The 144,179-nt window shown below is 41.7% G+C and overlaps 2 protein-coding genes across 3 annotated transcripts; both read right to left on the bottom strand.

The window, feature by feature from the left end:
* Positions 1–22,379: 22,379 nt before the first annotated feature.
* LOC126267565 (keratin, type II cytoskeletal 1-like) lies at positions 22,380–87,714 on the bottom strand. Of its 2 annotated transcripts, XM_049972868.1 has the most exons (3): positions 87,674–87,714; positions 79,419–79,593; positions 22,380–22,563 (listed from the first exon to the last, which is right to left on the bottom strand). In XM_049972868.1, exons 1-3 carry the CDS (start codon positions 87,686–87,688, stop codon positions 22,502–22,504), a joined length of 252 nt encoding a protein of 83 aa, XP_049828825.1. In that variant the 5' UTR covers positions 87,689–87,714; the 3' UTR covers positions 22,380–22,501. The 2 variants fall into 2 exon arrangements, with proteins under 2 accessions (XP_049828825.1, XP_049828824.1); XM_049972867.1 differs by lacking the exon at positions 22,380–22,563 and having other exon boundaries at positions 79,231–79,593.
* Positions 87,715–126,014: 38,300 nt separating this feature from the next.
* On the bottom strand, positions 126,015–132,938 carry LOC126267566 (putative surface protein bspA-like). Its single transcript, XM_049972869.1, has 2 exons — positions 132,840–132,938; positions 126,015–126,472 (listed from the first exon to the last, which is right to left on the bottom strand). Exons 1-2 carry the CDS (start codon positions 132,852–132,854, stop codon positions 126,125–126,127), a joined length of 363 nt encoding a protein of 120 aa, XP_049828826.1. The 5' UTR covers positions 132,855–132,938; the 3' UTR covers positions 126,015–126,124.
* Positions 132,939–144,179: the final 11,241 nt, after the last annotated feature.

Raw genomic sequence — 144,179 nt, forward strand, 5'->3', positions numbered from 1 at the left:
AATGGATGGTGATCACAAAGGAAAACACACTTTTTTAAAAGATAGCTAGAATCAGAAGAAAAATCTGAACATCAATTAATTACTTTCACAAAAATTCAAAATGAACATCTAACCGAAGCATCTTAACATGTAATTTAGCTTATTGCGCTTAATGGTGAAGCTAACACAAACGGATAAAAAATTATTAGACCATGTGTAAAAGATATAGTGTCATGTGGTATTGATGAACAGAGTGACGAAAAATATATGTCTTACATTTATCTAACAATACTGTTTTGTGACGCATCAGACATATTTCTGCTGCCACAGAGAGGGAGGTAATTTATCGACTTGCGTTTTGCTGTTTGAAATAAATAATTATTTTTAAAAATTTTATAATAATTTCTAGGTTGCTAGTTATGATTTTATATTGAAATAATTGGTAAGTAAAACAAGTTTTCTAATTTTTTAAAGAAAATTTTAGATTCTTATTAACTTTCAACATAAACAGGGTTTTTCCATCGAAGAACCAGGATTATCGTAGCGTTCCATCACAGGATAACTTTGGGTACCCCTGCTCTAGAGATAGGAACGCTGTCTTCCTGCTTTAAAAGAACGAAGGGTTAGCGTATAGTGAAATTACTTTAGTGCATTTAATGTAAAGCCAGTTTCGCTTATCTAAGCTAAATAAAGACTGTCTACTTAATCTTGATATAGGACTCACAGCCATTAGTCGAAAATTATCAGTAAATATCCACAGTCTCAATATCCCTCGTCCACTGAATCCCTCCTCAAAGAAGAGAAAGCAGTAGTCATTATTAACACGCTTATTGTGGATCATTCAAAATGTTTCTATGTTTTTCTTGTTGAGATTGTTTCTCCACTGATACTTATCGTCATTTCCCAACACACATATGTAGCAAACGGAACGTTTTCATGCACAGCACTACATGTCTTGAGGATAAGCAATTTTCTTCTGTGTAGAAATAAATGAGGTACTGGAACTGCAGTATTTTCAGTGTGAGAAACTATGTTTAGAAGAACTTTATCATTCCTTACCTTCTATTCTTGGTTTGGAAGTGAAATATCCAATTTAAATTTTTAATAGTACATTTTTAATTAAAGGATTTACTTTGGTGCATCACACTGTAGTGTGAAAAATTTTACTTGTAAAACAATGTGCGGTTAGTTGATACGAAACTTTCAAAAGCACTCTGTACTTTGGTATGACCATTTAAACAACTTCTAACACTTTCCACATCAGTGCATCTAGTTGCAACCACAGTGTCCAGAGACAAAATTTTCTGTATTCAATATACTATGCTGTCATCTTCAGGTCGTAAAATCTATTTGTTGTAAAACTTGTTCATCATGCGCTGACATCACACAAAAGTAGTTACTTGCATAAGAACAGCACATTATAAAATGAGTCTCATCGCTAAAATATTAAAAAGAAAAAGTACCTTGTGCAACAGGCTATGTGCTATACATATTGCTCACAGTTGCTTATTGCATCACAGAAACACGATACACTAGAGCACAATTTTTTATATTTGTTGGACTTATTCTAAGCAGCGCACTTCCACCTTAAATGGCGAATAAGGTACCTTATAAAACAGTTTAAGTAGAACTGCTCTGTTTAAAGTATGTCCTCCATATGTGAAAAGTTGTGCTTCCTATGGACTTGGACAATTCCAGCAGGACACATGTCCAGAAGTGCTACAGAGTCGCTCCAGAAACACTCTTCTGAGTTTAAACACTTCCACTGGTCACCAGACTCCCCCAACAGAGCATTATTAAGCATATTTGGGATGCCTTGCAATGTGCTGTTCAGAAGAGATCTCCACCCTCTCGTATTCTTACGGATTTATGGACAACCTTCATGCTTCATGGTGTCATAAAGGCAAGTCTTCTGGTCCACACTGTATATTCTCAGATTCCTTTCGGAGTATGCTGATGCATTAGCTCCATACTTAACAATCATGTACAACCGTTCGCTCGACGAGAGATCCGTATCCAAGTACTGGAAAGTTGCAAAGATCACACCCATATTCAAGAAAGGTAGTAGGAGTAACCCACTAAATTACAGGCCCATATCTTTAACGTCGATATGCACTAGGATATTGGAACATATACTCTGTACAAACATTATGAATTACTTCAAAGAACACTGCTATTGACGCACAGTCGACATGGGATTAGAAAACATCGTTCTTGTAAAACACAAGTAGCTCTTTATTCACATGAACTGTTGAGTGCTATTGACAAGGGATTTAAGATCGATTCGGTATTTCTGGATTTCTGGAAGGCTTTTGACACTGTACTACACAAGCGGCTTGTAGTGAAAATGCGTGCTTATGGAACATCGTCTCATTTATGTGACTCGATTTGTGATTTCCTGTCAGTGAGGTCACAGTTACTAGAAATTGCCGGAAAGTCATCGAGTACAACAGAAGTGATTTCTGGCTTTCCCCAAGGTAGTGTTATAGGCCCTTTACAGTTCCTTATCCATTTAAACGAATTTGTAGACAATTTGAAGTGCCGTCTTCGATTGTTTGCAGATGACGCTGTCGTTTATCGACTACTAAAACCGTCACAAGATGAAAACAAAATGCAAAACGATTTAGAAAAGATATCTGAATGGTGCGAAAAGTGGCAGTTGACCCTAAATAACGAAATGTGTGAAGTCATCCACATGAGTGGTTAAAGGAATTCGTTAAACTTCGTTCACACGATAAATCAGACTAATCTAGAAACCGTAAATTCAACTAAATACCTACATATTACAATTACGAACAACTTAAATTGGAAGGAACACATAGAAAATGTTGTGGGGAAGGCTGACTAAAGACTGCGTTTTCTTGGCAGGACACTTGGAAAATGTAACAGATCTACTAAGGAGACTGCCTACTCTACGCTTGTCCATCTTATTTTAGCATACTGCAGAGCGGTGTCGTATCCTTGCCAAATAGGACTGACAGAGTACATCGAAAAAGTTCAAAGAAGGGCAGCACGTTTTGTATTATCGCAAAATAGGGGAGAGGGTGTCACAGAAATGATATAGGATTTGGGCTGGATATCATTAAAAGAAAGGAGTTTTTCGTTGTGACGGAATCTTCTCACGAAACTCCAATAACCAACTTTCTCCTTCGAATGAGAAAATATTTTGTTGACACTAACCTACATAATGAGAAACCATAAAATAAGGGAAATTAGAGCTCGTACGGAAAGATATAGGTGTTCGTTCTTTCCGAGCGGTATACGAGATTGGAATAATAGAGAATTGTGAAGGTGGTTTGATGACCCCTCTGCCAGGCACTTAAATGCGATTTGCAGATTATTCATGTCGTCTTGCGTCACTTCCGCTTGCTCGAGCGAGCCCTATACGATATTAGGCAGGTGTACCAGTGTCTTTGGCTACTTACATTAGTTTTTCTGACAACTTGCATAGTGCCTGGCCCTCATTAAGTTGAAATAACTCCAACGTTTTGACTCCTTCCTTTAATTGCAAATTCAATGTAAAAATGGAATTGTACTGTTTAGTATGTGTCCAGCATATGTAAACAGATGTGCTATTAGTTACCATATTGGTGTCATGTGACAAGTATCTGTGGGCAATATGTGTGTGGACATGAACTTTTGGGCAAGGTGCTAAGCTTTTCTAATTTTTTTTATTACCTTAGCGTTGATAAAAGTTTATAATGTGGTGAGTTTTATGCACTTGACATCTTGTGCATGACGTTCAGCGAAAATGAACGTGTTTTACCACAAAATGTTTTTACGACAGGAAGATGACAGCTAAGACTGTTGAAACCGCTTCTGTTCAATAAAAAATAATGTATGATCTTGGATTTTGAATGGTTTTTATAATTTATCTCATCAAAAATAGTGGTAAGCCATTTTATATTTAGGATTCTGTTTGAAGCGATTCTTGTAATATAAAAATGGAACTAAACTGTAAATGCCTGTAGTCTATTTAGGTCTTCTAAGAACTGGCGTTTACGAATTTAATGCTAAATGAGAAACGCTAATTGTCGAATGACAAAGGCTGATGCATAAAATATCTGGGATATGGCTTGCGATAGTGCTTCTCTGAGAATATCTCTTCACAACAATGTCACTACAACAGGTACTGTTACCACTTGCAACTACTGAGATATCTGTCTGTCGGAATGTTCAAAATTATGAGCTTCGACTATCAAACGCTTCTGGAATTCACTTAATTCTCTACGTTCCCTCAATAAGATGAAAACTTGTTGATGAACTGTGGTGGTGGTGGTGGTTGGGATGTTTAAGGGGGACTAAACAGCTAAGGTATGAACTGTGTCTACTGTGTCTATGCTAAATACCGTCGTTTGTATAGTGTGATGTAATACACAACCTGTTTGTCAGGTATAGCTTCTGGTAACGTCGTACATATCCAATAAAACTGCTTTGATGTTTAATGGGTTTCCAAAGACCAGTAAATCGTTCGACAGACTGTCGATAAAATAACCATGTATATGTAACAAATAATGCTTACTTTAGCAGCACCAATATTGTCTACCATCAGCGCCAGTTTTCTTTGCATTTGTTTAACGTACATCAACTCTAAGACAGTGATGGATGCCGAGAGGTTTAAGGGCCATACTGTAGCTGTTAGAGAGCAAATGAATAATGGTTGTATTCTGTGTGGCATTAAATATAAACTGAAAACCAACCCAGTCATAGGAATTAAAGTGGAAATGTCCAGTGCCCTAGTTATTATACCAGTTAGTAACTGTGAACAGGGAAATCATAAGTTTTTAACAATAACAATATAACAAAATTAAATTACAATCCAACTAACAAATTTAATGCCAAAATCAACAAAAGACTTATGAAGTGCACTTCCATTTTCACTCAGAAAGAAACTAGAGAGTGTATGTTTCACAAGAATCATATTCTGGTTCGTCCTATTGTTAACAGTATGGACATTTCAGCATATTTATTAAGTAAAAAGTTGAATCATTTGTTAAATAGTGTTACATTTCTTAGGAAAAATTTACAGCTCATAACTGACAAAAAATGTGAATCAAACCAGAAACATCCATTTCCAAGATGAAGATAAATTTGTCTCCTTGTATATTACCAGTCTGTATACCATATACCAGTAACCAACTCCACTAAAATTATGAAAGAAACCCTAATTTTAAAAAAAGGCCTGCCTAGGTGAAATAAGCGAAGTTGTTGAGCAAACACTGGTAACTTTGTCATACAACTGTTGGTGTTTCCACAGCGAGATACACAAACAGCATTACAGTTTAGCGATGGGTAACAGTTCTGCAGGGAACCACCAGACATATTCTCAAATTATCTGGAAAGGAAATATTTTAACCGACGTGAACAAACTTCAGTCAAAGTTAGCATCTACATGCAGAATGTTGTTCTCACATTTGTCCTACATAATGGATGCCTGCAGTCATAGTTTAATTTTATGTACCCAAAAACTAATTTCATTGGTGAATTAGAGGTTAAAAGTAATATGATTTATTTAGATATGACATTAATAAACAATAATTACAAGCACAGATTTGGCATTTACTTGAACTCAATAATACACAATGAATTTTGCCAACATAACCCCTTTAAGAAATCATATTTTCATGATTTTCCAGCTTATTAAACATGACAAACATGAAATTTATTAATAACTCGCAACCTTACACCATTTAGTCCCAGTGGATGGTCAGAATCTTGACACTGTAATCCACATACATTACTACAAACTGAAAGACCAACGAAACACTACCAAAAATGAAATTATTTAAAGAAAAGCCTAGACACACTGCTCTCCAGTGCACTGGGACTCTTCCTGACAGAATAAGCCGCTTTTTAGAAGTCAGGATAGGATTTCAGACAGATTACCAACAGGACAGACCAACTAACAAGATCAAGGCTATATAAATCTCGACCTTTGTGAAGATGAGTATATAGGACAGAAAGGGAGGAACTTTCGGACTTGTTTCAAGGAACATGAGAAACCTAAAGAAAATAATCCATCTGCTTTCGTTTATCACCTCAGGAATAATAAACATACCCGTTTATATACTCATAAATCTTTAAAAATTGTGAACTGTGGAAAAGGGAAGAAATCGAATGTACTAGAAGAAATTCAGATATTAAATCATTTCAAAAAACAACAAGAACACATAATTGATGAACATACTGATCTATAAAAAATTGGGTAGCTTCAGCCATTTCTGACAAACATTAAAGTTAAATTGAAACATAAGTTACAATGTCATTCTCATAACGTTAAACGAACCTCCTGGTACTTATGCACCAATCATTACACTCCAGCAAGACACTGACCTTATTTTCACAGATATCATGTTTCTTAATCTCTGTTCCCTCCTCATTGTTACCACATTTTAGGTACACTTACATCTTATGTTGAACATCATCTTTATAGACCAACGCTCGTTTGAACATCATCTTCATAAATCGTTGCTGGTCTTACTACTTTAACTGGCCCTAAGGTTGTTAACGATAATTAAATTTTCAGACGTCTGTTATGGTTTGTGTGGCTTTTAATGTTTATAACTTTCCCCATTAAAAATAGTACTATGTTAATAAGTTAGATAATGTACCTTATACTTTTAATATTTTATAACATCACTTGTTTGTTACGCTTCATCTTGCCATTGTAAGATCATTTAGTTCCCCTCCCATTTCTTGGTTGTCACTGCCGCACTTTTACGTTAGACTACCTCAGTCCATGATGCAAGAGTAACTGTGCATCGTCTTACTGTGTATTCTAACGCTATGCGGGTCACACCTAAGCGCTTACCTTCGCTGTAGCAAACTGGTTTTGTTCACTTTTCTCAACCCCATCAAAACTTTTAATTTTTTTCAATCCTGAGTCTTGGCCTATTACAATTTTTAGCCAGTGTCTCACTGCTCCGTTTTTACTCGCCCGAAGCCCTTTATGTAACACTTTCTCATATCATAGTACAAGAATAAGCATCATGTTATGTGTGTCATATATGCAGGGATCTTCTATATTATGTATTTTACCATCATGTGAGCATCACACCCAGTTACTCATCTATGCCATCCCTGCCTAAATCAGTTCATATTTTAAATATTGATAACTTATATTTAAGCGGTTATTACAATTTACTTGGTGGAGTATTTTCCATATTTTCGCTGTCAGCACCACCTTCCACATAAATTGCCCTTAGGTCTATGGTGCTGAATGATAAACTGATTATGGCCTTATATTGTATTCTTTGTTTCCAGTGTGCCATTCTTTTGGTGGTGCAATCACCTCTTTCCACTTTTCTTAATATATTTTAATGTTTGTCCTTCGTTATTTGACTGTCATCTGGCACGGAGATTAATTGCAGTAACAAACCAGATTCTGAGAGTTGGCTGCCTCCAGTCGTGACTGCTGCCTTCTACCTGATGCTGATCTTATTTGGAACTTACTTGTAGATTTACAGAGATCTATTAGGTGGTGCTTGCTTTTCACTATTCATTAGTTTTATACATCATAAATTGTTCAATGTCTATGTGCTAAATAATGTATCGTTATATTTTTTATAATAATAACATCACCAGTACGTTACATTTTCACTTCCACGGTAAGATGACTGAGTATCTCTCCTCTTTTTGGTTTGACACTGATGGAACAGTTCACTTAGACAATGATTATAGATCAAGTATCAGCTGCTTTATTGTGTACAGTATCACCATTCTATAGTGTCAGATCGTCTGCCACATCAAACATTTTTTGTTTACTTATATAATTTTATTTTATTTACAGCCTTAGGATTTTGCTTGCTATGCTTTATTATGGATTTACCAAAATCCTCTATAACTCCCTGTCGTGGTTTTTACCGCTAGAAACACTCAACATAAGATGTTCCTGGACCACAATATAGGAATAAAATACCATTCTCATAGGTGATGCATTTTACTGTCATGTGTCATACCCTAGAATTAATTTTTGCTGCTTCTGTCCCTGGTAGTAGCCCTGGTTATGTAAGATGATCTTAAGGTATGATGCTAAATTATAAACTCGTTATTTTTCCTTTTTCTTCAACTTCTCGTTGTTGTGCTACAGCAAACACTCTTGACACTTTTTCTTAACATTTCTTTACTTTTGTATTTTCTTGTGTAAGAAAATCTTTTGTATGTCATCTAGCGATCCATGTATTACGACAACTATTGTAGCCCTGAATGTAAGCTATCGTCAGTCATGAATGTCCCTTTCTAGTTAAAGTAAATATTATTTGTAATATAGGTAATGTTGCATCATCACAGGTTATAATTCCAATGATGTATCGTCTGGCACAGAGTATTTATAAGTTTTCTGCGTTGCAAATTTAATATAGACTTCCTGCCCCCTCGAAGTTTGGTAATATGCCCCCAAAATCAGCGAACCAGCCAACCAACCAAATTTAGCACGTCTTGCCGCTGCAACTGTGTGAATACTGTGCATCCAACAACATGCAAAACTAATTCAAAAGAAATACTGTGGTCCTTGCAGAGTGCAATGCATGGTCACAGCTACTGACACAATTCCTGCGCTTTTGTATACAGAAATTGAATGACCAGAAGGGGTTTGGTCAACTAGCCTTAAGCGGTGTAAAAAAGTGAAAGAAACCAATAAAAACTTTTAATTTACTATTTCTGATAACTGACAATTTAAACACTGACAAACTTCACACGAACCCTTCCTTTTCTTTGACAGATTGATTAGCTACAACTTTAATTATTCCTCAGTGTCTCCAATCAATAATCACGTATCTGGTTACAAGAAAGATACGAATATTACTGTCAGTGTACGCATACACACATCTGACATAATCCCTCCACTGTGCAAGCAAGCAACAACTACATGCAGCAAAAGGGCAACTTACCAATAATCCTCAGTTAATACCAAAACTCCCTCTGGTGCTATTACCACGGTCACAGTGGGCTGCGACCTCATCTGTCGTGCGGCTTCTCTCCATGGAAGGTTCCGTCCGACTGCTACCAACTACTTGCAATACCTGTTCACTCGCTACTACTCACGATACTAATATCTCAGACTCAGCGTTCCTATACGCACACCAAACAGAATCAGTGGCCAACTTTTCCAAGATATATTAATGTCCAATTTTCAACATAATTATAATAGCAAACAATGCGTTACATCTCTGAGTCCTGTATCGATCTATGGACACATTGATTCAGATTGCTGTATCTATGCTGTAACTGTATCCTACAGAAATTGCAGTTGATGTTCAGTAAGGATAGTGAACGCATATAGTGTCCTATAACGTGGTATTAATAATAAGATGACTCTCAGTGCAGGCACTGAGATTTCAGATTTTAATTCTGAAACTCGAACGTTATGTGCTTGCTTTTAGATCTGTTATATAGTCCTTTTTAGAATAGTTGTATTACATATTCTTCTACTGGTAACAGTAGTTCGTTCGTTACTGCTATCGTTATCACAAAGACTACCAGGGGCCTCTCCGTACACTTTGAGATGTTATCTGTTCGTCTATGCAATTTGCTTGTGTCGTCAAGACCCGAGCCTTGTGCGGCCCGCGTTCATGCCATTTGTCCTTTGGCGTTTTGTCACATCGAGTGGCATGTTGTTTCTTCCTTACTTACTGGCTTAACGAAGTTGCTGGCTTGCATCCTTGAGTGGCAGCAGCAGCGCTCATTGATACAAGGGGGGGGGGGGGTACTGTCGTAATATCTTTGGTGTGACCGCTAGTATTTCCGGGTGGTGGTGGTGGCGGTGTGTGAGGTAGTCAGTCGCTTGGGTCGGAGCTGCGAGGAACTCTCCGAGTTGCGGGGACCAGGCAAGGACTGCTGGTAGCGTGCATGCGCTGTCAGATCGTGAGGCACCAGCTGTGAGAAGGACAAAGTTCGTTGCCCACCGAACCTGGACGCTGAACTTGAGTGATCAGCTAACCTGTTTTGAAGCCTCAACTATTGTGACATCTCTTCATTCATTTGTGGGTTGTTGCTCCCTGGGTCGTTTGGGCTAGCAGCACATATGATGTGTTGGGGTCGGCGAAACATTGCAGCTCTCTTCCTATATTGCGATTAATTGTTAAATTGACTGTTACTTACCAGTGAAGTGCACCACCGGTGTTTTCTGCCCTGTGGCCGTTAATGCCCCAGTTACCTGCCCTGGTCGTTAGCTTACTTTTCCGGCAGTGTGCCTTTCCTCGTCGTGTTGATGCTGTCTGGCATTGCGTGTAGTTTGTCAGCCTTTTAAGTTGTTTGGTCCATATTTGCTTAGAGTGGTCATTGTTCTCTTGGCTGTTTCTAAACACCAAGTTCAGAAGACGTAGTGCTGTTCGTATCCTCGTCCTAGGCCGATATTTTCCATCGTTGTGCTGTTGGCCAGACAGAAGGGAATTGGTACAATTGTTGGTCAGTCCTTGGGCCGTCCCTAGTTTAGGTTGCCATACGATTATTTAACTTCAACTCTTGGCTGCCTGTCTCACTTCATCTTAGATTCCAGCTACCTTCTCAGGCTGGCCCTTTGAATACTTGTTCTGTTTGTTTTAGATTGTGATTTCCATTTTAGTTTGAAGTATTGAGTGAGGCTTTCAGTCATGTATTAATTCTGTTCGTTTAAATTTTACATAAAGGCCTTCAGCTGTTTTAATTTAAAATTTTGAACGTATATTTTCGTTTTTTTAGAAAGAAAAAACCTTTTTTTTAAATTTGTTCTATCTGAAATTGTTTGTGATGCGGGCCCTAAGCCATCAGTTGTTCAATTTGTTATGTGTCGCCTTCAGCCTTGAATTTATCCGAATCTCTTCTAATAGGGCCTTCAGCCGTGTGTATTCTTTAACAAAAATTTTTTTATAAGAAGGATGGGGTTTATTCTAAATTGTTTGACTGACTAGTTCCGCCCTTAAGCCATTGTTTCCAATTTGTTTGTGGTCTTCAGCCGTGCATAAGTTAATCTTTCTTTAATTAGGCTTTCTCTTATTCTGTTGTAAGTTAAAAAAGAAATTTCTTTGATTAAAAAATTGTTTATTGATGTGTTTTAATTATAGTAGTCCTTCAGACTTGTAGTGCAGGTTTTTCACCCGCTAATTGTTTTCAATTTCATGTTTTTTTAAAAGGAAAGAAATGTTATCTTCTATTTTAATTGCTTTTGATTTCTAAGCCAGGCCTTCAGGCGTTCTTATTTTTTATGTGGTTTCGGGACTTCAGCCTAGAAAGCATATCTAGTTCTTTAACTATGCCTTCAGCCATGTAGTTTAATTGTGATCTTTTAAAGCAATGTATAACTGAGTGGTTCTTAGAAAAATAAAGTTTTGTGTTTGATTGTGCAACTCACAATAACTGTTTACGGCCCCATCCCTTGTCTTGTGCACTCTCTGAATATTTACCAACCTGGTCTGTGTATGCATGTGAGTTCGACATCGTCTCTTTCAGTGTCGCGGCCTCACCCTTGTAGTACAACCGCCGCCACTGCTCCTGCCACCTCCGCCACTTGAGTCATACTCCGGCCGTCACAGCCTCTGCTCCCCTGCAGTCATGTCCCACTTCTCTTCGTAGCTGTGGCTTTAGCTGTCATTGCCACAACAGCGGTCTACTCCCCGCCTCTGTCTTCATAGCTGCTGCCGCGATCGTCATCTGCTGTCAGAACATCACACCTGTAGTCGCTGGCGTCATCCTCTACCACCTCAGCAACGCTTCGTCGCCGATAAGCACCAACTCATGTCCCTTGCATATTGTGAAAGAATGAATCTTCCCACCATCTCCATAATTAATACGACCTCCTTAAAATTCATGGTGAAACCTTCAGCTGTCATTTGTTTTACACAATTCGCTATAGTTTCTCCCAAAGGCCATTATCAACCTCAGCTGCCATAAATGGCAGGAAAGTTATACCAGCCAGCTATGAGACATACATAAATTGGTACCACCCTTTTCCCTGCTGCAGCTCTCAGTACACAGATCTCATCCTCTGGTCCACCACTGTATGTTCGAGCCCATTTTCAAAAATTATTTCCATCTTCAGTTGCTACCCTACCATTTCCTCAAACTTTTCAACGTATTCTACAATATCCTTTACCCGTCCCCCACTTCCAGCTTTCCTCACACTAACAACCTTCCCAGCAAGTCCAGCCTAAATAGCGACTTCAATCGGAATGCCTAAAACTGTATTACAGCCATAACGAAACTGTATCTACTCACTCTTACTAGAAGGACCTGGTCCATTACATATCCCATCTTCCCCAGCTCCTCAACCTTCCCTCCAACCTACTGTCCCAAGAAAAACGTCCAACATGATGATATACAGATTCCATTCCCAGCACTGTAACCAAAAAATTCCAATCAAATCTGCATCTCACCTAGCTTTTGGATACTGATCACCCCTCTGCACCTTTTCTGCCAATTGTTCACACCTTCATCCTCTCCCACCCTGACCCCAGATTCCTAAATGCCAACTTCCTCACTATTGAAATCGCAAAATACATCCCTCACACACCCATCACCCTAATCCAACCCCAAAAAATTCTATTCTTATCAAATCCTCAACTCGCATAAATTTTGACCATCATGCCTCCCTCACTGTCTTCAACACTAGCTCCCCCATAGTAATAACCCCAGTTTTCTCACATCATAATGAATGCTGGTGGTGAGATCATGGCAGAGGAGCTGGACGTGGACATCCAGCCATATCTACCATGACTCAGGTCCCACCTTCACAGAGTGCTCCCTCCTTCAGACACCTGTTTGTAGAGCACTCCGTGATTTACAGCTGCTATCGTACAATCAAACCGTAAATCCCTCCCCAAGTCCTAACATTGGCAAAAAGTCTTATTTTTAATGACCATGTCACTCTTGATAGTAAAACTCCATCCACCTATCCTGACTGTAAGGTCTCCCACTGCCTCAAGCTACATCCAAGTCTCATCTTTCCTCCCATCAGCAACGCCTGCAATGATATCCACCTGACCTCTTTTGCCATATGGAAACCCAAACCCCCAGCCATCAAGCCAGAATTAACTATCCCTGTCTGTCTCACTGATCATCTTATCCATACCACTAAATGTCTCTACCAACCTCCCACAGCTGAAGGCACCATCAGATTCCTCACCATCACCCACCAAAATATCTAGTGTTTCCAGTGACTGCATATGCTACAACAAATTTCTCTTGTCTCCACTCAATTTTCCTCCTCAATAATCAAGCCAACTATTCTGAAACGTCTTTTAAAACCTCTCCACCCCCCTCCCCTCTTATCTCAACAACCAATTCCCACAATCCTATCATGGTGTGACAGCAATTCTATACTGCATCTGTTTCGTATCCAACAACAAGCCCATTTTCAAGTATACCCTTTCCCAACACAATGTCGTTGCCTTCAGTTTTAATGAAACGTTGCTCCAAACATATCAGACACTTCACATTTCTCCCTTTATCCTCCACTGCACAGATAATCCCGTTCCAATGGCCAGAGTTAGAGCTCCATTCAGCCACCACAAGAACATCCCTGCTGAGCCACAATCCTTACTCAGCAATCCCAGTGAACATCTTATCCCTAGCCTCTTCTTCAAAATCCTAACTGCTACCTTTCCTTCTGTCTACATCATGCCTCACAGTCTCATTCCCTATGATTTCCTCAACCACACTGACTGTACTTTTTCCACCAATACTACTCCAGCTGAGCTCTGCATTAAATCCCCTGCAGAACTCTGGTGGTGGCATCAACTTGCAGACTCTCTCCCAGGTGACAATGCCCTTATCCCACAGCATACATTTCCTGGAAGCTACACCACTCCAGATAACATCTGAGCATCTCCTTGGAGACCACACTGCAGAAGTCCTCGATATTATTCGAAGTAACAATCTACCCATTCACCTCACCACCTGCTACACACAAGACCATATCCATGCAACCCATCTCAGTCTCCCTCCAAAAACTATGCACGACTACTCCCTTGCCAGCTGGCATACCTACCAGGAATCCATAGATACCTAGACTGGAAGCCACCATTAACTTTCCAACAAACTGACATTATCTCCTGTACTGTGACCTTCATGCAGAAGACCTTGTCACATGGAATATCTGTGCAAATTCCTACCAAGGCCATATGCACTCCAGGAAATCGAAATAAGAACACCGTGAATTCATTGTCCCAGGAAGGGGAAACTTTATTGACACATTCCTGGGGTGAGATACAACACATGATCACACTGACAGAACCACAGTCACATAGACACAGGCAACAGAGCATGCATAATGTCGGCACTAGTACAGTGTATATCCACCTTTCGCAGCAATGCAGGCTGATATTCTCCCATGGAGACGATCGTAGAGATGCTGGATGTAGTCCTGTGGAACGGCTTGCCATGCCATTTCCACCTCGCGCCTCAGTTGGACCATCGTTCGTGCTGGACGTGCAGACCGCGTGAGACGACGCTTCATCCAGTCCCAAACATGCTCAATGGGGGACAGATCCGGAGATCTTGCTGGCCAGGGTAGTTGACTTACACCTTCTAGAGCACGTTGGGTGGCACGGGATACATGCGGACGTGCATTGTCCTGTTGGAACAGCAAGTTCCCTTGCCGGTCTAGGAATGGTGGAACGATGCGTTCGATGACGTTTTGGATGTACCGTGCACTATTCAGTGTCCCCTCGACGATCACCAGTGGTGTACGGCCAGTGTAGGAGATCACTCCCCACATCATGATGCCGGGTGTTGGCCCTGTGTGCCTCGGTCGAATGCAGTCCTGATTGTGGCGCTCACCTGCACGGCGCCAAACACACATACGACCATCATTGGCACCAAGGCAGAAGCGACTCTCATCGCTGGAGACGACACGTCTCCATTCGTCCCTCCATTCACGCCTGTCGCGACACCAATGGAGGCGGGCTGCATGATGTTGGGGCGTGAGCGGAAGACGGCCTAACGGTGTGCGGGACCGTAGCCCAGCTTCATGGAGACGGTTGCGAATAGTCCTCGCCGATACCCCAGGAGAAACAGTGTCTCTAATTTGCTGGGAAGTGGCGGTGCGGTCCCCTACGGCACTGCGTAGGATCCTACGGTCTTGGAGTGCATCCGTGCGTCGCTGCGGTCCGGTCGCAGGTCGACGGGCACGTGCACCTTCCGCCGACCACTTGCGGCAACATCGATGTACCGTGGAGACCTCACGCCCCACGTGTTGAGCAATTCGGCGGTACGTCCACCCGGCCTCCCGCATGCCCACTATACGCCCTCGCTCAAAGTCCGTCAACTGCACATACAGTTCACGTCCACGCTGTCGCGGCATGCTACCAGTGTTAAAGACTGCGATGGAGCTCCGTATGCCACGGCAAACTGGCTGACACTGACGGCGGCGGTGCACAAATGCTGCGCAGCTAGCGCCATTCGACGGCCAACACCGCGGTTCCTGGTGTGTCCGCTGTGCCTTGCGTGTGATCATTGCTTGTACAGCCCTCTCGCAGTGTCCGGAGCAAGTATGGTGGGTCTGACACACCGGTGCCAATGTATTCTTTTTTCCGTTTCCAGGAGTGTAGTTCCATCACCTACTTTCCACCTGCAAGGCCCACTCGAAGAATCCTATTGCTTGTATAACTTGTTTCCAAGGACTTGCAACTACGATGCACTCATTTGTCAGTGACAAATACAGCTGGTATCAGAAAAACTCTATGCTCCTCATTTACTCCTTAAAGTACTGGAAGGTATTCCACTGTCCCATTGGCCATCATTCCGCCCCTCACTACCTGCTCTTCCATAACAGTCAGCTCTTACCAGACAACCTGAGCAAAGCTGACTATTTTGCATAATATCGGTCTGACCTCTTGCCCATCCTCAATGACCCTCAATTTGATTACTCACTGTTTGTTGCAAACCCATCCCTGGCTCCCAGCTTCCAGTACTTGGACAATATAATATAAATAGAACTCAAAATCCCAATCACAGCACAAAATATAAAACAAGTGCTTCACAGGAAACGAGTTACATTCCCTCCCTTCACTGTGTTATGTACTGACACCTTAATGAATTCCCCATCTCCTTTCTACTCCCTTTGCAACCACATATACCACTGTGCTTTCTGCAGGTTACCACCATAAACCGTGGAAAACCTTGAGAATCCCACTTTTCCTCAAATCGCACAAACCCCCTACCAGAACCTCCACCTGCCGTCCCATTTGATACACATCAGTGTTTATGAAGGTTACTGAATCCATCCTCCCCCAATGCATCTATCAAAACCTGACCAAACGCCAACTCCTTTCCACTAACCATTGTGGCATATGTCCATCCTGCTATTCCAATGACCAGCTCATGCATAATACTCACCTTCACCATTCCACCTTATCCAGTAAGCTTATAAGCTGATGACACTGCTTTCCTCACTCTCTGTTGTACACTCCAGGTATCTCAACGATTCTTCTCGATCCAATGCAGTTAGTTTACCTCCTGGTGTAACCGAAAGCTCCTCAAAATCAACACTTCCAGAACACAGGCTATTAATTATAGGAGACACCACCGACTTCTGCCTTACCATTTACAATTGTACTAACCAGCTAACTAACAGACTAAAATATGTGGGACTAACCATCGCCCAGTCCAAACCAGTAGTAAATCTAATAAGTGCTCAAACATGGGGACTGCACCCCTCCACCGTCCTCCACACCCACAAAATGTTGATTCGACCCACCCTTTGTTATGTGAGCATTACATGAATCTTTACCTCACCCAATTTCTATAGCTCCCTCCAGATCCTGGAACTCCACATACTTTGCTTCACTTCTCCTGAAAGAATGCTTTACCCACTCATCAAATTCCTGTTTCTCTTCACTCACACTGAAAACCTCTGAACAATCTGCGCCATCTGCAATCTTGACTCCAATAATCCTATAGTTTCCACTCTAGTTTTCAATCTTCATATACTGCTCCAACTTTACCAACACATCCCATTAATGCTAAAACTACACACCCTCTGCATCCTCTCCCAAAGGAACTTCAGCCATCTGCTCATCCCAGATCATGAATTCTGCCCTGGCATTTACCCATCCTACCACCTCTAATTCCACCTGACTCCTACCTCATCAGAACTCCCTCTCCCTCCCCTCCTCATATTCCGTTGTCTCTTTTCCTCCCCATCTGCATTTTTTTGCCTTCGCACCATCCCCATCAACATTCAGCCTCACCAATACCCCACTCGACTCCACCTCTCGCTTTTTTTTCAAGTCATCAGTACTCTCATTGGATTGAAGCAGCTGGCCACAAATCCCTATCCTGTGCCAAACTCTTCATCTCAGAGCAGCTCTTGCAACCTATATCCTCAATCATTTGCTGGATGTATTCCAAATTGTCTTCCTCTTCAGTTTTAGCTCCATACAGCTCCCTGTAGTAGTCAATCCCTGATGCCTTAACAGATACCCTATAATCCTGTCTGGTCTTCTTGTCCATGTCTTCCACATATTTCTTTCCTCTCCGATTCTGTGCAGAACCTCCTAATACCTTACCTTACCAGTCCACCTAATTTTCAAAATTTGTCTGTAGCACCATATCTCAAATGTTTCGATTCTCTTCTGTTCTGGTTCTGTCTCAGTCCTTGTTTCACTGCCACACAATGTTGTGCTCCAAATTCTCAGAAATATCTATGTGAAATTAAGGTGTATGTTTGGTACTACTAGACACCTCTTCGTCACAAAGGCCCTTTGTGTCAGTGTTAGTATGAAACATGGACAGTGGGAAAAGCAGAACAGAAGAGAATCGAAGCATTTGAGATGTTATTTTGACTTTCCTAAATGCTGAGTTAGTCCTTCTGACAGTGATTTATTTTTTGATTTCTTCATGTTTCTCATGTATCCATTTCGTTTTAGCATCCCTGCGCTTCCTATTTATTTCATTCCTCAGCGACTTGTATATTTTTATTCCTGAATTTCCCTGAACATTATGTACTTCTTTCTTTCAACAATTAATCGATATATTTCTTCAGTTACCCATGGTTTCTTCGAGTCACGTTCTTTTCGTTTTCTGTTCCAACTTCTATGACTGCCCTTTTTAGGCATGTACATTCCTCTTCAACTGAGGAACACTACAGTATTAATGTGTCCCACATCTTTGCGTATTGCTTCTTCCTGACTTATTTCTTAAAATTCAACCTACTCTTCATCACTACTATATTGTAATCTGAGTCTACATCTGCTCCTGTGTACGCTGTAAAATCCAGCATCTGATATCGGAAACTCTGTTGACAGATGTTGTCTAACAAATGTTTCCATATCTCCTGACCTTTTCCAAGTATGGCTCCTGCTGTTGTGTTTCTTGGACAGATTATTCGCTACTACTAGCTGAAATTTAATACAGAACGCAATTAGTCTTTTTCTTCTCTTGTTCCTTGACCGAAGGCCACATTATCCTGTAACCTTTTCTTGTACTCCTTCCTGTACAAATGCATGCCAGTCTCCCATGGCTATTAGATTTATCTTCCTTTATGTACTGTATATCGTTTCAGTATCCTTCTATACTTTCTGTCTCTTCACCTTCAGCATGCGACATCAGCATATATACTTGAAGCATCGTAGCCAGTGTTTGTTTTCAGGCAATTCTGATAAGAACAACCCTATCACTAAACTGTTCACAGTAACGTATTCTCTACCCTAGTCTTCATAACGAATATTATTCCAGTTATACTATTTTCTTCTGCTGTAGATATTACGCTATATTAGCAGAAATGCTTGTCTTCTGTTCATTTCACTTCACCGACCCTATGTAGATTGCGTCTCAGAATTTCTCTTTTCAGGTTTTCTAGCTTCGCCACCAGATTCAAACTTCTGGAAATTCACATCTCGACTTGTAGAACGTTATCCTCTCATTTATTATTCAATCTTTCTCGCATGCTCACCTCCCACGTCACAGCCCAAATGGGGATCTATTACTAAAGTTTTTGACAATGGAGAGATCATCATGACACTTTCTCAATTACAGGCCACATGTCCTGTGATACACGTTGTGTGTCTTTAATGCAGTGGTTCCCATTGCCTTCCGCATTCTCATGTCGTTGGTAATTGCTATTTTTCCACCTTTAGGGCAATTCCCACCCCAAGGACGAGAGAATGGCCTCAATGTCTGCCTGCTCCTGTGCCATCTTTCACAGTACGGTTGCCATAATGAGGGTGACTCCTTATGCCGGAAATTTTTGGCTGCCAATGCTGATTATTAAGCGAATTTTAAACGATGACAGAGTTCGAAACCAGGAATGAGAACGTTTTGATTATAAATCAAAGATGCTATCCCTAGACCACAGATGCAGTTAGCACATCTATCCCACGTGTCGGTCCTCCATCGTTATACCACCACACTCCTGCTCATAAAAGGACTTGGTCAAACCCTCAGTGTGCTTCACAGACGAGTACATGTTAAATTTTTCACTTGATATGATTACGTATATTAGTAAAATAGTTGCTTCTTAGCCCTGTGTGTAAAGTCGAACGGCAAAAGCCTTCTTCGCAGGGTTATTCATTAGTTACAAATGACTATGCTCATTGGTGAAACAGATGTTTCCCTATGGTTGTTTCGCTGCTGCGAATATAACATTATAAGTTTTGTATGAATTACTCATTTTACAAAGATTTGAAGCATCTCTTGGTGTTCTTCCGTATTTGCGATTTAAAAATTGGGTTCTTATTTAAAATCCGATTATGCAAACACAATTAGTTCACTTTTTGTAAACAAAAAATGAAAGAATTGTGTTTGCATAAGGGGACTTTTCAAAACAAGCGAATTTTTGTGTGAATCTTTTATCATTCTGTTTTGTGGTGTTAAAGTCTGCTTCACAGACATGTACATTATTTTATATGCTTATCAACTAAAAAGAATTCCTTTTGCTGCCTCCCAGCAGAGTAAGTAAAGTTTTAAAGTTTTAATACTGATTTTCCTATCTGAGGACTGATTTTACTTGGTGTAAGAGACTTTTTCTGCAACGTGTACATTAACTGAAATTTCTGCTTTCCCTGATTATCCAAACTATTTACATAACTTTTTTTCTCTTCGTCTTTTGAGCTATGTGCGAAAATTTTTAAAATTTTTGCTATTTGCTCATGCTAGTCTATTCTGCATCTTATCTGCTTCACAGATATTATTTCGTGTGTTTCTTCACTTTCGTTTCTCCAAACATAAAGATTTGTTTTCAGACTTAGTCTCTGTGGCGAACTGGTATCATTTGTTTTACAATTAAAAAATCGTCCCCTGGGATATATAATAACTTTACATCTAATATTATTTTATTTTTGTTCAGCACCTTACTACTCGCAGACCGCAGTTCCCTAACAGTTGATTTTCTTTGAGGACTTTGGTCTAACCTCTTATGTGGTGACGAATCTCTTATTTTTAGTAACTTATTTGAGTTCATCATACTATAATTGAAAAGTAGCGTTCTTAAATGTAGCACACTGCTGTTACTGAGACTAATTAAAGTAATGCACTAAAGTGATTAATTATTAAAGTGGGTCATCATTCTTTTTGTTACTACATGAACTATTTTGAGATCGACTGTGATGATGGCAGTTAGCCTTTTCAGAGTTACATGACCCCTCATTCTGAAGTGCTTAAACCACAACAATCAAAAAGTTTCCGCCTAAAGTCACGATTTAAAAACAGTGATGTTGATGATAATCACAACGTCACTTTCTTGAACGTTACTTGACTGAGAAGTGGACTCTTACAGGCGTTTTTTAGTGTGTACCACTACCAGGGCGTACTTCGTGATACCATGTAGGGATGTGTGGCATTCAGCAGTCAGGGCAGCAGTACCTGCTGTTGCATACACGTGGCTTACAGTCGGGGCAGACTGGCTCAAACGCCCAACAGCAGTGATTCTGCTGCTTATCGCTTACACTCATATCCAATATATTGAGCGACTGTACAGTAAAGAGACGAGTCTCATCTCAGGCATTACAGCAAGGTACAGACGTCTCCTGTCACGTCTGACATACATTAAAGTTTCACACTCTGTTTGTTCTTACTGTTAAGTGGATAGCTTAGGTTTCTAGTTTTGGCAATCAATGTATATATTAACAGCTTCCGTTACTGTTCACGTCCTCATTCCGCATGCTTCAAAACACAGTCGTCTAAAAAAATTTCTTGTAATAAATATTGCAAGTAATAGTCGTCCCAGGTCTCCCCCAGGACTTAAAGGAGCATTTCGTCGAGCATTGCTACGTGCTGCAATGTTGTATGACTCTTGGACACAGTCTGACTTCCCCATAGAGCACTGACTTGCCCCTAGAGCACTAACGTTCTTGTATGTTATTCAACCCATATTTTCGAATTGTCACTGTAAGACTGGTTGTTTCATTAACTGATTGCTAGTTCCACCCGCAGTTCTCTCTTCCTACTACTATGACGGAATTTCCTAAATATCAGTAATTTATCATTCAATGTTTTGTGGGAGCATTTTCTTAGAGTGCAGCAAAGCTAGCAGGGACTGAATCTGCATTGACAGAGACACAGATTCTAAGCAACAGAAAAAAATGCTTATGTGATAGGAATTTAGGCTGAAATCCTGGTTCTAACATCAGTAAAAAAAATTAGAACACATTTATCATCACATAACCCGAGGAACTCTAAAGGACAATGAGTTGCTCCTTGAAGAGGTACCAACTGTAAGAATTACCTGCAGTAAATGGAACGGCAGCAGCAGTGATTAAATTGTAATAAGCTCTAATGGCCCATTCCTGACCGGAACAGCTACTGAATCACTTAAAACTGCCTTTATTTTCTTTGTGACTTGCTATTGCACATGGACAAAAATACGTACGCTCAGAATTCTTGAAGAATCACAGCATGTCAATGAAGTGAAAAATATATGATGCCTCATTTCGTACGTTGTTAGATTTCATGACACATTTCATATAAACGCTGGAGTACACATTGTTCCCTTGTACACGTTCCAGGTGCTTTGTTCTGCACCTAAGGCGTTGCAGCTGACATACTCGCCTTTTGCACCTTAGGAGCGTACCGGTCGCATCGCTTTCCTTAGTCAGGTGATGTTTTGAAAGTTTCTAAGATATCGATCCTGCGCCGAAAGCCAAGTATTAATACATCGACAAGTGACCACAGAAACCTCAACGCTTTCGTACTACTGATCTGCAGGGAGGATATTTGAAGTTTGTAACGACGCCTTGACCAACTATGGGAGAAGAAACCTGTTTGCTGTTCTCTCTCGCGTTTCTGTAGCGGTCTTGGAGTGAAGCGACCACTCCAAAATTCTTGATATGCCGTTGGGCATTGGTTCGACAGATAGATAGAATCTCTGGTCACAGACTCGGCTTCAATATGTCACCTGCAATGGCTTATCATTCTCATCTTGCTGATCTGTCAGTTAGGTTCGATCAGTCTTCAGTTAACTATTGATTTATTAAATATGGAAAAGTCGTTAATACAATGACGATTATTATGCTTTATTCACAATTAAAGAGAGCACAAGTCAATTAAAATCAAGAAGTGAAAAAGCTTGTGGACAGTTGTCGCTGATGCAGGAGTTCTGTGATGGAAACTTCGTTCAGCCGCCAAAGCCGCGGCCACCTCCGGCTCCGAAGCCGCCACCGCCGAATCCAGGACGGCCTCCTCCAGGGCCGAAGCCGCCGCCTCCCCCAGGGCCGAAGCCGCCGCCTCCACCAGGGCCGAAGCCGCCACCACCACCGGGCCTCCCAAAACCTCCGCCAGGACGGCCGAAACCGCCCTGGCCAAACTGCGCATGCGCCAAGGTGGCAACGCACAGGAGCAACGTGAACAGTGCCTGCTGATAGAGAAATAGTAACGTCATCGTATCAAGTATATTCGATCCACTACTGTGGCAAAATGAAACAAAAACATCAGCTGGATTATTATTTTGTTAATAATTACTGATTTCGATGATCTCCAGATCTGGCGCTGCAAGATGCGGTTTTCAGTAGTGGTAAAAATGACACAATACTGACGTGCACGTATGTGTGGCTGGACACTCAAAGGCAAAAAAAAACCTTACTTACCAGGAAGGAAATATCCCATTGGGACGGAAATCAGCAGAGGTTACAGGTGTACAGACAAACAAATGATTAACTTTCAGAAAAATTTCATGATTTACTCCTGAAGATGAGCTTCACAAATGGTGCAAGTCAATAACACAGTGGTGACTGTCGTCCATCTCTGGCCCTTGTGGAAACAGTTATTCAGCCTGGTATCGATTGACAGAGTTCTTGCAAGTCGTCCTAAAGGATATCGTACAAGATTGCAGTAGATACATTAAACCGTTAAAATCCCGATAGGACTTGAGAGCCCTGCCCATAATGCTCAAAATTTTCTCAGATCTTACGACCCTGATGGCCAAGCTAGGGTGTGGCAAAAGTGAAGACTGGAAGTAGAAACTCTCGTCATGTGCGAACCACCGTTATCTTGCTTAAATGTAAGCCTAAGATGGTTTGCCATGAAGGGCAACAAAACTCGGCGTAGAATATCGCCGACGTATCGCTGTGCTGTAAGGATGCCGTGGATGATAACCAAAATGGTCCTGTTATGAAAAAAATGGTTCCTCAGGACATCTCTCTCAGCTGTTGGGCTGTATGGAAAGCGACAGTCACGTTGATGTCTTCCCGTTGTCCCGACCGTCTCCAGACACGTCCTCGGCTAGCAGTCTCGTTGATTGGAGAATAGTTGTCTTCAGAAGACGCCACAGACAGGGGTGGGATGCTTTTGGTAATCACCACTGCACCCTAACATGACAGCGGTATGTCAGTGACATTCTACATCCCGTTTTCTTACCCTTCATGGCAATCCATCCTGTGCTTACGTTTCAGCAAGGTAAAGTCCTCCTGCACAACGTGAGAGTTTCTACTGCTTGTTTTTGTGATTGGAAAACCTCAACTTGGTCAACACAGCCACCGGAAGTCTCCCCAAATGAAAACTTTTGGAGAATTATGGACATGGTCCTCCAACAAGCTGGAAATTTTAATAACCCAGTGATCCAAGTGGACAGAATGTGGAACGACATCTCTCAGGATGACATACTAGGACTCCATCAATCAATTCCAAGCCAAATAGCTATTTGGGTGCTTTTGGAGTGAGGCTCTACACAAGAATGATGAAGATTGGATAGGTAGATAGAATATTTAAAGGTGAGGAACCGAATCAAAATGAGGGAAATTAAGATTATGACACAATTTTATTAACACGAGAGGTTCAAAACCTGAAGCGTCAGGTTATATTCATGTTGGTAATATGAGGAGGTTTTGGGGGCGTAGGCTTTGGAAAACCACAAGGGTCGAATAAAATGAACAGATTAAAATGTACAGATTATAGTTACATAGAGATAACTAGTATTGAATAGATAGACTAGCGTGGAGAACTGCATCAAACAAGTCTTTTGACTCAAGACCACAACTATGGAAATCACTACAGCAAAGAAATATTTGGTTTTTTGTCTCAACTTCTTCTAGGTGCACCTGTCAATTTTTGACGATTCCGCAGAAAAAGTCTTCACTAGTTTCAGATCATAACAACTGTGAACCTGAGATGTACAGCTCACCTTACTTCGACAAAACCTCAATGTAAGTTCTCGCATTGGTAAATAACTTACGTGGGGCTCGTTTCATGACCTTAACCAAAGATCACGACTAAGTGCAACAGCTCGTGCACAAGTGAATAAAATCATTAGTGGTTTGGAGACAAATACGGCTAAGTTATGTATTGCGGTTACAGTTGCATTGCACAAAAGTGACCAGACAATCCTTTATTTAATATCCCGATATAAATTCTTTCGTGTCAGATGTATTTCGTGCAGAATGGAGCGCCGTATTCCATTGCTATACCATTAACATAAAAATAGTAATCAGAAAATATCTTCTGTAATACAACAGCTTGCTCGTTCATGCAATTAGCAAACTGTAGTCTCCGTTACGTATCCCTCACCAAATTCTTATTGCCTGCAGTTAATGTTGAATGAAACGATTGGAAGCCGTAGTAAATAATGCGTTGGCGGAAACATCTCAGATCACCTTTGGCGTTTATTCTTGACTTTCTGAAGACATCGAACCAAAACCATCTGCCGGCTTCAACGTTCCTTGCTTGTGTGAGCGCTGGCAGAGTGCAAGGTGTTCTCCTGCAGACACACTACATTCGGATATGTATATCGAACTGTCTCCTATTGTAAACAGGTTAGAGCCCCAACATAAACGATGGTATGCAAGTAACTGAAACTGGCTTCAGGACTGAGTGATTTTCAGTTATCTGCAAGGTTCGCAGGAGAGCTTCTGTAAAGTTTGGAAGGTAGGAGACGAGATACTGGCAGAAGTAAAGCTGTGAGGACCGGGCGTCAGTCGAACTTTGGTAGCTCAGATGGTAGAGTACATGCCCGCGAAAGGCAAAGGTCCCGAGTTCGACTCTCGGTCGGGCACACAGTTTTAATCTGCCAGGAAGTTTCATATCAGCGCACACTCCGCTGCAGAGTGAAATTCTCATATTATATACTCTTACCAAAACGAACGTAGTTAAACACTGTTTACAAACTATGCACATGTCAGTTGTGATGCAGGTTTTCTAGTGACACCATGTGGAGCTACACAGAGCATATCAATCGTGAATTGCTGGAAGTGTTTATTCCAACACAGGAAATTTACCCCTGATGACGGTGCACAGAATATGAAGTCTATAATTTCAAAGCAAACAGATACATGGTGTATTACCAAACTTAAACAAAAGCTACTCAGCAAACGTCAGACACACTTATCGTTCACAGAATGAAATTTTCGCTCTGTAATGGAGTTTGTGCTGATATGGAACTAACTAGCATATTAAAACTGTGGGCCAGACCGACAGTCGAACGCGATACCTTTACCTATCGCAGGCTAGGGCTCTACCAACTGAACTACCCAAACACGACTCAGGACCCGTCCTCAAAGCTCCAATCCCGTCAATACGTCTCCTAGCTTCCAAACTTCACAGAAGCTCTCCAGCGAGTCTTACAGAACTATCACCCCTGGAAGAAGGGATACTGCGGAGACATGGCTTAGTCACAGCCTGGGGTAAGTTTTCAGAATGGAAATAGCTGAAAGGCACGTCAAAACAACTGGGTGCTACTGACATTTCCAAAGAAAGCATTAGGAAATCATTGACTGCAACTTTGGAAAGGAATCTGGGACGACTAATGAGTAGCTTTGAGCTATGGGTAGTGAAGAGAGCTGGGAAGCAACTTTACAGAGAGACAAGATCCAGTAGAAATCCTGTGATAACGCAGAAGACAATTAATTTAATTGACGAAAGTAGGAAATATAAAAACCTATCAAGCAAAGCCCGAAAAACGGATACAAATGTTTAAGAGTGAGACTGGCATTGCAAAGCTGTACAACAGGAATAGGTAGAAGAAAGTGCATGTCTTTGGGAAAGTTAGATGGGGCCTATTGGAAAATAAAAGAGATCTTTAGAGGAAGGAGAAGCACCTGTACCATTGCCGGTGTTAAGGAGTTCATATGGCACCCCAGTATCAAGTAGATAATGTATCAAGTAGATAATGTTCGACTGGAAGGTGGAAAGAATTTATAGCAGGATTACACATATGAAATGAACATGAAGGCAATGTTATGGAAATGGAAGAGGAAATAGTGAATTTCAGGTGGGAGATATAGTAGTGGGAGAAGGATCTGAAAGAGCGCTGAGAGGCCAAAGCCATGAAAGTCTCGTGGAGTGGACGACATTCTGTTAGAATTATCGGGAAAGTTTTCAGTGAACAAAAACAGGAAGTATCTTACTTCATGTAATAATCCCGTGACAGTTCGCTAAGTGCGCCACTGGTCTCAGGTTGAAATTCTTGTTGTGCGCGGTGTCTCCAAGAAGTTTCAGATAAGGTGTTTTCCTCTGTAACTTACAAAATAATAAGCTCGATTAGCTGTTTCAAGTTGGTTAGATTGTAGAATGTATCCTTAAATTAATGTACGTAAGGCACGTCGGAATGCATGCAGACACAAGGAAAAATCAACCCCAGATTATTCGGAAAGCACATCGAGGAAACTAGTCGCTCCTGCATCTCGTCCGTCGGTTGTTTAGAAGGAGTAGTGAGTTACGCATTAAGGAAAATAGGCAATCGTGTGGACATCTCATTTAAATGAAAACTTCGACATCAGACTATCCTTCTGAACAGCAGTTATGTACAGCATATTACATCCACTCCTAAAACTTTGAACGTTTCCTGTTCGATGACTTACATTGATAGAAATTGGAATTAAATTAATCTGTATGCGTTTTCAAAACACCAACTGCATTTTGGAAAATGGGCAAATGTCTATAAGGTGCAATACATATGTAGAAGTGTGGACAGTTGGGAATGTGAGTCTCACGGGAAGCGTGCAAGGGATAAGTCCCTGCAATCGCGCTTTTCGTCTGTGTCCTCGGTGGCTCAGAAGGCTAGCCGGCACGGTAGCTCAGCGTGTTCGGTCAGAGGGTTAGCTGCCCTCTGTAATAAAAAAACTGAGCTAATAGATCAACACCGAAGTTAAAAGGGTGTCTTACGACGTCCGCCCCGATCAGATTCAACGAAAAAAACCAGCAAAATGAGATTTAACAAAAAAAAATATGGATAGAGCGTCTGCCATGTAAGCAGGAGATCCCGGGTTCGAGTCCCGATTGGGGCACACATTTTCAGCTGTCCACATCGAGGTATATCAACAACACCTGTCAGCAGCTGAGGTTTTCGAGAACAAGTTACTGCCTTCATATATTTCATAATGTTCTATTTAAAAAGAATTAGACCTCGTTGCTGTAGCACCCTAGAAAATAACTGTATGAACTAGGTTTTAACACTGCAGTTTGAATAATCTTTTAACCTTTATCTACCTAAATAAATATCCCTTTTTATTTAGTATTTTCTAAGTTACAGAGAAAAAGCCTTATCCGAAAATTTTGTTAATGATTAAGGGAAACCTCATCCGCTGTATTTTTACACACTTACTGTATCACGACCAAAGGAAAGAAGGAAGGAAGATTGTATTTAACGTCCCGTCGACATCGCGGTCAAAAGAGACGGAACACAAGCTCGGATTGAGTCAAGGAGGAGAAGGAAATTGGCCGTGCCCTTTCAAAAGAACCATGTCGGCATTTGCCTGTAGCGAATAAGAGAAGCCACGGGAAACCTAAACCTGTATGGCAGGACACAGGCCTGAACGTCCTCTTTCCAAATGCGAGTGCAATGTGCTGACCATTGTGAGTGCAATGGGCTGACCATTGTGCCACCTCACTCGAATCGTCTCGTGACTAGTTTCGTTTCTTTGAACATCTTCAGGTTGCCGAGCGGTGCTGAAATCAAGATATAGATTATTTGTAATATTAAAGACAACATCCAAGAAGACTGACCGTAAACAAACAAACTTGTCGTGTGCAATATGCATTTGTGGTTCCAGACTTTTCCTCTCTCTTTGTATGCACAGACAGACTCATGCATGCACACACACACACACACACACACACACACACACACACACGCACCAACCACACGCTTAAAATTTTGTAGCCTAGCTATAGTAGTCCACTATCTGACTACTGAGACAATCGTTCGAAAAGTTCTTCCCATTGATGCGCCAATGCGTAAAAATGATATCTCAAAATGTATTCACTATCTCTTCCAAACGAACATCCAGAAAGAACTAACAAAACTGTAAACTGTTAACTGTCTGTATTACTCACCTCTGAACAGCATTTTTTTCCGTACTGCCACAAAAGATTTCGATCCTAAACATTGACATCTCCCTATTATTCTCCGCAAATAATGGTTTGTGTCATTACTAATACTTCCACCGACGTGGATATACATTTTAGTGCACTTACGTTTTCCGGTATCTGATGATACTTAACATACAAACGCCATGCGTCGCGAATCAGCATCATACCAAAGCTACTCTAACGATAATGATGATGTTTGGTTTGTAGGGCGCTCAACTGCGTGGTCATTAGTTCCCGTACAGACTCCCAATTTTGACACAGTCCTATTTTTACACAGTCGAATGTAGCCACTGTCATGAATGATGACACTAACGAAATGATGAGGACAACACAAACATAGTGTCCCGGAGCAGAGAAAATCCCCAGGCCGGTCTGGAATCGAACCCGGGACTCCTTGATCCAGAGGCAGCAACGCTAGCGACATGACCACGAGCTGCGGAACAATCTACTCTAATGAATGGAAGGTTAATTGCATTTGAGTGCCACTGGAGGCAGGTACGGATTCTACACGATGCTACTAACGTCGCTGATATGTGCTACCCTCTCCCGAGTGTTTTGGGTACTCCTAGAGCGACTTTCTGTTCGCGCCATTGTTCGCTACACACACACGCACGCACGCATATGCACACGAACGTGCGAGCGCAAAGGAAAATTTATCTTTATTATAATTATTACAGCTAGATAGAAAGGTAAGTTTGTTTCTGAAAAGTGTTTGTGGCAATACGTAAATCACATTTTGATGTAACAAACTAGTTGAATGTGCAAGTACATAGGAAAAAACTGTTTAAAATATGCACCAGTGGAAGTTTATGTGCCTCCGTCGGCGCGTGAAAGAGAAGAAATCATGTGAAGTGCAATCAAATATCTTGGTTTATTCGTAGCACTATATACTTCAACTTATTACAAGTTTCCAATAATTGGGTTGAATATTCGAGCTCAGCACTCTTTTGACTGATTACTTTTCATTTGTTATGCGAGTTGCAAGTTCTAATGAACGGCTATTCCTCTGAAAATTTTATTTTTGTAGCGATGGATCCACAAATTTTATGTTCCAAGAAATGGAAATGGAAATTTTAAGCTAAGTGCCACATTCGGAGAGGGACTGCGAGAGTTCCAAAATAAACCGTAATAAAAACAGTTGTCTGCTATAATTAAAATTCGGAATAGCAGTGCCACTTTGCAAGTAGAGATAAGACATGACACGTAAGGAGAGGTAGGCATTCAGCAGTACAGAAGCAGAACTACTACGCAACAAGCATCAGGACCCAACAAGACCGGTTCCGTACAAACTAGTGCAGTACGTCATTGGCCTCACATTACCACTACAATACCAAATTGTAAAGGACAGACAATTTTCGTATGTAGGAAGTATAACTAAGGTGATACAAGAATCTTACGAATATGGCTATATTTTTTAATATACAGTAATTTGAAATGCCAGCATGTATCAGAATTTTTAATCATGTAAATCCTATCACTGTATCTTAAAAATGTTAAATAATTTTTTTTTCCAATGGAATGCTATTAGCGTTTAATTTCTCAAATTCCTGCGGTTGCAAATATACGAAATACCAATTACTAGTGACAGGTGTAACGTATGTCAGATTTGGCTTTAGGTGCCCTATAACAATGAGCTGCTTGTTACAGAATATGATTTTTCTGCCTTCTTGCAAGTAGAAATTTTTTCAGTGTATTATGAAGATAAAGCTTTCTTGTTCTCAGATATGATGTGGTATAGAACTAACTATTTTGAGCTAATGATCAATAGCTATGTAGCAACAGACGCTACGAACTATACCTAAAAATAGGTTCATCAAACTGAAACGATAATTTTCACGCTCTTTGAATGGTCAGATGGTGACGATTTCATCTCTCGACGAGGAAAGTCATACTAGATTCGTCTCCACTACCGCCTGTACACAACGATCAGTAAGGAACTCCAGATGATGTGTTGACAATCACGGCAACGGAAGCTTATTCGAATATGCGTGGCGAAGACGCAGAGGCACTCACCAGTAGTTTAGTCATGGCGTCGTCCGCAGCTGGAAACACCGTGTGGCGTTTGCCAGCCGAACGTGGCTTATATACAGTATCGTAACCTTGTAGGCTGTTTAGTAAATATTAGTTGTCGAACAGTGTACTGGGAAGACTTTTTTCGCGTCTTCAACGGGAATTTCCTGGCCATCGTGGTTTCGGGAGGCAGCAGGTGTCAAAGAAGAGTTTCATTGTCGCCTGGAAAAGCAGCCATTGCCACTGACGCATCCGGTTTGCACTATTGTGAGCCAATTCCTTGAGGCTAGCAGAAAGTGAAATTTTTGATCTGGAAGATAAAAAACCGCCTCTAACACATTACGTATGGATAAATTATAATGAAACATTTAATTTGGCTAAATCAACAAGAGCAGATGGTATTAAAATTCCAGTTGTACTAGTATTGTGTGAAGTTGGTGGCAGGGCTCACTCAGTTAGGGAAAGTGAATGGTGTTACACATTCAAACCATCATCTCCATTATGGCGAACGCAAAAAATAACATCTGGATTTATTTAATGAGAGATCGCAAGAGATTAAATCCGCCGCGTATGCAGACATATTTTCGTTCTTCTTTTACAATCTGTTAAGTATGAGCGTGGTTCATATTACACACAGATGGTGAAAGATATGGCCTTAGTTATTTTCCAGCCAAAAAGGGGAAAGTATTGTCCTTGATGTCCATAGAAGCATTAGGTTACTTTGAATTCTTGGCTGAGATTCACGAATAGATATGAGTACAGCATACGCGTAGCTTTTAGCGGTTGTCACTCCAAAGATCCAATAATGAGTGATGTCGCGGCGTATAAATGTACAGGGAAATCAAATTAATTTTTAGAAAAGAGGGAAACGCGCTATAAATTTAAATTCACTTTGAAAACGCTGTCAACACAAATTAGACGCTTTGGAGGTCTCTTCAAGGTGAATACGAGGAAAACTTGGTTTCAAGCATGCCTCGGAGATTCCAAACAATTATTGACGCTGCACGTGATTGGACATATTATTGATTGTAATTGCATCTTTCTTTCGTTCATATATAACGCATGTACAAGATTTATAAGATTTATTTTGTTGTCAATTACACACATTAAAAAATGTTTTTCATTCCGAGAGTTCTGGAACCTGTACAGAAAATTGGAATAGAGACCAACATAAACATCATTTCCGCCCACTTTATTGTTCATGAAAACCATACATTGCATGTTGTACCACCATACAGCGAGACCTTCAGAGGTGGAGGTCCAGACTGCTGTACACACCGCTACCTCTACTACGCAGTAGCACGTCCTCTTGCAATGATGCATGCCTGTATTCGTCGTGGCATTCTATCCACAAGTTCATCAAGGCACTGTTGGTCCACATTGTCCCACTCCTCAACAGAGATTCGGCATGAATCCCTCAGAATGGTTGGTGGGTCACGTCGTCCATAAACAGCCATTTTCAATCTATTCCAGTTATGTTCGATAGGATTCATGTTTGGAGAACCTGCTGACCACTCTAGTCGAGCGATGTCGTTATCCTGAAGGACGTAATTCATTGTAGTCCATGAAGACGATTGCCTCGCCAATGTGCTGCCGACATGGTTGCACTATAGGTCGGAGGACGGCATTCATGTATCGTACAGCAGTTACGGCGGCCTGCATGATCACCAGCGGCGTACATTGGCCCCACATAATGTCACCCCAAAACAGCAGGGAACCTCCACCTTGCTGCATTCGCTGGACAGTGTGTCTTAGGCGTTCAGACGATTGTCTGGTTGAGGCATATGCAGCACTCATCGGTGAAGAGAAAGTGATGCCAATCCTGAGCAGTCCATTCGGTATGTTGATGGACCAATCTATACCACACTGCACGGTTTCGTGGTTTCAAAAATGGACCTCGCCATGGAAGTCGGCACTGAATTTTCGCATCATGCAGCCTACTGCGCAAAGTTTGAGTAGTAAGACGACGTTCTGTGGTTGCACAACAATCATTATTCAACACGGCGGCGTTGCTGTCGGGGTTCCTCTGAGCCGCAATCCGTAGTAGCCCGTGGGTGGCCTGAGCGAGGCATCTCATGGACATTTCCTGTCTCTCTGTATCTCCTTCATGTCCGAACAACATCGCTTTGGATCACTCCCAGACACCTGGACATTTCCCTTGCTGAGAGCCCTTACTGGTACAAAGTAACAATGCAGACACCACCGAACCGCATTATTGACTGTCTAGACATGGTTGAACTACAGACAACAGGAGCTGTGTACCTCCTTCCAGCAGGAATGACTGGAACTGATCGGCTGTCGGACCCCATGCTGCTCATACATAGTTGTTTACATGTTTGGGCGGATTTAGTGACATCTCTGAACAGTCAAAGGGACTATGTCTGTCATCAGGATTTCTGGGAACCGGGTTGAGGCAAAACGTTTCTTGATGGGTGTATACTTTTTTACTGTTTAACCCGGCCGCGATTTTACTTGACAGACAGTACATTAGCGTCATTCTCTGTCTTTGCATGAGTGTTATATTTTTATGTGTGACTGTTAATTGTATCTCTGATAGTATAAGGCAGCGTCGTCTTGATGAATAGGGACCAAATTTGGTGCACAACCAATTAGCGATTAGTGACAAGGAGGAGGCTACCGAACTATCATCTCCATCCAAACTCTGATCATTGTCAACAGCGACGCATAACTCCAATACACAGGGTGTTGCAGCGAAATTTAGATATGAATGGTTCACAGGAACGGCACATTTACTCATATATCTGCCGCATTTCAGAAAAGACGACAGTCTATACCACCGCCAGCACTTCCCTAATTCTTTTACGTTTTATTGTCACTTACACCTTTCTTAGAGACGGCCGCGGTGGCCGTGCGGTTCTAGGCGCTCAGTCCGGAACCGCGTGACTGCTACGGTCGCAGGTTCGAATCCTGCCTCGGGCTTGGATGTGTGTGATGTCCTTAGCTTAGGTAGGTTTAAGTACATCCATGTTCAAGGGTACCCGTGGTGTAGGGGTAGCGTCTTGGATTCATAATCATAACGTCTTCAGTACCGAGTTCGCTCCCCGCCAATGCATAATTTTTAAAAAAATAATAAGCATTGGCGGCCGAAGACATCCGGCAAAAGAAGTCAGCCTCATTCTTCCAACGGCATTTTCCAAGAGGGCGGAGGAGCGGATGGAGGTTCAGGGCACTCTCTTGTCCTACGGGTGGGAAATTTCCTTTAAAGGCGGATGAATCAGCAATGATCAACGACATGAGGATGCAGAAGGCAATGGAAACCACTGCATTAAAGACACGTAACGTGTATCCACAGGACATGTGGCCTGTAGTTGAAGAAGTGTCATGATGTTCTCACCATTGGCAAAAGATTCTGGAATAGTCCCCCATTCGGATCTCCGGGTGGGGACTGTCAAGGGGGAGGTTACCATGAGAAAAATATTGAATAATCAACGAAACGATAATGTTCTACGAGTCGGGGGGTGGAATATCAGAAGCTTGAACGTGGTAGGGAAATTAGAAATTCTTAAAATGGAAATGCTAAGGCTCAATCTAGATATAGTAGGGGTCAGTGAAGTGAAGTGGAAGGAAGACAAGGATTTCTGCTCAGATGAGTATTGGGTAATATCAACAGCAGCAGAAAATGGTATAACAGGTGTAGGATTCGTTATGAATAGGAAGGTAGGGCAGAGGGTGTGTTACTGTGAACAGTTCAGTGACCGGGTTGTTCTAATCAGAATCGACAACAGACAAACACCGACAACGATAGTTCAGGTATACATGCCGACGTCGCAAGCTGAAGATGAACAGATAGAGAAACTGTATGAGGATATTGAAAGGGTAATGCAGTATGTAAAGGGGGACGAAAATCTAATAGTCATGGGCGACTGGAAAGCAGTTGTAGGGGAAGGAGTAGAAGAAAACGTTACAGGAATGAAAGAGGAGAAAGACTAATTGAGTTCTGTAACACGTTTCAGCTAGTAATAGCGAATACACTGTTCAAGAATCCCAAGAGGAGAAGGTATACTTGGAAAAGGCCGGGAGATACGGAAAGATTTCAATTAGATTACATCATAGTCAGACAGAGATTCCGAAATCAGATACTGGATTGTAAGGCGTACCCAGGAGCAGATATAGACTCAGATCACAATATAGTAGTGATGAAGAGTAGGCTGAAGTTCAAGACATTAGTCAGGAACAAACAACACGCAAAGAAGTGGGATACGGAAGTTCTAAGGAATGACGAGATACGTTTGAAGTTCTCTAACGCTATAGATACAGCAATAAGGAATAGCGCAGTAGGCAGCACAGTTGAAGAGAAATGGACATCTCTAAAAAGGGCCATCACAGAAGTTGGGAAGGAAAACATAGGTACAAAGAAGGTAGCTGCGAAGAAATCATGGGTAACAGAAGAAATACTTCAGTTGATTGATGAAAGGAGGAAGTACAAACATGTTCCGGAAAATCAGGAATACAGAAATACAAGTCGCTGAGGAATGAAATAAATAGGAAGTGCAGGGAAGCTAAGACGAAATGGATGCAGGAAAAATGTGAAGACATCGAAAAAGATATGATTGTCACAAGGACAGACTCAGCATACAGGAAAGTCAAAACAGCCTTTGGTGACATTAAAAGCCACGGTGGTAACATTAAGAGTGCAACGGGAATTCCACTGTTAAATGCAGAGGAGAGAGCAGATAGGTGGAAATAATACATTGAAAGCCTCTATGAGGGTGAAGATTGGTCTGATGTGATAGAAGAAGAAACATGAGTCGATTTAGAAGAGACTGGCGATCCAGTATTAGAATCGGAATTAAAAAACCTTTGGAGGACTTAAGGTCAAATAAGGCAGAAGGGATAGATAAGATTCCATCAGAATTTCTAAAATCATTTGGGGAAGTGGCAACAAAACGACTATTCACGTTGGTGTGTAGAATATATGAGTCTGGCGACATACCATCTGAGTTTCGGAAAAGCATCACCCACACAGTTCCGAAGACGGCAAGAGCTGACAAGTGCGAGAATTATCGCACAATCAGCTTAACAGCTCATGCATCGAAGCTGCTTACAAGAATAATATACAGAAGAAATGAAAAGAAAATTGATAACGCGCTAGGTGACGATGAGTTTGGCTTTAGGAAAAGTAAAGGCACTAGAGAGGCAATTCTGACGTTACGGCTAATAATGGAAGCAAGGCTAAAGAAAAATCAAGACACGTTCATAGGATTTGTCGACCTGGAAAAAGCGTTCGACAATATAAAATGGTGGAAGCAGTTCAAGATTCTGAAAAAAGTTGGGGTAAGCTATAGGGAGAGACGGGTCATATACAATATGTACAACAACCAAGAGGGAATAGTAAGACTGGACGATCTAGAACGAAGTGCTCGTATTAAGAAAGGAGTAAGACAAGGCTGTAGCCTTTCGCTCCTACTCTTCAATCTGTACATCGAGGAAGCAATGATGGAAATAAAAGAAAGGTTCAGGAGTGGAATTAAAATACAAGGTGAAAGAATATCAATGATACGATTCGCTGATGACATTGATATCCCGAGTGAAAGTGAAGAAGAATTAAATGATCTGCTGAACGGAATGAACAGTCTAATGAGTACACAGTATGGTTTGAGAGTAAATCGGAGAAAGACGAAGGTAATGAGAAGTAGTAGAAATGAGAACAGCGAGAAACTTAACATCAGGATTGATGGTCAGAAGTCAATGAATTTAAGGAATTCTGCTACCTAGGCATTAAAATAACCAGTGACGGACGGAGCAAGGAGGACATCAAAAGCAGACTCCCTATGTCAAAAAAGGCATTTCTGGCCAAGAGATGTCTACTAATATCAAATACCGGCCTTAATTTGAGGAAGAAATTTCTGAGGATGTACGTCTGGAGTACAGCATTGTATGGTAGTGAAACATGGACTGTGGGAAAACCGGAACAGAAGAGAATCGAAGCATTTGAGATGTGGTGCTATAGACGAATGTTGAAAATTAGGTGGACTGACAAGGCAAGGAATGAGGAGGTTCTACGCAGAATCGGAGAGGAAAGAAACATGTGGAAAACACTGATAAGGAATAGGGACAGGATGACAGGACACCTGCTAAGACATGAGGGAATGACTTCCATGGTACGAGAGGGAGCTGTAGAGGGCAAAAACTGTAGAGGAAAACTGAGATTGGAATACGTCAAGCAAATAATTGAGGACGTAGGTTGCAAGTGCTACTCTGAGATGAAGAGGTTAGCACAGGAAAGGAATTCGTGGCGGGCCGCATCAAACCAGTCAGTAGACTGATGACCAAAAAAAAAAAAAAAGTTCTAGGGGACATGACCGCAGATGTTAAGTCTCATAGTGCTCAGAGCCATTTTGAACCTTTCTTAGAGAATATTATGATATACATATGACTGATCATTTTTGTGAATACCGTATACGATAAGAGTTTAGTATGCCAGCAGAAAATGTTCCGCACTTGAAATCTATTTTTGATGCCACGTTAAGTATGGGCAGCCGGATAAAATGGTAGTACTCTGTCCTAGTATTACTACAAGTACATTGACGGTGGCGTTATTTAACCCATTTTACTTAGGATGATTTTAATTAAATCTCAGTTAGATAGAAAAGGATGGTTTTTCTACGTTTACTTTTATTTTAGTTTTCTTATCATTTACTATTTTGCTTTTATTATGTATGGATAAAATAGTATGCATGAGACCTGAGATTTCAGCATTCACAGTTATTTACAGGTCCTTTACAGTAGTCAAGGGCCTCAGATCGGTTCACTACTTTTGCTCCTTGGAGGTATCCCATATATCGTATGCACAAATGTTATTGCTTTTTTCTTAGCTTGCGGTCGACCTGCACCATATAGGTTCTTTGCTGCCTTTTTACATATCATGTTTGTTGTACATCACTGCGTATGTTCAGTTGCATCCTGTCTGATATGTCGCTCTTTTCAAAATATACAGATGTTTCAGACGGTGCCGTTTTAAGCTGCCATGGGTTTAAAATAAATATGTACATTCATGAGCCCCAGCCCTACATTGATACCGGTGAAAGTCGTTTTCCAATAGCTATTGTTGTTCCAGAGATATTTTGGGTGGACAAGATAGCTGGGACACCATATATCTGTGTGTGTGAAACCTTTCCAGCTATTGGTCTGTACATTCATAGGGTGATGCTGAAGTAGTGTGGTATCGTACGTTTTAGATCAATTAAATTATGATACACAGGTGTTGTAACTATATAGGTATAATATTGATAAACAGGACCTGAAGACAACGCAGATGCAGCTTTGAAACTAGTCGTCCGAATAATAAATACGTTGAAAATACGTCTGGGTGTTCAGCTTCCAGTACATACACTGCCATCCTCAGTCTGATGTTCGAAACAAGGATGGTCTAACACAAGTACTTGAATCTACCACTGCAGTGCTAGGATCTCTTAGAGACGTTCAGTTTCGGAAACGGACAGTGGAAGGGGAACTTTAACACTGACTATAATGTTTAAAGGAAAAGTGTTCCTTATTTTTGCATTAAATTGTTTACAAAAGAAATGTTTGCCTCGATAGGGTGGAGAACCCATTCTGGAGCTTCCAGACAGATTACATATTGAACTGATCTCTGTGAGAACTCCCACGCTAGCTTAGGTATCCGAGGAGGCTTCGCCTAGAGCGTTTGGGAAGCAGACAAGTACTGTCAAAGTATAAGTTAATCCTAGCTGTGAGAGGTGCCAAATGCCATACCATAGCTTACTCAGGGCTGCCGACCAGAAAGGAAGGTCCAGACTTGTGTCTCAGCCCAGAAATTACATTGTCTTAGGGTTGAATTTTAGTACATTCATGCATAAATTATATCTAACGAAACGGGACAAACACTTTAGTTTTCAGAATAAAAAATATATATATTGTGTTCCATATTAATCTATTTCGGTCGATATCTCTGGAGCGGCACAATTCTGCAAAAAAAGTCTCTAATAAAGGATGTAAGGTTTGAAGGGGGTCATGGAATGTTTACCCCGAAATGACCTTGAACCCTGTTTTCAAGGTCAAACCAAGGTCAAGTTCATTTTTGCGAACGGTAACCCCTATGTTTTATTTCATATTCGTATTCTATGTGAAAAAAACGAATTGTTTGTATGGGACATTTTTTAGAAGAACCAGTGGTTTGTAGCCAGGGATCACCTCATTGTAACTTTCGCAGCTTACCATTATCTCGAGTGTGAAGCGAGATCGGGAAAAGTTTTCCGTGAAAACCTTGTATGGTTTCTGAACGCTGTCCAGTGATGAAATTCTCGTGGACTTGAAGTGGGCTTGAAATTCTTCAGTAGGGGTTAACTCGAAAGCAAATACCGTAGGCATTCGCGGAACCCAATGTGCACCACTTGGAGGGTGCCGAATCAGAGACCAGCACTGTGGTTTTGTCAGCACAATCAGAGACGAGACGGGTGGAGCGTTTAGGATAACTAACAAGCGTCATTGTCAGGGAATTTGGCATCATGACTGGAAGTTCAGAGAAATTTTACCTTTGGAGATTCTGAAAATTTCTCGGCTGTGCTCACGTAGAACGATTCTTGACTGGCTTCATTCTCATAAATATTTAACTTAGGGACTTAGAAAAAATGTGTGTTAAGGGATTTCGAAAAATTTCACCTCTTCGAACTCTGATGAATTTCGTCTCGTGGGTCTCAGAACAATCTTGTCTCTCGAGATTCTAATGAGTTCCTGCGAAATGAAATTTGTCCGAATTACTCCCAACACGAATATTTGGACCCTTTAAGAGAAAAATTTATCTGAGTCGCCTTGTCTCGCAATCGACTTTCTCGGACCCGCCTTTCGTTTCTCTCCATATTTGAGAAGGGTAGTTTTTCGTGGGGTATTCAATAATTGTGTTTTTTACGTCAATATCGAGATATGTAAATGTCCCGTCTTGAAACACACATTTTCTCAAAGAGCGCACTTGAATACTGCATGGTTTGGCTTCACGTTGTGGAGTAAACAACAGCTAGCATGTGTAACAAACGGGTCGCGCTCACTGTAATAAGTCAGTTTTCGTGCAACATGCTTGCGGGACGTTTCGTTGGAGGGAAAACCTAAGAAAACCAACAATAGTGAAAGTAATCAGTACAAGTTTATTTTTCGAGTCTAATCTGTCCGAAATGGCTAAAATATACTCCTGGAAATGGAAAAAAGAACACATTGACACCAGTGTGTCAGACCCACCATACTTGCTCCGGACACTGCGAGAGGGCTGTACAAGCAATGATAACACGCACGGCACAGCGGACATACCAGGTACCGCGGTGTTGGCCGTCGAATGGCGCTAGCTGCGCAGCATTTGTGCACCGCCGCCGTCAGTGTCAGCCAGTTTGCCGTGGCATACGGAGCTCCATCGCAGTCTTTAACACTGGTAGCATGCCACGACAGCGTGGACGTGAACCGTATGTGCAGTTGACGGACTTTGAGCGAGGGCGTATAGTGGGCATGCGGGAGGCCGGGTGGACGTAACGCCGAATTGCTCAACACGTGGGGCGTGAGGTCTCCACAGTACATCGATGTTGTTGCCAGTGGTCGGCGGAAGGTGCACGTGCCCGTCGACATGGGACCAGACCGCAGCGACGCACGGATGCATGCCAAGACCGTAGGATCCTACGCAGTGCCGTAGGGGACCGCACCGCCACTTCCCAGCAAATTAGGGACACTGTTGCTCCTGGCGTATCGGCGAGGACCATTCGGAACCGTCTCCATGAAGCTGGGCTATGGTCCCGCACACCGTTAGGCTGTCTTCCGCTCACGCCCCAACATCATGCAGCCCGCCTCCAGTGGTGTCGCGACGCGTGAATGGAGGGACGAATGGAGACGTGTCGTCTTCAGCGATGAGAGTCGCTTCTGCCTTGGTGCCAATGATGGTCGTATGCGTGTCTGGCGCCGTGCAGGTGAACGCCTCAATCAGGACTGCATACAACCGAGGCACACAGGGCCAACACCCGGCATCATGGTGTGGAGAGCGATCTCCTACACTGGCCGTACACCTCTGGTGATCGTCGAGGGGACACTGAATAGTGGATGGTACATCCAAACCGTCATCGAACCCATCGTTCTACCATTCCTAGACCGGCAAGGTAACTTGCTGTTCCAACAGGACAATGCACGTCCGCATGTATCCCGTGCCACCCAACGTGTTCTAGAAGGTGTAAGTCAACTACCCTGGCCAGCAAGATCTCCGGATCTGTCCCCCATTGAGCATGTTTGGGACTGGATGAGGCGTCGTCTCACGCGGTCTGCACGTCCAGCACGAACGCTGATCCAACTGAGGCGCCAGGTGAAAATGGCATGGCAAGCCGTTCCACAGGACTACATCCAGCATCTCTACGATCGTCTCCATGGGAGAATAGCAGCCTGCATTGCTGCGAAAGGTGGATATACACTGTACTAGTGCCGACATTTTGCATGCTCTGTTGCCTGTGTCTATGTGCCTGTGGTTCTGTCAGTGTGATCATGTGATGTATCTGACCCCAGGAATGTGTCAATAAAGTTTCCCCTTCCTGGGACAATGAATTCACGGTGTTCTTATTTCAGTTTCCAGGAGTGTATATAGAAATAGTCATAATGATAAGAATTGTTAGCGGGTGTCACGATTATTATGCAATCGCGCAAAGATTTTATGCCGAAAGGTATCCCGATGTCCGTCATCGCATGAAGGCTACAATTGGGTCTCTGGGAAGACTTCCTGAAAGAGGTAGCTTGAAAAGGCAGAGACGAAAGACGGCCCCTAGACAGTCGACTGCGCTGGGAGTTCGTGCTGTCGTCGCTGAAAATCCACAACTTTCGACTCGTCAGATTCAGAGAATGTATGGCGTGCCTCGACCAACGGTATCTCGTGTTTTAAGATACTTCACATCCAACTTACATACGTATCACGCAAGCAATCGAGCCTGGTGATCCTGAGAGCCGCCTGGCATTTTGTCGATGGGCCGATAAACAAATGCTTCGTGATCCCTTTCTTTTTGCATGCATTTTCTTTACAGACGAGGCGAACTTCGTCAGCATGAGAGTAGACAATATCCATAACGCACACTACTGGTCGGAAGCAAATCCTCGCTGGCAACGAGATCACCAATCATAGAGGCTGTGGTCAATGTCTGGGCGGTCATAGTTGAAGACTACGTGATACTTCCTGTTTTTTTGTGGTAAAACGTTGAACGGCTTGCGCTATTTTCATATTTTCCGGAATCTGGTGCTTTCTTTACTAGAAAATATCATCCTAGACATACGAGCACGTGCGTGGTTTCAACATGACTGCGCCATTGCACATCAGGCCTTACCTGTCACTAGGTACTTTAATGCAACTTCCCCGAAGCGATGGATTGGTATCGGTAGCGCAGTTCGTGAATTCCCGCCAAGATCGTCAGATTTAACACCGTATGACTTCTTATGGGGAGCTGTAGAGTAGAAGGTGTACTCCACTCCCCCCACGACGCCAGAAGATACGAGAGAAAACTGTGATTAATCTCTCACAATATGGTGATCTCAATTGTTCACTGTTGATAAACCGAGACCTTTGGGAACTTTGCGTTAGGTGACAGCGACTCATTATAGCAGTGAATCTTATCTGCTAGTGTAAGAACGACGAGAGTAATTTTTATTTTAGGTTTGATTAGCAGTAAGCAGAATAGTTGTTAAATGGTCGAGACACCTTTTGTTTTGGAGACCAGTTTGATTTTTTATAAGTGTATCTGGCTGATTTTCGAACTGACCAAAACCTTCGATTTCCTCTGGAATATTCGTTTGCTTCCCTTCCTTTGCATAATGAAGCATGTGCACTTTACCATAAATGTTTCAGAACGTGTGTTTACTATGTATGAGGTGCATCGCGAGTCCTGATGCCATTTTAACCATCTACTGACTATGGACGAGTGCTGGATACCACCCTATATCAAACGGAACCAACTTTTGTTTGACATGGTTCAAATGGTTCATATGGCTCTGAGCACTATGGGACTTAACCTCTGAGGTCATCAGTCCCCTAGAACTTAGAAGTACTTAAACCTAACTAACCTAAGGACATCACACACACCCATGCCCGAGGCAGGATTCCAACCTCCGACCGTAGCGGTCACGCAGTTCCAGACTGAAGCGCCTAGAACCGCTCGGCCACATCGGCCGGCCTGTTTGACATGGGAAACACAATCAGTTCCCACGTTACAGATTTCTCTCACGCGCTAGAAGTCGGGGACTGATATAACATGGGCAGCTTCGACGCCCAGTAATCTGTCTTGATGCGATACATTTAACGGAGGCTTCCAAAAGAGGAAAGTCTGTGGCGCGTTTTCCCATGACGAGATTGCCAGCAGATTTAGCAGATCACAGTCACATCTCCAGCAAATCTTAGCGCGCGGAAGGTTTTCATAGTTAATCATGTACTTGACTCTTAATGACATGAGGAAGAAGTTTTTGAGAATGTAAGTTTGCAACACAGAATTGTATGGTACTGAAACATGGACTGTGGGAAAACCAGAACAGAAGAGAACCTAAGTTCAAAATGTTCAGATGTGTGTGAATTCCTAAGGGACCAAACGGCTGAGGTCATCGGTGCCTAGACTTATACACTACTTAGACTAACCTTTGCTAAGATCAAAACGTAGACTCATTCCCTAGGGAGGATTCGAACCTCCGTGAAATGCGCAACCACTGCGGGCGGAAGAATCGAAGCACTTGAGATGTGGTGCTCCAAACGAGTGTAGAAAATTAGGTGTTCTGATAAGGTAAGGCATGAGAAAGTTGCGCGAAGAATATGTGGAATACATCGACAAGAGAAGAGACAGAATGATAGAACATCTGGTAAGACATCACAGAATGACTTCCATGGTACTAGACAGAGCTGTACAGGGTAAAAACTGTAGAGAAAGACAGTGATCAGAATGCATTCAGCAAATAATTGAGGACGCAAGTGGCAAGTACTACTTTGAGATGAAGAGGTTGGCACAGGAGAGGAATCCATTTGCTGTCATCAAACCAGTCAGAAGACTGAAAAGACTTCGCAGTCATTTCACTCTCACTCTCTCGCCGATTCTTTGTTACGTGGACTCATAATGAACACTGTCCGCCCCGATAGCTGAGTGGTCAGCGTGACGGACTGCCGTCCTCCGGGCCCGGGTTCGATTCCCGGCTGGATCGGGGATTTTCTACGCTCAGGGACTGGGTGTTGGGTTGTCTGCATTATAATACCATCCCCATTCGGCGCGCAGGTCGCCCAATGTGGAGTCGAATGTAATAAGACCTGCACCGTAACGGGCCTCCCAGCCTATGACGCCAAGCGCTCATTTCCATTTTGCAATGAACACTGACTGAAAATGCAACGTTCACCCAGTTAAAGTACACAGTTAAACGGTTTTCTGCCAGCAGTTTTACCATTGCCAAGCACAGACTTTCGAACATCTTATATTTTAATAAGGATGTATTCTCCAATATCAGTAATCAGTTCCATTTTAAATTCCATTCAGCAAATCTGTAGTCATCCTTTTGAATTAAAACAATTTCTTTTTTTAACTGATACGTCTAACATCTTGGCTGTACCTTTACATAACACAAAATCTTTCTCCGTGTCATTCTCCACCTCAGCCATACGACTATGGAACGCGCTCCCCTGTTATCTGCGTCTTATCCAGAACTACTCAACATTCAAGAGGGAACTCAAAACTTACATATTAGGGACGGTATGGCCACCATTGTTGTGCCCCTCCCGTCTCTTTCTTTCTTCTCTCCATCACAGCTTCGAATTTTACTATTCTATTTCTCTTCCTCTAACCTATCTACCTCTTATATATCTCTTTCACCCATTCTATCGTCTTATGTCGCTGCAAGATGAGAATAACTCACAAGCTGCAAGAACATAACGAGTCAATTCCCAACTAACAATGGGACTGACATTCACGAAAGAAAAGTATGTTTACTTTCATATACATAGTCATTATTATTATTATTATTATTATCATTATTATTCTTGATTGTTATAATTATTTTTTATTGTTATAATTATCATTGTACGACTGTTTTAATCTCTATTTTTTTCTTTAAGATCAATACTGCATAATACGTTATATGTCCTTAATGTTCTGTAGCAACTGGTTAGGTGTAAGAGAGGGCCTGAAGGCCCTAATCTTGCGAGGTAAAATAAATGCATAAATAAATAAATAAATAAATAAGTGAGTGACATCTGCTGGACATGTCAACAATTGTATTCGATACTTATCTTCCAACAGGCCACTGCTACAATGCAATAACACAATTACCTTGTCATTGTTTTCCATAAAACGCTCCACAACTGCTACACACTATACGAAAAACATATTCGCTACCTACATCGCTGTTACTAATTTGCTATTTTTTTTTGCACAACTAACTGCGATCTGATTTTCATCATGTGGTACACGTGCACATCAAAATATTACATAGGCAGTCTTGCATAGTACGAAGTCATAGTTGATTCCATGTAATTAAGTGATCTCTCTCGAACGCTAAATAAATAACACGAAAAAATTAAAGGATAAGGAAGAGGGCTACTCCCTCCACTTTCAGTCAAACTGGAGTGAAGTCTGTCACATTTAGAAAGGTGTAGGTGGATTGTTACAGTACTCTAGAACAGGCTTTCGCAGACTATGTTCCGCTCTGTGGGAAATGAATACGTGCTCCGCAAAAAAACTGTAAGGGCTGACCAAAACGTTTTTGTCCGAGAGCGCTGCAGCACATAACGAGACTCCGATGCGAGTTTACAAGCACCGGTATGTAGGCAAGGAATTAGAGTGACACTCGTGTCTTTCCGAAATGTGTTCGGTAAATACGCCAACGTCAGCTCTGGCGACGTTATTAATAATGCCTTGACACAGGACCAAAGTGCTGTTACTCTTTCCTTGGATGCCGAAAAACAAACTCTGGTAGACATTCACTGGAGTGCATGTCTGTCGAAAACCAAGTCCGTGAAACTGCAACCAGGGCGCTCCTGCCTCTTGATAGACGCCCCCATACCGCAAATGTCGGAACGCCTAAGTTACGCCAACTCAAGTTGGAGACTGTCGAACATGCACCCTGTAGTTATGATCTGTCCCCATGCGATTATCACACCTTCGGTCCCTTAAAAAAGACCGAAGGGTCGACTATCCCTGTCGAACGGGGATGTGCTGACAGTTACAGGCTTCTTCAACCAGCAGGCCACGGTGTTCTGCCAAATGGGGATCTTCAACAAGATACGTCAGTGGGATTACTGCCTCAGTGCTCACGGGCCGCTTGCTTGCTTGACATATCGATTCTGTATGGCTTTCGAATTCAAACTTTATGATCGCCCCTTATATTAACATCAAGTTTTTCTCCATAATTTGATTATGCAAATTTTACCAATGTAAATTTCATAAATGAGTGCTACTGACACGTCATATTCTTGTAATTACCATAACATTAGGCATTTCTTTTAGTCTATTCCTTCATGAAAGTAGCTTATATTGCGCAGCCACGATTAGAACAGCTGCCAAATTATGCGATGTAATATTGTATGAGGGTCACTCCAAAAGAAATGCACAATATATTTTTTTGAAATCCATCTTTTATTCTACATGTTTGAGAGTCTTACAGTGTGTAGATACATCCTTTGGGAACAATGTTTTCATTTCTCCACATAATTTCCCTCCCTCTCAACTGCCTTAGGCCATCTTCGAACCAGCGCCTGTACACCTGCACTGTAAAATTGTGGACCAACATGTTGGAGCCATTGTTTGGCAGCGTGCACAAGGCAGTCACCATCTTCAAACCTTGTTCCACGAAGAGAGTCTTTCTGTTTCCCAAAGAGATGATAGTCACATGGAGCCAGGTCAGGACTGTAAGGCGGGTGATTCAGTGTTGTCCATCTGAGTTTTGTGATCGCTTCCATGGTTTTTTGACTGAAATGTGGCAGTGCATTTTCGTGCAACAGCAAAACATCCTGGTATTGCCGATGTGGTCGAACACGACTCAGTCGAGCTTGAAGTTCCTTTAGTGTCATCAGATATGCATCAGGATTTATGGTGGTTCCACTTGGCATGATGTCCACAAGCAAGAGCCCTTCGGAACTGTAGCTATAACTTTTCAAGCAGAAGGTTTGGTTTTGAATTTTTTTCTTCCTTGGCTGAATTTGCATGATACCACTCCATTGATTGCCTCTTTGTCTATGGTGAAAAATGATGGAGCCATGTTTCATCACCTGTCACAATTCTTCCCAGAAATTCATCTGCACCATTCTCATACTGTTCCAAAAGTTCCCTGCATACCGTATTTATTGTTTCTTTGTGAACCACTGTCATCATCCTGGAACATGGTAACGATTTCACGGTCTTCCGTAAATAAGTATGATAAAACTACTCAATTTCATTACATGTTTAACGAACTACACCTGAGACTTCCCACAGAAGCGCCATTATTTATGAGAAAGTAATACTTATTGAAAATTAATTCACCTGCAGCAAGATGTTTCCTTTGTATTACCTGGTGTAAGGGCGGAAAACTTCTTTGATACAAAAATAACAAAATTTGATTAAGGATTAACATTACACCAAAGACGAGTTCAAACACAGAGAATGTCATAACTCAGTAGGGGAAGTGTGTTAAATACAGGGTTCCTGACTTTGAACTGGAGTCCTCCATGCTGAGCAAAATATGGAAATAGGAGTAAGAAAATAATTTATATAAAACAATTAAACAAACAAAAAGCAATATAATATACTTAACAATCGAGACATCCTGATTTGCACAGAAAAATTTACAGTGCAAGTAAAATACTTTACCAATAAGTTATATCCTGAACCTCTTCCTAGATACACTTTCCAGGACATCTTCTATGTTATGACTTATCTCATCTAAAGTGAAACTACCTTAAAATTATTTCTATAAAATAATCAATAATGAGAGTAGCAGGCGATATGTACACACTTCAGACAGAATATCAGCTAAATTAAATAAATTAAATCCACCTTCATCAACAGTATTTCACCATCAAATCTGTTGTAAAGAAAAATCTCTTAATTATATGCTGCAACTTGTCCTTAAATATTTTGTAATTATATATCCTGAGAAATATATCTCTAAAAAGTTTCTCTGTTAACAGATATACACAAAGAAGTAAATTGAGTAAATCGTTTATTATTAATCAAGGGGTAGCTTCTTCTGAATGCAATGAGATACTGCCAAATTCTTTGGTTATATAGACCTTAACTAATACTACCCTGATAAGTATAATTAACATTTAAAGTAATAGGGTATCTAAACCTAGTTTATTATTTAAATCACACAGATTCATAGGAAAAGGTATAAATAAATTTTAACATTTCACTTTACACATTTATATTTTATACCAAATAATATAAGTAACTGTTTTAACCAAAAATATTCGCTAGTATCAATTGTATAACTGCAGCTGCTGGAATGAGTTATGCTGGTATTAAATCAACTGCTATGTCCAAGGTCACTTAATAATTAAATCAAAATACAGCTAAGAGAACATTTAATTTAACAAAACTTGCCTATAATACAAGGAAAAGGTGAATAAACAAGAATAAATAAAGGTTCTGGGATAAAATAATAATGTGCAAACAATTAAATATCACAAGACATAGGTAGAAATGCAAATATTTACCTAAAATAAAAGCAAAACAAACAAATAATAATAAATAAGAACTGTATCCTGGTCATGAGCACAATTGTTTGAGCAACAGAATGTAAAGAACCGAACAAAATATAATTTCAATTAGACGGTCAACCAGCAAATTATTACAATATAGGCACCTAATCTAGTACAACATAAAAAACCATAAGAAAATGAACAAATGCAAGTTAAATAAGGAAATATCACTCAAACAGACCAAGAAATTATTAAATTAAAAACACAAGAAAAATAATAAAGTAAATAATGAGATATAATAGGAATAAGCTGCTCCTTACAAATCAATTTAAAACCATCATTAAAAGGTTGAGCAATCCTTGCAAACCTTGCCTTATTCAGACGTTTAAGAATTTGAATATAACTTGGAACCTTTAGCTCTAATGAAGTTAAAAAAGCCATACTAAATAAAACACAAATAATCAATAAAAGAAAATACAAAACAAACATAAATAAATCATAAAGGATCGGTACTATTTGTAGAAAAAATTTACATAAATAAATTCTACTTGACAGATTAGTCTGTCAATATTGTAACTAATTAATATTAATCAAAACAAAAATATTTTAACTATATGGTCCTTTCATACTAATATGGCTAAATAATCTTAGGATACATACTGACCAGCCTCACGCTGGTCAGAACTCAGATCATGCAAGAATTTAAAGGTCAAACAGACCTAATTATTAGCCTCCTGCACCCAAAATTTTCCTCAATCCGACATCGAGGTCGCAATCTGCTTTGTCAATATGAGCTCTTGAAAACAATCACTCTATTACCTTTAAGGTAACTTAATCTTACGATCATAAATTATGGATCAAAGCAACAAACATGAGTCAATTATATAATAATGAAGAGTTTATTTATTCTTCATATTAAACCAACAAAGCATTACTATTAAATATAGAAAGATCAACAAAAAACTATGAAAAAGTAAAAAGTTAAGCTCTATAGGGTCTTCTCACCCCAAAGACGAATTTAAGCCTTTTGACTTAATAGTGAAATTCAAACCTTTATTAAGGAAAGCGTTTCTAAAGAAGAGAAATTTGTTAGCATCGAGTATAGATTTAAGTGTCAGGAAGTCGTTTCTGAAAGTATTTGTATAGAGTGTAGCCATGTATGGAAGTGAAAGATGGACAATAAATAGTTTGGACGAGAAGAGAATGGAAGCTTTCGAAATGTTGTGCTGTAGAAGAATGTTGAAGATTAGGTTGGTAGATCATGTAACTAATGAGGAGGTATTGAATAGGATTGGGGAGAATAGAAGTTTGTGGCACAACTTGACTAGAAGAAGGGATAGGTTGGTAGGACGTGTCCCGAGGCATCTAGGGATTACAAATTTAGCATTGGAGGGCAGCGTGGAGGGTAAAAATCGTAGAGGTAGACCGAGAGATGAATACACTAAGCAGATTCAGAAGGATGTAGGTTGCAGTAGGTACTGAGAGATGAAGGAGCTTGCACAGGATAGATTAGCATGGAGAGGTGCATCAAACCAGTCTCAGGACTGAAGACTACAACAACAACATTAAGAGACAGTTGATTTCTCATCAAGTCATTCATTCCAGGCACTAATTACGACACTAGTGATTATACTACCTTTGCACAGTCAAAATAACGTGACTCTTTAAAAATTCACTCAGTGAACAGGCCAGACCTCGAAATATTTTCAAGAGGACATGCTTTTGATAAACATGTGCAAATCAATTTTGCCTAGTTCCTTATAAGTTATCAAACGTAAAATGTTTATACCAATAAAGTTATTAATTTTGTCATTGTTACAAAGATTATTAAATTAAATCAAGAATCTTAATACAATATCTAAAATAACTATAAAATCAAAATATGAAATAAAATATAATCATAAAGATAAGTGTGTTAAGGTGTACTATTACATTCCAAAAACAAGCAAATTACAGGTTAATAACTTTAAAGCTTATCCCTTAAAGAATAAGTTAGTTTATATTCGTATTTAAATTTAAGTAAAAACAATCAACTTTCATTGTGAAGTCCGCAGATTGTATAAAAATTTGATAATTAAGCACCACTTTTACTGAAAACTTTGCTAAAATGTGTGATATATTAATCCTAAAATTAGAAACGTTTGCCACAATGGATGCTGGTTTGACTGGCTTCACTTGTCACACAAAAGCCAAATCAATCTTAACAATATACGAAAAACGGTATCTAATATCATTCGAGAACTACCTACACAATTGCAGCAACTAGGTTGTATCATGTAAAGAATAATATTCAATAGCCAGTATGAGTCACTTTCATAATGACTTTGAAAGTAATTTTCAATATTACAGGCTCCTCTGTGAATCGGAGGGAAAAGATCATCAATAACGGTCACCACAAAATTTATGTTTTTCCGAGATATTACAGTGATTTTCACAGTACAGACCTAGTTCTAGTATGTGTGCTATGCGTAGAGCTTCAGGAAAACACTTGCAAACACTTATTTTCTCTTTTACTTCAATTGAAATTCCATTCCGTTTCACATGCATGCAAGTCTACTCAACATTAAGCACCAAAAATCGTTTTCGAACCCTCCTTCACTAATGTTAGTGTACTCCACACTTCTCCCATCATTGACAACAGAATGTATGAATCAAATCCTAGCAAGGATTGCTTTTCTTCAATTATGAGTCATTTTTGTGTAGGGTACCAACTCGGACTATAGAGATTTTACACAGATTCTACAGCGCCAAACTGTGCAACAGACACAGAGAACTAGAAAACAGGCGTACTAATTTTATCATAATATGTTAAGATACAGAGACACTCACCAACAGTCTAGTCATGACTTTGTCCAGGGAAGCAACGCTCCTGCGTGGTTGTCTCACCTCATTTATATACTGCTCCCTAAACTTGGAAGTTAATTACTAAATACTCCTTATTCAGATAGTGAGTCGTAATGATTATTTCCTTAAGATCGACGGGAATTTCCGACAAGCAGTATTTTCGGAAGAGAACAAAGTGGTTTCGTTGGCATAACGAAAGTTTTTGGTGAAGCCGTCTTGCGGGGAACAGGAGGAGTGTTAACTGGGAATTAATTTTTTCTGTGCATCAGTAGAAGAGGATGCAGGTAATTAGTGACTGAAAGGTGAAGGCCAAGTAGGAGGAATCCCCAGACGCCTTTTGTAAAAAAAAAAAAAAAAAAAAAAAAGTTTGACAAATGGTAGCTACAAAAGTGTATTGTTCAGGCTCTACAGTAAATTTATTATCCTGTAATATAGGGGGTCAGTAAACATGCCACAATGTATAACTGAATTTTCACCAAACCATGGCTACTAATAGAAGCTTTCCGTCTACACATTTAAGCGGCACGCCAAAGATTTACTAGAACAAAATGTCTAATGTATGGGAACTGTGTGAGTTTTTCTGAAGACTTACATAGTGCCTTACTCTCATTCAGTTGAAGTCAACCCAGCGACGTGGCGTCTTCCACTAATTGTTGTCCGCCTTCTACACTAAAGCGCCAAAGAAACCGGTATAGGCATGAGTATTCAAATACAGAGATATGTAAACAGGCAAAATACGGCGCTGCTGTCGGTAACCCCTATTTAAGACAACAAGTGTCTGGCGCAGTTGTTAGATCGGTTATTGTTGTTACAATGGCAGGTATTCTGGTCGGCGCACGAGCGATAGGACACAGTATATCCGAGGAAGCGATGAACTGGGGATTTTTCCATATGACCATTTCACGAGTGTATCGTCAATATCAGGAACCAGGAAAACATCATATATTAAACATTGCTGTGGTCGGAAAACGATCCTGCAAGAACGGGACGAACGATGACTAAAGAGAATTGCTCAACGTGACAGATGTAAACCCTTCCGCAAATGACTGTATACTGCAATGCTGTGCCGCCAACAAGTGTCAGCGTGCGAATCGTTCACCGAAACATCGACTGACCGACACAAAGCTTTACGCCTCGCCTGGGCCACTCAACACCGACATATCAATCTGATGGATGTATACGGGAAAGGAGACAATCTCATGAATCTATAGGCCCTGCATGTAACAGACCACTGTTCAAGCTGGAGGAGGTTCTGTAAAGGTGCGGGGCATGTGCAACTGCTATGATATGGGTCCCCTGTTACATCTAGATACGGTTCTGACAGGTGACAGGTACGTAAGCATCCTGTCTGACCACCTGCATCCACTCATGTCCATTGTGCATTCCGACGGACTTGGGCAATTTCAGCAGGATAATGCGACACCCCACACGTCCAGAATTTCTACAGAGTGGCTCCAGGAACACTTCCGCGTTTAAAAACTGCCTCTGGCCACCAAGCTCCTCAGACATGAAAATTATTGAGTATATCTGGTTGCCTTGCAACGTGCTGTTCAGAAGAGTTCCCGCCCTCTCGTATTCTTACAGATTTATGGATAACCCTGCAGAATTCATGGCGTCAATTCCCTCCAGCACTACTTCAGACATTGGTGAAGTCCACGCCACATCGTATTTTGGCACTTCTGCGTGCTCGCGAAGGCCCAAACGATATTAGGCAGGTATGACAGCTTCTTTGGCTATTTTTATGCGTTATTCTGAAGACTTACATAGTGCCTTTGGGAAGGTATTCCAACGATTTGACATCTTCCTTTAACTGCAAATCCACTAAAAAAGTGGAACTGAATTTTTTAGCATGTGTCCAGCATATGTAAACAGATGTGTTGGGTACCACATTTGTACCATGTAACAAGCATATGTGCGCAATATTAATGTGGAGATTACATTTTGGGCAAGGTCCTGTGCGTTTTTAAATTTTTGAAATATTTTAGCGATGACAAACGTTTATATTGTGCGAAGTCTCATCCGCTAAGCATCTTGTGCACGAGGTTCGCTGTAAAATGTACGTCTTTTATCACAAAAAGTGTTTACGACCACAGGATGACAGCTCATACTTTTGAAAACGTTTGTCTCAAAAAATATATATTTTGTACAATATTGGGTTTTGAATGATTCTTTTAATTATTGGGATCTAAAATTATGGTATGCCACTTTATATTAAGCATTTTGGTTGAAGTGTTTCTCGTAATATAAAAATGGAACTAAATTCCAAACGGCTCTTGTCGTCTTATGTATTCTAAGAAATGGCAATTACGAATGTACTTCTAAATGCGAAACGATTATAGTTGATTGGGTTATTCCCATGCTTAAAGACTGATACAAAAGTATCTCGGCCATAGCTTGGGATAGTGCTTCTTTAATAATATTTCTTCATAATAACGACACAAAAACAGCTACTCTGAACACTTGCAGTTATTGAGATATTTAAGATATTTATCGAACGGAAAGTTCAAACTTAAGAGCTGCAATCATCTACCACTTTCAGATTTCACTTAACTCCCTACGTTCGTTCGATAAGATGAAAACATGTTGATGAACTGTGTCTATGCTCTTGACCGTCGCATGCTTAATGTAATATGGAACCTGTCACTTAGTAGATATCCAACGAAACTGCACTGATGTTTTAATGGGTATATCGTTCGACCAGCTAACATAACCATGTAATAGTAACAAATAATGTTCGCTTTAGCAGCACCAATATTGTCTATCGTAAGTGCCAGTTTTCTGTACATTTGTTTAACATACATCGCCTCTAAGGCAGTAATTCAGTAAATTACAACAAGAGGAACTAAGAGGTAAAATCGCGAGAATGGTTCCCGAGCAGATTAAGCGCGATACTGTAGCTGTTAGAGACTAAATTAGTATTGGTTGTATTCTGTGTGACATTAACTACAAATTCAATACCAACCCAGCCATAGCAACATAAGTGGAGATGACCAATACCCTAGGTATTATTCCAATTAGTAATTATGAACAGAACATTTATGAGTTTTTTTCAACGGTAACAATATTACTAAGCTAAACTACAATCCAGCTAACAAATTTAACAGCCAAATCAACAAAAGACTTATGAAGCGTACTTTCATTTTCGCTGAGAAAGAAACTAGAGAGTGTACGGTTTTGAAGCCTAGGACTGTTACACTAAGAGTACAACCAAAAAGTACGTGAATGATACTCTAGTTCTTCCTGTTGTTAACGGTATGAATAGTTCAGCATATGTGTTAAATAAAAACTTGAATATCTGAGAAGTGAGTGTTACACTTATGAGAGAAAATCCACAGTTCATAACTGACAAAAACTAGCATATCAAACATGAAACATCCATATGCAAGAGGAAGGTAAATTTGGTTACTTTGATATTACCGATCTACTAGTATATACCGATACACCCGCAACCAACGCCAGTGAAATTATGAAAGAAAATCAAATTAGACAAAAAAATGCCTACTTTTCTGCAGGTAACTTTGTCATACAATTCTTGCTGTTTCCATGGTGAGATATACAAACAGCATTAGGGTTTGTCGATGGGTAACTATCCTGCATGGAAGCAGGAGACGTATTGATAAGTAATTTGAAAAGGATGTAATTATGTAATAGGCGTATTTAAACTGTTTTAGCATGTAATTATCTGAACTGTTTCTTATTTAAATTGTTTTGTTAATTAAATTGCATTGTGTATTATTGAGAAAGAGCGGGAAACCGCGCATAGATACATTTTGAGAAAGAGCGGGAAACAGCGCGCAGTAATACATCTGTAATGGTAGCAGGGATTGTCTGCACCAAAAACCATTGTTGGCGGCGAGACCGCACTTTTGTAGCATTGAGCGTTGGAAGCGAGCAGTTGCGAGTAAGATGTGAGACGAGGCAGTCGTAGCTAGCGAGACATGAGAGGAGGTCGCTGTAAGCGAGGTATGAATTAACACTTTGAAAGAAGCGGTGTGCTCGCCAGCCACTCGCTATATGTAGCGCAATGCTAGTTTTTAAGAACTTTTGTAAAGAACTATTCCCCTTGTAATTGTTTGTCAAGATCGTTCTCAGAATATAGTTAACTTCTACCAGATTAAATGCATTAAGAATTTTCTATCCAAAAATCATTCATGTAAATGCTTTACGGAATTTATTGTTATCTTAAAAGAAAAGTCTAAACTGAGCTTCAGCTTTTATCAAATCTAAATTAACTTCAACTTAAAGAATTCCAGTCACAAAGTATTATGAAACTCCACCAGTAGCTTATAATTATGTTAAAGAGAAGTAAGTATATTCATTCCACAGTTTGCTGTAGCAGTCAGATGGCGATCCAGTATAAATAATTAAAGGTAAGAATCAGTCTTAATAATTTCAGGTAACGACTGAGGGTCACGGCGACAACACATTTTATGTTTCGTCGTAATAATCAGCAGGTAGTCTTGACAGAGCAGCAGTTAAAAGATTTTAAGAGACGCAGCGTTCAGTCAGCAAGCAAACGTTCATCAAATATTAGACGGGAAGGTTTCACTTGGCGATATCCATTCAGTACGACATTTTAGTGAATCTACTGTGGATATGAATATACTGACTTTGATAATAGTGTGAATAAGTTACTGCTAAGTGGCGCAACGCATATACTAAAGTGTATAACTTTTATTCACAGGTCATCGGCAATTCTGTTTGCTTTATTGATTCGGCGTTGAAAAGTGTTTGTTCAGTGTTGAATCCGCTATGAACAGTGATATATTTTGTTGCGTGTGATGATTATAGACAATGTCCCGCAGAATAATTACTCGTTCTCAAACTGATAAAACTGTACAAAATACTGACGAGAGATTCTTTTCTAGAATAGGCAATAATAATACGTGTGAAAACCCTGATTCTGAAACGTTAGGTGAACAGGCATTTAATAACTGTAACAATATGGAAGCGTTTAACGAACAAGTAACTTCAGAAATGCCCACAGACAATGAAACGGTAGTGCAAAATAATTTGGCATTAAATGCAACAGACGGTACACAGTCACAAATTCCGCATAGTAGACATAACAGTTTCAGTAACGAAACCACTACAATGCAGTCAGACAGAGAGACTCCATTAAGCACTGATTTAGATTCAAACGGTACACAGCTACACAACCTGCGTAGCAGATCCAACAGTTCTCATGACCAAAATTCCGAAATTACGGAAAACGTGACGCAGTCACAATCATCTGAGGATGTTCAAATGAACACAGATCTACAGCCTTTAACAACGAATACAAATACACACAGAAGTCAATCCGAAACGGATCCAATAATGGCATTTTTGCTACAAATGAGACAAGACATGAATCAAAACTTTGACAGAGGGTCACGAAATTAAGGCAGAACACGCACACACAGATCAGAAATTAGACAACATGTACCAAAATCTAAAACACGAAATCAAAGTAGAAATTCAAACAGTCGCTGAAAAATGTTCACAATCAACACAAGAATTACGCGACAAAATTCAAGAAATATCCGATAACCAAGCAACATTTGCAGTTAGTATACGGGAAACAATGACAGAAAACTTTGCTAAACAAAACGCTCAGATTGATGAACGTTTTAACAATCACACAGAAAACTGTTTGATACGTCACCGTAAACTGGTGCGATCGCAGGATAAAGAACGAAAAGAATTACTACAAACTATCACTAAACAGCGTCAGGACGACAAAAAGAAAGTGTTTGCCCAGGGCAAAACATATGTAGACAATCACATACAGTCGATCTCGGAAGAAATCGAAACGGTCAAAGAAACTAATAATCAAATACAAGACAGGCTTACAGAAATCCAAACACAGACAATCGATGTGAAAACTTCTACAGACACTGAAATCCAGAATGTTAAAGATAAATTAACAGAGGACGTTCAGACACTAACTGACAAAATAGAACACATAGAAATTAACCATGACACAGAAAATTTAAAGGCAGATTTTAAGAAAGTCACCAAAAGCAACCGTAAATTACGAAACGAACTGACAGAAAAGATCAATGAACTCACTACAAGAATAGATCTTTTAGATACTAACAATGACGAGAGATCAGACGACACTGCACCAGTCCCAGTGCAACAGAACTCTAATAGTAATAACACGCCATTGACAAATATACAACAAACTATCACAGATCTAAAATCGCGTAATGATTCATTGCATCAGCAAATAAATTCTCTACAGCAAGAGATAGCGGACGCACAAGAAACCGCCGTACATAATCATTTTCAACAGAACACACACCGTTACGAAATGCCTCAGATCCATAATACATATAATGTTGGTAGACTTCAGAGAGTAAGAGATTTTACCCAGGAAGAAAGACACCCGAATCCATATTCAAGACAATACGACAACACTTACACACACAGACATGACAGTTTTGATCACAAACATTTTCTTTCAGTTAGAAAGTTTAAAACATTTAAAAACGACAGGGCGCAAATACATCCGTTGGATTTTATCCAACAGTTCAGGGGAGCACTTCCACCATCATGGCCAGTACAACATAAGTTAGAATTTATTGTCAGTTTTCTTGAAGGAGAACCAGCACGACGAATGCGACCAATTGCTAGACAATGTTTTTCCGTAGAAGCATTTGAGGAAGCATTTTTATCAGCATATTGGTCTGACACTACACAAAACAGCATCAAAGATCGGCTACTTAGTTTGCCAAACTTTGAAAATTCTACCTTTCCAACAATCACACAATTTTTCGAGTACATGGTGGAACAGAACCAGTACCTCAACGAGCCATACAGTCAATCGGCATTAATACAGCTTTGCATTTCAAAACTGCCCAGAGCTTTGAAAGTGTCATTACTGACAGGGCAACAAAAGGACAATGTATCCGCTTTTAGAGACATCTTACAACTATTAGAAGCACACCAGGCAGACTACGCATTTGTTAACAAAAATTTTTCACGACAGAACGGAAAACAAACAAACTCAGCTACTTTTGAACAAACACGATTTGGTAATAACAATCCGAGTAAACGCTTTCGCAGCGAAAATGACAACGAAAACAGGAGTAATGAAAAACATTATACTGACACGGTAAATTTATATTCAGGACAGCAACAGAATCCGAGACTTAACACGCAACCGAATAGGTCAAATTTCCATATGAATCATCGCTCAGATAATGCGACCGGGGAAGGCCATTACGCGGGTCGACCGCAAAATGAACAAAAACAAACGTTTCTACGGGGTGCAGGTGGGCTGCCGTACAGTCACAGTTATAACGACAGGAGAAAAGAAAACGAACACAGACCGCCGAGGACGTTCCACAATGACAATTTTAACTGAAACTACAACAGGGCCCAACAGCTGCGTTACCGTATGAATGTACCAGACACCAGATTTCATCCACCAGACACTGCTAATAATCAAAACGGCAGAACTGTACAGTTGATAGAACACATACCAAACTCCCAAGCTGAAAATCACATATCGGAAGAATTATGATTAGAGAAAACCTGCAATGAATCTCTTAATGTCGATACTATGAAATCACACAGAGAAAACATAACGACCGAAAATGCCATTACATTTGACGACGTGAGAGACACATTGTTACAGGAAAAACCAATCCTACAGAAAACAATATATCACCCAATAATAGAGATAAATTTACAGTCGCACAATATTTTAGCGATAATTGATTCAGGTTCACCTATGTGCGTAATTAACGAAGACACATTTAACAGATGCAATAGCAATAATGATTACCCAGTATTTCCTTTAAACAGAACGAAGGTCAAGGGAGCTTTTGCAGGAAAAGGCATTGAAGTTAAAAGACAGACACAATTAACATTTGTTTTTGCAGGGGAAACGTTCCACAGTGATTGTTGGATAGTTCCGAATTTAACAACGGACATGATATTAGGAATAAATTTTCTTGTTCAGTACGATGCGAAGATTGACTTCAAATCGTCATACCTCACACTACAAAAGGAAAACAGGGAAGTGATCGTAAGATTTCAAAACACAGTATCCTCCGAAGAACAAAATATGCACAGGATCGAGATTATTACTGATTCTCAAGATAACGATTGTTATATCGCACTGTACACGAACACACTTAATAATGACTTGGTAGAGGAACAGGAGTACAATATGTTCGAGACAATTACACGCAAGGTAGACAATAGTGTAGCAAAATGCGACGCAGAACGCACAGAACTTGAAAATATTCTGGTACAACACAAAGCAGTTTTTGCCAATGTTCCAGGAACAATGACAGGATTTATGTACGAATTTCAGGTGAAACCACACGAGACTTTCAAAGCAAAGCATTATCCAATCCCACACATACACACAGAAGCAGTTAAGAAAGAATTACGAGCAATGATCGATCAAGGAATAATAGAACCAGCAGCCAGCCAATATATAAATCTACTACACATTGTTGAAAAGAAGGATGGATCACTACGTTTAGTTTTAGATTCACGTCAAGTTAATAAAATAATCATTACAGAAACCGACCGACCACAGACGTTAGAAGAGTTACTGCAAAAATTTCATGGCACCTCCATTTATACTACACTCGACCTCAAATCAGGGTTTTGGCAAATCCAACTACACCCAAATTGCCGAAAATATACGGCATTCCTTTGCTTTGGGGAATGCTATCAATTTTGTAAACTTCCGTTTGGACTAACGATTTCGTCTGCCGCCTTTATACGAGGCATGAATACTATTCTACCACAAGATCTGAAAAACAAAATTACTACATATGTCGATGACATTTTAATTGCAGCAGAAAACTGGGAACAACACAATCATACTCTTCAACAATTACTGAATACATTCGAGCAGAATGGTATAACTATAAACTTGCGTAAATCTGAATTTGGTAAAGTGTCAATAAAATTTCTAGGGCACATTATCTCACAAACAGGTATCGCACCAGACCCTGACAAATTGCAAGCACTGAAAGACATCGACGTGCCAACAAACAAAAAGGAACTTCGGAGCTTTTTAGGTCTTATCAATTATTTTAGAAAATTTATCCACTACAAAGCATTAGACACGCCCTTGCTATACCAGCTTACAAGTAAAAACACACTTTGGTCATGGAATGAAGATGTTGAAGCTGAATTCGAGAACTTGAAAGAAGCATTATTAAAAGCACCTTTGTTATCACACCCTGACCCAACACAAAACTTTTCCGTTGCAACAGATAGTTCAACCACAGCACTAGGAGTACATATTTTCCAAGAAATAAAGGAAGAAGATAAGACAGTCGTGAAACACATTGCTTTTGCAAGCAGGATACTTTCTCCAGCAGAGCGCAATTATTCTGTAACAGAATTAGAGACACTATGTGTAATTTACGCTTTTAAGCGATTCCGTCATTTTCTATATGGCCGACATACAACAATATATACCGATCACCGAGCAATCCAGTTTTTATTGTCAGCAAAACTTACGCACGATAGATTAAGCCGCTGGAAATTATACTTACAAGAGTTTGATTTTACCATTATACACATTCCAGGCACGCAGAATACTGTTGCCGACGCATTGTCGAGGTCCATTCACAATAAACGCATGGAGAAAGAAAATACCTTTTGCTACAACAACCATAGTATTATGTATATTAAACAAGTAGCTTTCGAAAACTTTATATCAGCAGCATTACAGGATATAGAGAGAGAACAGCAGAAAGATGAAACACTGAAAGAGATTGTAACGCTTTGGAAAGACAGAAGTAACGCTAAAGTCAGACTTCATTACACTGTACATCAAAATATACTTTTTATTCGATCATACCGAGACGGTAATAATTGGCTTTTATTCATTCCGGAAGGGATCGTAAATAATCTGATATGGTATACACATCTAAGTTATGGACACTACGGAGCGAGGAAATGCTTTCTGATTCTGCGACAAAATTGCCACTTTAATAACATGGAAAAACACATAAGAAAAGTAATAGCATCATGCAAGATATGTCAAAAAGCTAAATCATCAACAGTGTCACACATTGCACCATTGTATCCCATCATACCGGTTAAGACACATGGCAGCAGTGGATCTTTTCGGTCCAATCCCCAGAACAAATAATGGTTATAGTTATATTTTTGTAGCTGTAGAACTAACATCCAAATTTGTAACATTTTCTCCACTAAGGAAAGCAACAGCAAGAACAGTATCAAGAGCGTTTGTAAGAGATTTTCTATCAGTAGTAGGACGTGTACAGAAGGTTATTTCGGATAACGGTCCGCAGTTTAGGTCAGACGTATGGAAGAAAATGTTAGAAAGTAAGAACATAACACCTATTTACATATCAAGATATCACAGTTCTTCCAACCCATCAGAAAGAATAATGAAAGAGATCGGGAAGTTATGCAGCATTTATTGTCATAAAAGACATACAACATGGGATAAATATATTTTACAGTTTCAAGAAGTGATAAATGCAATACCCAATGAATCTACGATGCTATCACCAACCGTAATACTGACAAATAAAGACCCACCGAACAAAATTACCGAACTAATTACTTTTCCTAAGACGCGTAGGCTTCGACATTGTGAAATAATAGACACAGCATTAGCAAACACTAAAAGAGCTGCAGATCGGCGGAAGAAACAACAGAAGCAGGTAAGTCGACTACAGAAGTACGAGATTGGCGACAAAGTACTGATTCGCACTCATTTTCTTTCCAACAAAGGTAAGCACAGATGCCGTAAATTCGAACTTCTGTATGCAGGCCCTTACAGAGTTCGTAATATTCCACACGCTAATGTAGTGCATGTGGAAACGCTACGTAAGAAGAAATCATTAGGGAATCATCATGTATCCAACGTGAAACATTTCTTGACTTAAATTTTTGCATTTCAGCTGACGAAAGGACGGCGTGACACGTAAGTATGCAACAATGGTAGTTTCAGCGCGCTTCAGTTACAAACAAAGCCGCGACACGCAGCGGGCCGCTAATATTTCACCGTACCTTAAAGAACACAGCAGTACTTAATGATGCTACGCCAGCCAAGACAAATAAAAACACGAGAAACATTTCCTAACTTAAAGAGAACATGCAGACAACGACACGACGTATGAATTTGTGCACTGAGAGCTCATAAATGAAAGAAATTTTTTTTTATAACGTGACATAATTACTTAAGAAAATGTCGATTTTTGCAATAGCTAAACTGATAATATAGATCGTTCATTAATCAATTATTTTAGTGGTAACATTAACATGTACTCTTTATTCCAGAATGCAGCATTGTTGTCACACGTCATCAAAATGAAACGTAGTTTTAGTTAGAATAAGGATGTGAATCTTTAGGTCACGCAGATAGCTGACGCTAATTGTCATTACAGAAATTTTATAGGTCATGCCGGGAGCTGACGTGATTTTGCAGCAGTTAATATTATGATAAAGTGTTTTATAGGTCATGCCAGGAGCGGACGAGAAGTACCAGAAGATGTTTATTGAAGTCATGCCGTGCACTGACGATAATTAATACTGAATGTTTTATAATAAGTCATGCCGTGCGCTGACGTTAATTAATGCTGAATGTTTATAACAGGTTATGCAGAGAGTTGACACAGATGCAGAAGAAGAATGTGTATGTTATGTTAGTGTATAAGAAATGTATAATGTTAAGAAATAATTTTGCTAGCATGTGACACATTGCAACACTATGGATGGGGACCACACATTACAATGTCTAACCAGAATAAGGTTTACCTTAATTTTCAGCTGCAAAAGAATACTTTAAATAATTTTATGACAGTAATTTTATTGTATATTATGACCTGACATTTGACGACTCATAACTGACGACTACACCCCTGAATGGAAGATAAAATTTTAGGACAGTAAGTCAAGAAATGCATTGTCAACAAAATTTATAATTAATGATGTAAGAAACTAAGATATGTAAATACAGAATAAGTAATAATGTACTTGTCTATAACAAATCTGTATACTATCAAATACTGAATAAGTAGGAACTTTTATGTCTTTTATATATGGGAATAATTTTCTGGAAGAATTCTTAAATTAAAACTACATATTGTTACAAATTACGACACAACATATTTTGTCATAGGGAAAATTATTTGGTAGTCAAATTATGGTACCAACAATGTCCGTGAACCCATTGCCAAAACAATTTTACCCGTACCTTAATTCCTGTGCATCCCCATGGTTATTGAGCACAGAATCAGTGAATTGTGAAACACGTGACTTCAACCAATGATGTTCTCGACGAGGTGTTTGCATACCTAGATGCACACCACAGCCCGATGTATGTCAATTGGTGCCTGCATACCTAGATACACACCACAGTATGATGTACGACAATAGGTGTTTGCATACCAAGATGCACACCACCAACCTTAATGGACCATTGGAGATGGAACTTAATCCTGATGTGGCTGCGGCAACTCAGGCTATTCGACGACGTACTTAGTGTTTGGGTACACTAAAACTATGGAGCAAGGCGATGATGGAACCACATGGCGAAACCTGGTGTTGTGCTATGTGAGGGAAAGGAACAGACTTTTGAGTGCATTCACAGACAGTTGCCAGTGCTTTGACCATGCTATCCAATTCCTTTTGTACCTTCCTTAATTGTGGTACTAAGAGATGCCAATTTGAATTAAATGTTTCATAATGTAAACATTCAATTGCTTCATATGATCTGTATATTGATTTTCACATTTACTCTTATTCTTGTTGTTAAATTTAAGGGAACCAAATTTTACTTGATGTACAATTCCTACTAAAACCCTTTCTATTTACATATTCTCTTTATTAGAGATAGACAAATCATTTCGTATGACAGCATTTGTGTATACACTTTGTTCAAACTATTTTCTATAATCAAATTTTATACTTATGTTGAGTCCATATGACTCAACAACGTAGTAAAATTTTAAGAAAGCCGAGTAGCGGCATATGTAATTATGTAATAGGCGTATTTAAACTGTTTTAGCATGTAATTATCTGAACTGTTTCTTATTTAAATTGTTTTGTTAATTAAATTGCATTGTGTATTATTGAGAAAGAGCGGGAAACCGCGCATAGATACATTTTGAGAAAGAGCGGGAAACAGCGCGCAGTAATACATCTGTAATGGTAGCAGGGATTGTCTGCACCAAAAACCATTGTTGGTGGCGAGACCGCACTTTTGTAGCATTGAGCGTTGGAAGCGAGCAGTTGCGAGTAAGATGTGAGACGAGGCAGTCGTAGCTAGCGAGACATGAGAGGAGGTCGCTGTAAGCGAGGTATGAATTAACACTTTGAAAGAAGCGGTGTGTTCGCCAGCCACTCGCTATATGTAGCGCAATGCTAGTTTTTAAGAATTTTTGTAAAGAACTATGCCCCTTGTAATTGTTTGTCAAGATCGTTCTCAGAATATAGTTATGTAATTTTGATGGAAAATTAGGTATGTAGCGCAACGCTACTTTTTAAGAATTTTTGTAAAGAACTATACCCCTTGTAATTGTTTGTCAAGATCGTTCTCAGAATATAGTTAACTTCTACCAGATTAAATGCATTAAGAATTTTCTATCCCAAAATCATTCACGTAAATGCTTTACGGAATTTATTGTTATCTTAAAAGAAAAGTCTAAACTGAGCTTCAGCTTTTATCAAATCTAAATTAACTTCAACTTAAAGAATTCCAGTCACAAAGTATTATGAAACTCCACCAGCAGCTTATAATTATGTTAAAGAGAAGTAAGTATATTCATTCCACAGTTTGCTGTAGCAGTCAGATGGCGATCCAGTATAAATAATTAAAGGTAAGAATCAGTCTTAATAATTTCAGGTAACGACTGAGGGTCACGGCGACAACACATTTTATGTTTCGTCGTAATAATCAGCAGGTAGTCTTGACAGAGCAGCAGTTAAAAGATTTTAAGAGACGCAGCGTTCAGTCAGCAAGCAAACGTTCATCAAATATTAGACGGGAAGGTTTCAAGGAAATTTTTCTAGCAATGTGAAAATTTGAAAAGGAAATTTTTCAAACAAAGTGAAAATATTCAGTCAGGGTTACCATCTACAAGCAGAATGTTGATGATAAATTGGTGCTATTAAATGGCTTCCTGCAGTCTAGTTTAATTTTATGCACCCAAATACAAATTTTATTAGTGAATTAGAGTTTAAAAGTAGTAACATTTGTTTACATATTACACTGATGAACAATAATTACAAGCACAAATATGGCGTTTACTTGAAGCCAACTACTACAGATTCATTAATACACAATGAATCTTGGCAACCTAACCCTTTAAAAAAATCATATTCTCATGATTTCCTAGCTTATTAAACTTGACCAAAATGAATTGAATAAAGAACTCGCCATTTTAAAGCATTTAGCCCCAGTGGATGTTTAGAATCCCGATGTTGTAATCCACATACATCATTGCAAATTGAAACACCGACGAATCACTACCACAAATGAAATTATTTAAAGAAAAGACTAGATACACTTATCGACAGTGCACGGGGAATCTTTCTAACAAAAGAGGGCTCCAAAAGTAACAGAGTCAGGATAGGATTTAAGACTGGTAACACTCCTAAGAATGCCAACGGGACAGACCTACTAACATGATTTTGTATCCCGCCTGGAACGACGGCACTTGGGTGTGCTCCCGTAAACTAAAGGGTAGGCCGAATATAGGAAGGGAGTAGGAGCAGGAAAAGGTGAAATGCTTCGGTACTGTGTATGGTTTACAACTCTTTTACTTAACTTTGTGTACAGATGAGAACATAGGTACGAAACCGTTCATCAATCAAACATCAACTAGAAGGTACAAAGGCAAAATCTGTAGTGGCTCACCCACTATGAAACAGAAACAATGTTGCTTCGACGTCTCCTAGGAATCAACTGGGCTAAATCCAGAGCGGCTCTCATAGAGCTGCATAGCGCCGACTAGAGGACGCTGTCGTCGGTGTCAGTCTTCTAGTGTCAACCTAGTAGAGCGTACCTACGTCGTGGCATCGTAGCTATCGATACCACATCCCTCCCTCCTGAAACGACGCACCAAAAGTCGAGTAGGGCTTCCAACGGTGGGAGGAGGAACCCAGGGGCGGTGCAACTGAAGGGGCACGCTGTCCGCCCACATCTCCGAATTGCTCGTGAGGGGGCGACGAAAACGCTCAATGAAAATCCTGCCCAGGCCGCGCACCGCCACTGGGTACACTCGGATGAGGAGGCGGATCAACGCAACGACCTCCATGGGCGACGGCGGCGGTGGCAAGGCAGCCTCAGCGTCCATTAGTTCCAGCACCGCGGAGGAATACGGCGGCGGTGGCCGGAGGTGGGGCCGTGGCGGCGGCGAGAGGCGCTCGTCCGGTGCAGGTGATCGGACCTGAACGGCGACGACGGCAGGGGTACCTGCGGGGGAGGCGCTGGCTGCAGGGGCGCCATCAGTGGAGTCGTGGGCTGAGGCGTCGGGAGCCACGAAGCCTCCAATTCTGCCGGAAGACAACCAGCGGCAGAAAACGGAGGACTGCACAAACGGATCTGGTTCTGGTGTCGCTGGACAGTGCTGGAGGGACCAGAAATGGTAAATACGGTGCAGACAAACTGGCGAAGAATGTGCCCCGGCTCCCAGCGCTGCCTGCCAGAGAAAACGCGATACAACACCAAATCATATGGCTCCAAGCAAGAACGACGCGAAGCAGCAGGAGCGCGCGGTGGTGGGTGCAGTAGCTGCATGAGCGACCGATGGGCGCCACCATGTAGCAATTCCACTGGGGAACGGGTGCCGCGCGGCTGGGAGCGATAGGAAGCAACGAAAGTCCAGAGCGCACGCTCGTGAGAGTGCGTAGTGCACAACTTGCTCATCTGCGACTTAAACGTATGCACCAAGCGTTCAGCCTCGCAGATCGACTGGGGGTAGAACGGGCCTGAGGTCAGATGGCGAATGCCATTAGCAGCGCAGAATGCTTCAAACTCTGAGGACACAAATTGGTTGCCATTGTCCGAGATAATAACTTCAGGAAGGCCCTCAATGCAAAAAACGGACATGAGAGCCCAAATAGTACTGGCAGATGTAGTAGAAGACATAGGCACAACAAAAGGGATGTTGATGTACGCATCAATGACTATGAACCAGCGTATGTCCCAGAAAGGACCCGCAAAATCAATATGAACGCACTGCCAAGGCGCAGTAGGAGTCGGCCACGCAAAGAAGTGCTGCTGAGGAGCAGATTGATGCTCCGCGCAAGAGCGACAGTTAGCAAGCAAATTCTCAATGTGCATATCAATGCCGACCAAAGCTCAGTGACAATGCGCTAATTGTTTCATCCACACTATACCCCAATAACCAGCGTGCAGTAACCTGTGTGTTTCCGACTGCAACAAATGAGGTACAACCACACGAGACTGAACACTGTCAGTTCGTAACAAGATAACACCGTGGCGTACAGACAAGTTGTGACGTTGCGCAAAGTAACGTCGAACAAGTGGATCACTAATCTGGATGGCAGATGGAGGCCATTGAGTACGAATATATTGCAAAAGAAGCATTGGCGGCTATTACAGAAGCAATCAACGAAAATCCACCGGAAAACCATCAGCTAATTCCTTATCTTGCAGGACAATTCGGAAGAATCGAACACTTCTTCAGGACCGATAGGTAGACGAGACAAATCCTCAGTATTGCCATGCAGGGCCCTAGGCCGAAACAAGATTTCGTAATTGCAGTTAGACAAAAACAAAGTCCAACGTTGCAACTATTGTGCCGTACGGGCCGGAACTGGTCTTGACAGGTGAAACAACGACATCAAAGGCTTACGGTCAGGGATATTAACTGTAAATAGAAAACCAACATGAGTGGATATGTCCAATATCCTAGTTATTATTCCAATTTTTAACTATGAACCGAACATTCATGAGTTTTTTAACAGTAACAACATTACTATATTAAATTACAATGCAACTAACAAATTTAACACCTGAATCAACAAAACACTTATGAAGTGTACTTTCACTTTCGCTGAAAAAGAGACTAGAGAGTGTATGGTTTTGAAGCCTAGGACCCATGCACTAAGAGCACAACCAAGAGAGTCACATGAACGATATTCTTGTTCGTCCTACCGTTAATGGTATGGATAGCACAGCACACATATTACATAAAAAGTTGAATGAGTCAAAAGTGAGTATTACACTTGTGAGGGAAAATTCACAGTTCATAACTGACAAAAACTAGTAGATCAAACCAGAAACATCCATATCCAAGAGGAAGGTAAATTTGGGTACTTCGATATTCCGATCTATATGCCAATATACCAGTAGCCAACACCAGTGAAATTGTGAAAGAAAATCTAATTGGACATAAAAAGACCTGCTTTCGACACCACAATATAAATCACGAACATTGTGAAGATCTGTATATAGGGCAGACAGGGAAGAACTTTTCGGACGTGTGTCAACGAACACGGAAAACTAATGAAAACAATCCATCTGCTTTCGTTTCTCACCTCAGGAAGAATAATCATATCGTTTCAGATACTCATAACCCTTCAAAAACTCTAAACTCTGGAAAGAAAGTGAAGAAATCGGATATACTAGAAGAAACTGAGATATGAAATCACTTTTAAACACGACAAGAACACATAATTAATGAACAGACTGATCTATAATACAACAACACAATATTGGGTAACTTCAGCCATATATGACAAAGATTAAAGTTAAAATTGAAATGTAATTTACAGTCTCATTAATATAAGGTTAAGCGAATATCCCAGGTATTCATGCACCAATCATTACACTTTGGCAACACCTGAGCTTATTTCCACATATATACTTGTTTCTTAGCCTCTGCCACCTCCCCTTGTTACCTCTTTTGTTTATTGTATTCACCTGCAAGTTATATTTAACATCAGCTTTAGAGACCTATACTGGTTTTAACATCATCTTTAGAAAACGATGCTTGCCTTACTATCTCAATTAGTCCACATTTTAAGGATGTTAAGGATAGTTCAATTTTCAGAGGTCCGTTTTGTTATGTGTGGCTTTTAATGTTTATAAGTTTGTCCATTAAAAATATTATAATGTTTTTAAGTTAAATAAAGTATCTTTATACTTTTACTATTTTATAACATCACTTGTATGTTACCAAGCATCTTTCCATTATAAGATCAGTTATTTCCCCATCCTCTTTCTTCATTGTCACTGGCGCACACTTTATGTTAGACTACCTCAAACCATTATACAGCAGTAACTGTGGATCGTTTTATTGTGCATTCTTACGCTATGCGACTCACACCTTAATAGCTTAGCTTTGCTGCAGCAAACAATTATTGTTTACTTTTCTTAAAGGCTTCAAACATTTTAATTTATTTTAATCCTGTTTCTTAACCTGTTACACCTTTTGGCCATTGTCTCATTGATCTCTATTTACTCACCTAAAGCACTTTATGTAACGCTTTCTCAAATCATAGTGCGAGAATAAGCGTCATGTTATATGTGTCATACATGGAGGGATGTTATATATTACATATTTTGCCGTCACGTGGCCATCACACCTACTTACACATGTTTGTTGTTCCAACCTACCCCACTTCATATTTTAAATAGCGACAACCAACATTTTAGGCTGTTGTACATATTTTAATTTGTGGACCATTGGCCATGTTTTCGCTGCCAGCACCACCTTCTAAATAATCTGCCCTTAGGTCTATTGCGCTAAATTATAAACTGATTACTACCTTATGTTATATTATGTTCTTTTATTTCAGCAAGTCATTCTTTTGCTACAGCTAACATCTCTCTTCACTTTTCATAATATAGTTTGATGTTTGTTCTTCATAACTCGGCTGCAGTCTGACAAAGCCTTTTATTGCAGTAACAATTCAGAGTCAGGGCGTTGGCTGTCTCCAATCATGAACTGCCACCTTATAACTGATGCAAGTCTTATTTGTGACTTACATGTAGATTTCCAGAGGTCTCTAAGGCCGTGCTTTGCTTTTTACTGCTCTTTAGCTCTGTACATCATAAATTATTCGATGACGATATGGCTAAATAACGTATCGTTATATTTTTTATGTTTAATAACGTCACCAAAATGTTACATTTTGACTTGCACTATAAGATATCTGAGTATCTGTCATCATTTTGGTTTCACACTGATAGAACAGTTCACATTAGACAATCAAGTATTAGTAGTTTCATTGTGTATTTTATCACTGTGCTATCATGTCATATCGCCTGGTGCATCAAACATATTTTGTTTACTATTGCAATGTTTACAACCTTATGATTTTGCTTGCTATGCTTTTTAATAGATTTACCACTAACCTCTATCACTCCCTCTCGTTGTTTTTGCCGCTAGTAGCTTCAAATGGTCCAAATGGCTCTAAACACTATGGAACTTAACATTGGTGGTCAAAAGTGACATAGGCATAGAACTACTTTAACCTAACCTAAGGACATCACACACATCCATGCCCAAGGCAGGATTCGAACCTGCGATCGTAGCGGTGGCGCGGTTCGGGACTGAAGTTCCTAGAACCGCTCGACCACAGCGGCCTGCCCGCTAGTAGCACTTTACATAAGATATTGCTAGACCACAAAACGAGAGTAAAATACCATTCTTATAGGCTATGCATTTTACTGTCACGTGTCTTGCCCTGGAATTAATTTTTGCTGCCACTGTTCCTGCAAGTAGCCCCTTTTACGTAACATGCCCTTAGGTCATGATGTTAAATTATAAACTCGTAATTTTTCTTTTTTCTTTTCAATTTCTCATTGTATGCCGCAGTAAACACTCTTGTCACTTTTTCTTAACATTTCTTTGCGTTGATATTTTCTTACGTAACAAATGTTTTGTATGTTATCTAGCGAGGCATGTATCACAACTGTTCTGACACCAAATGTAAGCTGTCTCCAGTAATGAATGTCACTTTCTAGCTAAAGTAAACGTTATTTGTTATACATGTGTAGTTATGTTATCACAGGTTATATTTCGAAAAATGTACCGTCTGGCAAAGGGTATTCATAAGTTCTTTGCGTTCCAAATTTAAAAAAGACTTTCTTCCCCCTGTTTTCCTGGATTTCAGCACATCCTGCAAACACATTTGGTACCTTGTCACAATTTCGAGCTTTTGATGCACTAAAAATGGTTGAATTGAGTTTTTGTATTTATTACTGTTCTGGGGAAGACGTACAGAAATGTGTAAAGCTCCATCTCTGATAATATTAGTATTCTGACTGGGAACAACATATAGGCATACATCTATTAACATTTCTATGAGTTATGAATAATAAAATTCTCTTGTATCTTACTACGATTATAAAAATATTTTCTAACATATCCTAAAAACTGACAAAATAATGCTCCACTGAGCGAGGTGGCGCAGTCATTAGCACACTGGACTCGTTTCGACAGGACGACGGTTCAAACACACATCCAGCTATCCTTATTTATATTTTCCATGATTTCCCTAAATCGCTTGAGGCAAATACAGAGACGGTTCCTTTTAAAAGCCACGGCCAACTTCCTTCCGAATCGTTCCCTAATCTGATGGGACTGATGACCTCGCGGTTTGCTCCTCCTCCCTCCCAAAATAAACCAAGCAACCAACTAACAATGCTCTTGCATGCAACAGACAACTTACCACGTCTTGCACTGCAACTGCGTGAATACTATGCATCCAACAACATACTAAACTAATGCAAAAGAAATACTGCGGTCCATGCAGAGGCAATGCATGGTCACAACTACTGATACAACTACTCTGCTTTTTTATACAGAAATTGAATGGTTTGTAGGGGTTTGATGAACTAGCCTTAAGCGGAGTAAAAAATTGAAAAAACGCAAAAAAAGGTTATAATTTACTGTTTCATAAAATTGAAAACATTGAAAAACTCTTTCCTTTTCTTTGAAAAATTGATTGGCAAAAACTTTATTTATTCCACAGTGTTTACAACCAGTTATCACATATCTGCTCTCAACAGAGGTACAAAATATTACTCTCAGTGTTTGCATACACAGATGTGACAAAATCCCTCCAGTGTACAAGCAAGCAACAGCTACATGCAGGAAAAAGGCAAATTACCAAAAATCATCAGTTAACACCAAAGTCTCCTCCGGCGCTATTAGCACGGTCACAGCGGACTGCGAGATCTGTCGCTCGGCTGCTCTCCACGGCAGGCTGCGTGAGACTACTACCAACTACGAGTACTTGCAGTACGTGTTCCCTCGAGGCTGCTAGCAATACTAATATCTCAGACTCAGAGTTCGTTTATGTACACCAAACAGAATCAGTGGCCAACTTTCCAAAGAAATATTAACGTTCTACTTTCTATATACTCACAATAGCACACAATACGCGAAACCTCTGACTTCTGTATCGATCTAGGGCATACTGATTGAGATTGCTGTATCTACGCTGTAATTTTTACCCCCGTGGACAGAAATGACATTGAGTGTTCATCAACGATAGCTAACACATCACGTTATGTGCTCACTTTTATCTCTGCTGTATCGCCGTTTTTAATGGTATAGCTGTACAACACATTCGGTTAGCTTAGTGTCTACTGATAATCTGCAGTTGCTTCCTTTGTCTACTCTACTCTTCTACTACATCCTTTACCTACCCGCCACTCCCAGTGAAAACATTGAAAAACTTTACACAGCTCTTTCCTTTTCAGTTTTTCTGACGCCAACAACGTCCCGTGAAAGTCCAGACAAAATAGCAACTCACCGAGCTGCCATCGCAGTGCCTGAAACTGTATTACCATCAACAGGTAACTGCAGCTACTCACGCCTATTGGAAAGAGCTACCCCAAATGATAACCCACCTTCTCCAGTTCCTCAACCTTCCCTCCATGCTACTGTCTTCTTAAAAACCTCCAAAGCGCTCTAGTACAGATCCCATTCCCAGCACTGTAACCAAACAATCACAATCATTTCCCCATCCTAATTAGCATGTGGGCACTGTTCACCCCTCTGCACTTTCTCTCACAATTGTTCACACCTCTGTCCTATCCCTCTCTGACCCCAAATTTCTCTATGTCAACTCCCTCCCAACTGAAATACAAAGTATGTGCCTCACACTCCCTTCACCCAGATCATACCCCACGAAGATTCCATCCTCCTTAAATCTTCAGATCTCAAATTCCACTCAGGTTTTCTAAGAATCCTCACATAAACTTTTCGTCCTCATCCTTCCCTCACTCTCTTCAACACTACCTCCCCCATAGAAACAACAGGTTTCCTGCCATCATAGTGAAGGCTGGTCCTGAGATCATGGCGAGTACAGGGACCTGCGCATTCCACTATATCTACAATGACTGAGGTCCCACCTATCTCATTTGAGTTTTCACAGTCTGCTCCCTCCTTCAATCACATATTTACAGAAGGAGTCCTGATTTGCAGCTGCTGTCAGAAAGACAAACTCCTAAATCTCTCCCCGAGTTATAATGTCCTCCTGTTTTCCGACTTCTCCAAGGTGACACTGTCCATAATCTACAGCACACTGTCCTGAAAGCTACACCACCCCAGATGTCATCCTAGCTTCTCCCAAAATCAATGATGCCTCACAGCAATAGTCCTTAATATTTCTCGAAGTGACCACCTGCCTATTCTACTCACCATCTGCTACACACAACCTTATACCCATGTAACACATTCCAATCTCCACCCGGAAAACTATACGTAACTATTCCGTTACCAACTTAAATGTGTACCAGAATCCATAGGAACCCAAACTGGAAGCCACCCGTAACCTTTCAACAAACTGACAATATCTCCCATCCCACTACCTTCCCGCAGCAGACTTAATCAGGTGAAATATCCACCCAAATCCCTACCAAGGCCATGTAGCCCCATCGCTCACTCTCCATCCACAAGTCGAATCATTCTCTAAGAATCCGATTGCTTAAATGGCTCCTTCATAAGGACTCATAAGAAGGATACACTCATTTGCCACTGACAAATACAGAGAGACATCTAAAAAAGTCACTGAAGCTGGTACAAAAAAGTCACTGAAGCTGGTACCAGACAAAGTCTGTGCTCCAAATTAACTTTTCCAAGTACTGCAAAGCATTCCACTGTCCCACTGGCCGTCAGTCCACCTCTCACTACCTGCTCTTCCATAACAGTCAGCCCTTACCTGACGAGCTGTGCAGAGCTGACAATTTTGCATCCCATCTCTCCAACATCTTCTCTAACCATAACGACCCTAATTTTAATTACTCCCTGTTCTCTATCGTCAGTGAATGAACAAACTCCACCGTTTCATACCTGGCGCCCAGCTTTCAGAACTAGGACAAGATACCAACAACAGAATTAAACACAGCACATGATGTGAAACACGTAATTCACAGAAAACGAATCACATCCCCTAGTCATGGCCACATTGCATACTGACACCACAAAGTATTCCCTTTTCCTCCTAGTGACACCTGCTACCATTAAACCTATGTCCTTTCCAATGGCTCCTGCTGTGAAGTGTGGAAAATCTTCCTGAAATAGCACAAACCCCATACCAATACCTCCACCTACCATCCCATACGTTTCATCTCAGCATTTATCGAGGTCTGTGAATCCATCCTCTCCCACCACATCCATCAAAACCTGAACCAACACCAACTCCTTCCGACTAACCAGTGTTGCTTCCGCCTCTCCTTCTCTTCTAATGACGAGCTCCTGCATCTCACTCATCTCCTATCCCACCAGCTCAATACCTGTAAATCCACTATTATGATCTCCCTTAATTATGTCCCCCCATCCTTTGTCACCATTAACAACACCAATTCCCACACCTTCTATTCTATTGCAGGCTTGTCTAAAGGCTCTGTTCAGCTCTGTTCCTCTGCTCTCCTATGTCTCCTCTAAAGAGTGACATGCTCAAACAACCTTCACCATTTCACATCCCTTACTCTGCTGAAGACACGACTTCCCTCACTCTCTATCCTATACTCCAGAAATCTCAGTGATCTCTAAAGATCCACCACATTTAGTTTACCCCCTGGTGTAATCGAAAGTACCTCAAACTCAACGCTTTCAAAATCCAGACTAATTATTGGACACATCACCAGCACCTTCTGTCACCACGATTTCTGCTTTACCATTTATAAGTGTCCTATCTAGCTAACTAATGTCCAGCAAATAACATGGAAACCTCACCTACTAGCCATCTAACAGGAAGGCTTCAATAGACCGAATCTACTAAATCTACTAAACGGCCAAACCTGGGACTGCATCCCTCCACACCCACAAAACGTCGATCCAACCCATCTTCTGTTATGTGACCGTCGCCTCAATCTCTACCTCACCCAATTTCTATAAATCCTTCCAAATCCTGGAACACCAGACACTCTGCCTAACTTTCTGCATCTGTTTACTTCCCCCAAAAGCATCCTTTATCAGTTCATCAAATTCTTCCCTCTCCTTACTCAGAATAAACACACCTGAACAATCTATGCCATCTGATACCTTGGCTCGAATAATCCTATTGTTTCTCTTCTAGTTTCCAATCTTCATATGCTGCTGCACCTTTACCAAGACATTCACCATTTCTAAACCTACACACCGTCCATGTACTCCCACAAAGCAACTTCAACCATTTCCCCCTCACAGATCATGAACCCAGACCCAACATTTACCACCCTACCAGCTCTATGTCCACCCCACCCCTAACTCTTTAGGGCTACCCCTACCTTCCCTTCCCCATATTCCCTTACATATTTTTCCTCTTCTGCCTTTCTTAATATCCCTGCCTTTCCCGGTCAACTTTCAGCCTCACCACTGCAACCTCTAATCCATCCTGTCTTTTTTCCCAATAACCACTCCTATTCCATTGATACTATACACCAGTCCTCCATCATTATACCACCACATTCCTACCCTTTCCAATGATAAACCTTTTCCCCTCTAACAACATACCACCTACAGCAGGACAGGTACTTCCAGTTTTGAGCGCTAGGAAAATACTTGTTTTAATTCTCAGTGCTTCAGTGTATCGTTTTACCTTATATTATTCTTTTTAACTATGAGTGCAAGAAGTCATATCTCTTGTACATATCAAAACTTCCATTTTAATTTCACCTTTATAAGTTTTAAATTTATTGTAAATGCCTCACCTTTTTATTTTTTTTCACCTAGTATTTTTGCCATTTGGTTGAGGAGTGGATTGGCTGTACCACTTACAGCCTCCCCACTCATATGGGGTGTGAGGGTATGAAATAACAACAAAGATAGAAAAACAATTCGACATTTATAAGCAAAGTTTTATGCTGTTTCTTGTAAATTATTATTCGCCTATAAAGGCGAAATTTGACAATGGTGCGAGGTATCACAAATTAAATGCTTGTGAAAATAAGCTGACGTGGAAAACCTCAAAATGTCCATCAACAAATATGTGACTGTGGTGACCACTTGAAGAAAATGATTACGTAGCGTGAACACAAATTCTCAAGGCTGTTGCGAATATTCTTTAGTGCCACGTTGGGTTCCATTTTATATTGCCCTCTGCAAGCCGTGTGAACAGCGATATCGATTCCTTGCTTGAATAAAGTCGCCTAGCGTTGCTTAGCTATGGTTTTCTTCAGCTTCGATTGGTGGTGCCTGAGACAGCTGTACAAGAAATTTGAGCAAGTAGGTAGCTTAGACAAGATCGCTGGGGTTTGGCTGTTAGGATGTTACCTCTCTCAGTATACTATCTGGTACCTCGGAGCTGTTGTCATCTGCACGCCTGAAGTTTCTTTTGTGGCTCGATCAACTTTATGCTGCCTGTGTCGTGATGGTCCGTATATTGCAGTTAGACTTTGGGAGTGCTCCTGAAGCCGTAGCTGGAGATATGGGCTCACACATTGTCCATAATTCGCTTCGGCCTGATGAAAAAACGTCGATGAACAGCTTTGGTTTCCTTTTTAGATGTTCATTGGAATTTGCGAGAGAACACCCTCTCCGTATGGAGTCACTTGTGAGTGTCCTGTGTTATTCTGACATTACTCTGTTTCGACATTTTCTATGGACCGTGTTTGGCCGATGCTTTTGTGTGGATCATTATTCTGGCGATAGGAAGCCGTCTAAGCCAAATACTCGTTTAATTGTAAGAGGGTATCAGTTTCAGGAGAAGTGTCTGTTTCTTAAAAATTGAAGTTTTTTTGTATCTTTTTCCCCATTATCTAAATGCCTCTTAATATTTATCTTCTTTAGAAAAAGCTGACCAAATGGACTTAGTTGTAGACTCCCATGTTTCCATAGTGCTCAGTTGCTTTGTCAGTTTAATTTGTTTTCTGTGTGTTTGTTTTATAATTTGTCGAGTAACTGTCTGGGAAGTCAACCGAAATGGATCTCTTACTGTATTTGCCTATTTCGTATGCTTCAGGCCTTTTAATTGCCTGACATTTCGTTGCTCATAAAAGGACTTGGTTAACCCCTTAGTCTGCTTCACAGATGAGCACATGCTAAATTTTTCTCTTTCTGTGGTTACCCATATCAGTGAAATAGGGTGCTACACAGCTGTGTGTAAAGTCAAAAAGTGAAAATCTGCTTCACAGATGTATGAAATCTCTGCTTACTATGAGTATGTGTATTAGTGAAACACAAGTTTTCTTTTGTATAAACATTATGGTTGATGGTGTTCAAGTCTGCTTCAAGGACGTGTACATTATTTTACATGCATATCAAGGAATTGTAATGCCTTTTGCTGCTTCGCGGCCTAGTAAGTAAAGTTTCAAAAATCTTAATGCTAATTTCCCAATCTGAGGACTGATTTTACTTGTAAGAGACTGCTTAACGAACATGTACATCAATTAAAATTTTTGCTTTCCCTGATTAGGTAACATTTTCTTTCTGTTTTTCTTTCAGCTATGTGTGGAAGTTTTTAAATTTTTGCTATTTTTCATGCAAGTGTATTCTGTATCCTGCCTGCTTGACACACACATATATATAAGTGTTATTTCCTGTGTCACTTAACTTTGGTTTCTCAGAACCCAAAAATTTGTTTTCAAACTTAGTCTCTATGCAGAGCTGGTACCACTTGTTTTGTAATTAAAAAATCTCCCTCTGGGATAATAATAAGGAATTTTTCTTCTAATATTATGCTATTTCTGTTCAGCGAATTTCTATTTCTAGATCCCATTTCATTACCAGTTCAGTTTGTTTGAGGACTTTGGGCTACGTGGTATGCGTAGCTAATTTAAGTTAACCATATAAAAATCCACAAGCAGTACACTTAAGTGTAACAAACTGCAGTCAGCGAGACCAATCAAAGTAACACACTAAAGTGATTCGTTGAGTAACAAGATTAAAAGACTGTGGCTACCAGCTGTGGGAAAGTTATTAAAATGCTTCGTCTTTGCTGTCGTTACTAGGTGAATTATTCAGTTTTGACATCGGCTGTAGTGATGACAGTTAGCCTTTTCAAAATTACCTGATCCCCTACTCTGATTGATATAGTTGTTGCATGTCATCCTGAGGGATTTCATGCCAAATTCTGAGCAGCTGGAGCGTTAGATCGTCAAGATTTGAACATTCTCAGTTGTGAAGAGACCCTGCTGGCCAAATTAGGGTTTGTAAAACACGAAGACTGGCAGCAGAAACTCTCGACCTGTGTGGATGAGCGTTATCTTGCTGAAATGTAAGCCCAGGATGGCTTGTCATGAAGTGTAAAAAAAAGATTAGAACATCGTCGTCATGACTCTGTGCTATAAGGGTGCCTGAACCACAACAAACAAAAATTTTTCACCTATAGCTAGGATTTAAGCCTTAACAGTTTTGTACTGCAGCCCTGTGGGGAGGATACTTCAAGTGTAGAATGAAGTCTTGACCCACTATGGGAGAAGAAAGCGCAATTGCTGTTGTCTCTCGTGTTTCCATAGCAGTTCTGTGGTGAAGGGACCACTCCAATGTTCTTGAAAAGCTCTCAAGCTTTGGCTTGGCGGATACATGTAAGCTTTGGTCATGGACTCGACTACAGATCGTCACCAGCAATGGCTTACCATTCTCACCTTGGAGATACATCAGTGAGGTTCTTTCAGTCCTCAGTTAAATATTCCTTAGAATGAAATTTCGACAAAGTGATTAATACAGTGACGATTGTTATGTTTTATTAACTGTTAAAGTGCGCACAAATTAACAACAACCAAGAAGTGATGTAGTTTGTGGACAGTTTTTGGTGGTGCAGGAGCTTCGTGAAGGAAACTTCGTTCACCCGCCAAAGCCGCGACCGCCTCCGGGTCCGAAGCCGCCACCGCCGAATCCAGGACGACCTCTTCCAGGGCCGAAGCCGCCACCTCCTCCAGGGCCGAAGCCGCCGCCTCCTCCAGGGCCAAATCCGCCACCACCACCGGGCCTCCCGAAACCTCCGCCAGGACGGCCGAAACCGCCCTGGCCAAACTGCGCATGCGCCAAGGCGGCAACGCACAGCAGCAGCGTGAACAGTGCCTGCCGACAGAGAAATAGTGAATGCGTCATCGAATCAAGTACATACAATCCACTTGTGTTTCAACATGATTGAAAAACATGTATTTATATGCTTGCTGCGGTGGATGGCTACACAAACAAACTTGTGTTGATTACTCTTTTATAAATGATTACTGATTTCGACATGAGAGGTCGGTTATCTTCAGAGCGGTTTATCAGGTGTGGTAGAAACAACATAACACTAACGTGTAATACTAACGTCCACTTACGTGCGATTTGACACTCTAAGAAAACAACGTACCATGAAGGAATTATCTGAGTAGGACGGAAATCGGAAGATGTATACAGAGAAACAAATGATTAACTTTCCGAAAAACTGGATGATTTATTCCAGAGAAAGTGTTCACAAATTGGGCAAATCAATAATATGGTGGTCCACATTTATTCGGCTCTGTATTGAATGAGTTGTTGCATGTCGTCCTGAGGGATATCGTGCCAGATTCTGAGCAGTTGGAGCGTTAGATCGTCAAAATCCGAACATTCTCAGTTGTGGAGAGACCCTGTTGGCCAAGCTAGTGTTTGGCAAACACGAAAACTGGCAGTAGAAAGTCTCGTCCTGTGCGGACGAGCGTTATCTTGCTGAAATGTAAGCCCAGGATGGCTTGCTATGAAGCGCTACAAAACTTGGCGTAGAACATCGTTCTCATATCGCTGTGCTATAAAGTTGCCGTGCATGACAACCAAAAGTGTCCTGCCATGAAAAGTAATGACATGCTATCACTCCTGGCTGTTGGGCCATATGCCAGCCAGCAGAAAGGTTGGTATCTCAGCGCTGTCCGGAGTGTCTCCAGACACGTCGTCGGCCTGCAGTCTCATTGATTGAAGTACAGTTGTCTTCGGTGATTAATCCCCTTCCCACTGAGCCCGGTGACCATCCTAGAAGTGTACGAAGACGCCTCAGAGAGGGGTGGGACGCCTTTGGTAATCATCTGCTGCATCCTAACAGCACAGCTGTATGTCAACAACGTTCCACGTCCTGTTTTGTTGCCCTTACATTTCAGCAAGATAATGTCCCCCCGCACAGGGCAAAAGACTGATTTTCTTTGTGATTGGCAAGCGCCACCTTGGTCAGCGATGTCGCCGTAACTCTCCCCAACTGAGACCTTTTAGAGGGTTATGGGCAGGGCCATCAAACCAGCTCGGAATTTTAAAGTCCCATTGAGTCAAGAGGACAGAATTTGGCACAACATCTCTCAGAATGACGTCCGAGAACTGCATCAATAAATACCAAGCCGAACAGCTGGTTGCATAACGGACAGAGGTGGATGAATGCGTCATTGACTTGCTCAATTTGTAAAGCTGTTTCTCTTGAATAAATCATACAGTTTTTTCCTGAAACTGTAATCATTTGTTTGTCTGTATAGGTATATCAAACCTACTGATTTTCGTCCCAATCGTATAATTTCTGCGTGGTGCGTCCTTTCTTTTGTCTTAGTGCGTATTATTTGCTTCTTAATAGGATTCCCCACTACTACTATTCATCGCAAAAGCAATAAAAATATAGAAAATTCTTTCCTATGTGTACATTGGATACAGTACATGAATAATGGTGGAAATATTCGAAAACATCAGCAGATGTTTCGATGAAAATGAATCATCCTTGGATTTAAAAAAGATTCAGTACATACAGTTACAGTTCAGTGCCTCTCATATAAGTTCTCAAGTAAAAAACAATAGGTTTCTCAAGCAGTGAACTACAAGAAGTAGAAAATATATTTTTCTGGTGTATAGCTTTATAGAGAAGTAAAATGTGGGCTATAAACGGTTCAGACTGTAGGAGAAAGCAAGCTTCTGTAATGCTCTACACAAGAATGCTGAATATTAGATAGGTAGTCCGAACATGTGAAGCAAAGGTACCGAACCAAACTGAGGATAAATTAAGATTATGGCACAATTTTACTAACAGGAGAGGTTCACATCCTGAACCGTCAGGGAATAGTCATTTTGGTAATCTTTGTAAATTTGTGGTAAGGTCTTATGGGATCAAACTGCTATGGTCATCGGTCCCTAAGTTTGCACACTACGTAATCTAACTTAAACTAACTTACGCTAAGGACAACACACACATCCATGCCCGAGGGAGGACTCGAACCTCCGACAGGGGGAGCCGCGCAAACCGTGACAGGACGCCCTAAACCGCACGGCTACTCCGCGTGGCTGTATTGGTAATACAAGGAGGTTTTGGGGGCATAGGTTTTGAAGGAAAGAAAGGCTCGACTAAAATGAACAGATGGTACAAATGGTAGCTACACAAAGATAAATAGGATTGAATAGATGGACCAGCGTGGAGAGCTGCATCAAGCAAGTCTTTGTTCTCAAGACCATAACTACGGTAAGCAATACAGCATGGAAGTGCTCCCTATCGAATAACGTATTTCAAATATTGCGTTTATTCTCTCAACTTCTTCTAGGTGCAGCTGCCAATTTTCGACGATTCAGCAGAAAAAGTCTTAAGCAGTTTCACATCGTAACACAACTGTGCTCCTGAGATGCACAGCTCACCTTCCTTCGACAAAACGCCAGTGTGGGTTCACGCATTGGTTAATAACTTAGATGTGAGACTTCTATAATTGGCCTGTTTTATGACATTACACGAAGATCACGACTAAGTGCAATAGCTTGTGCAAAAATGAATAAAACCACCAGTGGTTTGGAGATTAACACGGCTAAGTTCTGTTTTGTGGTTACAGTGACATTGCAAGAAAATGACCATACAGTTCATTACTTAACATCGCTACCTAAACTGTTACATTTCGTTGGCTCATCTCTTTCGTGTCGGGATGTACTTCGTACAGAATGGGGCGCTATATTTCATTGCTATACCACTCAAATAAAAGTAGTCATCATCGGAAAACTGTCATTTTTGTAACATAGCCTCTTGCTCGTTTGTGCAATGTGCAAACTGTAATCTCCGTTACATGTCCCTCACCAAAATTTTATGAGCTGCAGTTAGTTTTGAAAGAAACGAATTAAAGTCGTTACAAATAATGCGTTGGCGTAAACATCCCAGTTCATCAGTAGCTTTTATTCTTGACTCTGTGCACGGCTTCAACGTTACTCGCTTGTGTGAGCACTGGCAACTTGTAGGCTGTTCCTCTCCATAACACACTATCTTCAGATAATTATTTCGTACCGACTACAGTTTTGTTAACAGGTAGCCCCCCCCCCCCCCCCCCCCTACAAACGAGGCTATGCAAGTTACTGAAACTGGCTTTAGGACTGAGGGATTTTCAGTTACATACTCTTCCCAAGACGCGCATTGTTAACAATAATTTATCAACTATGCACACGTCACTTGTGATGCAGTTTTCTTAGTGACACTAAATATAGCGACATAAAGCATATCAATAGTGAACTGCTGGAAGTGTTTGTTCCAACACAGGAAACTCAGCCTTGATAACAATGCTCCAGCATAGGAGGTCTATAACGTCAAAGCAAACAGATACGTGGTATAATACCTAATTTAAACAAATGTTACTCAACATGTTGCAGACAAATATGTCGTTATTAATGAGATACGTTTCCTGCAAGCTAACTACAAAGACACAATAAAAGATAGAAGGAGGTTATCAAATTGTGGAGGCTATAGATGAGCTATATAACCCAATACTTCGATGTTACATATGAACATACACGCGTGTTTAGAGTCTTCTTAACTACCTATGTTAGTGAGATTTCCCAGTATTGCACTACATCTTTCACCTGGTATTGTAGTGTGCCTGGTAAAAGAATTCTGCTTCTTAGTCGAATCACATATGTTTCAAATACGTTTCTCATTTATGGTAACTATGAGTATCTATTTTCTTCTTACTGTGTTTATGTCGGCACTTCTTACTATTTATTGGTTAGTAGTCTCTACTCCGTATTCCCCAATTCCCGTTTCGTTCTTCATGGCACAACAAGAATAACACCAGTCTCAACTGGTAAATCGTCGTCATCTGATCTCTACATATTCCAAGCACAAATAGACGCTTTTCTACCCGTGTTTGGTATCTATAACAATGAATATGTACATATTTGCACAAAGTGCTTGATCACGCATGCTTGTCGTGCTCAGGGACACTTGTCACTGAAACATTTTCTTTTTAAGAGAACAGCAGCACAAATTTCGTCTTCTGTACAGCAGTCAACCATTATTCGTCCTTCATTATTAAAAATAAACACTTAATGTTCGTAGCAAAAGCTGTTTTGATTTGTATGAACTTATATTTAGCGCGCAATTTGGAAGATCAGAAGCACTGTTTTAAGAAAAAATGAAGTCGGAGAAAACATCTGGAATAACTACATACTACCAGAGAAGAAACATGTGTAATAGCTCACTGGAATGTGTAGTAGGAATTAGTGTGTGTTCTTGACACGACGAACTGGGCAGCTGAACAGGTGAGTACAGGACTATGTTCACAAAATCAAGTAAGGGTAATGAATAAGAAAATAATCATCATTGTGAATGGATTACCGTAGCCAAGATAGGTACAAAGGCAACACCATTCCTTATAGTACAAGTTTATATCCCTACTAGATCCGCAGATCATGAAGAAATTGAAATAATATATGAGGTGGAATAAAATGTGTAGATTTTTGAGGGAGACTAAATTCTAAAACTGGCGGAGGACTATAATTCAATAGCAGAAAAAAGAAGCAACATAGTAGGAAACATGGACTGGGAAAAGGGAATAAAGGGGGAAACAGCCTAGTAGAATTTTGCACGGGCTAAAGTTAAATCACCATCATCTTCTGGGGCCTTTCTCCCACTGCAACGCGGGGTCGGCCTTGTTACTGTGGATTTGAGAATGTTAGTGTCGCAGGGTGGCCGGATTCCCTTTTGTTGCCACCTCGTACCCACAGGACAGAATTAGTGATTGGATGGTTGGTTGGGGAAAGGAGACCAGACAGCGAGGTCATCGGTCTCATCGGATTAGGGAAGAACAGGGAAGGACCATCCCGGCCTTTGTTTGCAGCGATTTAGGGAAATCACGGAAAACCTAAATCAGGGTGGCCGGACGCGGGATTGAACCGTCGTCCTCTCGAATGCGAGTCCAGTGTGCTAACCACTGCGCCACCTCGATCGGTCAGAATTAGTGTATCTCAACTGTCTGCGTTTAGTATAAGTCATGAAATAGTGCGAACGTTTCTTCAAATGTTTGCGAGTCATGGAACTGAGGCGGGACATGGGGACCAGCCCGGTATTCACCTATTTGGATGTGGAAAACCGCCTAAGAACCACATCCACACTGGCCGGCACACTGACCCTCGTCGTTAATCCGTCAGGTGGATTCGATCTGGGGCCGGCACGCCTACCCGAGTCCAGGGAGCTGCGCATTAGCGCTCTCGGCTAACCTGGCGGGTACAGACAACAGTTAAATGACTGCTGATAGTTTAAGAATGATCAAATGAGGGCATATAGTGGGAAAACACCTGGAGACACCGGAAGATTTTGATATATTGTGACGATGTAACAAAATGTCAGCGATCATGGATAAGGGTAAATGTATGAACCTGAGTTGAGGGACCCAAGTCCGAACACGATAGAGTCGAAAGTGGCAAGAATAACCGTTCTAAAGACTCTGTCAGTGCATCTCTTCTAATGCAAGTTCTTTGCTTTCCGTAATTTGGGAAGAGGGATTACGGACCAAAACAAGAAAAGTCCCGTAAACATGGCCTTTAATGTGCATAAGTTAAGAACTAAGATTACTCATCCAACTTTGTTACTGCCAAACTTATCTCTTTTACAGTACAAGTGCTCACAGCTCTTAGGACATTCATTTTCGAACTCACGTGTGATAGATTATTCTTCCTTGTTTTGATCAGCAATACCTCTTCCCAGAAAATGGAAAGCAAAGAACTTGGAGCGGAATAGGTCCACAATGAGAATTATCAGCACGAGTATCACTTGTAACTTCCTATTCGGTCGTTTCCGAGCCAGGATCCCTTACCTCAAATTGATACATTTGCCCTTTGCTATCATCCCTGAAAGTTTGTAACGTATTCACGGAATCACCCCGTAGAACGGGAAGACACAGATTTCGGAACCACATTTTAAACTGCAAAACATCTGACCACGCTTTATTGGTTGTGAAGTGAATTTTGAATCTGAAGAAATTGCTGAATAGGAAATGAAAGATATGGGCTGTGTAAGTCAAACCAACAGAGTGTAGTTCAGATTTCCAAAGAGAGCATTAGAAAACAACTCACTGCAACATTGGAAAGGCATACAACAGACGATGAACGAGTAGCTTTGGGCTATGGATAGTGAATAAAATAGAGAAACACCTTCATAGAGAGGCAAGAGTCAATAGAAATCCAATGATAACACATAAGACAATTCATTTAATTGCCAAAATGAGAAAATGTAGAATCCTGTCAAGTAAAGCCGGCAAAAGTGAACATAGACGTGCCAGTGAGTGTGTGCAGTTTCTAGGCGATATTACCAACGCCTCTGTGTTACCGTCTCCTGAGTGTTTTGGGATCTCCTTGAGCGACTTGCCGTTCGCACCGTTGTTCACTAACACACACACACACACACACACACACACACAAACACACACACACACACACACACACACACACACACACACGCTCGCACGCACGTAAACGAGATGTAATCGCCTTTCTTTGGACAATTACAGCTAGATAAGGAAGTAAGTTCAATTCTGAAAATTGTTTGCTTATAGTACCAGTGACTAGAAATGAATCACATTTTAATGTAACAAACTAGTTGCACGCGTAAGTAAACAGGAGAAAAACTTTCTGTTTAAAATACGCACCAGTGAGTGTTTATGTGTCATCGTCAGCGCACGAAAGAGATGAAATCACGTGAAGTGAAATCAAATATCTCTGTTTATTTGTACCACTATATACTTCAATTTATTAAAAGTTTCCACTAATTCGTTTGAATATTCGATTACAACACACTTTTGACTGATTACTTTTCACCTTTATTGTGATGTGTAAAATCTGATCAATTGCTAGTACTCTGAAGTTTTTATTTCAATAGCGATGGATCCCCAGATTTTATGCTCCAGGAAATGGAAATGGAAATTTCAAAACTAAGTACCACAGGCGGAGAGGGACGTGGCAGTTCCAAAATTCACCGTAATAAAAACAATTGTGTGTTATAATTAAAATTCTGAATAGCAGTAGCAGTTTGTAAGTAGGGAAAAGAAATCAAAAATGAAGAGAAATAGGCCTTCAGCCAGTACAGAGCCAAATTTACTACGCAAGAAGCATCAGGGCCTAACAAGATCGGTTCCGTACAAATTAGTGCAATACGTCATTGGCCTCACATCACAGCCACGAAACCAAATTGTAAAAGACAGACAACATTCGTGTGCAGTAAATGTAACTAATGTTCGTCTGTGTCTAAGCAAGAGAATGAACTGATTCCAAGAATTCGACGAATACGGTTATGTTTTGTTACACATAATGATTTAACATGTATTAAACCACGGATTATTATTTTTAATAATGTAAAAGCTATCAATGTATCATCAAAATGTTAAATAAGATTCTTTTTACCAAATGAAGGGTTGTCAATGTTTAATTTCTGGAATGCCTATTGTTTCAAATATGCGAAATACCCAGTTACACCTGACAGGTATAACATATCTTAGATCTGACTTTATGTACTCTATAACAAACTGTTACTGGTTACGGAATATGATTTTCTATTTCTTCTTTCAAGTAGAAATTTGTTCCGATATTAAGAGGATAAAGCTTTCTTTTAGTAAGACATAATGTGGCTTAGGACAGTAACTATTGTGAGCTGATGATCAGTATCTATGGAGCAGTAGCAGACGCTCAACTGTAGCGCCAGACTGCTACAAAGTAAGTCTAAAAACAAGTTCATCATAATAAAACGATAATTTTAACGCCCTTGAAATGGTCAGATGGTGACAATTTCATCTCTCGACTCGGAAAGCCATACTAGATTCGTCTCCACTAAAGACTGTACTCTACGATCAGTAACTCTAAGCGAAGTGTTGACAGTGTCGGCAACGAAAACTTATTCGTATATGCGTGGCGAAGTCGCAGAGGCACTCACCAACAGTTTAGCCATGGCGTGGTCCGCAGCTGACAACACCGTGTGGCGTTTGGCGGCCGGACGCGGCTTATATACAGTATCGTAACCTTGTAGGCTGTTTAGTAAATATTAACTGTTCTAACAGTGTACCGGGTGGATTGTTTTCGCGACTTCAGCGGGGATTTCCTAGCCGTGGTGCTTTCCGGAGGCAGCAGGTGTCACAGCAGAGTTTCATTGTATTGTGGAAAAGCAGCCATTTCCACTGACGTGTGTGGTAAGCACTATTGTGAGCTCATTCCTTGAGGCTAGAGGATCTCGAAATTTATGATCTTCGAGATAAAACACCTTCTCTAACACATTACATATGTAGAAATTGTAATGAAATATTTAATTTGGCTACAAGTAGAGCAGGTGGTTTTAAAATTCTAGTTCAAGTGTTGTGCGAAGTTTGTGACGGGGTTCACTCAGTTTAGGAAAGTGAATGGTGCTCCACATTCTAAAGATCATCTGCAGTAAGGAGAACGCAAAAATTATAGTATGCGGCCGCGTATGCTGTCAGACTTTCGTTCTTCTTTTACAGATTGTTAAGGAAGAGCGTCGTTGGAATTATACACACCGATGGTGTATCGCCGTAGTACTTTCCCAGCCGAATCCGGGGGGGGGGGGGGGGGGGGAACTTCTGTCCTCCATGAACTGTCCATAAAGGAATTAGTTTACTTCGAATTTTTTTGCTGAGATCCTCAAGAGTAGACATTAGTATATCTTACGCATCGCATTTTGGGGTTGCAATGCTCTGCAGCCACCCCAAAGGTCCGAAAATAAGTCATGCCGCAGGGTCAAAATATATGGGGAAATCAAAGTCATTTGTACAAAAGAGGGTAACAAGCAATAACTTGATTAAAAACGCGGATGTCTTTGAAGAACGTGTCTCAATCGGTGAAGTGGCTTCAAAATCGGAAAAAAATGATTGTTAACCTTTTTTGGGGAAAACCATTCTTAACAGCTTGCGCTTGTTCGAGGTAGCTGAAAACGATAGCGAAAACACCGACGACCTGGCCAGCAGCCTCGTGCGTGAGAAACTTGGCGTGCAGATCGACGTGGCCGATATTGACAGAAGCCACCGTGTTGGGCGCAGGATACCAGGTGCCATGAAACCCAGGCCCATAATAATTAAATTTGTGTCTTACCGGAAAAGAGCTGAAGTGTTTGCTCAGAAAAGAAAACTCGCCAATAGTGGGGATACCCTGAGGGAAGATCTGACGCGCGAAAGACTAAAAGTTTTGAACGCTGCGATCACACAGTTCGGTCTTCAAAATGTATGGACCCAGGATGGCAGGATCGTAGTCAAGACGGAAGGAGGGAGGAAAACGGTGACGAACATGTTCGAACTGAAAGACTGAGCGAAATCTCGCGAGACACAAAGTCTCATATTGTAATCTGTCTAATATAAGTTAATTTTTATTCTTTCTTTCCATTTTTTTAGCTTAAGTATTGCTCCGTTATTTCTATAAGTACCATAAGTTCTCTATTTAAAATCAGTCAATTGTTTCACATAAATATTGTTTCTTTATTTGTCTCAGTGCTCATATATATTCATATTGTCATTCAAATGGGAATTAACATTCTCCATTAACAGTAATCTCCTTACAACCGCCTTTCTATATCTGTTATTTTCATCTTCGCCACCACCACTACTACTACTATTATCTTTTTCGTAACCACTACTGCCACTTTCCATCTTTCTTTTCGCTCCTTTCTCCGATACTTCCAGCCTGTTTTTCACCTTTGGTCCACAGACGCTTGAGTCAGAGGAATCGTTAGCGCCAGGACTTCACCCGGAACAAGTCCCGCCCACCCACCCCCCGTTTTCCCCGTCTTTGGTCGGCGCCTGGGCATCGTTTCAGTTGACCCACGTGGTTTACCGCGTTTGGCTGCACTTGCTGTGAATGTTAATGTGAAATTAATATCTTGGTAGGTCTTAAATTTTGCCAGATAGTTAAACGACACGTTACAAGAAAAAAACGTGCACAATTGACCTCAGCTGTGCCAGGTACTTCCACAGCAAACATAAGAGAAAACAATTTAGCACCGAATTCTTTAAATAGGAGAACTCAGTATTCAGATGAATAGGCTATGAGGAAACATACTTCCATGTGAGAAAAAGTACCCAAAATTACAACAGGAAAGACCTACCCTCGAAGAGTAATTTTCTTGGACAAAGAAGAACCACAGTATACTTGACACTTGAGTTTCTGAACTCAGACAGTATATATGAAACGCCGGTCGGAGTGGCCTTGCGGTTCTAGGCGCTACAGTCTAGAACCGAGTGACCGCTACGATCGCAGGTTCGAATCCTGCCTCGGGCAAGGATGTGTGTGATGTCCTTAGGTTAGTTAGGTTTAATTCGTTCTAAGTTCTAGGCGACTGATGACCTCAGAAGTTAAGTCGCATAGTGCTCAGAGCCATTTGAACGATATATGTGAAACAAGCACCACTGTTCACTATACTTTCAGAGGGAATCAAAATTACTTTGTTCTTGCTAGATCGATCGAAGCTGTTTTTGCGCGCTATTCACTGAATAGTTTCGCTGAGACGTTTAAGGGGTGAAAGAACAACTAGCACGGCAGGAACGACGTTTTACAGCCGTGAAACGCCGCAGCATTTATTTCCTCCATAACTGCTCTGTGACAAACACACAAATCACATTATTATTTTTATAAAATGGTTTGAATGACATTTACGAAATTAATAAATCTCTTGGTTAAAAACAGACAGGACAAAGACTAACGACACATTATTTTCCTGAGACGTTTGCAACAGCATATAGGTCACTAATCACACAGAAACAACCATAATTCTTTGTAACGTCATTTATAATGCGCAGGTATGGCACTGGAAGAATTTACAATTTAAAATTCACTCATTACCCATGCAAATACTAATGAAATATGTCATACAAGCAAATATCTTACTGCATTCATTAGGCATGTCTACTTTATGACATTCTTATATTCCTTAATTTTCGTGAGCTTCTATGAGGACCTATATAAACAAAACAACCTTACTTATTCCTATATAACGTTCATTTTAGACGACAGAGTTATTCGACTGCATCATGACTGATACAGGGATTAGTGATCACAAGGTCATTGTAGCTAGGCTCAATACCATTTCTTCCAAATCCATCAGAAACAAACGCAAAATAATTTTATTTAAAAAAGCGGATAAAGTGCCACTAGAAGCCTTCCTAAAAGACAATTTCCATTCCTTCCGAACTGACTATGCGAATGTAGACGAGATGTGGCTCAAATTCAAAGATATAGTAGCAACAGCAATTGAGATATTCATACCTCATAAATTGGTAAGAGATGGAACGGATCCCCCGTGGTACACAAAAAAGGTCCGAACGCTGTTGCAGAGGCAACGGAAAAAGCATGCGAAGTTCAGAAGAACGCGAAATCCCGAAGATGGGCTAAAATTTACAGACGCGCGAAATTTGGCACGTACTTCGATGCGAGATGCCTTTAATAGGTTCCACAACGAAACATTGTCTCGAAATTTGGTAGAAAATCCGAAGAAATTCTGGTCGTATGTAAAGTACACAAGCGGCAAGACGCAGTCAATACCTTCGCTGCGCAGTGCCGATGGTATTGTTATCGACGACTGTGCCGCTAAAGCGGAGTTATTGAGCGCAGTTTTCCGAAATTCCTTCACCAGGGAAGACGAATGGAATATTCCAGAATTTGAAACACGAACATCTGCTAGCATGAGTTTCTTAGAAGTAGATACCTTAGGGGTTGCGAAGCAACTCAAATCGCTTGATACGGGCAAGTCTTCAGGTCCAGATTGTATACCGATTAGGTTCCTTTCAGATTAAGCTGATACTATAGCTCCCTACTTAGCACTCATATACAACCGCTCGCTCACCGATAGATCTGTACCTATAGATTGGAAAATTGCGCAGGTCGCACCAGTGTTCAAGAAGGGTAGTAGGAGTAATCCATTTAACGACAGACCTATATCATTGACGTCGGTTTGCAGTAGGGTTTTGGAGCATATACTGTATTCAAACATTATGAATCACCTCGAAGGGAACGATCTATTGACACGTAATCAGCATGGCTTCAGAAAACATCGCTCTTGTGCAACGCAGCTAGCTCTTTATTCGCACGAAGTAATGGCCGCTATCGACAGGGGATCTCAAGTTGATTCCGTATTTCTAGATTTCCGGAAAGCTTTTGACACCGTTCCTCACAAGCGACTTCTAATCAAGCTGCGGAGCTATGGGGTATCGTCTCAGTTGTGCGACTGGATTCGTGATTTCCTGTCAGGAAGGTCGCAGTTCGTAGTAATAGACGGCAAATCATCGAGTAACACTGAAGTGATATCAGGTGCTCCCCAGGGAAGCGTCCTGGGACCTCTACTGTTTCTGATCTATATAAATGACCTGGGTGACAATCTGAGCAGTTCTCTTAGACTGTTCGCAGATGATGCTGTAATTTACCGTCTAGTAAGGTCATCCGAAGACCAGTATCAGCTGCAAAGCGATTTAGAAAAGATTGCTGTATGGTGTGTCAGGTGGCAGTTGACGCTAAATAACGAAAAGTGTGAGATGATGCACATGAGTTCCAAAAGAAATCCTTTGGAATTCGATTACTATATAAATAGTACAATTCTCAAGGCTGTCAATTCAACTAAGTACCTGGGTGTTAAAATTACGAACAACTTCAGTTGGAAGGACCACATAGATAATATTGTCGGGAAGGCGAGCCAAAGGTTGCGTTTCATTGGCAGGACACTTAAAAGATGCAACAAGTCCACTAAAGAGACAGCTTACACTACACTCGTTCGTCCTCTGTTAGAATATTGCTGCGCGGTGTGGGATTCTTACCAGGTGGGATTGAAGGAGGACATCGAAAGGGTGCAAAAAAGGGCAGCTCGTTTTGTATTATCGCGTTATAGGGGAGAGAGTGTGGCAGATATGATACACGAGTTGGGATGGAAGTCATTACAGCATAGACGTTTTTCGTCGCGGCGAGACCTTTTTACGAAATTTCAGTAACCAACTTTCTCTTCCGAATGCGAAAATATTTTGTTGACCCCAACCTACATAGGTAGGAATGATCATCAAAATAAAATAAGAGAAATCAGAGCTCGAACAGAAAGGTTTAGGTGTTCGTTTTTCCCGCTCGCTGTTCGGGAGTGGAATAGTAGAGAGATAGTATGATTGTGGTTCGATGAACCCTCTGCCAAGCACTTAAATGTGAATTGCAGAGTAGTCATGTAGATGTAGATGTAGATCCGTGGCTTTACTAACGACATGACAGATTCAAGACCATTGTTTTCGCATTGTGTGTTTGCTCTGCTGTTTCCCTCAAATAAACATATTACAATAAGTGAATTAGGTAATGAAAATTTGTCCTTACTGCCAAACGTTATTTTTTTTCTATTGCTGGCGATGCTTTCAGTTCTCTATAAATATTTTTATTTTTTTAATAATGCAGATTCATATTATAATACTATCCAGAAAAAATTTCTTAACGTTACTGAATCTCATCACAGCGTAACACGTGATGGACAGAGGCGATAACAACTTTGTTGTAGCTTCCACTCTGTGGAACTGGCGGCTGTCTAGGGGAGGGCCTTACACTATGGATAGGCGTGGAGGGGGGTGAATGGGCGGGACTTGTTTCGGGTGAAATCCTGGCGCTAAGGGCACGTTTGAATCAGTCACGACCTCGGACACACCTGTAAATATGTCTTCTCCCGCGAAATCCAGCTTTTGTCCCTCTTCCGGCCAACAGGTAAACGGAGCGCGCTCGGTCCGACAGGCGGCCAAAATGGGACGGACCGGTTCCGGCGGCGGGTTCTTTGTGGCCCACGCCAATGCGCAGTCGCTAACGGCTCACTTCGACGAGTTCTGTGACCTGTTCTGCCAATCGCTGTTCCATACTATCCTCGTCTCTGAAACTTGGTTGAAACCAAACATTTCTTCCGACGCTATCCGAATCACTGGTTACTCTTTCCTAAGGGCAGATCGTGAAACACGACGCGGGGGTGGTGTGGGTGCCTATGTTCGCTCTGATCTGCCTCCTACTGTACTATGCACATCTGATGCAAAGAGCGAAGGAGAAGCAGAGTTCTTGTTTTTCAAAATAAATACATCAGATCAGAAACTGCTAATTGGAGTAATCTATAAACCTCCAAACGTCGGTGCCATGTCCTCCTTTCAGTCTGCCCTGTCCTCACTTGTGACACAGTATGAACACATAATCATTAAGGGCGACACAAACATCGACTTACAGCTAAAATCTCCCTCTACCGAAAAACTGAGGCGACTGTTCCACTCCAATGATATGAGTTTAACACCGCTGGACCCAACTCATAACATGCCACACAGCCACACACTCATAGATATAACAGCAACAAAGATAAAATAATCCGCGTCAATCAGACATCCGCCCCGGGACTCCCTGCTCATACCGTGATATTCTTAAATTACTCAATGCATACTACCAAAGAAAAATCTCACCTGGTAACCTACAGAAACTTAAAAAATGTTAACCATGACGCTCTTCAAAAGGATAGCTCAGACATCCCTTGGCATGATATAAGCAATGAACCGACTTTAGACGGAAAAAATTCAGCAATTATGTCGCAAAATTATTGCACTGTATGATAAACATGCTCCTCAACGCACTGTCAAGGTAAAGAGAGCTCCAGTCCGTGGCTCACCACTGCATTACGCCAGTTAATGAATAAACTTGATGCTGCACATAGGGCCTTCAAGCGTAGCCCAACTCCCGAGGCGTACGAAACTTATAGGAAACTCTGAAACAGAACCAAGCAAAGCGTGAGGAATGCCAAAATCAGACATGCCCGCTCTGTCTATGCGGTATATCAAAACCTGCTCCACTGTGGAAAAAGCTGTTCAGTTTTGGTATAGGGAAACGAAGATCTGACGCTGTTTATCAAGTGTCTGCAGAAGAATGAAACGATTTCTTCTCAACAGCTGTCAACTGCCACGCAGCGAAAAATTACCAGCCCCTAGATATCAATCTCTCGAGAGACAAGTTTTTCCTAAAACATGTCACTACCGGCGCAGTACACAAGGCAATTATGAGAATCTCTTCCGAGGCAGTAGGAAATGATGGAGTGAGCATTGGCATGATTAAGAACGTCGTAGACATTATTATTCCAGTTATCACAGACATCTTCAACCTGTCTCTTGTCAGTAGTACATATCCTACTGAGTGGAAGCAAAGTTTAATTCAGCCTATACCCAAGACTGACAACCCTAAGTCGCCAGGTGACTACAGGCCGATCAGCATACTACCTGCAATATCTAAAGCCCTAGAATACATTGTCCATGAACAGCTGACGGATTATCTCAAAACTCATAACATCCATGACGAATATCAGTCAGGCTTTCGAAAGCACCATAGTACAGCAACTGCATTAATAAAAGTAACTGATGACATTAAACATGCTATGGACAGACGTGAAGCTACTATCCTAACACTGCTTGACTTCAGCAAGGCTTTTGACACAGTTGACTTCGATATATTACTAATTAAAATTAAACAGCGCAATACACTGGTTCGACAGCTACCTCAAAAACAGAAGTCAACAAGTTATCATGGAAAAACGTGCGCTCTGGAGTTCCCCAAGGCTCCGTCCTTGGTCCACTATTCTTCTCACTGTACATTAATGAAATTTCTTCAGTGATTCACTTCTGCAACTACCATTTATATGCCGACGACATCCAACTGTACATAAGTGCAAGCCCCAAAAACATTGCTGACGCAGTAGCGAGTATGAACGCAGATCTATGCTCTGTTTCTCGATGGGCACAGAACCTAGGTCTGAAACTAAACCCCAAGAAATCCCAGAACGTACTTATATCTCATCCAAAGTTTATCAGCCGGTACTTTCGCGAAACAGTCCCTCAAATACTCCTCAATGGTACCCAACTACCACACCAAAAACAGTAAAAGACCTTGGAATAATCTTGGATGAACACCTAAACTGGGAAGAACAAACAGTCACAGCTTACCGGAAATCGCTCTCCTCCCTACATGCAATTCAAAAATTTAGAAACATATTTCCAACCCATATTAAACAAAAATTAGTCCAGACAATAGTCTTACCTAATCTTTACTACTGTGATGTAGTTCAACACGGCACAAATAGTGAACATTCTAGATGCCTCGAGCTAGTGATGAATGCTGGCTTAGATTCGTGTGCAATATTCGGTTGTATGATCATATCAGTCCTTCATACTCCCAGATAGGTTTGATACGCCCACATAAGGCACACGATCTCCACAAGATTTGCTTACTTCATCGATTTCTTAGCCACTGGTGCCCCAATGCTTATCTTCTCACATTAAACACCTATCATCATTCCACAATCGCAATATCATATCGGATACGTCTAGCATCTTGGCTGTACCTTTACATAACACAAAATCTTTCTCCGTGTCATTCTCCATCTCAGCCATACGGCTATGGAACGCGCTCTCCTGTGTGTTTGTTGTACAGCTCTGTATGTTTTACGTTGGATGATGTTTGATATTTTGCCCTTTTCAAAAGTCACAGTTGTTTGAGACTGTGTTGTTTTATATTGTTGTAAGGCCAATATTTAACTTAGAAGATTCCAGCTTTCTCACATATGCTAATAGTCACATATAAGGTTACTCTGTGTGTTTTTATGTTTATGTACTTTTATCCTTTTTATGATTCAAGACTCTCTCTCTCTCTCTCTCTCTCTCTCTCTCTCTCTCTCTCTCTCTCTCTCTCTCTCTCTGTGTGTGTGTGTGTGTGTGTGTGTGTGTGTGTGTGTGTGTGTGTGTGTGTAGTTGCGTTTTTTTTCCGTTTGTCATTTTGAAGCAGTGTAGTATCGTACATCTTACATCAATTAATTTATTAGACACAGACTTCGTAACTATATAAGTAGTGTTTTGATAAACAGGACCTGAAGGTAACGCAAATGCTGAATTGAAACTAGTCGTCTGAACAATAAATTCGTTGATAGTAAGTCTTCAAATTCCATTACTTACGTTGTCAGCCACTGTCTCACGTCCACAACAAGGATGGACTAACACAAGTACAGTGCTAGGGTCTCTTAGAGACATTCAGTTTCCGAAACGGATATCGGAAGAGCGAATCTAACACTGAAACGTCCCCTTGGAAAAATTATAAAAGACTGAGCTTAAACAGTCCCTCAAATACTCCTCAATGGTACCCAACTACCACACCAAAAAACAGTAAAAGACCTTGGAATAATCTTGGATGAACACCTAAACTGGGAAGAACAAACAGTCACAGCTTGCCGGAAATCGCTCTCCTCCCTACATGCAATTCAAAAATTTACTCGAACTACTGAAATACAGCGAGCGCCACTACTGCCAGCTAAATAAAAGATTCAAACTACGGAAGGCACTAACTACTGATAGGCATAGTTAGCAAATGAAAGCTTTTGATAGAGAACAAACAATGTATTTACCTCAATAGTTTTCAAAAGTAATAATGTATATAGCAGTTCATGACATCCAGTCTTACAAATTTCAAAACTCCGCCATCTCTCTCCCCACATCCACCACTGGTGGCGGCTCACCTCCAACTGCGCAACGCTACGCGCTGTTAACATCCAGCTGCCCAACACTACAATGGTGAGTATTACAACAATGCCAACCAGCCACTGACTGCACACAGCACAGCCAGTGATTTTCATACAGAGCGCTATGTGGCGTTACCAATAAAAAAACCTAAACAGCCTACTTACAACACTGTTCCTTATTTTTGGAATTAAATTAAGGTTTTCAAAACAAATGTTTCCCTCAACAGAGCGGTGTACGCATTCTGGAGCTTTCAGTTCATAAACTGATCTGATCTTCGCATATATGAGAAATCCGACTCCAACTTATGTATCCAAGAAGGCTTCGTCTAAAAGAGACAAGTACTGTCAGACCATAGGTTGATTCCAGCCGTGAGAGGTCCTTAAGTGCCGAAACTCTAATCGGTTTTGCCGCCCAAAAGGGAAGGTCCAAGCATGTGTCTCAGTCCAGAAGTTACGTTGTCTTAGAGTTGAATTGTAGTACATTCCCGTATAAATAAAGTCTAACGAAACGAGACAGAGCACGTCACTTTTTAGTAACACACACACAAACACTCTATCTCTCTCTCTCTCTCTCTCTCTCTCTCCCCCTCTCTGTCTCTCTCTCTCTCTCTCTCTCTCACACACACACACACACACACACACACACACACACACACAACCGCACACAAACATACATTCATACATACATACATACATTCACGCACCCACCTCACATGCATCATTTTAATTTGTGGCTGGGACAACATCATCAATAAATGGTGATGAATGATGAAATAAATTAATATGGTTCCAATCCCCCTTTTCCGACCAAGGTTTTCGGGACGTTTCCCTTGGTTGTAAGGCGTATGCCGGAAGTGGTAAGCCTCTCCCGCTTATTACCAACTGGGATCCCCCATTTTCCCACATTCAGCTTGTCTAATAATTGGCTGAATAGAGTCACGACTGTTAATAGGTCGGAACTCGAACAGCTCGTTCAACTTCCAGGAGGGGAGAATGAAAAGACGAAGGAAAAAGAAAGGGGACAGAACCATAGAGATTCGTTCTCCAATCTTGGGAATTCTGCATATGACGACCAAGAAATCGAGTGTATTTATTATACACATAAATAAATACACTTTCGCATAGACTAGACTTCCATTTTTTGATGTGGAAGTTTAGTCCCAGAATGACAGTAGTTTCTATTCCTCAGTTCTGCCTAAGGTCTACTGAAGGCTCCAACTGGTTCAACTGGCTCTGAGCACTATGGGACTTAACATCTCAGGTCATCAGTCACCTAGAACTTAGAACTATTTAAACCTAACTAATCTAAGGACATCACATACATCCATGCCCGAGAGAGGATTCGAACCTGCGACCATAGTGGTCCCGCGGTTCCAGACTGAAGCGCCTAGAACCGCTCGGCCTCACCGGCCGGCCTACTGAAGGTTTCCATTGGCTTTAAGATATATGCCAGGACTGAAAAGCCCCTCTGCCTCACTATCCGCCCTTCGCGTATTTAACAGATACTACCCTGTTTCTCCAATGGGTCACTACTCGAACCGACCACTCTGTGTTGCTTGACATGAAAATGATTAAAAAACGGTAAAAAAATTAGAAAATTAACTGCCGGATTTCAAACCTAGACGCCTTTAGCTGAAACTAGACAGTGCTTTCTACTTACTTTCCTCTTTGGGGGCAAAGTTCAGACGAGCTAAGGCAACTGAGCACCTATCACTGTTGGATCCAACATTCAGTCAGTATATTTCTCCTATACCACTTACGTGAGGGCTCTTTGCATGTTAGTGTGGAAGGTGCCGTAGATGAGAAGATCAGTGACAAATTTTAAGCGAAACTTCGTGGCAGACTGGAACTGTGTACAGAATGGTGACTTGACACTCGAACCTTTGCCTTTCGTGGGCAAGTGCTCTACTAGCTGAGCTATCCAAGCATGAATGACGACCCGACAGCACAGCTTTACTTCCGCCAGTATCTTACCTCCTAACCTCTGGGTCCCGAGTCTGAGTTCCGTTCTGGCACACAGTTTTGATATGCCAGGACGTTTCATCAGCGCATACTCGATTCAGAGTGGAGGCTGATTCTGGAAACGTTAAGCTATCATGAAGTTCACTGCTGGGTTCATTCTGCCTCTACTTCAAATGCTGTCTGCCCCATAATCAAAGTGAACCGTGATTGATCTCTAACAATAGATTTTCCGTGTTGGTCCCAATAGTTCACTGATGATAAACTAAGACCTTCGGCAACACTACATCAACTGACGATAGCGACTCGTTATAATAGTGAATCCAAAATACAAACAAAAACTTTAGCATACAATGCTAATTTATCGCGAAACAGTCACTAACGTTGCACTGACATAAATCATCACAATTCATCTATGTGAAGAGTTCATCGAACCACTCTGATGGTTTTCAAGAGCAATAGAACGTTCTGTTTTCATGCTGCACAGCTCTTCAATAAGAGGCAGTATAGTCGAGTTAATAGGTTATGCTTAACGAACAGCCCGCATCTCGTGGTTGTGCGGTAGCGTTCTCGCTTCCCACGCCCGGGTTCCCGGGTTCGATTCCCGACGGGGTCAGGGATTTTCTCTACCTCGTGATGGCTGGGTGTTGTGTGATGTCCTTAGGTTAGTTAGGTTTAAGTAGTTCTAAGTTCTAGGGGACTGATGGCCGTAGATGTTAAGTTCCATAGTGCTCAGAGCCATTTTTTTTAACCAACACTTGCACTTATGCAAGAGACGTATTGCGATACTTCTTTTTTCTGGAAGAAGGTTAGTTCTGTTCAATATTCCAATAAATCACATTATTTCTCACTCTTTTTGCTACAAAACCCTATTTTTCAACATAATGTCCGTCCAATGAGACTGCCTTACGTCACCTTACTGGGAGGGCCTGTATACCCGCATGTTACGACTCTTCTGGTCGACGTCGGAACCAACGCCTTGCCGAATCAGTAACCTCCCCATTATACACGCACGCATTGCTTTCCGTGAAGTGCATCCTTCATTGGACCAAAAGATGGAAGCCGGAAGCTGTGAGAACTGGGTCGTGGGCTGGATGAGGAAGAACAGTCCAGCAAGATTTTGTGATATCCTCTGGGACGCACAGACCTATGTGAGGTCTTGCGTTGTCGTTGGGAAAGAGAAGTTAGTTTTCATTTTGCTGAAGACAAACATGCTCAAGTCTTCTTCAGTTTCGGTCTAAGGCACCTTGCCACGGTTCGCGCGGCTTGCCCCGTCGGAGGTTCGAGTCCTCCCTCGGGCACGTGTGTCTGTGTTGTCCTTATTGTAAGTTAGTTTCAGTTAGATTAAGTAGTGTGTAAGCCTAGGGACCGATGACCTGTGCAGTTTGGTCCCATAGGAACTTACCACCAAAATTCTTCTTCAGTTTTATGATGGTGCCACAATACACTCAGAGTTTCCGTTGCACCACGAGGGAGGAATAACTCCTTCAAAAACCCGAAGACCATCGCCATGAGTTCATAAGCTGAAGGTGTGAGTTTGATCATTTCTTTCGGAGGAGAGGTGACGTGGTACCACGCGAAGGACTGCTGTTTTGTTTCCGGTTCGAAGTGATGAATCACATTTCATTGCCTGTCACAATGTTCGACAAAAAAAATAAACGATCAAAGTCGTAACGCGCAGGCAATTTCGAACAGATTGCATTTTATAGTCTTCCGTTAGGCGGGGAGGAACCCAGCGTGCACACACCTCTGAGTACACTAACTTGTGGACGAGTGTGTATGCACTTCTAGCACAGACATCCACTTGAGCAGAGAGGTGTTTCAATGTGCTCTGTCGAGAATGAGATTATCGGCATATTCCAGCACTGAAGGGGTCACAGCTGTGTGCGGCCCACCGACACGAGGGAAATCTGACAGGTACGCGCGTTCTTGGTGCAATGATGACAGACGCCTCGCTCAACGACTCTCGGCGCTTTTGTTCACTTCCAGACCTCGTAGACATTCGACAACCGTCTACGATTATATTCGAAGCTCTATATTTCCGCTAAAAGAAACTCAATGACAGCTCTCTGGGTGGAACGCACCTCCGTTACAGAAACCGTTTTGAAGGTTATGTATAGCTCGGCCACCAGTCGGAATTTCATGAAACTGAAGACGCTGAAGCAGGAATAGTCCATATTTCTTCAATCGAAATTGGCCGAGAAAAAGATACCTTGCATTAGTTATTGAACGTCTCTCGTATCTTCCGTTCAGATATATCGTGAGTATTACAAGATCCGAGCTTGTATTCCGCCAATATTGAGCTCGTCGTCGACGGGACGTTAAATATCAATCCTGCTGCTTTTTTGTTCTTACACTTTGCAAGATCAGTCGTAAGGTTTCAACTGATGTTCATAAGAGAACCGGTATTTTCGGTATATAGCGAGGAGTTATCAGTACTGATGCCGCTGTCACATGTTTTCTGTCCAGTGCTCAACAGCAGAATGACCTGATGTGTTGGCCGGCCGGGGTGGCCGAGAGGTTCTAGGCGCTTCAGTCTGGAACCGCGCGACCGCTATGGTCGCAGGTTCGAATCCAGCCTTGGGCATGGTTCTTTGTGTAGTTAGTTAGGTTTGAGTAATTCTTAGTTCTAGGGGACTGATGACCTCAGAAGTTAAGTCCTATAGTGCTCAGAGCCACCTGATGCGTTGTTTCACGTTTGCTGCTGAAAGCTCTCGTCATCTACCTACTACTGACCACAGCGGCCGACAATTGTGGCGGCGCCAGAATATCTGGCCTGTGTCAAATGTGCGAACATCTCGATTAATGTCACTTCTCAGCACCGCTTCATCCGCTACGCAAAAACAGCCGCGTGCTATGCTAAACCACGGCATACAACTGGAGCGATGGGATCTCAAGCATGACAGTGTCTCTAATTTAATTTCTCCCGGTTTACAGAGAAGTAATATCAAGTGGACCGCAGTTAATGTTGCTTTTCCCTAGGAATTAAAGCAGGAATTGGAGGAGGAGCCTGCTGTACTGATGAAGATAATTTTTTCCATAACAACAAATATAAAAAACGGAAGATAACCGCCAATGTGTAGGGTTAGTTAAAAATGTTGCATGAAGCTGTCCGATAAGAGAAAAATACAATTATGAAAACCCCCCAAAAAAGCGTTTGCTAAAATGATAAACAGCTCAATTCAACAAGGAAACGTCGTAGATAAACTAGGTCGAAGCAAGAACCATTTATTTGAACAGTCATAGTGAAATGCATTTCTTGGCATTAAAGTGTAGCCTAAATTATTCGTCTGCGTGCCTTTGTCTAGTATTAAAAAAACGTCCTGTGTAGCAAGTTCGTGCCCAAGCCCTGCTCAGATTTTGAATAAAAATCATCAACAGCTGCGGCCAAATAGTTCCGGTAAAAGGAATAATCTCGGCTCTGTCAACAGCCTTGTCAAAGAGTGTGGAGGAGCGGACAGAGCTTCAGAGAAGCCTCTTACCCTAGCGATGGATGATTGCCTTTATAAGCGAAAGAATCGACAATGATCAACCGCATCAGAAAGCAGGACGCGATGGAAACAGCAGTATTAAAGGTACATAAGTTGTATGAACAGTACCTGTGGCCTATAAGTGCAAAAGTTTCTTGATGACCTATCCACTACCAAAAAAGTTACCGCTTAGTTCCCCAATCGGATATCCATGAGAGAACTGGTAAGAGAAAGACTGAATAACTAACGAATTGTATCCGCTCGATACAATTTGAAACGAGTCTCTCCCGCCCAGACAACATGTTTCCAGTCGTCAGCAAGCCAAAGTCGATGTTGAAGGGCCCAGGTAAGACGTAAAGCTTTGTGTCGTGCTGCCTTCAAGGGTACACGAGTGGGCCCTCGGCTGCGGAAGCCCATATCGAGGATTTTCGCACACTGACACTTGTTGATAGCCCAGCAATGAACTCTGCAACAATTCGCGGAAGTATTGCACTTCTGTCACGTTCTACGATTCTGTCCAGTCGCCGTTGGTCCCGTTCTTGCAGGATCTTAATCGCGTCGCAGCGATGTCGGAGATTTGATGTTTTACCGGGTTCCCAATATTTACGGTACACTCGTAAAATGGTCTTACGGGAAAATCCCCACTTCATTGTTACCCCGAAGATACTGTGCCCTACCGCTCATGTGCCGACTATAACACCACGGTGTTGTGTGTTGTCCTTAGGTTAGTTAGGTTTAAGTAGGTCTAAGTTCTAGGGGACTGATGACCGTAGATGTTAAGTCCCATAGTGCTCAGAGCCTTTTGATCCATTTATAACACCACGTTCAAACTCACTTAAATCTTGAGTAACCGATCTAACAACAGCACCAAACACCTGCTGTCTTATTTAGGCTATGCCGACCGCAGAGCCGTGCTCTGCCCGTTTACATATCTCTGTATTTGAATACGCATGCCTATACCAGTTTCTTTGGTGCTTCAGTCTATAATTATGGACATTTCTTTTTACAATATTTCACTATAACTGCATGTTACGTCGCTTGTGACACTATAGATCCATAAATTATGGAGATATTTCTGATTTATTTTATTCTATATCGTAACTTTTTAAATTTTTTCGCTTGTTACCGGTTTTCACATGTTGTTTTAATGGAGTTTGAGCCGATTAAGACGAAAAAGGGTTTTAATTTATTCTATTTGCCATTTCAAAATCTGTGATGTTATCATTACAATAGAAGAACATTTGTGTAAATGATAAGCAATTTGGTCCTTTACACCGCCACTACTGGCCTCTGGCACTTTTACCTAGTATAAGCACTTCGTCTACAGGCCACAAGTGGCCCATCGGGACCATCCGACCGCCGTATCATCTTCAGTGGAGGATGCAGTTACGAGGGGCGTGTGGTCAGCACACCACTCTCCCGGTTTTCCTTGACCGGAGCCGCAACTGTTCAGTCGAGTAGCTCCTCAATTGGCATCACGAAGCTGAGTGCACCCTGAAAAATGGCAACAGCGCATGGTGGCCTGGAGGGTCACCCATCCAAGCGCTGCCCGCGCCCGACAGTACTTAACTTCGGTGATCTGACGGGAACGGGTGTATCCACTGCGGCAACGCTGCTGCCTTCACCTACCCAAAAGAGGAGATAGGAGTCAAGGGGGCCAGACACCACCCCAATATCCTCTAAACGAAATTACATACCACCTAGTTGCCACGTAGTGCAATTGAAAGATATTTTGATTTCAATCACACGTCGAAAAAGTGATACGCACTAACGACAGTCAGCAAGGCGCACAATTGATTTAAACTATCTATGCATATATTACTCTAGCGGCTATCGCCCATCCCTAGTTTTACCACGATCAATTGTTGTTCTAGTTTGAGCTCAGTTGTTCTTCTATTAATCACATCAGTTCTTACTTCTAGTTGAATTTAATGTAAGTGCTACCGTTTATTGTTTTTATGCTGTGTGCTGTTGTGGTAGATTCTAACAAACAAACCAACAAAGAAAAGAAGTAAAGAAGGAAAGAAGACTCGATTTTGATTCATCCATTAGCGTTATGACAAGAAATGTACACTCTACTATAACAGCCTAATTACCTATCTATAGCACTTTAATGTTAGCACTCCATTAGCTATTCGGAGGCTTGTAGGACTCTGGGGTTGAAATTTTTCTGTATTTCACGAGACAGCGGAGTGGTAAATACCATTGCAAATAACATTAAATTGAAATCACTGCACAAAAATATGCTTGTACTTGTATCAACATTTCATACCTGCAATGGCTTATCTCACGTGTACATCAGCTTGTGATCTTGCAATTGTTATTCGCTTAAATATGTTACCTAGACAAATGTATTCACGAAATTTCATTACTCTACATTCATTATGTTTTAGTGTTGCTATTTAGTAGCGGCTACTATTGTTACATGTATTCATCTTCTTTATAGGTTATTATCCTTAAGAGCAACGAATTTTCCATTTATATGGTTACGGACACTGTCATCTTCTAAAATAATTAATATAATTGACATCAGGTTCGTCAAAATATCATCTTCAATACGCTGTATCTGTTCGTACTCTAATGTGGTTCGTTTTCTCTGAAACACTATAGCTATATACTTAGATAATCATATGTTACTCCACGTTTGACCGACAGTTGTGGCACCTATTGGAATTCCGCTAGTCTGCCATCTGATATGGAATTTGATGAGTATCTGGTACTCCCAGTACTTCCGGCTATCTTCTCCTGGAACTGAAACTCTGACAAATCCTATTGCTAAGACTTTCTTTTCTGAGTATTTCAAAAGCTTTACACCATTTTACGTTGTCGGACGCTTCTTCTGATGTATTGATTTTACTAAAGTCTTGCTTCTGTTTTTAAAGAAAGCGTCATAAATACCTCTCTAATGCTTTTACCTTTCCTAAAGCTAAACATTGTCATGTGATGGATTTTCTGTCTTCTTTTCCATTGGGTACCACAACTGTTATACATGACCTAGCAACAGTTAGCTGCATCATCTTACGAATGTTTCTGTAAAGTACAGTAGAATTTATAAAACACCTAACAGACTGTAATGAATGGAATGCTACATGACATGATTAACTGTACGTAAACAAATTGATTCGCAAGAAAATGGAGATATTTCCAGACAAATAAATCTGGAGAATGAAATAATACACAATGTGTAAAGTACATAGTTCTCACTTTTCCCTCGCTGGAGAGAATGAAATGATGTCTTATTTGAAAGGCAGCAGCTTTGTCAAAATAGATTTACGGATTTCTTCAGCCAGTTTCTGCAGCATTTGTGCTGCTCTCTCGAAGATCCTAGGAGACTAACACGCCGCGATTCATTCTTGAATAGTCGCCAAGACAATGAATTTTTGAAATGCTTCGGAGAGCGGAAAGGAATAAGTGCGGTGAATGTGAGAAAAGTAAAACAGAGTGATATAACTGTGTATAGTTATCATTGTGGGTCACACGATAAGAGAGCCTTTCCGTGTTTGTGAAACAGTGAAATTTATCATATGTGGGTCTAATTGAATCTTTCCACCCTCCTTTCTGTTTCCCAACAATTTTTGTTTAACTACTTTTCGATATTATACTAGAAGTGAGTGTTGTTTCCCTATTATGACGATTCGCCAGTTCTTGTTGAGACGATGATGTATACCCAATGATCAGCCAAAACCTCTGCACACAGCGACGTCGGACGCCGTCTGTTGTCGTTGCGGGCACGTGATGTCGTAACGAAAGCATGTGATCGGAGCAGACACGTACGGGGGCTCACCCTAGTGAAGATATGGACTGTAGCTGGGGAAATCTACTGAGATAAGCGATTCTGACACAGAGAAGATCATTGTTATGCAGGGCCTGTGGACAAGTATCTCAGAAATGGCGAAGCTGGTCAAATGTTTACGTGCTACTGTCACGAGCATCTACGGAAAGAAGTGGAAGGACATTGAAACTACCACTAGGCGATAAATGGTGAGACGTCTACGGCACTTCACAGAACTTGAGGATCGGAAGTCTGTGTGCTCTGTAATATAGGATAGACGGTGATCTGTGGCAATACTGGTGCACACTCAAGTGTTTCGGATCAGAGAGTTTATCGTACATTGTTGAACACTGAACTCTGCAATAGACCACCCCTACGTGTTCACATGTTGACCCAATAACATCGTCAATTACGACTGAAGTGGACAAGGGGCTATCGGGTTTCGACCGTCGATCAATGGAAACGTGTCGGCTCTTCGGGTGAATCACATTTTCACTACAACAGGTCGATGGTCGTCTCAATAAACACCGTCATCGAGTTGAACAGCGGCTCGAAACGTGCAGCGCGTCACGAACACAGACTGTTGAGAGCAGTATTATGCTGTGGAAAACATTCCCCTGAGCTTGCACGGGACCTGTGATGGTAATCGAAGACACGCTGACAGCTGCGAACCATCTGAATCCCCGATGGTGGTGTCACCTTTCAGCTCTATAACTGTCTGTGTGTCAGAGCCAGGACCGTGCTGCAGTGGATTGACGAGCATTATAGTGAACTCACGTTGATATCTCGGCGACCAAATTCTCCTGATGTTAATCCTGTGGGCCGGCCGGGGTGGTCGAGCGGTTCTAGGCGCTACAGTCTGGAAGCGCGCGACCGCTACGGTCGCAGGTCCGAATCCTGCCACGGACATGGATGTGTGTGATGTCCTTAGGTTAGTTAGGTTTAAGTATTGCTACGTTCTAGGGGACTGATGACCTAAGAAGTTGCGTCCCATAGTGCTCAGAGCCATTTGAACCATTTAAATCCTGTGGAACCCACCTGGGTCGCTATCCGGCGCCATCACCGTATAAGCAAATCAGCGACACGTTATTTACATGCATTACATGACCTGTGCGTAATGCCACATACCTCCAAAAACCTAATAACAAACTGACGGATCCCTGATAAGCAGTAACACTGATGTGTTTAGTTCCAAAGACGGACAAACAAGCTATTAAGCGGGTGGTCGTAATGTTTTGGCTCATCAGTGTATATTTTTTAATACCTACTTTAGGCACACGGTGTTACTCTAAGGAAGAGTGAAACATTTCGACTTGGACAAGCATTTTGCATCCTCTATTTTTTCTGAGACCGTTTCTGTAGACTCTCGGAGATCTTTGATGTTTCCTGATTCTTGTAACTACATGTAGTGTTCAATTGAGAATAGATATCGCGGAACCTCGTAGTCGATGGCGATTGCTAGCTAGATCTATTTGACCAATAGTGCATTATGTATTGATGTGAGTGATTCAAGGGACTTGCTACTTCTTTCACTTTATAGTCAAGTTGCAGAACTTAATAAAACTTGTGTTTTTTAATCACATGTGCAAATTATACCTGTGTGATCACGAGTTTAGTTCAACAGCCTCGTTACCCAAGTACACCTTTACTTGCGTGTCAACTCTAGGTAGAGATCACCATGTTGTATCTCTTACGTTGGCTATCTAATGTCAATTCGAAACGCGGCTTTGCATCTCAGACAACGTGATAAAATCGACTTTTTTGTGACATATTGAGAGAAATATTATGTTACTCCAATATTGCATCGCTAATACAATATATACCAAAGGTGTAAAAAGTAACAGCAGATGACGAATAGTCAGCACAACTGTAGCACCGAGAAAAACTGTCAATACTAGACATCAAACAAAACCCAGAGAACATTTAATTTGTCACAAGACAACGTAACTATTTTACAATGTTCTCATCTTTTAAATGACTTGTTTGGAATAGGAAAAAGTAGTGTTTGTATTCAGTCTCATCCCTCATACTACACGGTTCCCCACCGTGAATGAAACTCTTGGTGCTGATTATAAACGATTATCTATTACACAAAATGTAAGAGGCCATACATAGCTACTGATTTACGGACTAAGTTACTGTTGCAATGAATACAATTATTTAAGATATTGTACAATCTACAACACTATCTAAAAAAAATTTCAATATTTCTCGCAGATTCCAAGGAGCATTTCTCTTAATCGCCTGCAAAAATTCTTAAGAATCTATTGATCTTAAGTGAAATGATCAGTTCTACTTAAAACTAGTGCACAATCGTATCCCGAAAGTCATTTGTGCTCATCAAAGTCATTTGTATGACAATTCTTTGTATAATACACTCCAACAGCATATCATTAATAAGCAGGAACTGTACTGTAAACAAGTACGTCTCACTTCATCGACTACATTTGAAGTTTGTGCACAATCTGAAACAAATAATTCAAGTGACATTTCTCTTACTATACAGAAATAACTCAATATTGTCTGTCTGTGGTTGTCAGTACTAGATTTGTAGGTGAGAGATTGTTCTGAAGTATATAGAATATATTACTTTGAATAAATAGTAAGACACGGCTCCATATTGGATATAATTGTTCCAGAATAAAGTGCATGGTAAACAAACAAACGTTTATGAACACTTTCAGCAGGTAATCTTCTGTGAATCTGTGTCAAGAAACGGTGAACAGTTCTTCAGAATTTTCGCACCTGGGCGAGAGCTAAAAACAGCTCTGAGAAGCCGACTGTTTTCCGAGCTGACGAGCAGAAGCCTGTTTTGGGCTTCCCGCCTGTTTACGTCGTGGCTAGAGTGCTAATGAAGTGGCGTGTTAACACCAGTACTCCTGTCAGCAGCTAACGTACCGAGCGACGGTGTAGTAAAAATTGTGCTATCGTAAAAGCTTACTGCTACAGGTCACACCTTTTATTTTATCTTCCAGTCTTCCCCTCAGGCTTTAATTTTTTAACTTTATTGCTTATCTTTCGCATTTCAAGCCATTCTGCCTTCAAAGTTTTTTATCAGTTACTTACCTCAAATTCTTTTCCAGTGTCATCATTTGTTATTTTCATCCTTTTATGTCATCTGGTAACTCTTAATGCTTTGCTTTGTACGCTACAAAAATGCTGCTATATTAACATCCCGTTATATAATACGGCACCGACATCAATAAAGATGCAAAACACTACATTATTTGTGTAAAGCCTTACTTCGAAATGAAATATGAGGGATGACCAAATGGAACAGCAAGTGTGTGAATATAGTGGTTCGCTTTAGGCTGAAGAGCATATGTGGTTGGTCAGGTCCTGAGGATTTCCAGTTTTTAATTCTATGGAGCACAGTTATATGTAAGTCTGACCGGTCGCAGGTTCGAATCCTGCCTCGGGCATGGATGTGTGTGATGTGCTTAGGTTAGTACTCAGAGCCATTTTTTTATTTATTTGTTGCTAAGCGAGTAATGAAGTAAAATCTGTACTGCTGCCGGTACTTGGTTCAAATGGCTCTGAGCACTGTGGGACTTAACATCGGAGGTCATCAGTCCACTAGAACTTAGAACTACTTAAAACTAACTAACCTAAGGGCAGCACACACATCCATGCCCGAGGCAGGATTCGAAGCTGCGACCGTAGCGGTCGCGCGGTTCCAAACGGAAGCGCCTACAAGCGCTCGGCCACACCGGCCGGCGATGGCGGTACTATCTACAACTTGGAAAAGGTATTTTCTTAAGACTATTAACATTTGTTACGTATGTGTCTCACTTTTATCATCAGCGCTGTGCAGGACAAAGAACATCATACATGCATAGGGGGTGGTCTATGTGAGGAACCTGTAAACTCCATCACATGAATGCTATCATATGAGAAAAAGAAGTTATTGGTAACTTATATAATCAGCATCGGAGTGTTACTAAATTATGATAATATTAATGATCTTTTGGAGATAATTTAGTTTCGTCACTGATACAGAATCGAATCGTTTAGTTTTTACCCCTTAGAAAAATTCATTTTCTCCCTCAGGGTGTAATTAGCCTCAGCTGGGGAATCACTGCCTTAAAAAAACTACAAATTGTCTGTGTTATTTAAATTTGTCATATAACATTAGAAAAAAACGCATGGCGCACTTGTTTACAGCTTAAAGTACACTTGTCATGCGAATAGTTTGATTTTTTGTACCACACTTCAAAGAAACCAAAACAATTTTATATGAATCATCAAAACACACGTAGGTCGCTTGTTAGAACTACTGACCTAACACACGGGTTAAAGTGCAGTTATCAATAACAATACTTCGATCAGCATATCAAACTATAAAGAAACAAGAAACTGTCTTTTTTATCAAAATACGTGAAGATTTCTCCTATAATATTAAAAAAACACACGCGCATCACTTGTAGGAACTAACTGTAATTACAGTTTAAACTGAATAAAACCACGGGGATAATGGCAGTCAACAGGACGGGGGTAATCGTAGTGAACATCGTTGGGGCGACACATTTACCATGTCTGCTAACCCTCATTGCCCCAATATTATCCATTTGCTCTTCTTGCACAAACAATGAAGAGGCAGTCAATTGTTAATTGGAAGATTTATTAAAATCGCTTTACCATGGTTTCAACTTTTGTTAAAACGTCTCCTACAGAAGGAAATATAGACAAATGGATTACATGTTGTGGCAGAGGTACGTTAAAATGTAGCCGAAAGGCGCCAGTCAAATATAAAACTTCACCACCACAATAAATTGAGAGATGCATAACATCGTTGTAGCCATATGATATTTCCACACCAATGTACAGTTTATGTACTACCTACATTGGCTGTGCACTGTTGTGGAAATGCAATATGGCAACAACGATGTTGTGCATGTTTTAATTTACTATGGAGTGAAGTCTTATATTTGACTGACTCCTTCCGGCTATATTTTGACGTACCTCCGCTGAAACATGTAATCCAGTTATCTATATTTCCTTTTGAAGAAAACGTTTCCTAAAAGTTGAAACCTTGGCAAAGAGGTTCCAATAAACCTTCCAATTTACAACTGACTGGCTGTTTAGTAATTCTACAAGAAGATTCCATTCTACGGTTGCTGCTCCAGCCACGTGTAAAATTTTAAAAATTATCGATCTGTCGTATTTTTAGAGATAATGGTGATCACTATGAATAGGGAAATGGCAATCACCATGCAGCTGACTCTCATTGCTCCAATACAAACATCAAACAAAATCTTAACAAATTACCTCATCTTATATTTGGTTACAGATCAGCATCAAATGAAATTATATCCAATTGTCCCATTTTATTTTCTGTTTTCGATAGGCATGAGTCAGAGTTGTAACATACTGTCGTGTTTCATATTCGGTTACAGATAAGTATCAAAGAGAAAAATAACAAATTAACCCGCATGTCAGCAGTTACCGACAAGCATCAGACAATATTGTAACACGTTGCTCCATACACAGTCTGAGGCTTCGTTGATTGAGCATATATACGCGTCCTAGCACAATCTCTTCTTACACAATTACGATGTCACTCCCAGGTGTCGTTTTTTAATCATCAGCCTTGTCACTGGTTTGATGAGTCTCACCACGAATTCCTCTCCTGTGCCAACCTCTTCACCTCACAGCAGTATCACTTGCATCGTACGGTCTCAACTATTTTCTGGGTGTATTCCAGACTCTGTCTTTCTCTACAGTTTTTACCCTCTACAGCTCCGTCTAGTAACATGGAAGTTGTGTCCTATCATCGTATTCCTTCTTTTTGTCCTTGTTTTCCGTATGTTTCCTTCTTCGCCGATTCTCTGGAGAACCTCCTCATTCCTTACTTTATCAGTCCACCTAATTTTCAAACTTGGTCTTTAGCACCACAGGGAGCGAACTTCGAGAAGTCTTTCTATGTGGGAAAAACACGGAGGAAGTCTTCTCGCAGGTCACTGCCTCATGCGATGGATGGCCCTGCAAGAAATGCTAGATGGGGAGAGGAAGTAAAATCTAAATAAATTATGAATAATCCGCCTCGATTGCGAAAATTCCCGGTGTTTACCCAGGTTTCAACGTGGATAACCACGCCTTCTTCAGAACAAAATAAAAAACAGCTTGCCTAAATGGACATGGTCAATTTCTAAAATTAACACCCACAACGGCAGGTCCCCATAAAATTACACGGTACATCCGTACCAAGTCAATAACACTACTTAGCTCAGTAAGTAGTGTTATTGACTTGGTACGGATGTACCGTGTAATTTTATGGGGACCTGCCGTTGTGGGTGTTAATTTTAGAAATTGACCATGTCCATTTAGGCAAGCTGTTTTTTATTTTGTTCTGAAGAAGGTGTGGTTATCCACGTTGAAACCTGGGTAAACACCGGGAATTTTCGCAATCGAGGCGGATTATTCATAATTTATTTAGATAATTACGATTGCTGACGCGCTGCAATGCTGAAAGTTCTTGAAGTAAAATCTATTGGCGTAAAGGGAGCCACCTCTGTATATGCCATGATGATGTAAACCTGCCATTCGCATGGCGTTCTGTGGGTATAAATGTGGGAACCTCGCCAGCTCGTGACAGTCAGTTTTAGTCCCTGGCGTAGATGATGAAACGCTTGGAATTTTATCGGAATTTGAAGGGGAAAGTAAATCGAGAAGTTTTTATGGAAGGACTCTGACGCGAAAATCTTCATTACCCTGTTAATGTTATGGTGAGCGTGGCCCATGGTTAGTTTCTTGCTACCCGTTGTTTCATTTTTGTACTGTCCCTGGGGCCTCGCCTATATTCTGAAGACGGTTTTGTTGTCTGAACTTGTGTACTTTCAACTTGTCCTACAGCAAGTCTATTGCTCGCCCAGCGATTACATTCTGCGAATGATAATTTATAGCAATTTGGGACAGGGTGACCTCTCATTTATGTCTTCGTTTTTGAATATATGTTTCTCCAGATTAGCCCGAATTTCATTGTCTGTAGCTTGCCTATTGTCTCCTTTGTAAATCATTGCATTGCAAGGTGATGAAACACCTGCCGAAGCAAAGGAAGTCCGACACCCGGTACAGGAGATCCGCCGGTGAGTGATCTGCCAGGGAGCAACGTTAGTCGGTGCCTCTTTCCTAATCTTCTACAGTTCCATCTACCAATACCTAATACTTACAAAAGTTCGAATTATTCTTGTCGACAAGGGTACTTTAACCGGTAATGTAGATCGGTAGTGATATTTGTGTTTTATAATTTTATAGAAGAAATATTTACGTAATACGACAAATAACACACAGTTTTGGTTTCTGTAAAGTGTGGTCGAATGACCAGACTTCGCTAGTTGCGAAGTACAGCTTAACCTGTAACAAATCAGCATTGTCAATTTCCAAGGCTTGAGTATTTTTTACAGTTATAGAACAATTGAGAAACAACATTAGTGGCACATATGATCTATGCTCCTATAGAGGATATCGTTATGTATTTTGATAAATAATGCAGAGAAATTCATAATGGTGCAAAGATCGGTTTTCGTTCACGTTGATTGATCTGTATGGAACCTTGTCCACCATTGTCACTGACTGAACAAGGTTGATGTGGCAGTCGGTAGGAGTGGTGGTTCAGGAATGAGAGTCACGCGAAAACTTTCGAAAACAACATGCATTTAAAACAAACCCCAGTCAAGAACGGAACTCCCAGTTCCCCTTACAATTTTATTACCACAATATACAACAATCGAAACGCACAATAATTACAGAAAAACACAAGGCATGACCACTTATATGGATGATTAAAAAAATTGAAAATCTGGCAATAATTGTTAAAACCAGAATGAAAGAATTAGCCTTTAGATCATAGGTTTATAAAATCGTCTACATTCCTTTTAAAATAACATCAGTATATAAAAACTCTCACATATGGTTTCAATTTCAGTTACATAAAACCTGATTGAAATAGCAACCTACAGAGATGTGTAGGAACACTTTACTTTCAATTCGAAGGGGGGGGGGGGGGGGGTAGACACAAAGTACGTAACAGTCAAATCAACAGCCAGACAACAGTAACTAATGATTACAAATGTTCTTGAAAGTACCCAAGCAACGAACATTCAATAAGCCATGTGCGTTAACAATGAATCTCTCACTATTAGTAATGAATAGGAAGGGCTTGTACCAAACACGATCATCTTTTAACTTGGTAAGACTAAGGTTCACACAACGTTTGTAACCAATTGCACCTCGGTCTGCAACAGTTTCTAGCGCGAGAAAAAAGACTATATACTACAAAGCCAAACAGACCAGACCATTACACTATACAATATACTACAACCAGCCACAATCCTTTTGAAATGACTTTATTGTACCTTTACTAATTTCGAACCTGAATAGATCGTCAGATGGTAGCGTTGACTTTTTTGCGAGTTTTACATTTGTGTCCTAAACTACTAACAATGTAAATGTAAATCTTGAAAACGAAGTCAATGCCACCATCTGATGACACTCTCAGGTTAGAACTAGTAAGTACCATAAACTCATTCCAGGAAAACTTGTGACTGTTTGCTGTTTTTCCTACAGTGTTATTTACGAAAACAGCTACGGTGTTATCTAACCAAATTGGATAAAATATGATCAGACCGTGCTCAAATCATAAGCCAGCTGAAAAATTCGTTGATGAGTCTCACTTGTTGCTCGTGTAGCAAACTTTGTCTGCACGACGCAGGTTATCCACCACATAACCTGAGACCGCCCTGGAAAGCGGTAACGCCAAAGCGCCCTCTCACCAGTTGTGGTCGATGTCAACAATTTTTCACAGGCACGCACGGGCTGTATCGGAGCCGTTGGGAGGGTACTCAAAGCGGCTCGCAGATGTGACAGAACTGAACTGTCACAGTTCACAAACCCAGCCTATCGAGTTTGGTGCATTTTGAATTAATACTTACATATTACGTACTTATGCAGTTTTGTGAAACAATATACCATACGGCTTATCAAAACGCACCCATTTGTGTGGTTTTTGGTGGTAAAGTATAGGAAAATGTGATGTCGCTGGATAAACATACTAAAGATGTTAGTATTATTTAGTTGTTGATTATGAATCTGTAAACTTTTCAAGATAGCTCTGGTATCAAGGTTTCAGCGAGTAAATGTCTGAAAGTTCTTCTTTGTACATCAGTGGGATGTACACTACTGGCCATTAAAATTGCTACACCACGAAGATGACGTGCTACAGACGGGAAATTTAACGGACAGTAAGAAGATGCTGTGATATGCAAATGATTAGCTTTTCAGAGCATTCACACAAGGGTGGCGCCGGTGGCGACACCGACAACGTGCTGACATGAGGAAAGTTTCCAACCGATTTCTTATACACAAGCAGCAGTTGACCGGCGTTGCCTGGTGAAACGTTGTTGTGATGATTCGTGTAAGGAGGAGAAATGCGTACCATCACGTTTCCGACTTTGATAAAGGTCGGATTGTAGCCTCTCGCGACTGCGGTTTATCGTATGGCGACATTGCTTCTCGCGTTGGTCGAGATCCAATGACTGTTAGCAAAATATGGAATCGTTCGGTTCAGGAGGGTAATACGGGACGCCGTGATGGATCCCAATGGCCTCTTGTCTCTAGCAGTCGAGATGACAGACATCTTGTCGGCATGGCTGTAACGGATCGTGCAGCCACGTCTCGATCCCTGGGGACGTTTGTAAGACAACAACCATCTGCACGAACAGTTCGACGACGTTTCCAGCAGCATGGACTATCAGCTCGGAGACCATGGCTACGGTTACACTTGACGCTGCATCACAGACAGAAGCGCCTGCGATGGTGTACTCAACGATGAACCTGAGTGCGCGAATGGCGAAACATCATTTTTTCGGATGAATCCAGGTTCTGTTTACAGCATCATGATGGTCGCTACCGTGTTTGGCGACATCGCGGTGAACGCACATTGGAAGCGTTAATTCGTCATCGCCATACTGGCGTATCATCCGGCGTGATGGTATGGGGTGCCATTAGTTACACGTGTCGGTCACCTCTTGTTCGCACTGACGGCACTTTGAACAATGGACGTTACATTTCAGATGTGTCACAACACCTGGCTCTACCCTTCATTCGATCCCTGCGATAGCCTACATTTCAGCAGGATAATGCACAACCACCTGTTGCAGGTCCTGTATGGGTCTTTCCAAGTACAGAAAATGTTCGACTGGGTACTGATTTCTCAGGATCTATGCACACAAATAGCGTGAAAATGTAATCACATGTCAGTTTCTCCAATGAATACCCATTTATCATCTGCATTTCTACTTGGTATAGCAATTTTAATGGGCAGAAATGTAGCTATAGGTAGGTCCCAGATCGAAGGTAGTGAAAAATGCTATATTGGACAGTCAATAATATTAATTATATTTGTCTTCTTTTCAACTACATTCAAGGAACACTGTTTTCTCTGCTTACTGTACGCTGCGTGCTTAGCACACGCAACTCTGGCTTTGATCAGCTGTCCAAGAACCACAACAGGCTAATGAAGCACACTCCTAGTGCACCTTCCTCTGATAACGAATAAAGCCTGTGTCAGCGAATTTTTCTGGAGTCAGCGTCCTCTTTCGACTGCTGCCCTGGCCAGCACATTCTCCAGACCTCTCACAACCTGAAAATGTCTGGTCAATGTTGGCTGTATCGTGTTTAAGCTGCATGGGCAGCTGTACCTTTACACGCCATCCAAGCTCTGTTTCACTCAGTGCCCAGGCGTATCATAGCCGTTAATACGACAAGAGGTGGTTGTTCTGGGTACTGATTTCTTAGGATCTATGCACACAAATAACGTGAAAATGTAATCACATGTCAGTTCTAGTATAATATATTTCTTCAATGAATACCCATTTATCATCTGCATTTCTACTTGGTATAGCAATTTTAATGGGCAGAAGTGTAGCTATAGGTAGGTCCCAGATCGAAGGTAGTGAAAAATGCTATATTAGACAGTCAATAATATTAATTATATTTGTCTTCTTTTCAACTACATTCAAGGAACACTGTTTTCTCTGCTTACTGTACGCTGCGTGCTTAGCACACGCAACTCTGGCTTTGATCAGCTGTCCAAGAACCACAACAGGCTAATGAAGCACACTCCTAGTGCACCTTCCTCTGATAACGAATAAAGCCTGTGTCAGCGAATTTTTCTGGAGTCAGCGTCCATCTCACCACCGGGAGAGGCCTGTTGTATCGATACCACTCGGCACACCACGTATCGACCGTTGTTCTTGTTGTTTTTGTTGTTGTCGTCTTCAGTTCTCAGACTGATTTGATGTAGCTTTCCATGCTACCCTATCCTGTGCAAGCTTCTTCATCTCCCAGTACTTACTGCAACCTACATCCTTCTGAATCTGCCTAGTGTATTCATCTCTTGGTCTCCATCTACGATTTTTACCCTCCACGCTGCCCTCCAATGCTAAATTTGTGATCCCTTGATGCCTCAGAATATGTCCTACCAATCGTTCCCTTCTTCTTGTCAAGTTGTGCCACAAATCCCTCTTCTCCGCAATTGTGTTCAATGGCTCCTCATTAGTTATGTGATCTACCCATCTAATCTTCAGCATTCTTCTGTAACACCACATTTTGAAACCTTCTATTCTCTTCTTGTCCAAACTACTTAGTTTAGTTTAGTAGTTAGTGATTCCAATATCCCATTTCCGTGGCAAACCAATTCTCAGATGGCTTCTTAGGCTGTTAGTTCATGCTGTGGCTCACGGTGACAAATTTGCATTGCTAAGACGGCGCAAACGTCACGGGCCCGTGTCTCATTGCAGGATTGGTGCCGACCCCAGCCTCCGTAGCCGTGTCAGGTTCGACCACCTGTGATGCGTCACGGGTTTCCCAGCAGCTGCACTACGGCTACGCTGCTGTCCTCGAGAGATGTTGCTTGTTCAAGACGGAGCAGGTGTTTGCCTTCCTTCGTCTCGCATCGCCCCAGCTCATCTCGAAGCGGCACCTTCTGCGGCACAAAACCGCCGAACGTGTGGTGTCACCGCCAGACACCACACTTGCTAAATGGTAGCCTTTAAATCGGCCGCGGTCCGTTTGTATACGTCGGACCCGCGTGTCGCCACTATCGGTGATTGCAGACCGAGCGCCGCCACACGGCAGGTCTAGACTAGAGACTCCCTAGCACTCGCCCCAGTTGTACAGCCGACTTTGCTAGCGATGGTTCACTGTCTACATACGCTCTCATTTGCCGAGACGACAGTTTAGCATAGCCTTCAGCTACGTCATTTGCTACGACCTAGCAAGGCGCCATATTCAGTTACCATTCTGAACGGATAATATTGTGAATCATGTACCGTCAAGAGCGACGTTCATCATTAATGGATTAAAGTTAAGTATCAAACTAATTACTTCCTCTTCTGAATTCTAATTCCTTGTCATGTTCCAGACCTCACGTCAGTAGAGTCCTTTCCTCCTCACGCCAGCCTGCGTGAGCTAAAACACGTGCATTTCGGCCCCCACTAGTAACACGGTGTTAGCTCTTCTGCCAACACAACAGAACGCACCCTCTGTCTAAGCGAGTGACCATTGCGGCCGTGGATGGCTGGCCAGGTCAGGAAGAACCATGCGCCACGAGTTTGAAATTCGCGGCACGTTATGAAGACACAGTACTGAATAATTTTGTAGTATATAGAAAGCAATATTATGGAAGTAGATGCAGATGAGATGCGAGCTATGGCACTGCGTGAAGAATCTGACAGAATCTTGAAAGACTTAAGCTGCAATAACGTAGACGACATTCCCTCAGAGTTTTTGAGATCCTTAGGAGAACACATAATCATAAATCTATTCCCTCTGGAACGCAAGATATACACTACAGGCGAAATACCCTCAGGTTTGAAGAACGATGTAATAATTCCACCTTCAAAGAAGACAGATATTAATATTAAGGAACAGTCAATTGCATGAGTCATGGTTGCAGAATAATGACACAAATTAGAAGCATAGAGTAACAGATAGTACCTCATTTCAGCGAACAACAGTTTGGGTTCCGACGAACTGCAGCACATGCGAGGCAGTACTAACCCTACGACGTAGCTTACTGAGGAAAGGCTAACCTATATCTATAACGATTTTGAATTAAAAGAAAAGGTTTTGCCATGTTGACTAAAACCTATTTCAAAAATTCTTGAAGTAGCAACGATAGAATACAATCTGTTTAAAATACAATACGTAGAGAATAAATTTTTTATGGGCTATAGTTTGTACAGGATATAGTTACAACAGAAGCCAGACTGTAGTTATAAGAGTCAAAGAAATCGAAATGGGAAGCAGTAGTTGAGGATGGATTGCCGTATTGTAACCTATTCTCGGTGGTGTTTCAGTCTACGCAATGATTAAGCTGCAAAGGAAGCCAAGGACGAATGTGGCATTGAAATTAAAGTTCATGGAGACTTTAGGTTTGCCGATGACATTAGTTTAACGGAATTTGTAGTGTAACAGGGATAACGCATAGGAAGCCAAAGAATTTTCTACTGCTTATATAGAAGCCAGACTGCAATTTTTAGACATGGGAATGAAAATGGAATGGTAGTTTAGATACAAGTGAGACGGGGTTATATTTGGGCTATATCGAGAATAAAGTACAAAGAGCGTAAGATTTTCTACTGCTTGCACAGAAACCAGACTGCAGTTATTAGAGCTGAAGGATATCAAAAGGCAGAAGTAGTTTAAATGTAAGTGATATATGATTATAGTCTTCCCCGCATGTTATTTTGTCTGTATACTGAGCAAGCAGTAAATGAAACCAGGGTGAAATTTAGAGAGAGAATTAAAGTTGAAGAATAAGAGATAAAAACTTTGAGGTTTGTAGATGATGTAATTCTGCAGGAACAGCGAAGGATTTAAAAGAACAGTTGAATGGTATGAATAGTGTCTTCTTAAGAAGTTACAGGATGAATACCAACAAATGTAAAACAAGGGTAATGGAATATACTCGAATTACATCCGTAGCTACTGAGGGAACTAGATCAGAACAGGTGATATTAAAATCACTATATGCATTTTGCTATTTCGGCAGATGATGGTAGAACCAGAGGGGATGTAAAATGCAGAGAGCTGTGAATGTATAGTTTTTTTGTGAATCTACTTCTCTTGTGTATCCCTGTACTGAAGCGAATTGTGGGTAATAAGGAAATCAAGAAAAGAGTAGGAGTTTTGGAAATATGGCTATACAAAAGAATGTTGAAGATTAGATGGGCAGGTGGAATAGCCAATAAGCAGGTACAGAATAAAACTGGGGGGTAAAGAACTTGATAACACAACGAGACTAAAAGATGGGATCGGTTGGAACTGCAAGGTGTGCAATCTGTAGAGGGAGAGAAAGGGGACAACACTTGTCAGTATAGAATAACGTTTTAGCGTCCACGTTTTGTGCCCACGTGTCCACACTTGAAAACCTGACTTGTTGGCCAGGGAAAAATAAGCATTAATGGCTTGCTCTTGCCACATGTACTTTGAGGTACTAACTGAAAATAAAGATTGAATCACCTAAAACTTGCACCACAAACGCTTCGGAAACGGTTTTCACAGAATCAGTTGGTAGTCAGAGTCTCGTATTGTTAGGCAATCTAAATGTTGTAGTAATACATAGGAAGTGCATTTTCTGTGTAAACATATTCATTTTTTAAATAGAACAATGCCTAGTGGCAGAGACAAACTAAAAGTAGAGTAAATTAGAATGTCAGTGATGTTTCTAGCAGGATTATAGTGCGAGTCGTTTACGAGATATCGTACTTTGGATAGTTTCGACGCCGACAATTGTACAATATCTGTGGTAGCACACGCTACAGAACAACGTAAGTACACATACTGGTTATGTGGATTCTGACCAGTAACAAGACAATTGACGATCACAGGTCGTCTTCAAAATGACCCTCGACAGCGGCAATATACGCTCCCAGTCTGGTATGGAACGACTGCTGAACACGTGCCTAGCACTTCACAAATGTCTGACAGGGTGCAGTATCATGGCCTTGCATATCACCGGGTGTAGCTGGTATGTCCTTGTAGACAGAGTCTTTCAGCTTTCACCACAGAAAAAAAAGTCTACAGGCATCAAATTCGGGGAACGGGCTAGCCAAGGTACGTGTCCTCTACGTCCTCTGTGTCATTCTCTCCTAATTCGTGCTCTATGGACATCATGTTGGTACTACAGGTTCCTCCTAGGCTGGAGAGGAACGTCTTCTAGCATACGTGGAAATGGTTTGTTTGGAGGCTCCGATACTTGTGCGCGTTCAGTGTTCTGTCTACTAGAAATGTTCCTATGAGCTGAGAGTTCTCTATCCCATACAACACGTTTACGTCCATGGACGCTGACGTTCCACCTGATGAAGCTAACTGGGATTGTCAACAGACAAATACTGCATGTTTCGGTGGTTTACCTTGCAATGATTGGTAAACGTGGCTTCGTAACGAAACAATATGATACATTTGGGGTATACTATCGTAATTCCCATATATGGAGGTTAACATGATTCTCGTAAACGTTACCATGCAGCTCTTGATGGAGAGATGTGTGATAAGGATAAAACCAATGTCGATGGACAGTGTATAGGACAGTTGCCTGACTCATGCCACTTCGTCGTGTGATTGCGCGGGAGCTAACGTGTGGATCGATTGCAACAGCGGCGAGAACATTAATTTCTCCCTCCTCTGCCGTTACTTGTTTCCTTCTGTTACGTTGTGTAGTTGTTACACAACCACTGTCACGTAACTGGTGGAAGAGGTTGATAAATACAGGTAAATGCCGAGTTGTTGGTTGTCGTGTATTGGGATATATTGCTGCATACACTCCCATACACCATGGGCATGTCGGCTTTGTCTGCATTGGGAAATCCCACCGACCACTCAAGACTTGCTGCTTGGACTGTCACGCACTAACTGTCAAGTCTCAGTGCACTCGAGGTACACACAAGCATATTGTATGCAAACCTAACAACATCGTACCTAACAACTACGCGAGCTGTAGGGCATAAACAAGTGCTGATGTGGAAACTTTTCAAAATACGATCTCTCTTAAAAGACTAGAACGCGCGACTGCAACACACACCATTGACGTTCAAATGTACTCTATTTTTACTGACTTAGTGTCAATAGGTATAGTTCGCTATAAAAAAGTGCGTTTGTACAAAGATGCAGTTTCTAAGTATTATTACAGTCTATTAATTGGCTAACAATACGAGCCCCAGACTACCACTCCATTCTGTGAAAACAACACGTCAATAGTACTTCCCATTTCCGCAATATTTGCGGTACAAGTTTTAAGTGATTCACCTTGTGTACTACTAGTAATAGCCTCAATTATTAGTCTGCAAATGAAGCAAATACTCATGAGATGTTGTTCGGTACACTGTCCTCAGTTACCAATACAAATATCTACACTTTACCATACTTGCCGATTTTGGGCACGATTGTGTCCCGTCCCGAGTGTTAAGGTCGATATTGGCCTCGCCAGAGACACTGGGGCGCCGAGTGGCCCTCTGGTGACGAGCTGTGGAGGGTTGGAGAGTACCGAGCGTGAAGGACCGAACGGCAGAGTGTTCGGGTCCGGATGGTCCGAATTGTTCATTAATAGTTTTGGCACTCTGTGGTAATGAACTGATGGTGAATCCGAGACGCTTGGGAATTCGACGCTGCTGTGGAACGATAAGCCGTGGGCTCTGCTATTGTATGGGCGCAATATACGGTGAGCTGTGGCCGATGTCGTTTGTGGTGTTTTGCTACGGCAGATAAACAAGACAGTGTTGGGCCAACCTGAACACGCTGAGCTGTACCATGTTCGCCCACAATAAGGGTGTCATGATATTGGAGAAGAAAGCAATGGAATACAGTACTTCTATTAACCTTCAGTGACTTCTGCGGTGTTAGTTTACTTAACTGTGTGGAGATTGAGCAGTAACTGTCACTTTTCAACGGAATTTGCAATTGTGTAAAAGTGTGGCCAATGCCGGATGGGCGTTGTCATAAAGTTACTATATTTCTTATTTGTGAACATAATTTTCTGTTAACAGAATTACTCATTGGACAGATTTGACAAATATGCTGACTGTTTTGGATATGTTTTTATATATGCGTGTTAAATGAAAGTGAATTTTGAAGTTTGTAAGGTACCCTTCAACCTTTACGATTCTGTAAGTTTTTATTTGGAAGTGATGTTGTTTGCTACTGTTGAGAATTTATTACCCGATTAATCAAAGGAAAAGTTATTGAACCAGTCTTTCTATGACATGTTTTAAGACTTGTTTGTCAGTGAACTATTATCAATAAATTACTTAAATCAGCAATGTTGTGTAAACAGTTATTGAAGGCACCCACCTCCATTAGCCAATCAACCATGGCCAGTTGACAACAGGCAGTCATGTAACATTAGGGGACTAGAGGCTGTTTGTTAAGTTGTGGCAACGCTAATCCTCTTATTTGTTGTTCTTGTTGGAGTGTCTAGTCGCCCCTAAATTAAATACCATAATTCCGCACACATAACACCCTATATATAGAGGGGTGTCTCTCGCAAGAGTCGTCAGACTCATCTTCAGTGGTGTTTGGCTGATATTTCCAAATTCGTCTTTCCATTTGTAGCTGCGGTCAGCTCAAACAAGTCTTTCATTGACGCCATGAGTCAACGTAAAATATCAGTTTTTTTCCCATTACAAACAAAATTACTTTTTAAAGCGGAATTTTACTCGCCCAACCGAATGAACAGTTCCAAGTTATTATAGCACAGCATTCGTTTTATCGATAGGTATTATGAAACATCACCTTAGAAAAATAAATGAATGTCTGTGATGATAAATCTGTTACGTTATTTGATTTTCAAACAGCTGAGCAGAACTGAACGTACTCATACATTTCGCTCTTTACTTATTCTGCTCAAAACTAAACTGACACACAATATTTCTTAGCGCAACGCAATCTGACTTTCAATAATCCCTACAAAAGAATGGCCCTGACTAACAATAACCTATACCTTTCATGAATCACTTACCTCACAAAAATCCTAGTTACTCGAACTACTGCAATACAGTGAGCGACAACACTGCCAGCTAAATAAAAGATTCTAACTGCCGAATATACAGTATTACAAATTTACTCTTTCTGATGGACACACGTCCAGATCGTACGCTCTCAAAATTCTGCCATATCTCTCCCCACATCCACCACTGATGGCGGCTCACCAACTGCGCAACGCTACTCGCTGTTCACATCTAACTGCCCAACACTACAATAGCGAATATTTCAACAATGTCAACCAGCTACAGTCTGCACACAGCACAGTCAGTGATTTTCATACAGGGCGCTACGTGGCATTACCGACATAAAAACCTAATCAGTCTACTTACAGTATTAGCATTAACAGGTACAATAAAACGTGAAGAATAACCAATATTCCAGCAGTGATAGCACCGAGCTGTCTGCTACTGCCATGCAGTAGCGCTGCTCAGTTACTGCTGGAGTACTGGTCACTCACCGGGATTTATTATCTCTGTTAATAATAAACAAAACTGCAAAATAACTGCCGAATCATCAGATAATCTGCACCTGACGTCTTTTAGGAGTTATCCTTATGCTTACCTGTGTGTGTGTGTGTGTGTGTGTGTGTGTGTGTGTGTGTGTGTGTGTGTGTGTATGTGTGTGTGCGCGCGCTGAGATTTGTTTGTTGTGTGTGTACAGTTATTTTAGTTTAGGAAGAATTCTAGGGATCAGTTGGTGCAATTGTGGACGGGCTAGTTAGTAGCGGTTGAGGCAATGTTAATGTATGCGAATAAGTAGTCTATTGTAAAGACGGGTAGCCGAATGTTAATTTCACTAATTGTATTATTTTCTGCTCCTTAAGCAGCTATAATGATTCTGTGCGTAACTGTTATTCTGTGGATCACGAAGCCGAGTATTGTAGTTTTTAAATTGTTCTTGCTATTTGTCCCTTTTTATGTCACTTGGAGCAATATTTAATAATGATTTGTTCTTCTACTGTGTTGAGAGAAATTTTAATTTACCTGTGCATTCCGATACACAGTTCCTCAAGAACTATAGCCGGGCAAAATACTTACCCGTTGTTTTCTTTTTTGTTAATTTACAATTCTTGTAATTTGTCGAAGAAATCACAGTGTTTATTAAATTTTGCTTTCCCCTGAAGTAAATGCAAGCCTACAAACTTCCAGCTACCCCACTCCACCAGAATAGTACGCTGTAATAAACAAGTACCAAAGGTCGTAATTTGAAACATCGGTTTGCTGTGTGAAAACTAGAGGCCAGTTACGTAAACGACGTGGTTATTACAGGCGGTGCACAGGCTTCACAAGAAACGCAAAGAAAATGGAACGTGTCGTTCTCAGTGGTCTATCAAGGCATTTGCCTTAAATCACTTGTGAAAGCTAGGATGGCGTTGAGGACGGGAGAGAAATTTCCCCTCCTGAATGCGACTACATTGTCTTTAACGCTGTGCCGCCGTAGTCCACATTAATGGACAATGAGTACATGAGACAAGGCGGTTTCACAAAGACTCTGAAAGTAAACCACAGTACACAGCATTAAAGCTTTATTTTACAAGAATCGTGTTAATACAGAAATCGAGGCACAGAGTTCATATACGTAACATATTCGTTTGTTCGCCAAAGTTCATCAGAGTCCAATAGGTCGCCTGGTGGCGCTGTTGTACCCGGGAGTTGAGCGACTGTCACCAGGCCTGTTGTTACCGGGGCCCACGGGCTTCACAGGATTAGAGCCAGGTCCGTCGAAGCGAGAATCTCCTGGTCTGTTTCCGGGCCTGTTGAAATCGTTTCCGGGATTGTTACCCGGTCGGTTGGATCCGCTGTTGAAACCAGGCGATGTAGGGTTGTTGCCGGGTCTATTGAAGCCAGAATCTTGAGGATTGCTGCCTGGTCTGCTGAATCCCGAGTCTGGAGGTCGCTCAGAGTACCTCTGCGCAAGTGCCACACAGGCGGAGAACAGAAGCACTGCAGCAATTACCTGAAACAAGAGTACACTCGGCGTTACGTCCACAAACACTATTTGCATTTTTTTTACTGTATCGACTTCTGGTAACAATCACCATACAGTAAAATATCAGGTGTTGTTGTCAACAGGGTATAAAGAGTTGTTTTAGTCTGTTAAATGGTCTATCGTACAACTAATGTTCCAATTAATTTGTCACTATTGTTTAAGATTTACGCCTTCATGTCGTGACACTGTATAGTCATGTTAACGTTCGGTTGTGGTAATGCAACAGATTCATGACATTAATGTTGCTTTGCTACTATCTCGACGATTACGCGTTGCTTCACAAATTTCAATTAAATCGTTTTACGAGCAAATAAAATTGGGTAAGTACAAAGTAATTTCGTAAGATGTCTTTGGTACATGTAGCAAGTTAGAGAAGAAAAGTTTTGCAAGCATATGGCAGTCCACTTATCTGCGACAACTTTAAAATATTTTCTCATCATTGATAATTATCAGTAACGCCGTAACCGTATGGATTACTGTGCGATCCTAAAACGTAAGTCAAGTGCAATGTACAGAGAAATAAATATAATTTTAAATTCATAACGTGCACTTGTATTAACGACGCTTCCAAGAGATCGAAGGGATTGATATCGAAGGAAAGAGACTGCCATACTTAGCCTATGCAGACGACATCTGTTTACTCTCTAGGTCTGAAGAGGAGTTGGAGCAAATGACCAAAGCACTAAAGGAGGCTTCCAGCAAATTTGGGTTAAATATAAACGAAGGCGAGACCGAGTGCCTCGTTATGACGCGTAGTCAAAGACTGCTGGTCATCTACAATCAATGAAGTTGGGAGACCAGTCCTACAAGAGAGTGCATGAATTCAAATACCTAGGGGCACCTTTCACTGAGAAGTCGTCATGTGAAGCAGTGATCAATGGCAGAATACAAGCGGGAAACCGATCTTACCACAGCCTAGCACAACTGCTTCGGTCCAGATATCTCTCCAGACAGTTCAAGATTCGACTGTACAAAACCCTGACTCACCTTGTTGTTCTATATGGCTGTGAGACATGGAGTATCCAGAAACAGGACTCCTGGTTTTTAAGGGAAACGTGATCCGGGAAATCTTCGGTCCGGTTCTGGATGCAGACACAGGGGAATGGAGGATCAGACACAACCAACAGCTTGAGGAACTATACCAGCAGCCCAACATAGGAGGAACTGTCAAAGCCAAACAAATGCAATGGGCCGGCCATGTGGCCCGGATGGAAGATCACAGATGCCCTCGGAAGCTCGTGGATCTCACACCTACAGCAACGAGACCCCCAGGAAGACCCAAGAAGCGTTGGAAGGATGGCCTTCATGAAGATTTAAACCAAGCAGCAGTAGACGTGTACGGATAGTGGATAGCAGCAATGGACAGAACGCAGTGGAGGAGGAAACCTGTATAAGCGTGCGGTCCACTTGGCCTGATGTCGTAGGAGCAGTAGTAGTAGTAGTAGTAGTAATAGTAGCAGTAGTACATTTACACTCATAAGCACAATGAGAATGGACGCTATTCAAATATAACGTGTGCTGAAACTAGTATGGCAAAACATTCCATCGTTCAAAGAAAAATGGCGAATGCAGGTGACGTCAAATCATTCAAACTGTCACTAATATCAGCACCCAGATGTTGTTGGGGAAGAACGATTCAGAAGCATGAGATCACTGGAAGTTAGTGTCAGGAGAGGAACGTCAGTGAGGAGAGAACGGATACGTGGCGTCCCCGAAAATAACTCTAAACCCTCAATCGCAAATGTTTCAGATGAGTGTTTACTGTCGCTTGTGGTGTTGTAAGAGTCCTGACCGTCTTCACGTTTAGCGAAGAATGGCCCAAAGAATAATGTGATTCTTATCATTGTAACTGTCACTGAGAATACAGAAGACGACTGTGTTCAATAAAGGTTGTGTAGAGGTCTGAAATTGGTGTAATTCAACATCTTCCACTTTATTACTATGCAAAAGTATTGTAGCAATGATTCGGCTTCAGCAGCTAAAAAATACACAGATAAACAAAAACATTACGAGCCCCTACTTAAAACGTGTTGGTCCCCTTCTCGAACGCAATTCAACAATGATTTTGCGTCCTATGGATTCGACAACTACTCGATAGGTTTCTAGAGGTTTGTGGCTCCAGATGTCTATGCACAGGTCACACCCTTTCTGTAATTTATGTGCGCCCGAAAGCGTCCAATCTGGGTTTTATCAGATACAGATAATCAGAATTGGCCAAGACATCAACGTGAGTTCACTAGCATGCTTCTGAAACCACTTCTGCACGATTCTGGCTTTGTGACACGGACCGGTATCCTGCCGGATGATGCCATCGTTTTTGAGGAAGACGTCAAGTACAGAGTGTTTATAAATGAATATCGAGGTTTTAACGCTTTATAATATTTATTACATTAAACTTACACTTATAAATGATACGTCAAATGAAAGAGCAACTCAAATAGTTGTGTTTGGCACCGGTGAGCAGGGGTAGCTCGCAATGTTTCGGCCGCGATCCGCTAGACAGCAGTAGCAGCAAAGATTGCGACTAGTGAACAGAAAGCGTTTTGTATTTTGCAGTTTCCAAAGAAAGAGTCTATAGTTACTGTGCAACGCGGGTTACAGCTGAAGTTCGGTTGTGATCCTCTATGTGATAATAACATTCGTAGATGGTATCATCAATTTGAAGATACCGGCTGCCGTTGTAAAGGGAAGAGCACAGGACGACCAAGAATTCGTGAAAAGACTGTTGAGCTAATTAGAGAGTCGTCCACTCGTAGCCCAAAGAAATCAGTCCGGAAGGCTAGTCGTGAATTACAAGTTCGCATATCGACTGTTTGGAAAGTTTTAAGAAAACGCGTACAGCTACGTCCTTACCGTTTACAGTTAAGCCGGCGGACCATGGATTACGTGCCAACTTCGCCAACGAAATGTTGTTTCATGCCGATGAAGATTTTCTGGATCATGTTGTCTTCAGCGATGAATCGACTTTTCACCTTAGTGGACATGTTAACACTCACAATGTGCGCATCTGGGGCTCAGAAAATCCTCACGAGGTGGTACAAATGTAACGAGATTCCCCTGAAGTGGCCCTTTTTTGTGCCGTATCCCGGCGGAAAGTTTATGGGCCCTTCTTTTTTGGTGGACCTACTGTAACTGGCACTTCTTACCTTGATGTAGTAGAGCAATGGCTCTCCCCTCAGTTGGAAGAAGATGAGCCAGAGAACTTCATTTTCCAGCGAGATGGTGCGCCACCTGACTGGCATAGCGAAGTACGCGACTGGTTGAACCTCACTGTACCCAAGCGCTTGATAGGCCGCAAGGGGACAAATGACAGGGTTTGCTTTGCATGGTCTCCACGTTCACCCGATCTAACGCTGTGCGATTTTTTTTCCTTTGGGGCTTCATCAAGGATCGAATTAAGAAACCGAATTGAAGCAGCTGTTGCTACAATCACTGAAGACACTCTTATCGACATTTGGGAAGAACTAGGCTATAGACTAGATGTGTACCATATCACAAATGGTACTGACATTGAACATTTATAAGGTTCTTGGTAAACCTATTAGAGTTGCTCTTTCATTTGACATATCATCTATAACTGTAACTTTAATATAATGAATATTGCAAAGCGTTAAAACCCCGATATTCATTTATAAACACCCTGGATAAGGACTGACAGGTGGCCCCTAATAGTGTTCACGTAGTCCGAAGCTGTCATGGTACCTTCGATTACTACTGAAGTCCCATGGAAGGCCAGGTGAATGACCCCCATATCATAATACTGCTGCTACCGGGCTGCGTCCCTGGCGCGCTGCATGTTTCGAGCTGGCGTTTGCCTGGATCAAGCTGTCTGGCCACGACCATCAACCTTATTTAACAATAAACGGGATTCATCTCACCAGGCGACACGATTACATTGATCCGCAGTCCAATCTCGATGACCGTGTGCCCACCGTAATCATAATTGACGATGTTGTCGGTCAGCATGCGAACACGTGGGGCTGCTCTGCTGCGGAACGCGAAGTTCAAATCTGTGTGTTGAACGGTGTGCTCCAAAACACTTGTGCCTGCGCCGACACTGTACTGTTTCGTCAGATCAGACATAGATCGCCGGGCAGGTCTCCGATCCCCATGTTCTGAATGAGGTATGGACGTCCATCTTCTTCTCGCCTACATATCAGAATTCTTCAATGTCACTAGAAATACCTATCAAAGTCATAGGTTCTACAGTTCTTAAAATTAAAATATATATTCAAACAAAGCATGTAGTTTCTCCATGTAGTTTCTCCATATGAACGTACAAGCATGAGAGACATTACATTTATTGAAATTTTGGAAGGTGTGTATTTTATTCAATTATTACATTGGTTTGAGCTTTTAAAATAAATGTCTAATACACGTCAGAAATTTTACTCTCTCTAGCTAGCAATAATACTGTCCTTCTTATCCTTTCAACCAGGAATTAGTTTGTGTCAAAAGAGTGAATTTGGAAACTTTTCCACTGGTACTCAAAGCCTACGTTTAGTTAGTTTTGGCAGTCCCCATATAGATCAATGGTTTTGTTAGATCGATGTAACCTTAATGTGCAATTTTCTGCCTTAACGTTATCATTGGGCTGATTATAAGCTTATAAGGTGTAAGGAACAATAACAGAGTGGGTATTTGTTCCAGAAATTCATACTTAAAGTCACCAATTCCTAAAACATTCTTGTCGCCAGGTGCATTGTCCTGAAGAAAGAGGCCGTTTTTGTTGCATCCCAATCCTGTTTTCACGTATTTTTCATCGAGATACTGCAAAAGACTTATGTAGTGTTCGGTATTTATTATTTTACCTTTAGAAAATGGTTCAAATGGTTCTAAGCACTATGGCACTTAACACCCGAGGTCATCAGTCCCCTAGACTAAGAACTACTTAAACATAACTAAAGGACATCACACTTATCCATGCCCGAGACAGGATTCGAACCTGCGACTGCAGAAGCAGCGCGGTTCCGGACTGAAGCGCCTAGAATCGCTCGGTCACAAAGGCCGGCTATCCCTTAGAAAATAATGAGAAGAGTCCAGTCTTGTATTACCCAAATATACCCTGGCCATTTATCCGACAGATGCATTCGACTTCTCCTTATATGAAGAAGAACCACTGAATGTCGTTGATTGGACATCTGTTTTATTTCTGAAGAGAGGTGAACTCCCTGTCTCACCAAAAGAACCCGATGGGTGCACATAACGCAGTACACATTCGTCCTGAGATTTGCTTTCGACCATTGTTCAACCAGTGCGTCATTTACGTTGCAAAACCTTTATCAGAATAGGTGAAACATACGGTACACTTTTTCTTTTGGCATGCCTTTGGCGTCTTCCAGTACACTGCAGTGCATTAGCTCCACGTTTCTATCAATGGTAGTTGCTTTGGAATGTCAACGACACGGATTAACTTCAAAACAAAAACCGGCAACTTCTGAATTCATCTGCCTGTTTCTAAATGGGTATAAAACTTTTCGTTGGCGATAAACCACTGAAAGTAAATATTTTATGAGAGCGGTATCTCATTAAATCCATTTAAAAGTGACGCTCACAATACGATCACTTGAAAAGGCTACTTAAACAAAACTAGTAGACAGACCGAACTAGTTTTGATTCACTTTTCAATTTTGTATTGATCAACATAAAAAAACTTTACTAGTATCAACAAAATCTCTGATGAACTACGAAAACTTTTCATCTTTTCCTCGCATTTACAAGGAGAGACTTCTTCTGACCACCCTCATATTTATTACGAAATTTCACTATAAACTTAAAAAACACTAACGAATGTTATGAAATGAATATATAATGAGGGACCAAATTACGTATGAGAAGACATGGTTTACATGTGCGTGAGAATGTCATGCTAAAACAAACGATCCGCGCTCCCTATTACGCACAGGTTGATCTCGAAAAGTTTCTGCAAGCGATAGACAGGAAAAAACCTTGACCAGAAGTTCGTTGTAATTTAGGATACTATAAATGTATAACTTTCCTCAAAGCGTTTTGCATAACTTTATGAAATGCGATATCGTGGCGTGAGAACAAAAATACAGAGAAAACAAACTGCATTTACATCATACTCGCATCCCACCTAGCGGTGCGTAGTAGAGGGTACTTCTGATACCATTAACAGATTCCCCCCCCCCCCCTCCCCCCTTACCTGTTTCACTCGCTGAAGGGGCGTGGTAAGAGTTGTCGATAACCCTCTCCATTAGCTGTAATTTCTCGAATGTTTGGACATGAAATGAACGTAGCATATCTACGTTCAAAAGAAAATGAAAAACCTAGCCCTAGAGCAAGGTGCTTAACTGAAGGCAGCGATACTCACCGCTATCTTAGACATGGTGTGGTCTGTCGTGGACTAACTGTCTCACTCCTCCAGCACCTAACTTATATGCACTTAGCGCTCACCTTGAACGTCTTTTGGAGGAAATTAACAGCCTAACGTAAAGAACTCTCTGTATCGGCTTCCTCATCGCACTGTCAAACAACTGCAAATTTCTGACTCACCTGTCGTCGTGTTTGCTAGCGGAGGACGTACTCAGGTCGACACACAGTGCGTCTTTGTGATACAAAGAACCCAACTACGCAGTAGGTGAACTAGTAGTGTGCCTTATTCAGGGTCGACCGCTGTGATCGAGCGGTTCTAGGCGCTTCAGTCTGGAACCACGCGACCGCTACGGTCGCAAGTTCGAATTCTGCCTCGGACATGGCTGTGTGTAAAGTCTTTAGGTTAGTTAGGTTTAAGTAGTTCTAAGTTCTAAGGGACTGGTGACCTCACATGTTAAGTCCCATAGTACTCAGACCCATTTGAACCATTTGAACCTTATTCCGGTTATGTCTCGGATACGATGCTTCAAGAAATCAGTTAATAATCGAAGGGGATCTGCATACGAAGATGATTATAAGGAACGCTGTATAAAACAATTCAGAGAACCCTAAATTAACACGCGATTGAGGAAAAGCAAAAGGGAGTGAGGAATAATGTAATCATTTCGACACGATGAACGCCACAGTAAAATGGTAACAACATTCAATGTGACAAGCTCATTTTTCATAACGCATGCGTTGAGTCTAATGGAAAACCAGTTCCGGATTGTATATATTGCAATAAACTTTATTGAATAGCGAACAGTCTTACTTCCGGTGATTGTTTCATTAAGAGAAGAGATGTTTATGAGCCGTCATCATAACTGTGTAATAAATAGAAATTCAGCAACAACAAATGTAAACGAGAAATGTGAGGCAGGTGTCGTATATCCAACAGCTTCATTTCATTGCACTTCTCATTTACATACCTCGTTATAGAAAGTTGTAGAAGTCCTTCATATATGAACAACCTTCAGTTAATTGTATAACAAGCACAGCTAGTCATTTTTCCACGTTTTGTAACTGTTATAAGGACCAGTAATACATTTTCAACAGGGGAGAGAATGAGATTTTTTTCAGATCTGTTAACGAGAGTCTGCAAACTGTCAATATATTAAGTCATAAAGAAAACATGGACCATTTATTTATATACAAAACTACAGTTTTCATCAGGAATGAATGCCTTATACTTCAGTTGCCGTTGGATACTTTCATAGCCTGATTTACTGTGTGAAAACAGAATCTCAGAGGGACCTAAAGTCGCGTTTCAAGAATTATAAGACATCTTTCGGTGGTGGTGATGGTGGTGGTGCTGGTGGTGGAGGTCAGCAACCCCCTTACTCAATTAACTAGATAGACTCTATTATTGTTTCGTGAAAAGGATTCGCCAAATGGTAGCACATAAAATGTAATGCTCAGCCACCCTGGGGCGCTCTCGCCCACTCAGACTCACACTTTCAAACAGAACACCAAACGATATCTGCCTCCAGGTAGTTTGAGATTAAAATACATAGACTGTAACTGCACGCCATCTAAAATAGTGTAACAGGGGACTGTGCCCGGCCGATCAATGGAAAATTATACATGATGCCAGGAAAAACATTAAACTCTTCTATCTCAGGCGCTTCTAAGAAGACTGGACATCGCACAAACTCTTAAAACGCGTACCAAATTTGATTGGTTGTTTTCTTAAATGGAGGACAGGTCAGCTGGTACGTTCGTTGCAAGCCCTCATGGCTTGGTATAAAACGCATTATATGAAAATGTGATGTACAGATACCTGTACACTACAAACAGTGCTTAGTTGTGGATCCGACTACCGGAGGAGGATACAAATAATTCAAATGGCTCTAAGCACCATGGGACTTAACATCTGAGATCATCAGTCCCCTAGACTTAGAACTACTTAAACCTAACTAACCTAAGGACGTCACACACACCCATGCCCGAGGCACGATTCGAACCTGCGACCGTAGCAGCAGCGCGGTTCCGGACTGAAGCGCCTAGAACCGCACGGCGGGCCCGGAGGAGTACTCGGTGCATCAGTAACATGCCCAGAGACGGGTTACGAGTGCTTACTCCCGTCGCAGCGGACGGAAGGAGGAACGACACAGCAATGTCGTTGGTTTCGCCGACTGCATCTTGTTACTCCTCAACCCTGACCACTCCTCCTCAGACAGATACGTAATCATTGCCACAATAGCGAGGTAACTCCATGTATGCGGGTAGCACATTCAGAAATTGTATTTTCCTGCAGCACATTCAGAAATTGTATTTAGCGATGAGTCACTCTTAGCTCCTTTATCTGCTAGTTCATTACCCTGAATGCTCACGTTTCCTGGTACCCAGAAGAATGATACTTTCTTTCCTCGCCTCTATAAGTGGAGCATGGCGCTCACAATATCGCATACAATTAAGCGTAATACACTGTGAATGTACTAGTAAAGCGAATTCTGAAGACTTATTCCGGGAATAACACAAAGCAGCCGCCAGATTTACCCTTCTTAGACCCATCAGGGTAAATGACCACACAGTCACAGGGTTGGAATAAAATTCTGTAAAAGATTGATTTAATAACATAGCCTGGAGTGTAATTCTTTTTGTACACTGCTTAATCTAAACTAACTCTGCGTCTCCTTTTTAACTAGGGTGGTGAACGACTCCAACTTCGATGAAGCACCGAAAGACGGGCCCCATTAAGATCCACTAAGTCCTGCCGCACGCGAATCCCGAATGGTTTCGTTACTCATGGCCTCTTTCTGGCCGGCCGGTGTGCCTCGGGCATGGATTGTGTGATGTCCTTAGGTTAGATAAGTTTAAGTAGTTCTTAGTTCTAGGGGACTGATGACCTCAGATGTTAAGTGCCATAGTGCTCAGAGCCATTTGAACCATTTGAAGCCTCTTTCTGAACAGTAATTCCATTGGAAGGTGGGCAACGGCACGAAACTCTCGGGACAGTGGGGCGGAGAGTATGCTGTATAAATAACGAATCATGAAGATATGTCACCGGATGGCTAGCGGTAGTTCGCCAGCCTCAACACGGATTTGTTCTATATGCTCCTGCTGCCAACCGAGTCCACTCAAGGTGATCGATGATCATAAGATGGCCAAGCTAACCCATAAATCGAGCATGTGAAGTCAAGCTGGTCTCACACAAATGCATTGTAAAACTAGAGCAGCCATCTTCGGTCCGATGCCAGTGATCTGCGACTCCGGCATTTTAAAATACTGAATGCCTTGAAACCTTTGACCTTAATACACTTCAGATGTAGTAACCATGTCAGCCGCTCGTCAAATTGGGGCCCCAAAACCTCCTTGAACTTGCATCAGGGGCAACAGTACCCCTCATTTTAAGAGTAGGTAAGTTAAAAGGGCGATAAGGTCTATTGAAATTAACACAAACACATTTGCCTGAGGAAAACTTAAAACCTGTGCTATCCATCTACTCCTTCCATTTGTAGTCTGCGACGAAAGGCCACCTGTATTTCCAGCTTTATGTTGTTGTCGAGTATTTAAAGATAACATAGAAACCAGCACTGGGAACGACTTAATAGGTCCTGCTCTTCTACAACACAAGGTAGACGTCCGTTGACCAAGCGTTCTAGTGTGTTACATATGCAGCTAGTGAGACTCACGCTACGGTAACTACTGGTCAACTTGCAGTCCTTTCCTGGTTTCAAAAGGGGCATTAAAATGGCGTCTGTCGACTAGTTAGAAAGTCTCCAGTTAACTAGACTGCATTAAAAAGGGATAGGAGGATTTCCTTTCAATCCTCTATGAGGTATTGATAACATGCTGTTCGTGTAGTGGATTCAATCTTTACCTGGTGCAGCCTCCTTGACCCAAAATAATGCACACTCTTGCTCCCACATAAAAAAGGAACAATTTTAGCCCTAGGTATTGTTAGAACGGAAATTACAACCACCTCACCGCCTGATGGTGGCGGTTTTCAGTGGGAATGATGGAACTGAATAATTCTGCCATTGGCTGTGCGATGTTCCCAGGTGTCGATTAGAGACAACCCTATATGGTACACGGGTTGTAGGTCCTGTGACTCATTTGCATATAACCACTTTATGGTTTCCCAAACTTCTGAAGATCTAGTGGAACGATTTATGGAGCCCTGAAACCCTCGCCAGGGCCTCTTCTTACTCTCTGATTGTCCTTCGCGTCTTTGTCCTCGCGATATGAAAGTCTATGAGGTTCGTAACAGACGACATTTCAACAGTCCCGAGAATACGCCTCATCGTTCCATCATGGGACACACGCGCCTCTGAAATGGGCCTGAGGGCTTTAGGACAGGTGCATCAGCGGCACGATGGATCACGCATGTAATGTGATCCATCCGTATTGGGAATCTATCTCGGTGTTCAAAAATAGCTAATTGCTATATAGTCTCTAGTTTGCTCTACTAAGCATCCAGAGTGACAGTTTCCTCTGATGGCAGCTCTAAGACGTGGATGCACATAGAAAATTGGTCATCTGAATGCAAGTCCTCGACCAGGCTCTGCTCCCCCAAGATTAGGGAAAATGTGGGCCAGGAGCTGGAAGGCAGTCGCGGAACCAACTAGAAGGCTCCCGCCAACGCCCTCACGACCTCCGCATCCACTTGCGTATTAGGGCCAGCAAAGCAACTGGGTAACCTAAAGGTGCTAACGAAGGTTGTAATTGGCACGCCCCTGGCAGCAGCCCCCATTTCCGCTCCAAACATTTCTGTTAATACACGAAATGCTGTAATACAGAAAACACAAACATCAACATACACAGTCAGTACTTGCGATCCCACCCCTCCTTCCTCTCTCCTTACTCTGCTCCTGCTTACCAACGCCTTACACCAACTCCCAAACTACATTAAAACCCTGAAAAAGGTTCTCCCCAAACCCGCCGCCTCGACCCAACCTCTACTCGATCCAAATACCTAAAATTCCCCCCCTCTCACCCCCCCCCCCCCCCACACACACAAATCCACATCCTCCAAATAGCGGCGTACAAAGAAGAAGCGCAAGGAGAAACAGTCGAAGAGCAAGAAGAGGTCCACGGCCCCTATCCCAACCACTAACTCACCCTCAGAGGAGCCTGCCGCCCTGCAAGGGAACCAGCAAACCATCGCCCCGGAGGAGAACTGAGAAACGGGGCAGAGTTTGGATGGTTTCGTGTTGCTGAGGAAAACCTTTCGCCAGCCGAAGCTTCTAGCGGGCCGGGGAGTAGAACCCACCCTGAACAGGTTCCAGGCATTGGATACTAGATGAACAAACGACACAAAAGCGCGACACAAACCATCTCCCTCCGATCGTCGCAGAGTTTCTCCATAACTACGAAGAACTCTATGACATAATAAAAACAGCTATTAAAGGCAACTACTTTAGAGCTAAACCTGCTGGAGGAGACATGATAAAAATAACACTCAAAACAATCGAGCATTACGACACCATCAAGGACCTACTGCCAGACAAGAACATGGACACTAAATGTTCCCCACAACCAAAAGCAGAAAAAAGAACATAGTCATTAGGGACCTTCCGAGACGGCTGTCCCCCAGGGGTACGTCGTCAAAGCCCCCCAACAGATAGGCAAACCTGGGGCAGAAAGAAAGTGGCCATTACATCAGGTTACTCTCCCTGATATCCCCCAAAACAAAAGGGAGATCAAGGTTGTTAGGGCCGTCCCTGTCACCACAGAGCCACTGTGCCACAAAAACAAGATGGTGCAGTGCTTCGGGTATCAGGGGTTGAACCACATACCCACATAAGGCAATATGGCGGTGTGCTGTAGAAAGTGCATCGAGCCCCACGACACCAGGCAATGTACACTAAAAAACTCACGGGCCCACAAATAAGGTATGCACTGTGTGGAAGAAACCACACAGTGGATTACCAAGGGAACAATGTCTACTAAAAACACACATAGCAGGCAAAGGGTACAAAGGGCGCCCCCCCCCCCAAACACACACAGAAGCAAACGAGACAAAACCACCCCATCCAGACACACAAAGGAACAAAATACGTCAACAGGCATGGACAAGACTTGGGTAAAACCAAGACGCGATACACCAAGTGCAACATACATGGAAGTGATTTCTCCTACAAGAAGCCATGGAAACATAACCCTGTCACCACAACACCAGGCAAAGACGCAGCCGACCAGTTTGGATGCGTGGCTCTAGGCACTTCAGTCTCGAAGCGCGCGACCTCTATGGTCGCAGGTTCGAATGCTACTTTGAGCATGGATGTGTGTGATGTCCTTAGTTAGGTTTAAGTAGTTCTAAACTCTAGGGGACTGAAGACCTAAGATGTTAAGTCCCATAGTGCTAAGAGCCATTTGAACCATATGAACACAGACGCAACAGCACATCGAGGAAGACACAACAACAACGACCAGGCCCCTCAGAACAGAGAAAGCTCTAGGGAACCCGAACATAAATTGCAGCAGAGAGTGCAAGCGTTCTCCTCAGCAATTTACGAATACCTCGCCAGTATTGTGGTCCAGATCATGAACCTCATCATGGAGACGACGAAGGGATTTAGCGAGGCCCAGAAGCAGAACACGCATATACTCGTCTCCCCCCCCCCCCCCCCTCAAAGAAGAGTCAGGCAGCAGTTCAGCAGTCGCTTTCCTCTGCAACCTCATCATGGACAGACGAGCATATAAGCTAGGCTGAACAATGTGCGCTTTAACACATACTGCGTTGTTAATCAAGTGTTCGAATTCAGGGAATTCATGAAGGAGTTCTCAATCGACATATGCATGATGACAGAAACACATCTCACGCCAGGAATCAAAGCGACAGTTCCCAATTACACTAGTTATCATGTAGATAGGCCAACCCAAACTGGAGGAGTGGCAATATACATCAAAAGAGGGATCCCCCTCTATCAGGTATACATACAAGCTACCAACAAAATCGAAGCATTGGCAGTAGAAGTAACCACTGCCACCAGACCCCTAAACGATGAGATATATGAGGGAGATATAGAAGCTCTATGCCAAATTGAAGGCAAACACCTAACCGGAGGCTATTTAGTGCAAAGCACCCAGATCGGAACTCTAGAATAAGATCCAAAGCAGGCGCCAAACTGCAACAACTAGCCTGCGACTACCACTTTCAAACGTGGGGTCCGGTCGAGCCCAGTCATTTTCCTAAAAATGGAAGTAGGCCTGACGTATTAAACATAGCTCTCACTAGGAGGATCTCAAGTACAGTCTACAGAACGCCCTCCGATCTCAATCCTGTAATCTTCAAGATCAATGTAGGAGAATGGGTAACACTCTGGTGGTACCAGTCATTCTACCAACGCACAGACTGGGAGCGATACCTCGTGTATCGCTCGCTCTCAGCCATGTACTGCCGAAACAGTAAAGCAAACGCTACTACAAGACCTAACGGGCAGCATCTTGCAGGCAGCGGTAGAGGCCACTCCCTCCCCTCCCCCCCCCCCCCCAAAAGGGATGGGCTGTCCCCGCAAATACAACTCCAGGAGCGTCTGTTAGCTCAAATTCGACAAAAAACTAATCACAGCCGTGGAAGGTAGTAAGAGATCAGGCCACCAGGTGGCTGCCCAGTCGTCTAAAGAGATAGCTGAAGGCAGCGCTCATTGAGCACAAAAACTAACAATGGCAAAACCGCCTCGTAGCCCTTAAAATAGACGACCACATGCTCTGGCAAACTACCAGACAATTCACCAAAAGACTCGCTAGGATGTCACCCCCACACAGTGAGCAGGGGATCGTCCAGCCATGCTGAAAAGGCCAACGCCCTCGCCGACCAACCGATTGATCCAACCGCCGATGACCGTTGCCTGAGCAACTCGAGCAGACTGGCGGCCTAAACGCTCAGACTCAGATACAGGAACTAACCCCCCGACCGAGCGACCACTCGTCGGGGAGGAAAGACCCTCCATTCTCGCACCATTAAGGTTCCAACTCTCAGCAAGATCTATGAGCGCGTCCTTCTAATACCCATACATGAACGTACGAGTGTTACCAGAGAACAACTTCTGCCGGAATTCCAGGAGGCATAACCCCAAGGTGAGCATGAAGAAGTAGTTCACCATCAACTGATTGCCTTCCTCAACGCTGAGGAAGGCCCAGAAAACAATCGCCCACTTTTCTCCCCAGGAGACGTGGCAAAAGTAATTAGGTCCCTTACAACAAAAAAGGCGCCAGAACACGACAGTGTCATCAGTTAGTTGGTTAAAAACCTAACACCCTTGATCATACACCTCAACGAGATTACTCTTTCCCATGAGTTCCCAGCTTGCTGGAAACACGCGGGAGAGGTCGCGATACACAAACCAGGGAAAGACCCTCCATTCTCGCACCATTAAGGTTCCAACTCTCAGCAAGATCTATGAGCACGTCCTTCTATTACCCATACATGAACGTACGAGTGTTACCAGAGAACAACTTCTGCCAGATTTCCAGTTCGGACTCCGGCAGAACCACTCTGCCCACAACGGATCACGAGAGAGGTTGAAGTAGCCACAGAGGGCTTCACTCGCAGAGGCTACTGAGGGATGCTACTAGATGTAGGAAAAGCCTTCAACTCAGTATGGCATAGAGGGTTACTGAGCCATGGGAAAAATTGCTATTTTGAAGAGCGCGTCGCAGCGCGTTGTGTGAAGCAGTCACCCTCCGTTTCTCACGGTAGCGCAGCTGTGGTAATCGTATCTTTGGTGTCTCCCTCTGGTGGGATGGGGGAAAGCTTGCCTATTCACGTTCATTTAAGGGGCTCTATGAGCTCACCATTTAGTCAGTCTGGGTGAGTCTGGAGTCAGTGTGGAGTCAGTCTCTCGTCCCCAGCTTCCTAGTCTGTCTCTCGTCCGAATGTGTGACGCAGTGAGAGAACTCAACGAGTGGTCGCTCGGTCGGGGGGTTAGTTCCTGTATCTGAGTCTGAGCGTTTAGGCCGCCAGTCTGCTCGAGTAGCTCAGGCAACGGTCATCGGCGGTTGTATCAATCGGTTGGTCGGACGCTCAATGAGACACAAGATGACATGTCCGTCGTGAGTGTCGGCGCGTGTGAGGTCACCACGTGAGTCCAGTGAGCCGCGCCGTACAGCGAGGGGTAGTGGCTTCGCGGCCGAAGCGAGAGCAACAGGAGCGAAACCACGACGTCGAGCTGGCCGGGGCGAGCTGCGACGCCATGAGGAGGGAGATCGGAGCGCCTTTCTGCGTCCGTTGAAGCGGCTGGTAGCGGGCGGTTTGGGAGAGCGATTTGGAGGTGCTGCGCCAGGTCTTCGCCAGAAATCGCTGTTTATTAAAAGTTAAGTGATTGGAGATATGCTGTTTCATTTAATTGTTAAATTCTACTTGTTTTCTTGGTGAGGTCACCAGCCGCTTTGTTTTGGGGTCGTCCCACCATTCTTCTCCGTTTGACCACCCGCAGGAAGGTAGCTATTTATGAATTGGGTGATCTGTTTTTCCTTTGTGGAGCAGGGGCGGGTTAGAGCAACCTGCGGGGCGGGTTGTTCACTAATCTCTCTATCAATCTGCCGTACGTTAATAGCTGCCTCTGTCATGTTTGTCAGATTCGGTGTGTTAACGAATTTATTGCTTGAAGTGTAACAGCTGAATTCCTGAAATATGTTTTTATCTTGCTCTTCATCTTGAGACGCGGTATATGTGTACTGTAGAGCATGTTTGGCCAACCTTGTATAATTTTATGTACGATTGCATTTCATGGGCTTTTATTTAAATGGTCATTTTAGTATATAAAGTTGCCACCCTACGACCGTAAGACTTTTCTTAGAAGTTAAAATCAAGTTGCACCTTTGGTGGCAAGTTAATCTTTTAATTTTACTGAATAAATTGTAACTTGATACACTCCTGGAAATGGAAAAAAGAACACATTGACACCGGTGTGTCAGACCCACCATACTTGCTCCGGACACTGCGAGAGGGCTGTACAAGCAATGATCACATGCACGGCACAGCGGACACACCAGGAACCGCGGTGTTGGCCGTCGAATGGCGCTAGCTGCGCAGCATTTGTGCACCGCCGCCGTCAGTGTCAGCCAGTTTGCCGTGGCATACGGAGCTCCATCGCAGTCTTTAACACAGGTAGCATGCCGCGACAGCGTGGACGTGAACCGTATGTGCAGTTGACGGACTTTGAGCGAGGGCGTATAGTGGGCATGCGGGAGGCCGGGTGGACGTACCGCCGAATTGCACAAAACGTGGGGCGTGAGGTCTCTGGGACCGGACCGCAGCGACGCACGGATGCACGCCAAGACCGTAGGATCCTACACAGTGCCGTAGGGGACCGCACCGCCACTTCCCAGCAAATTAGGGACACTGTTGCTCCTGGGGTATCGGCGAGGACCATTCGCAACCGTCTCCATGAAGCTGGGCTACGGTCCCGCACACCATTAGGCCGTCTTCCGCTCACGCCCCAACATCGTTCAGCCCGCCTCCAGTGGTGTCGCGACAGGCGTGAATGGAGGGACGAATGGAGACGTGTCGTCTTCAGCGATGAGAGTCGCTTCTGCCTTGGTGCCAATGACGGTCGTATGCGTGTTTGGCGCCGTGCAGGTGAGCGCCACAATCAGGACTGCATACGACCGAGGCACACAGGGCCAACACCCGGCATCATGGTGTGGGGCGATCTCCTACACTGGCCGTACACCTCTGGTGATCGTCGACGGGACACTGAATAGTGCACGGTACATCCAAACCGTCATCGAACCCATCGTTCTACCATTCCTAGACCGGCAAGGGAACTTGCTATTCCAACAGGAGAATGCACGTCCGCATGTATCCCGTGCCACCCAACGTGCTCTAGAAGGTGTAAGTCAACTACCCTGGCCAGCAAGATCTCCGGATCTGTGCCCCATTGAGCATGTTTGGGACTGGATGAAGCGTCGTCTCACGCGGTCTGCACATCCAGCACGAACGCTGGTCCAACTGAGGCGCCAGGTGGAAATGGCATGGCAAGCCGTTCCACAGGACTACATCCAGCATCTCTACGATCGTCTCCATGGGAGAATAGCAGCCTGCATTGCTGCGAAAGGTGGATATACACTGTACTAGTGCCGACATTGTGCATGCTGTGTTGCCTGTGTCTATGTGCCTGTGGTTCTGTCAGTGTGATCATGTGATGTATGTCAATAAAGTTTCCCCTTCCTGGGACAATGAATTCACGGTGTTCTTATTTCAATCTCCAGGACGTATTTAGAGGGTGCTTTCTGCTTATGATTTTAAATCTGTTGTTTAAAAAGCAAAGCTTTTAGAAATATATTCCCATTTGTTAAAAGCAATTTCAGAGACAAAACTTTCTCTGTTGAAGTTAAACAGCCAACTCCT

Source organism: Schistocerca gregaria, chromosome 4, assembly GCF_023897955.1.
Source record: "Schistocerca gregaria isolate iqSchGreg1 chromosome 4, iqSchGreg1.2, whole genome shotgun sequence".
Classification (NCBI taxonomy): Eukaryota; Metazoa; Arthropoda; class Insecta; order Orthoptera; family Acrididae; genus Schistocerca; species Schistocerca gregaria.

Coding starts and splice junctions, on each gene's coding strand:
- LOC126267565 (XM_049972868.1), bottom strand. Junction 22,564..79,418: donor CGGCTTCGGCCCTGGAAGAG/GTCGTCCTGGAT, acceptor GCCCTGGAGGAG/GCCGTCCTGGATTCGGCGGT.